This window comes from Jatropha curcas, chromosome 4 (assembly GCF_041381405.1).
Source record: "Jatropha curcas cultivar XTBG-Jc1 chromosome 4, XTBG_Jcur_1.0, whole genome shotgun sequence".
Taxonomy (NCBI): domain Eukaryota; kingdom Viridiplantae; phylum Streptophyta; class Magnoliopsida; order Malpighiales; family Euphorbiaceae; genus Jatropha; species Jatropha curcas.
The window spans coordinates 31,056,152-31,192,354 of record NC_143154.1 but is presented as its reverse complement, the minus strand read 5'-3'; the positions used below and the strand labels follow the sequence as shown (position 1 = coordinate 31,192,354).

Below are 136,203 nucleotides of genomic sequence, written 5' to 3'. Positions count from 1 at the left end.
AAGAATGAAGCAAGTAAAAGGAAAAACAAATAACCCATAAGACCTGTATTTTGGCTTTGCTGAAGAGATTGCATCTTTGTGATGGGAACCAATGGATAGAGGTGCAGCACTTGGTGTAACATTTGGCGTCAAGGACTTAATTGACTTACTTAGATCATCAGCCTCCTCTGAAAAGAAATTAGCACCCATCAAAGTACTGTGATAACTGAATTAGAAAAAGAAGTTAGAGCACAGAACAACCGCAAACGAAATTAGTAAAGATTCTTCTTTGCTTACTCTGTAATAACCAATATGAATAAGACAATTTACGTTATCCTCAAAATCGGGTTTCTATATACCCATCGAAAGTCACTTTTCTTTTTCAATAGAAGCTCATGTAAATACCTGCAATGCGCTCTTCACATTCTTTGATCAACTTGGTAAATCTAGAATCAACTTGAGCTAAAGATGCACCTATTTCAAGGGCTGTCTTGGCTGTATGATATTCTTCAAGCTTAATACAGGCAGCACTGCAAGACATTAAACTCTATGAATCAATCATTGAAGTCATTCTCATGACTTGAGCATTATCGTGACAAAACAAACAACAATTTATTTCACATGACCACACGTGTTGAAGCTAAGGAAAAAGGGTAGCACATGAACAAAAAGGATTATGTATGAATAAATAAATAATTAATTAAGACCTAGCTAGAAAGAAATGTATTAATCAGAACATACACTGTCGTATAGAATTAGTAATTACATACCCTTTACGCAAATATGCCTTGGCAATCTTAGGATTGAGCTCTATTGCCTTGTTTGCATCAGCAACCGCCTCTGCTCAAATCATACACAAAAAGACCATTACTTTCGCTAAAACTTTAACCAAATTATGCAATAAGTGAAACTCACAAATGAATACGAACACTCCCAACAAACCATCATTGTTAAACCTCAAAACAAATAAAAACTCAAAATTGACAAAATACCAGTGAAGCTGTCGAGTTTAATGTTGACTTGTGCTCGGTCGGCAAAATAATCGGGGTTGGTTGGGTCCAAGTCGATGGCTTTAGAGTATAAATCAAGGGCTAGTTTGAAATCATCGTCTATTATTGCTTCTTTAGCCTTCTCGGCCAACTCAGTCGCCATTGTTAGAGAAAATCGAGAGAATCGAACGTGATTTGAGTCTATCTATAGTGAAATACAGAGATTGGAGGAAAAATAATTAGACAAAGGATTTAACACAGGACTTCTGGAAACTTCAGTGAAAGAGAGGAGTTGAAATTAGAAGTCTATCCTGTCCAGTATAGGAGTAATAATGGGCCCGTATTACATTTTCCTCGGCCCAACAGTAATGCTCTCTATAATTTATAAGATAAACGACAGACGACAGAGTACAAAGTATAAGTAAATATGAAAAGAATAATATGTTTAGTTATTACTTTTAATAAATTTTTTATTTTATCAATTGTAACTATTTTCTAAAAAAAATTAGTTTACAAGAATAAATGTAGTGTATTTTAATTTATTAAAAATATATTATAAAAATTATTATTTGATATAAAATAAGAAATAAAACTCACTAGAAATATATATAATATAAAATTATAATATAACACATTTTATTAATAAACCATATTACACAAGGAATGTAATTTATTAATTATTATAATAGTTAAAATTAAATTTTATATTTTATTAATATAGATAGTTTATAATATTATATTATAAACCAAAAAAAAATTAATTAATTATATTTAAATTATTATAAAAAAATTTAATTCGAGTGATATTTAATTTTATTTTCATGAAAAAATATGGCTATCAAATATAATATTTATTATTATAGATATGTTAATTCTTTAATAGGTTATTTAGTTATTGATTTTTTTATTATATATATGTTATTTCCTTAAAAAATTATTTAGTTATAAAATTTTTTATTTTATTATTTTTTAAAATGGTTTTTCTATTTTATAAATGTCTTTAAATTTTAATAATATAAATGGTTCATAATATTATAATTTATAATAAAAATAATAAAGTATTAATCTATGTAAATTAAATATATTTGCTTGGAACGAGTATAAAGAAGGTGGGGAAATTTGGTTTCATTTAATAGGCTCTGACTTTGAAACTATAAACCTTGTTAATTTTTTACATTTTTCAAATTACATCAAACTACTTTTTAAAACCATGATTTTAATTGATTCCGATGATTTGGAGTATTAATTAATTTGGCTAAACAGTGAGTTAGTATAAACCGCCACATCTGATAATTTCCCTCTCGCATGGCGAAACTCGAGCACTGACTCGCTAACGCAACTCGGCTAACTGAACCATGAAGTGCCGATCGGTGGCGTGCATTTGGTCGGCTACTCCACCGGTTCACAGAGTCACCGCCACCACCGCACTAAACCGGCCCCCGACTTTGTACACCGGTGGATCAGATGGCTCCATTCTCTGGTGGAATATCTCTAATTCGGTAACTAACTCAGCTCAGCTTGTTTAGTAGTTTCAGCACAAACTCTCTATCTGTTCATTAGTCAGTCTTTCCGTTTTGGTTTTATTGTAATATAAAGAGTATTTCTCTGTTTGTTCAAGCAGAAATAGAAATTTAGTTGAATGTTAACTAGTTGCTGCCGAGTATTGACCTTTTTTGCCTTAAAAATGAAAAAAGTAATCAGGTTCATTTTGCTAATTTAAAAAAGCTATTTTTCTTTTTTGATTGTTTTTATGTTTAGTGTGATAAAATGTTAGTAATCATCTCTTTAAGCTACAGTTTCATCGCAATAATCAGTCTTTTTGATTCGTTTTATGCATATAATGATTAAATAAGTGAAAATAAATGTATCAGTAGTACTACTAATTGAAGTTTTATTTTCCTTCTCATGTTGATTGTGGATAATGTGTTAATTTATTCATTGGCAACATTACAGGTGCATTCCTTGGAAATCTAGTTTGTCTTAATTTTTGTTTCTCTGCACGTGTGATGTGTTTGCTGTTGTTCCATGTACATTTATATTGTTAGTTTGTTTCAAAATGAAGTTGAATAGCCAGATATTTGAATTTTAATCAACATGCCAGTTTATCAAGGTTCTTTATGTGACAGGAGATTAAACCAGTTGCTATGCTGTGTGGTCATGCTGCACCAATAGCTGATCTCAGCATCTGTTATCCAGTGGTTGTTTCAGAAGATGATAGAGAAATAGATCATTCAAGTAATGCTGGTGCAAGCTCAATTCCTGATACTCGTGGTGCCTTGATAAGCGCATGCACAGATGGTGTATTATGTGTTTGGAGTAGAGGCAGTGGACATTGCAGACATAGAAGAAAATTGCCCCCTTGGGTTGGTAGTCCATCCATCATTCGTGCATTACCCACAGGCTCTCGATATGTATGTATAGGCTGTTGTTTCAGTGACAATATCCATTTTTCTGATCATCATTCTATTGATTCTCTTGAAGGGAGTGAGGTTTCTGCAGATAAATGGCCCCAGCATAGAAAATCACCAAAATGCACTGTAGTAATTGTTGATACTTACAGTCTTGCTATTGTGCAAACCATTTTTCATGGGAATTTATCAATTGGGCCATTGAGATTTATGGATGTGGTTTTGTCGGGTGAGGAAGGGGAAAAACATTCTGTTCTTATGGCTGATTCATATGGAAGGGTACAGTTAGCTTCAATACTGAAGGATTCCAATCTAGATGGTGAGGGTGGGAGTGACATACAAAAAAATTGTCGGTTGGAAGCTTGGGGAGATGGGGTGAATGATGGAGGACAGGTTGTTTCAATTGCAAGCCGTGGGAACCTTTTTGCTTTTGTTTTGAAAAATTGCTGCATATTTAGGCTATTGAACAGTGACACTACAATTGGAGAGATTTCTTGTCTGGACAATGTCCTCTCAGTCGAAGGCAATTCTACTGAATCAGGTGTACTTGGGGGGATGTTTCTTGAAAATGTTGATGCCGTTAAATTGCAGAAATCCCAGGAAGCCCATGAAAATTTTTGTGAAAACTTTGTTGTGTGGAACAATACAGGTTCAGCAATTGTGTATACAGTGTCATATTTGAATGATGTGTTTAATTGTGAGCTTCTTTTTGAGATTCCTCCTGCTTCTCATCCTAATGATATTGGACTTTCCATTTCTTTCATCCAGTCTAACAACTATCTTCTCCGAATTGAATCAGTTTGCTTTGACCTTAAAGATCCTTTACAATGGACACCACATGTGACAATCTGGTCTTTACATCAAAAACATGATAACTCAGGGAAGCTGTCTCATTGCAAGATTATAGGAGAAAGTGATTTATCCGCTGAGTGGATCTCAAGCTCCAGATTTCTTAATGAAATCAATGGCCACAGTGACAGGAAGATGAAAATATCTTCTTCTCAAAGTTCTCTTTCATGTTTGGCAAATGGAAATAATAAACATGCAGATGATGGAAGTTGTAGTTTTGCGTACAAGGGACAGACAGTAACTTCTTCCATGGTTATTTCTGAAGATCTTTTTGTTCCTTATGCTATTGTATATGGCTTCTTTAATGGTGAAATTGAGGTTGTACACTTCGATATGATTTTGGGAACAGATTCTCATGGCAGAAGTCTGTGTCCTGATGTAGATCCAGATGTATCCAGAAAATATTTAACGGGTCACACTGGTGCTGTACTTTGTTTGGCAGCACACCAGATGTTGGGAACTGCCAAAGGATGGAGCTTCAGTCATGTTTTAGTTTCTGGAAGTATGGACTGCACGATTCGCATATGGGATCTTGACACTGGGAATCTCATAACGGTGATGCACCAACATGTGGCTCCAGTGCGCCAACTTATCTTCTCCCCCGCACAGACTGAACATCCGTGGAGTGATTGCTTTCTCTCTGTTGGGGAGGACTCTTGTGTTTCCCTTGCTTCCCTTGAAACTTTGAGGGTAGAGAGAATGTTTCCTGGACACCCTAGCTATCCTGAAAAAGTTGTGTGGGATGGTGCTAGAGGATACATTGCATGTCTTTGCAAGAGCCATTCAGGGAAATCTGATGCAGTTGATGTTTTGTACATTTGGGATGTAAAAACAGGAGCACGAGAGCGGGTCCTCCATGGGACTGCTTCTCATTCAATGTTGGACCATTTTTGTAAAGGCGTCAGTGCTAATTCCATATCTGGCTCTATATTGAACAGAAATACTTCAGTTTCCTTGTTACATCTTCCAGTAATTGAAGATGGGAACTCTTCTCAATCTCACATAAATTATCTGACGAAGAGAGTCGCCTCATTGAATACATTGTCAAGTGTAGCAAATATATTAGAATCCACTGCTTCACAAGCACAGGTTAAGAGGGGAATTTCTGCTCCAACTACCTCTTCTTTCCTACAAAACAACAAGTATCCCATCAGATGCACTTGTCCGTTCCCTGGGATTGCTACTTTCACTTTTGATCTTGCATCGTTGATGTCTCCTTATCAGAAACAAGATTCCATTGTCAATGACAGTTATAAGCAGGAGAATAACAGTGTGAAGGACCTAGGAACCAGCACACCAAGTCCCCGCCATATCTCCTTTGGTGATAGTTCTGATAAGAATGGGACCTCTGTTGATACTACAGAGGAGCATGAGTGGATTAGGTCACTAGAAGAACAATTACTTAGGTTTAGTTTGTCCATTTTACATTTGTGGCATGTAGATAGTGAGCTTGATAAACTGCTAATGCTGGACATGAAGATAAAGATACCAGATAATTTTATTTTAGCTTCTGGTTTGCAAGGGGACAAAGGGTCTTTGACTTTGACATTTCCTGGTTTGAGTGCTATCCTTGAGGTACTTTTGCATGAACTGTATTAGATGTTGGGACATATTATCTTGTTTGGCTTATTTCAACTTTCCCTGTGACATTGAAAACAACATTTCAGCTATGGAAATCATCATCAGAGTTTTGTGCTATGAGATCCCTGACAATGGTATCCATTGCCCAACGCATGATTAGCTTGTCTCCATCCAGTTCAGCAGCCAGCAGGTACTGCAGTGGTTCTATAGCAAAGTTATAAATGATATTAGACTATTTCTGTTATTTGTTTCTCAGATTGAATATTCTCTATGCCTTCTGTATGGTTGAGGTTTTTCAGGTCTATATAGTAACTTGAACTCCCATTGTTTAGCTGAAATTATAATCTGCATTCTGCATGTGAAAAGGAATTATAGAACAGAAGCAAGCATCTATTAATAAAGCCTTTAAGATTCAATATCTTGAAAATGGTGTTGGAGTTGAGTTTTCACTACTGGAGAAAGAAGTGTATTGTTTCCCTGTGATTGAGAAATTTAGGGTTACAAACTTGTGGTTGAAATTGGTGTTCTGGATTATACCACTGCCCATGTATGGTCATCAAAATAAGAGCTCCTAGTTTCATTTTCTTCATTGAATTTTTTTCTGTTTTGTCTTTTTTTTAATTCCTTTTCTTTTCTTTTTTTCCTGTCAAAAGGCTCAGTTAGACAAGATTAAGTGTACCTGACCATCTTGAGTATAAGCAGTATCCGGTTCCAGGTCACTTTAGGCAATGCTAAGTGGATTTACTAGCTAGGTTAATTAGTACTGGCCTCGAGCAAAGAATATTTTAAAATGAAATATCAAGGAATTTCTGATTGGCTTGTTTATTGGCTAGATCTTCTAGGAAAAATCTAATATGGGTTGGGCCATCTTTGACATGGCACAGTTGTGTGCACACAGTCCTTTTTGATTTACTCTACCTTGTTCACAACTGACCTAAACTGAGATTTTTTTGTTTTTATTTATTTTAGAAAGGTATTTTTTGCTGGCAGTATTTACTATTTGTTCTAATCTCTTACAGGGCTTTAGCAGCATTTTATACTCGGAATTTTGCAGAACAAGTTCCAGATATTAAACCACCTTTACTCCAGGTCACATTTAATGCTATAGATTTGGTCGTCTAACTCTCACATTTGAACTGGATGATTATATTACTCATCAGGAGATAATTATTGATTGCTTCCATTTTATTTTTGTATTATCTTTTCCTCTGTGAAATTGTGGTGGCAAAGGGGAATGAGTGAGTGAGTCTATTTAGATGACAGTTTCAGAATTAACAAGAGCTTTCTTGCCAGATGACAAATATATTTGTTTTTACTTGTGGTAATCAAGGAATCAAAATGGAAAAATTTTGTAAATCTGATGAGATATATCTCCAAAGTAATATACCACACGACGTAGTATCAACTTGAGTATGATTTTGTACTGCATTATTTTATAAATTTTGCGGGCCTCAAAAATAACACCTAATAATGGAATAAAAGAGTCATTAACCTGAAAATTACTCTTATGCTATCTTTTGCTGTTTTCTGGAAGCATCTTGAAGATTATTTCAATCCTCAAAGATGGACTAGTTGTCTCACATTAGACAAGGATCCTTATCTATCTTTGTTCTTTTTTCTCATTTAAAAGATTTTATTGTTTTTTGAACAGCTTTTGGTGAGTTTTTGGCAAGATGAAAGTGAGCATGTGCGTATGGCTGCACGCACTTTATTTCACTGTGCTGCTTCACGGGCAATTCCTTTCCCTCTCTGTGGTCAGAGAGCACGTGATCATGCAAAACTTTTGAGATCTCTCAATGAAATGGGGAAAAATGAAGGCAAAGCTTCAAAAATAGGAGGGATATCTGGGAATGATTTCTCTGACATATCACCTGAATCACAAGGAAGCTCTCAAGATGAAGAAGCATTTGACAAGTCAACTGAAATACGAGGAACCACTGAGGCAGAAGAATCTAAAATACTTGCATGGCTCGAGTCTTTTGAAGCACCAGACTGGATTTCATGTGTTGGAGGAACAAGTCAAGATGCAATGACATCCAATATCATTGTTGCAGCAGCATTTGCCATTTGGTATCCGAGTCTTGTGAAACCAAGTCTTGCCACGCTTATTGCCCATCCATTAATAAAGTTGGTGATGGCAATGAATGGAAAATACAGTTCTATTGCTGCAGAGCTCCTTGCAGAAGGTATGGAGGACACATGGAAGGCGTGTATTGGTCCTGAAATACCTCGTCTGATTGCAGATATATTCTTCCAAATAGAGTGTGTGAGCAGCTCATCTGCCAACTCAGCTGGACACCATCCAGCTGTACCATCTTCCATTGGAGAAACTTTGGTTGGTATTCTTCTTCCAAGTTTGGCAATGACTGATGTTCTCGGGTTCTTAACCGTTATAGAAAGCCAAATTTGGTCTACTGCATCTGATTCACCTGTTCATCTGGTCTCTCTGACAACTCTAATCAGGGTTGTGCGTGGTTCTCCAAGATGCTTTGCCCAATACCTTGACAAGGTTAGTAGAACTGCACAAGATGGTCAAGAATTTCAGAACTTGGGCATCTTGTTATGAATTTCTCATGACATGTGGACAGATGTGCAGGTGGTTAACTACATATTACACACTATGGACCCTGGTAACTCAGTCATGCGCAAAACTTGCCTTCAGAGTTCAATAACAGCATTAAAGGAAGTTGTGCGTGTATTTCCAATGGTAGCTTTTAATGGCACATGTACCAGGCTGGCTGTTGGGGATGCAATCGGGGAGGTCAACAATGCTAGCATTTCAGTGTATGACATGCAAAGGTATCAGAAATAAGATACTAGTTTATTCCTTATACTCGAAAACATTATCGATTTTCTTTTTATGTTCATGTGGCATTATGGGTACCTATCATTCACCATTTTAAGTCCACCGACGTGGTTTGGTCAAAGCATACTATCAATACCTAGGCTAGGGAATGTATAAATAGGAAAAATACCTTGGTTATGGTCTGACCCCAAGAGTTAGACCTCTGGTTAACAAAGTGGGAAATAGCTAACTAGGAAGACCTTTAGGATAATTTTCTTTAGTTTGTGGTTTGGTTTGATAAAATACCATGTAATGATTAGGGTTGCTTATTTCTAACAATCAAACATGTCCACAATAAGAGTTATGTTTTGCCAAGTCTCTGTTACAGTGGCCCGAAGGACGTATAACATTGAAGGTCCTAATTTGGTTTAACAGTCTCATATCCAACTATTAATTTCAATATTTGCTAGATTTTATTAGATCGATTAGATAGTTCAAATAATAGTTACATTCATTTAGAATATGTAGAAGCCTAGCTGACAGATGATGACTTGCCATTAGCTTTATGCACTCGTTATTCATAGTGCCTATCCTTGAGCAAGAATATCCTGGCCCCCAAGCTTCCATTGGCTGTAAAACCCTGCTAAACTAAAAGACCTTCCTAGCAGGAAAACTATTGGAGAACAACCCTAAGTTTCTATTATTCAATAGATAGTGATTGTTATTTTATTTAATCAGTAAAGGGCCATTGTCAATTGAGAACATCCAAATGAACGTTTAATATAACTCATTGCTTATTAATGCAATTTGTTCAAATTTGGTGATACCTATTTTTATTTCATAAGCATGTAAACCACAAGATTTTTTTCTGTTTTTCTTTTCTTTGCTCTTCTATTGATAAGATTATAAACTAAGAGCTATGCTCACCCCACAAGCTCCTTTACCACATAAAATGTGGAATATAGAGGGCAGGTTCTTATCATTCTTTGAATTTAGTGTAAATGGTGATCTGGGGTTGTCAAGAAGAGATACACATTTGTTCACAGAGCCCAACCAAAAATCTTGATAGAACTGCTTTTCATCTAATGTAGCTCACGTGCAGTGAAAAATAAGTTTTAAATGATGAATTATATCGTGAGTCAAAGAAGGTTAATGGAGAGAATTGCAGGCGTAATATCATCCATGGTCTATGTGTTCCTCACAGAATATGGCGTTGGTTCATACTTATCTGAATACATTTCTTGTTATCGTCCTCTTACTTGTAATATCTCTTAGAATTGAATAACCTTTTTTGTGATGTTGGCCTTCTAATTTTGTCTATCTTAGTCTCTTCCAATTTTTTTTTTCTTTTTTAACACAGTGTGACAAAGGTAAAGATTTTGGATGCAAGTGGGCCTCCTGGACTTCCAACTTTGCTTTCAGGAGCTTCAGAAACAGCAATTACCACAGTGATTTCTGCTTTGAGTTTTTCCCCTGATGGAGAGGTATTCTATCTTATCCCATAAAAAAGCAACATAATTTTTCTCCATTATCTGCTGTTGTTTCCTATGGCTGTTTGGATGCGGATTTGCACTTAATGTGATTGACAAAGAAAACAGAATTTCTAACAGCTGTAAAGTTTGGGCTTGAACTTCACTATCAACATTATTTTTGTTTTACTTATGAACTGTGACCATGCCAATGCTAGTTTACATTTAAAAAAAGCATGCTCTGACTTTTTCTGGGGCAACTCATAATGTTTTGATCTCTATCTCTCTCTCTCTCATGCACAGTATATGTGCAATTGCAGTATCTGCAACATGCCTTTTACTATTTTTTTGTTATTCTGGTAATTGGTAGCATCAGATGACAGAGGATGAACTATCAATTTTGTTGATTACCATAATTCATTTTGTCGTTACTCTAAATTTGTCGTACTGGTTGCAGGGGCTCATTGCTTTTTCTGAGCATGGTTTGATGATCAGATGGTGGTCATTGGGATCCATGTGGTGGGAAAAATTGAACAGAAACCTTGTTCCTGTCCAATGCACCAAACTAATATTTGTTCCTCTATGGGAAGGCTTCTCTCCCAATTCCTCTAGGACTAGCATCATGGCAAGCATATCAGGTCATGATAGACAGACCAATTTGCAGGTAATCTTCCTAGCAATATAATGAATATGTAAAACCAGCACTAAGATAGTCTTAACCTTCAGTTCACCAGGAACACGGCACTTGGCATTGTTCTAGTTCTAGCGGTTGAATAGCAATTCAGTTTTGTTGGACGGTTATGATTGAATCTTAAAATTCTTTCACACGCTAGGATTAGGATGCTGTTATTTAACTGTGGGGTTTTGGTTTTTACACCACACTCACGCAGGCTGAAAGGTCACTTGATTACTACTACAAGTATTATAACTGTAAACTACGACTGTGTTCTCCTTCTAAGCTGAGTTACAAGAGGAAAAGATCACTGGCTCTGAGTGAATGATCTCAACTATATATTCCCACCCCAGCCTCATAAGCCAAGCTATTCATAAATTAGATGATGAGGTCATGTTTTTAATCTGTTCATAAATTAGAGAGCATATTACCATTTCTTCACAGTCTTGAGATCTCTCTAAATGGATCCATCTGTTATTTTTGACTGCACAAAGCACACTGCAAATGCTATTTCTAACATACACCTTTTTCTCTGTGATTTTGGCTTTTGTAGGAGAATGCTAGAAGTTTGAATTATGCAGACAGTTTGAAGATACTAATTCAAAATCTCGACCTCTCTTACCGGCTAGAGTGGGTTGGTGGACGCAAGGTACTTCTTTCGAGGCACGGCATGGAGTTGGGAACTTTTCCATTATAAGATGAAGCAAAGAGCAGCCTTTATTGGACATATACTTTAGAGGCAAACTGCCAAAGCCTCGAGAGGCAGATGGCTTGTATAAGGTTTTCCTTCAAATTAGCAGAGGTTATATAGCAATCACAGTAAAGAATTTCTTTTAGGCAGGCAGATTTTCATCATTGTATGATTTGTACTTTCAGTTTCATCTTTCAAGTCCGATCTCTAATATAGGAGATACATCATACATACTTTGGCAGTGTTGTATCCTTTATCACTCTTATTTCTTTATTTGGGTTTTTGAGAGGTGGGTATTGAAAATGATTGGAAAAGGAGAATTTTGCAGTCATATATACCTTCATAGTTGCTCTGAGAGATTTTTTGTTTATTATTATAAAACTATGTACTCACATACATATGTAAGGATTTATGAAAAAATTATGGAGGATATGTATAACATAATTCATGTATCCAATAATTTTCCATTGTGAATAATGCACTTGGTCTTGAGACCTGTCAATTAGGAAAAGGAAAATGCTTGAAACTGCAATTAATTAATTTCGAGTTCTTTTACAAGTAAAACATGTTAAATTCATATACATCCTAAAAGTAAATTTTAATGACAAACAGACCCTTTAGTAGTTTGTTCTCCAACACAATTTTTTTTCCATGTACAAGAAATAATAAAAGGAAAAGCTAATTAAACTAAATTCTAGATAGGAACTGGAGCTCCCTTAGAAGGGGGCTTAAGGTCTCCATAACTTTCTCACACGGATGGTTATGAATGCCCTCATATGTGGTCACTACAATGCTCGAATCTTTTGACAGCCGTTGGATCTGTTTCTTCACGTTGCAGGTATGTTGTGTGCACCGGTAGTAGCTCCTGCTCCATCACATGCAAAAATCACACTATTGTGAGGACATATTGCTCCAATGAAAGAAAGAAAAACTACAATATGCAAGTTCAATGAAGTCAAATATCAAAAGAGAATAACAATCAGGTGTAATCTGATTCATTTTCTCGTCACATTCTTTAAGGTTGTGTGGGTACAGGGCGAGAAGTATTGGGTTCGAGTTCGGGGTATTGGTTTTAAGTTCAAGGTATTGGTTTCGAGTTCTAATAATGCTCTGAGTAATGCTTCATAATGCAGATTCAAATCTTTATTGCCCGAATTCTCTTGAAAAATTCTCAATGTACTGAAACAAAATTTTGGAAGCTAATTTGGCAATATAAAAGAAACAAATAACCACACACACACACATATATACCTTTGGTGGATGCTGTTTTTGACAACTTTCTGTCCATATTTTCGCCATCTATAACCGTCGTCAAGAATATCATCTGCACTCCTAGTATGAAATGCAATTCTTTGTGGTACAACTCTTTTGGCCTTACAGCCACCTTTCTTGATCTTATTTGTGTTTACATTTTCACCAATATTATCTCTGGCCACTGGTGGTTGGTGATGATTCTGATCGCCAAACTTAAGAGAACCAGAAAGAAGGCTAACCCAATCGATATCACTAGAAGGAGCAAATTGATCAATTTCCTGTCCAAGTTGGTTGTGAGTTGCCATTGGAAGGATCAATGAGGTTGAAGGAATTAAGTCTTTGAGTTTAAAAATGTCATCATGTACGGGAAGCAATACTGATGGGGTTTCTCCATTATCCATTAGAGACGTAAATGGTTATAGGAGAATTTGGCATGTGTATAGGAATTTATGTTTGTGGGTTTGGTTGAAACAGTTTCATGCAAAAATAGCAAGAAAGAACCCAAATTTCTTGAATCCATAATAAACCCAACTACACTTCACCTAATTCAGTTCAACTGTCCTGCTGCAAAGTAAATGTACCCAAAAAACTATATGTCTTGGCCCTCTTAAATCTTAACATTAGTCATAAAAATATTATTATAGGATTATCTTTGGCATAGTAGTCCTATGTGTTTGTGAATGCCAAGGTGATTAACCCTAATCTTGGGCATAATCATGTATATATGTACTAGTAGATACCAAATTTATGTTTGTAAATACCATAATGAAAATTTAATATCCAGTTTAATTTTTAAGTTGAAAATTAACGAGCAAGCTTCTTTGGAGGATACTCAGCCATGTAAGGTAGTTGTGTAGCTTGAACACAATAGTAAAGATAGTTAAGAGTTGGTTACCAATATCTGTGTGTATAATTAATATTTTTTTGCCAAGGTATTCGTCAGTATAGTTAAGATTTTATAAACATAAAGAAGTATTTATTTAAAAAATTTAACAATCTATTTCGAATTGAAACTTGTCGATGAATATCATTAAATCTTAAATTGGATGATTCTTATTCTCAAAACAACACACTTCTAAGAACAAAGCTTAGGACTTTGGAATTGGATTAAGAACTACTCCCTTTGGCCATAAATATAAACCGTTTTAGCCTTTTGGGATGGTTCTTTTATCCATAACTACAACTAGTTTTGAGATTATCAAAAAGTAGTTAATAATGTTTTTTTAAGTTTACCCTTATTTATATTAAAGAGTAATTAGTTAAATTAATGGATATTTTATCCTAATTTAGGATGATTAGTTACTTTCTTAAATCATCGTGCAACAATTTTCGATAATTTATATTTATGGACAGAGGTAATAATTTCATTCATTCTCTTTGGACACTGATTTTATTAATGTGTATCTAACTTAATTACCAACAAGGCATAAAATTAAAAAATCAATTTCACTCATTTTCTTGAGGTTCCCAAAAATATAATATTTTCAATAAATTTTAATAGTTGTAATGATTTTGGCATGTATTTGTGAATATTGTCTATTTTATATAACATGAAAATACTCTTCTAATCCCATCCATAAATATAGATTGTTAAAGGTTTTAAGAAAACAAATTATTCCCCTAAATTATGATAAAAACTTCATTAATTTGATTAAATTACTCTTAATTTAGTATAATTGTTATTGTATTTAATATATATAAGATTAAAATTTAAAAGTTCAATAATTATTCTTTAATATTTTCAAAACAGCTTATATTTTTGGATAGAAAAATTCTTCTAAAACAATTTATATATGGATAGAAGTAATCTTTAAGTAATTAATAATGTGTTGGTTATAGTAGTAATGATTTTATTTCCCACAAAAATAGAAATACAAAATGTACTTATTGATGGCGTAAAATCCTTTATGCTGTGTGGCCAAACACGATGGAAAAGACCTTAAAATATATTGTTTTTACGTACAAAATGTATTATCCCTTATCCTATATTTAAAAAGAGAAAGAGAAAAAGATCTTGCGGGCTTGATTTGCCCAAGTCATAAGCAGGAACAGGCGTTTGATAAATTTTGGTTGCTTGTGGGTTATTGGTGCGTTGCATAATGAACTTGAAGTTCTTTCAGACTTGGTGGCTCATGAAGGACAAAACCCAATAGAACACGAAAAAGTTAATAGAAAAATAGAAAAAAGAAATAAAGCTAAGAAATGGGAAAAAGGATAATGGAGTTATGGACTTTGATTTGCTTTTATACCCAAAATTGACAATCTTTAACATATATGATATGCATGTGAGTATCTCAGCGAAACAAGACTTCTCTCTCTCCAGCATGCCTAACTAATTAACTAGTTAGGCCACTCGGGTCAAGGAGACTGTGGTAATCACTTTGAAGAAGAAATAACTTTTCAATTCATGCAAATATGATTAATTAAATATCATTTTAATAAGCAAATTACATAACAAGGGCTTAAAATTAAAAAAGAGATAGAAATAGAGTGCATATAAAATTCATAATATCGGGAAAAAATATTATCATCCATTTCAATTTTTGAAAGATAACGTTGCACTTTATGATAATAATATCATTATTATGACTTTTATTATGAGAATTTTATGTATATATTCACTTGAGTACTTGAGGAAAATACTGGTAACACGTAAGAGAAAAATGATACTATAGCAACTAATGACGCTGAGGAGTGGGTACAAGTACATATTAGTATGCATGTCATATATACTTAATCATTATATATATAAAAATAAAATTATTATATAGTTCCGTAATCTCTATATGACTAATTAATTATTGTTTTGAAAATCACTTGTGTAAAATATAAACTCCTCACGCTATCTCCATCCCTCGATATGTCATCTTCAGTTATATGTCTTTCATAACTTCCCCATATTTATTTATCTTTGTTGATTAAAAAGCATGTGGGATTTTTCTTATAGTATTGGAAATGAGTCTATAAATAGCACCAAAGTCCTGAGAGTTCCGAATGCAAGGCAGTTCAGTTGAGTCACTAGTCATGGGTTACAGTAGTTGGGTTGTTGTTCTGTTATTGGCTATAAGTCAAGGTGGGTTAGCCATTCAAAATCAAGAATTATGCTTCAAAGCTTCTAGCTATGGTGATGCACTTGGCAAAGCTATTTTATTTTTTGACGGGCAACGCTCTGGCAAGTTGCCTGCCAACCAGCGAGTTTCTTGGAGAGCTGACTCTGCTCTTTCTGATGGCAAGCCTGATAATGTATGTCCATATATGTATTATACCTTCTCTATCTAGTATGTCAGTTCTGATAGAATTGTTGTTTGAGTTGTGGTTTTCTGTTATTTGCCAGGTCAATTTAACAGGAGGTTACTATGATGCTGGTGATAATGTAAAATTTGGATGGCCAATGTCATATACTCTATCTTTGTTGAGTTGGGCTGCACTTGAGTATCAGAAAGAGATAGCTTCCATCAACCTGCTTGGTTACCTCCAAAATGCAATCCGTTGGGGCACAAACTACCTTTTAAAATCTCATACTTCATCCACGACGTTTTATACCCAGGTATACCATCTCTTTCAAAGATTAACAAGAAGTCTTCTTTTATGTGAAAGTTTATAAATTAAGAAGTAGATTTCATTTTTCATATGGTTGACAGGTAGGTGATGGAAATGCTGATCATGCATGCTGGGAAAGACCGGAAGATATGGACACTCCTCGAACACTCTACAAGATAACACCAAACTCACCAGGCACTGAAGCTGCAGCTGAGGCAGCAGCCGCTCTTGCTGCTGCTTCACTTGTGTTTAAGTCTGTTGACTCCAAATATTCAAACAAGTTATTAAGGCATTCACAATCAGTAAGCTCAACATCAACTATTATCAATTAATATCCCATTAATCTAAATGATAATCACTAATCACTAATTGAGAATGTTCTGCAGTTGTTTGACTTTTCAGACAAGTATAGAGCAACTTATAAAGCTTCTTGCCCTTTCTACTGCTCTTTCTCAGGTTATCAGGTAATTATAATACCTGAAGAGTTTTTATTGTTTAATGGTGGGTATTTTCTTTTTCCTGGGAATTAGTATATCAGCTAATAGTTCCTGAATCATTGTTATAAAAAGGATGAGTTGTTATGGGCTGCGAGTTGGCTATACAAGGCAAGTGGACAAAACAAGTACTTGAGCTATGTTTCTAGCAATAGCGGCTGGAGTCAACCAGTTAACGAGTTCAGTTGGGACAACAAATTTGCTGGAGCTCAGACATTACTAGCAAAGGTTTTCTCAATAATATTCTTTTTTTAAGAAAAAAAATAGCAAATGTTAAACTTCAACTTCTTTTATGTAGAACTATTCATGGACTGTGTCCTTGATGTCAATTTCTGATGCTTGCCAGAAAGGAAAATGCCAACTAATTAATGTTTTTGTTCAGGAATTTTACTCTGGGAAGAAGGATTTGGATAAGTTCCGGGGTGATGCAGAGTCATTTGTTTGTGCATTGATGCCTGGAAGTAGTTCTGTGCAGATTAAAACAACTCCTGGTATGTATTTGAGTACAGATAATTAGGATTTTTATTTTTATTTAAGACTTCTAAATAGAAATTTCTAAATGAAAACATCGATCAATAATATTTGACCAATTTCTTTGCTTCAATAATTTGCAGGTGGTCTTTTATACATTAGAGACAGCTCTAATTTGCAGTATGTAACCAGCTCTACCATGCTTCTGTTTATCTTCTCCAAAACCTTAACTACAAATAATATCAATGGAATCCAATGTGGCTCTGCACATTTCTCTGCCTCTCAAATCAGATCCTTTGCAAAATCACAGGTAAAAATCTATGAACAGTACTAATAATTACAGTATTAGAATTGCCTAGACACAGTTTATAGCTCTACCCATCAAGGGTGAATCTAGGCTCGTTACAAAAAAAAATTATTGATTTGATCTATCATAAAGCTCGGGGCAAGTCAATTCCAATAATTTGCATGCCTCGTGGCTTTCATGCCAAATACAAATATATCCCTGATTGGCATGTGGGCTTTTTAGGTGGACTATATGCTCGGAAATAACCCGATGAAGATGTCATATATGGTGGGGTTTGGCAATAAATACCCAACCCAATTACACCATAGAGGAGCATCAATCCCATCAATTCGAGTGCACAGTGATAAGGTTGGGTGCAACGATGGTTTCTCAATGTATTTCAATTCTAACCGACCAAATCCAAACACGCATATTGGCGCTGTCGTCGGAGGCCCCGATTCAAATGACCAGTACAAAGATTTGAGAACAGAGTACTCACGTGCTGAACCTACTACTTACATGAACGCTGCTTTTGTGGGTTCTGTTTCTGCTTTGCTCACTGAAAAGGAAGCAGATTGCTCCACAGTTATGTCGCAAGAAACTTTCTTGGATGATTTGGTTGCTCAGGCCTAATTGATCTTCAAGGAAATAGAAAATGGTTGATATAAGTAATAATTACTACCAATAATTGAAGAAAAATTTTAAAGTCTTTATTAATTAAGAGGTTCAGTTTTATATTCTGTTAAATGAAATGTAATGGTATATTTATAAAAGGAAATAATTATATTTCCTGTAGTTTGTCTAATGTACTTATGTACCAACGTAAAAAAATAGTAATCTTCCTAATAATTAGAAGCTTTGTCTTATTTATAATATTTTATTTTTCATTTTTTTGGCATTTGAAAATAGAAATATTGCATTAAAATTTAAATTTCTAACCTTCTTATATTATGAGATATATACTCAACTATTAAACATGTCTAATTATTTTTTTTAAAAAATGACAACAAAAGAATTTCTTGATTAATTAAATTTTTTGTGGGGAAATGAATCAGTATACAACATAAATAATACAACAACTTTAAAAAATGAAAAACTAATTATTTTTTCTTCACACACATATCTTCATACGATCGAGTAAGAGCGGTATCCAAATAAAACATTTCTAACAGTGACAACTTGAGATTTTAAACTGTGATTTTGCCGGTAAAATTCATCTAATTAATACGTTTTCTATTTAGAGAATAATCTAACTGTATAATATCCTTTTAAAGAAATAATTGCAATTGATAAGCATATCTAATCAAGGACTAGGGCTTAAATGCATATCAAAAGGCCAACAACCAAATCTTAATTTGGTCTCCAATCCTAATGCACTACATAAATATATTATATCAATTGACAAGTAATTCCACGACCTAAAGTTTGAAACAAAGCACTAAGTCCGTCTGTCTCATCATACTCATAGCTGGAAACAAATGAAAATAATCAAATGGGCCGTGTATTTTAAGTGAATTAATAATTTAATATCGATCGATCAATAAGATATGATATAATAAATTTTTTTTAATAATATAAAGAATGAGAGGACTTAAATTTCGGCCTCCTAATAAATTAAGAACGCTGGAATTATTTGGACGCGCCTAATTTTGTACGACCACACAAATATAACAAAGTCAAGTTGTCCAAAAATGAAAAAAACCAATGTAATTTCATTACTTTAAGCAAAGTAATTGCAAGCAGTGCTTATCTTGCTTAATTATAATATAAAACGAGTGTCGTTTTCTCTCTCACAAGGCGGTGGAGGGTAGGGCTAAAACTTGATTATAAAATTCTTTACAAGATCCAACTTGTTTAACCTCTTAATATTTAAATCAACCAAAACAGGAGTTCAAGTCATTTCATTGTAACCCTTTCTTGCCCTAATAAAAAGGAAGACTAGCTAGCCACAATTTTGATGTTCATACTTTATTCTATACGTGAATAAGTAGTGAACTTAAAAAGAATAATTGATTTAATTAATTAATTATTTTTTGTTTAGGTTATGTTGATTAACTTATCTTACTCCCTAATACACAACATTCTACTCTTTTTGTCTCATGTTTTCAAAACATCAATTTGAAATTCGATCGTGCAAGCTAAAATGGGATTCATTTCAATTACAATCATTATTTTTATTATGAATTTCGGTGAAGTTATTAATTAAATTTCAATTTGTATCAATAAAATCACTTCAATTTTGTTATTTCATTAGAATTCTTAAGTTGAAAATAATCATGAAATAAAATTTTATAGCCATTCATTTAGTTCTATAATTAGAAATTGTAAATCATTACACTTTTTCCTTTGTCACAAATAAATTAAAATATTAATTAAACTTTCAATAAAAATTGGAAAAAAACTAATGATTTTATGTAAAAAGAAAAAAAAAATCGAAGTTGTTACTATCAATATAAATTGAAGTTTGGGAACAATTGTATTTAAAAAAAAAAAAAAAAAAAAAAAAAAAAAAAAGCTTATTAACAATGATGAAATTATCATGTGAACTAAAGGTAATTAAAATTAATAGGTTATTAACAAGAACAAATGATAGGATTGAAATAGGCTTCAGAATTGAAAATTTGTGAGTTTAAATTCGGGTAGAAGTACTCAAAATTATCAAAACCTAAGCCAATTAATTTATAAATAAACCTAAACTTAAATTCACAAAGTAAAAATGTGCGAGAAGAAATTAAGATATATAATTTTCATGCTCATAGCTAATTAATTAACACAAACTTCCTTAGCATACAAAGGTAACTACTAACTCCATAGTTAAAACACAACATTTAAGATTTTTGTTCTTGTATCCTTTTTGTCTGATATTTAGAAACCATCTCTTTGAGGATGGAGAACTGTACAAAAACTAAACTAAAAGTACCCGACAAAAATTTGGGAAGTATTAAAAGAAAAAAGAAAAGAAAAGATTATTAATCTTATATATTAGCAAAGGCTAGCTCGAACCTTTTAAGCAACAGTAGCTGCAAATTGATGATCCATATTAAATAGTCCTTCAAAATCCTCTAAGCTTGGAAACATATCATCGGTAAAAACTATGTCCTGCATGGGAATTTCATTGCTTCCACCATCATCAAGAACCTGTTCTTCTTCCTCATTTTTGATTCTCACGTTTTGCATCAACTGATCTTCTTCAGTGGAAGTCATTGAAGGAGTTGTTGAAGAAGAAGGAAAGGTTTCATCTTTTTTAATGTTTTGCATGTTATTGGGTTCATTAATGGCTACGGCTTGTTTAGCCATGGTAGACTTAATTCTCGTGCTACCAGCAAGAGAATTTCTACGAGTAGGATGGGCATGGCTATGCTCACCTGTGTAGTTTATTATGAATATTGATGGGTCAGAACTGCTTCTTTCTACTTGTTTTCTTGCTAAACATCCTTTTAAACTGCTACACCTATAGTAGCTCCTGCTTTTTGTTGAGCAAAGTGAAACACAACAATATTAATTCTTTGAATAGAGAGAGTGTCATAGCCCAGCCCATGGTCAATATTGTCCGCTTTGGGGCTCCAGCCCGTACGAGTACCCCCTCACGGTTTTGTTTTCAGGCAGGCTTTGCAACCCGCCCAAAAGGCCTCTTCCAGAGTGCGCAGCCCAATGGTCGATATTGTCCGCTTTGAGGAGTTGATAACTACATTCCCTCTCACGGTTTTGTTCCTTTGGGAGTTGATAACTACATTCCCCAAAGAAGGCCTCAACCATGTTCTGGAACCACCCCTCTTATGTACAGGACCACCCCCTCGTACTTAACCGATGTGGGATTTGCCTAAGGTGTGCTGGCCTTGCCACATACACCCCCCCTTGGGGACTCAGCGTCCTCGCTGAGGTTTGCCCCACCACCGGCCAGAGGAACGAGGGTCGGCTCTGATACCAATTGTCATAGCCCAGCCCATGGTCAATATTGTCCGCTTTGGGGCTCCAGCCCGTACGAGTACCCCCTCACGGTTTTGTTTTCAGGCAGGCTTTGCAACCCGCCCAAAAGGCCTCTTCCAGAGTGCGCAGCCCAATGGTCGATATTGTCCGCTTTGAGGAGTTGATAACTACATTCCCTCTCACGGTTTTGTTCCTTTGGGAGTTGATAACTACATTCCCCAAAGAAGGCCTCAACCATGTTCTGGAACCACCCCTCTTATGTACAGGACCACCCCCTCGTACTTAACCGATGTGGGATTTGCCTAAGGTGTGCTGGCCTTGCCACAGGGGTGTATGTGGCAAGGCCAGCACACCTTAGGCAAATCCCACATCGGTTAAGTACGAGGGGGTGGTCCTGTACATAAGAGGGGTGGTTCCAGAACATGGTTGAGGCCTTCTTTGGGGAATGTAGTTATCAACTCCCAAAGGAACAAAACCGTGAGAGGGAATGTAGTTATCAACTCCTCAAAGCGGACAATATCGACCATTGGGCTGCGCACTCTGGAAGAGGCCTTTTGGGCGGGTTGCAAAGCCTGCCTGAAAACAAAACCGTGAGGGGGTACTCGTACGGGCTGGAGCCCCAAAGCGGACAATATTGACCATGGGCTGGGCTATGACAATTGGTATCAGAGCCGACCCTCGTTCCTCTGGCCGGTGGTGGGGCAAACCTCAGCGAGGACGCTGAGTCCCCAAGGGGGGGTGTATGTGGCAAGGCCAGCACACCTTAGGCAAATCCCACATCGGTTAAGTACGAGGGGGTGGTCCTGTACATAAGAGGGGTGGTTCCAGAACATGGTTGAGGCCTTCTTTGGGGAATGTAGTTATCAACTCCCAAAGGAACAAAACCGTGAGAGGGAATGTAGTTATCAACTCCTCAAAGCGGACAATATCGACCATTGGGCTGCGCACTCTGGAAGAGGCCTTTTGGGCGGGTTGCAAAGCCTGCCTGAAAACAAAACCGTGAGGGGGTACTCGTACGGGCTGGAGCCCCAAAGCGGACAATATTGACCATGGGCTGGGCTATGACAGAGAGCCTTCCATGTACATATCATTTAAAAAGCTAACCCTTTTCTGCTGTTTTTTTCTTTTTTTCTTTTCCTAATTTCAGCTTAATTTCATTATTCGCAAAACAATTTTAATTAGTGCAGCAAAGCTAACGAAAGCTTAATATTAGACTTTTTGGCCTGGATTATACTAGATTGAAATGGAAAAAAGAAAGAGTTTAGGCAATTGAAGTTAATCTTTACCTTGGATATGGAGATCCCTTGATGGGTTTTTGCCCATATTTACGCCAAGCCCACATATCAGATGAGAGGCCATCTTCTGTAACATGTTTAACCACTCTCTTTTGCTGGTTTTTTCTGCTGATGAAGCATTAATAAACCCATTAGAGATCTAAACTTTGAGAAAAGTAATTCTAAATAAACTGTATTAACCATATCAGAAAGATAGACTTGATATATATAGTCTGAAACAAAAAAAAAAAAAAAAGTAAAAAGAAATTCACAAACTTTGTTGAACTCCAAAAATATATAAAAAATAATATAAATTTAATTAACTGACCTCCTTTTTAACTTGGCTGCCATAGTAGCATCAGTTGCAATAACAGGACTAGCAGATCCAGAAAAAGCTTGCTGCTTTTGCAGTTTCTGATCTGGCTCTTTCATTTCACAGTTGGATATTATAGACATGGAATCGGAACTTGAAGTATTAATAGTAGGGTTACTTTGTGCGGAACGAGCCTGCTGGCGCAAAAAGGGTTTGCAAATTTCTTCATGGCCAGCTAAATCTGATTTAGACTCAAAGATTTCCAAGAAACTCCAAAGATCATCATCTTGATCAAGATTCAAAGGAGCAAACACAGACGGTGGGTTATTATTCATGATATTGGCAGAGGCAGCTTCACTGGTACTGCGTCCTCTAACCACAGCTTGTAGATCCCAGTCTTCGGTTAAAGTAAACTCGCCCATCAACTAAAGATTGCAGTGTAAACACAGAGGAAACAAGGTGATGACTTTCTTGTTGGAGAAGAGAAAATGGAGAGAGAGAGAGAGAGAACAATAGAAAATAATTGAAGGAAAGGTTTATTTATATATTGGAGAAGAAGACCTTTTCAAAGCTAGCTGTTTTCGAAGTCTGATCCTTTTCCATTTAAACTGGTTTATTCTTTTTTTGCTGGTTTTGCATTTCCACTGGGTTGACTTTTTAAAATGTCAAAAGCTTAGTATGTACTATATGGACCAATAATTGGAACTTTGTATAAACCTCAAAACTCTCACTACCTAAAACTAGTGGGCATGGGAAATCAAATTATTCCTTTCAATTAATTTTTTTAATTGGCATGTTTTCTGGAACTTAATATTCAAAATCTTTCAAATCAAAGCAACTTTAAAATTAATTAATTTGTAGTATGGTATTCTCAAGCAATAAAATATTTTATTTTCATCGGTAAATTAAGAAATATAAATTAACTTGTATGGTTTGTTCCATTTCTAAACTCTTCTTGTATTATGTATGGTAATATTAAATATAATTTCTTAATTTTTATATGCATGATATTCCACTAACTTAGAAGTAATAACCAGAATTAATACGATAAATCCCACGGGACTTTCGAAATTTGAAATTATTAGTTATTTTATATCTTTTTTTTTTAAGGCAAACAAATGAAACTTGTTTGCATTACCCATACATGTAAAATAAAGAATATGGTAAAATATCTCGCAATTTAAAACGAGCATGAGAGTAGGAGGCTCGTGCTAGATAACGAGTTTCTATTACATGCTAGTTATTTCATATCCACCTTCATTAACATTCATATATTATAAATTGATGATACATGCAATTTAATTAATTAATTCATGAGAAAGAAGAACTAGTTTATGTAATTTTCTGACAGATAAGTACGAAATTTTTAAGAATTTTAGGTACCTCTCTGTGTATAAAATTCCATAGTCAAAAAAAAAAAAAAAAAAAAGAAGTCGGCCAGTGTCACCAACTTGCAAGAATTTTAGGTACCTCTCTATCAAGATTGAAGAGTAATGTTGTTACGTACAAAAAGGGGAAGCTCCAAAATGGGATTTTTACATATGGACCACTCCCATATGATCTCATCTTCTTATTACAACATATTCAAGATTATGCTTCAATTGTCTTCATATAACCATTTGCCCAGTCAAGACAAGGTCTAACTTTGCACCCTAAATATTGCTGTGCATCGAATTTTTTATATAAAATCAAAATTATCAGAAATTCATCTTTTTCTTTTTCTCCTTTTTTTGTCTCTTTGCCTCTTTTGCCTAAGAACATAGTCTACAAAGAGTAGGCAACTTGATTTTTTATTTATTTTTTTTTTTTTTTTTTTGAGTTGAAATTGGATAAAAAGGGTTTATATTTTTAAAAGTACTAGAAATATTTCACGTGTTGGTTTTGTTCTTTGGGTTTCAAAGATTTACGCTAGAAAAGGAAGAAGGGCATGTGTCTTTTCTTTGTAATTATTAATTATGTACGTTTTGAAGATTAAATTCTAGAAGACAAGACACTTTGTTTTATTTTAGAAAAATTGGAAGGATAAATTCCACACCCTTGTAGGAAATTAACATTGTGCTAATCATTATAATTTCATATGAAGTTATCTATATATATACATATATGAAAAAGGTTTATTTACATTATATGTACACACTTAAATAACGACAATTCGAATAAGACGTAAGTAAGAAAATAATAATAATAACAATAGTAAAAGATGATAGTTTTTTCAAATAATTATTAATTGGGCATACGAACAATAAATGTAAATATAATATAAATAACTATTTCCATATATATATATATATATATATATATATATTAATTTACGTTAACAAAAATGAAATTGATGATGCAAAGTGAGGAGAGTTTTGAATTATAATCATATTGAAGAATCATATTAAATTCAATATTAAGTTATTTGTTTATTTTTGTATTCAACCTCCATCAAGTCAATAATTTATGAGTTCAACTTGTTTCATGTACAACCTAACACTTTGACCACCGAAATTACTTACCTGCATATGTGACGGACTGACGGTGCTGGACTTCGTTATCAATTTTACGCTATTGTTTTTCCTAATAAAATTTTGAAAAATTGTTATTATATAAATGAAAATGTAAAATTAAATAACATAATTGCTTAATATTTCAAATCATGTTTATTACAAAGATCTAATTAATTACTTGGCTTATTTTGTTTGTGCAGGAATTTTGAATTTTTTTTATTTTAAGTCTTGACAACTCATAATCTTGAAGTAATATTTATAAATTAATTATTTAAAATTGAAACTTACTTGACGCTATATTTTGATTCTTAGTCTACATTACAAATAATTAACTAAACGACGTCACACTGACTTTTTGTTACTGTGTACAATATATATATATATATATATATATATATATATATATATATATATATATATATATATATATATGCATCATGTGTACGATATGTGAAATGCATAAGAAAAAAATAATAATACTAACAATAAAGAATCACGCAGCATGACGTCACAATCACGCTACTAGGTGGTAACCATATTCAACTATCCATTCCTTATTTATGGGCTTCTTCAAGTTGAATGGGCCTACAGTCAAAGCCCATTTACTGCTCTAGATTCGAGATAAGCACGCAATGAACCCACCATTCTCTCCGCTATTATTTATTATTAAGACAAGGAAAAAGTTCCCTTCCCATTCACAGACCATAGAATAATTTTCTGTCATTCAAATTCAATCACCAGAGAGAAACGTTCTCGTGTTTTGTCATCCATGAATGGCAGGAGAAATTTCCTACAGAAAAGAAATTGGAATCGACAGAGAAAAAAACTAATGTAGCAAGACTTGGAATTTTCATATTTGTTAAACCAAGCAGATGATTAGAAATTGTTCCCAAAAAAATAAAGCATTCAAGAACCGTCCACCGTTCTCGGTTGGACAATTAGGTGATCTTATGGCAGCACCTTACGGTTGAGAGAAAATAAGAACACTAGAAAGATTCAATTCGAGAACAGGGTAATGACTTCAGAACAATTTGAATGATATTCATTGTCATTCGCGCATTACCCAAACAAAATTGTTAATGATAATTATTGCGTTTACACAACCAAAGATATAAATAGAGAATGATTACAGAAAAAACCTCCAATTTATCACTATGAATTAATAAATGCATGGTACTGTAAATCTGATTAGCCGCTGCAATATACAGACCGGTACAGGCAACTGAACTCCTAACCAAAATTTTCAGCCTCTTCTGCACATGAGACTCACTCTCTTTCCATCTACACAGAACTTCTGACTGCCTTCCAACTGTTGACACGAAAAGAAATGTCAACATATTCTTTAAGGCAGGACTTAAGTTATAGGGAATGGGGGGATGCAAGGTTCTAAAAAATTTAGTGGAAATTCTCTTCATGGAAGAAAATAAACCCAACTTGATGAGTATTCAATCTGACTTACTAGAAAAATAAATATTATAAATGGGAAAAACAATTTGAATTGTCATGCCCACAAAATAATAGGGGCATGAGATGAGAATGTTATGATCCTTACCTTTTGTTTCAGGTGAGTAAGAGCATCTCTTTTTGAAGAGAAATTGGAAAAAACAGTAGATGAATGCTCTTCAATAAGAACTTTCAGCTTTTTTAGCTTTAAGGACTCCCCTGGTACCTGATATAATCACCAGTTAGAGAAATGACAATATAGTTTTATATAGCCAGAGATATTGCATAGTCTCACCTGACGTAGAATTCGTTTGCACAGTTTTTTCAACTTTACTTTTTGTTCATCAACATTTTTTCCTGGAGCGTCGCGTTTTCTTTTTCCTAAGGAGCCAAAATTGGCAGAAATCTCATTATCAACTTTCTCTTCGACATTCTCCACTGCTGGCGCATCATTATGGTTTTCTTCTGAGGAATCAAAATCAGCAGAATCCACATCATCATCAGCAGAATCCTCATCATCACTGTCACTAAAAGATGTCTTTTTTCCCTGGAAGCGGACACCGGCTATTTTCTTTGGTTGACTTTTAATGCCCAGTCCTTGCTTTCCAGCTGTGGCATTATCCTGGAAATTGCAGAAGCAGAAAAATCCCATCAGTAAATAGTCTGAAATCCTTGTTGGTCCTCTCCTCTAGCATTCTAATCCTAACACGCTGTAGCCAAAATTCAACCTTTCTGTCAGCATGTATGATAACTAACACTGAACTTGTGCTGCACTATACTCATTTTGCTTCATTTCAAGAAGTTCAATTGGAGCACAAGGAAAAAAAGGAACAGGTACACACTGAGAGAATGATAAATACACATCTTTCAAGCATATTTTCAAAAACCAAGTATAATACTCAAACAAAAACATAGCAAACAGGAAGGGGAATTTGGAAAAGACGCATACTTGGACAAGTTTGTAAAGGTTCTCTTGATCTTCTTCAAGAAATGCAGTTCTCTCATTACACTTTTGAGCATTTCCAGTTTTGCTTGATTTCTTTTTATTTTGAGCTCCAAGTAAACCTCCTGGGACAAATCCCAATTTATAGCCCCACCATTCTGGAGAAACCTCTTCAACTTTGAATTCTGTGACAATATACTGAGGTTATTTCTACAATCCATTAATTAAATTATGTTTTCCAACAAGCAGAGAAACAGTTAATAGTTGCTGAGAAAATCCAAAAAGACTTATAGGAACAGCACAGATGAATTATGCGGAGAAAGACCTCTAACAACATTGCATATGCAAAATTTACAAGAGCATTGGATAAAGACAGAAATGTTTACAAGCACTTCATTCAAAGTACACTGATTGGTTCCACCAACGACACGTTATCTTAGAATAGATGATAGACGTAAAAAAGAGTAGCACAACTAAAATAAGAAAATTCAGAGCTTTCAATATTGCCTTTACGCAACATAGACAAAAAACTGGCTTGAACATCCAAAAATGCTATCACCAATATAAAAATTAGTGATTGTCTACTTGCATTATTATACCTTCAGGATAAAAAGCTTCAGTCTCAACTGCCTCAGAAGAAAGTGATTCATTTTCGGTATTAGAATTTGTTTGGGATGACTCTTCAACCCTTTTGACCTGCATAAAAAGAATTGCCATGAAAAATTTAAACCTCTGAACTCAGAAGTTGTGTTTAAGTCAAAATTGAAATAAAAATGTAAAAGGACATCCCAAGGCTTTCTAAGGGAGGAAAAATAAATCTGATAATTTGAGGGCAGCATGGACTTGAACTTTATGATGCAGGCTTTCAAATTGAAGAATATGCATCTATGAATACTGCCAAAACCAAATGCATGATCAAAGATGGATGGAATTGTAATCAAGTAAACAATATCCTATCCAAGAGATTGTAAATATAACATGCTTGGGCAGTTTTACATGATATGATAATGAACCTAAATTTCATACGTGCTAAAACGTTGTGACAGACAAACAAGACACGCTTTGAATTATATCTCACAACCTAAACAAGAACAAATTCTGATTAGTACGTGCTAAAACGTTGTGACAGACAAACAAGACACGCTTTGAATTATATCTCACAACCTAAACAAGAACAAATTCTGATTAGCAAAAATAGATAAGCAGAATTTGTAGAAAATGGGATATTTAGATTATGGGCTTCCAAGCAGACAATCCATTAATTCATTGAGAAACTAACAAGTTGATTTGAGCATATAAACCATATCCAATTCCAACTTATAAAACACCAAAAGCATCAAAGTACTCAACATCCCTGCTTTGACCATTTAACAGATGTTTAGTCACCAAAGTTTAGAACTTACTAGAATCCCTTCAAGATCCTTCGAAGAATATGACTGGACAAGCTTTCCTCTCTCTCTTCTCTTATACCTGCAACAATTTGGAAAATATATCATTAGAAAAAGCAATTGCTACTGGACAAGTGATATGCAGATGCAATTGAGCAATTATCTTAACTGAATTACTGTAAAGCTAGTTACCATCTACATAGTAGAAAATTGATAAATATAAACAAAAGTGAAATTTTACTGCACTAACCTTCCCTGTGGTCGAGTAGCCTTAACAACTGGTTCTTGGAGACCAGTAGATACACCAGTCTCTGTTGTTTCTTCTTTGTTCTTCTTTTCAACAACTGTTTTAGACAGGACCTATAATTGTCAGTCAACAATTATAAATGGGACATCTAATTACATTTTTATCTGAATTCCAAGGTACCATACTATACCTTCATCAGTTGTATGCGCTGCTTGCTGTTGATTAAATACAAAAAGTGCACATAAAAAAGTCATAAACAAATTGCTTGAAAAATAGTGTACTTATTAGTTACAAGTAACAAAGTCAATCTTGAATAATTAACATGCAGCATAAATACCACTTTCAATCTCTTGAGTATGCTATCAAATTGAGTTGTATCAAATGCCCAATTGCTCGGCTTCTCTACACCAACACCTGTTTAAAAAAAAAAAAAATGAATATTAATGTTTCCATTTGCCAACAAATGCTTGCTACATCATAAACAGCTTACGACTTATAAGTTTGATTACATTAGCCAAAATTATATTATTCAAAAACTCATGTTATATTTTCCATTGTCACAAAGTTTCTAATCAACCAAACACAGCATAGAGCTCAACTCTAACAAATAGAAAAACAAATAGGAAGGTGTGTTGAAAATAAAACTAAAAAGGAAAAATGAAATACCTGTAGTGTCCTGTTTGTTCTTGACTCTAACATATCCCTTGATCCCTTGCTTGTCTTTCCCTAGCCCCTCTCCTTCTTCCCATCCCTACACAAACAAACATGATAATAAAAAACCAAACGGAGCGCGCACACACACACACACACACACACACAAACGTACCATTTGTTTCATGAGGCGGAAAGCAGGGGATGCACGTGCGACGCCGACATAACAGACAGGGGCTTCGGGTGCGGCCATTTCTGCCGCCTTTATTTATTTTTCTAGTTCTTTTTCTTCTTTGTATCGCCGCGAGCTGTAGCCGTATATTTTACCTTGGTGGAGTAACGAAGAGAAGAAAGGAAAAGCTTTTGAGGACAGAAAGAAGCAAAAACCTAGAAGGTGAAGTGGAGGAAGTATACGGTGATCGCCAAGGGTTTTGGGTTCGGTGCGGATGCAACTTTAAGCGGTTAGGATTTGATCTGCTTCGTAAACTATTTTTGCGAATTGCGGACCCTAACAATCGACGTCTGTATTTCTTTTAACCTAGACGGTTCTACCATGTAACACAAGGACGGATTATATTTCGAAAAAACGACATCGTTTTTTCGGCTGGTGGGTTCCCCTTATTCCAGTTTTGCTATTTCTGCTTTGTGGCCACGGTGTCCGAATTTTTTAAAATAAGGCGACAGAACTTTTCTTTTTTTTCATCTTTATATTACACATAATATAAACATGCTTTTAAAATATATTTTTCATAATTTAAATGCTTACAACTCTTAAAGTTAATCAATAAAAAATACTTGTAATTGAATTATTCTAGTAATAATTATTATTTTTAAGCGCGAATGTTCTAATATAGTTCATAATAAGCGCATTTTATTAGTAAATAATAGCATAAAATGTCGAATGATAGTTTTTCAATAAAATAGTTAGTTATACAATGAATTGCGATTTTAATAAAATAACAATTACAATAATTTAATTTGATTTTTTTCTAATAATATCCAATCATATTGATAGAGTATTAGAATTGACAACCGATAAAAATACGTGTTTTATTTGCTAATTATTTTTAATCACAAAACAAATAAAGAAAGAATAACAGAAATATAAATGATAATTTGTGTGAAAATCTAAAAAGAAGAAAGAAATTCATGAATGTAAAAAATATTTAAAATCTTTATTTTTCATCCTCTCTTCCATTGACAAATTTACATTATAAAAAAACTCGCGAATAAATTTAATGTATCGTTTCGTTTCATTTAGCTGGATGATGTAATTTAAATATTATATAAATTCATTAGATTATTTTATTTGATTGAAAAAAAAAAAGTCAAAATCTATAGGATTGATGACTTCCATTATAGTCTCAATTCAATCATTTTGAAAAAGAGAAATCTCATATTAAAGACCGGAATTTATCCATTTCATTATCTTATATAATTATTAGAATTTAAATTATTTAAAAGCATCTAAATTCGTATATTATCAAGTCATTTGGATCAATGAAATCCAAAATTCATGGATTTTACAAATTTATAATATATATATTCTATAAATTGTGAAATCAATGAAATTTTTACATTCTATTGTTTTGCTAAATAATATAATATATGAATAAAAAAATAATAGATTTAAATTACATTATTAATAAAAAAAAACAATGAATTGTGATTTTATTTTTTTCTCAACTAAATGAAAATTTATCTAACAAAAATGAAAGTATAAGATTATCGCATCATAAGTCAGAAATCCAATGTATGACTATAAATTTTACATTATGCATGGATAAAAGAGTTTAAGGTGGAATACTATTAATTAAATTGGTCTTAGCAGTGCCTGGGCTAAAGCTAAAATGACACTGGGCAACTTAATATTTATAGGCCAAAATTGTCGTGCAAACCTGGTTCTAGAATTCAGCCATTGCCGCTTCCTACTGTATCGTCTTCTCTCCTAAATCCTAATCTCTTTCTCTATCTACATAGATTTGGCCAGCGAAACCCCGCATTACATGGGGTCTATGCTCGGTGACTGGCCTTCTTTTGACCCTCAGAATTTTAGCCAGCTTCGACCTACTGATCCGGCCAATCCTTCGGTAAGTTTTATTCAACCCAATCCAATTTGCTTTTTTTTTTTTTTTTTCCTCTTTATTTTTAACTGCGATAACTATCTAGAGTTTTCATTTTATGTTTAATGAACCCTGGAACTCCTCTTAATTTATTTAGTGCTAGTCCTAAGAATTGAGTCGAGGTTTTGCTTTTGTTGTGTTCTTAATGGGATTTAAAAAAAAAAAAATTTTTATGATTTTTTTTATCCATTTTTAGATTTCCTTTCTGGGTTTTCTCTGTGTTATTAATGGTGGTCTGATTAGGAAATTGTTTGACGATTTCACTTAAGATGGCATTTGTACGATATGCGTCTTATGTAGAATATGGATTCATGAGATGGGATTATATATTGTGATGATAATGCTAGTGATGTTGTGACTGCAAATCAGTTCTTAAGTTGTTAGAAATTATCATGTTGTTATTGTTAGCTCTGTACAACGGGGATTAGGGCTTAACTAGATTGGATTATAGTTGGAAAGCAATCGATATTAAATGTAGGCAGAGTAAAATCATAGGCTGCAGCTATTCCAAATAATATACCGAGATGTTTTCTGTTTACATGTTGGTTTTGAAAAGATAGTGATGTGAAGTTTAAGCTGCCAATGTCCTGAAGCCACGAAACACATTATGCAGTTTATATGCTTCCCTGAATAGACTTTTAATGTCTTGAATCTCTCTCATTTCTATGATATGTAGCTATTCAGTGTCAAATGAGTAAATGCAATGTCTCGATCTTTCTGAGATCAACGCTATGCCATTGTTTATGTGCCACCTCCAGCTGTGCTTAATCATTTCGGTACAATCATTATCTGTTTATTTGATTAAAAACTAGAATTTGTTAGAGTCTAAACTTTTGAGCCACAGGAATAAAGAGATGTAGTGAAGAATGATGAATTAAGTTTAGTTTATGCATTCTACACCAAAAAGGATGACTAGATTGAAATTATTAAGCAGGATTTTGGAGAAAAGGTTGTGCTTTAGCAGCAAATATATATATTTAATGAAGTCAAGCATAAATGCTCCACCCATTATTTATTTGCTGCCCTCGTCCTATTTCTTCTTCTCCCAGTTTTTTTTATTCTGTTTTCTTGAACTATCTCTTGCTATATTTTCAGCTTTGTTCTGTGGTTTGATTTGTAATAACTATACAGAGGAAACATCTCCTGTCTAACATAAGAAGCATAAGCTTAATTCTTGATTTATGAACTGATAATCCGTTGACAATAAAATTCAAAAGTTTGATACATCATAGTTTCTTTTGGAATGTGAATGCTCTATATACATTGTTGATACTTGGAATCATGCTAAGACTCGTTTTGGCAGCTTCTCTGCTGAGGTGAAAAATCTTGTGTGATGCCTAAATAGGAAACTTGTAACATGAAACTTCTTGAAATAAAAACTGTAGAGAGGAAGAGCCATTGATATCAGAAGAGCAAAATGATTATTAGAATGCTGCCTTATATAAAGACACGCTGGTATGTACTTCTGCTGATGTAAGGATTAATTTTGAGAATGTCATTCTCTGCTCAGTATCAATGGTTACATAGCTTGGGTTGGTGGTGGTCATTAAAGTCGCTTCCCCAACAATTGGGAAACTCTCTGTTTGCAACTTGTTCAGACTTAAGATTTCCTATGATATTTCATTTCATAATTTTTGGCGACCAGAGTTTTCTGGTCAAGCTTGTGTTAGCTCTATGCTATGATCTACTACTTACAACCTCCAGGGGGAGGCTGGTGTCCTATTGGCGCTGTTCAAGTTCCACATCAAGTATTCAATTCAATATGATTGATTGTTTTTGGGACTGTATTTTATTAACTTTCTTGGTTGAAATGTTTCTCTATTTGTCAACATTAAGCATATGAGATTCTTCTCCTCAAATACTTAATTGTAATACTCTTTATGGGAATGACATTTATTTCCATCCTTTTATGGATCGCATTTATTTTTCATGTTGTGTGTAGAAAATGACTCCTGCTACTTATCATCCTACTCATAGCCGGACTCTTCCACCACCAGATCAAGGTAAGAAACAGAACTTTCCAATTTTCATCTCCATGATTCTTACAAATAGAAATATGGACATTTGGTTTGGCATGTGATGACGTTTGAATGTTGTTACTGATTTTAATTATGTGATGATATTAATTATGAGAATGTATTTCTGTTGCATCTCTCTTACGTGGGAGTATATGTATATCTATGTCAAATGCCATTTTCTTGCTGTGTTGTTTTCTTCCTATTAACTTCTTTCTATCATGCCATTGGTAGCATACAACTCTATACTGATATGGCAGTCTCTTTTGTCAGAAACATTATACAGCTACTGTAGCACCAAGCATGTTTATGCTATTCAGAGATGCTTCTTTTCCTCTTTTCCCTTTCTTAGACAAATAAAATAGTTTAAAAGATTGTGCAATTCTAGTGCAGAAAAAGTGCAAAAGGAATACCTTCTTGGGCTGAGAAAGTATTCTACAAGACCAAAATTAAACATAGATGAACAAATTCATGCAACGAAAATAGGGTGATCGAGTTAGATGACCATGCATGAGAAAAGATATGATTAAGCTCTCGCAGAATCTGGCCTACTTCCTCAAGACCCAAGTAGCACTCTGGAATGATCCAAGTTGCTTGAGCTTCGCTCGAGTTTGATCCGTTAAAAAGCTCATTTAAATAAATAAATAAATCATCATTGAACAAAACATTTGAGCACAATTATTTGTTGAAAATAATCTTGATCATTTTAAAGCTCAATTCAAAAGCTCCTGAACAACTTGAAAAATATGTTATTATGATTAATCTTGTAATAATTTTTCTAGACCTATTACTTTTTTCAATATTTCATAAAATCCTATTATAAATAGACATGAATAACATAAGGTACACGTTTTGAACACGCAAGGGTGGAGCTAGGAAAATTGTTTTGGGGGCCAAATGAAATCTTCTGAAATTTTGGGGGTTCAAATATAATTTTCTATATTTTAGAGAGTATGAGTTTGCTCATCATCCTTGATTGCACCCTGGATAGACCTTTATTATGAAAAGCTTGCGCTACAATAGTGGTGGTCTAGATTTCAAAAACTCGAGAGTTTGATAAGATGGATTTCCTAATTTTTATTTTTGTGATACAGTTTTCTGTTATTCAGTTAATCTAAATAATACTTCCTCATTTATGTCTCATTTGTCTGAAAATCATCTTTGCAGTGATATCTACTGAAGCCAAAAATATTCTTCTGAGAAACTTCTATGAGCGAGCTGAAGAGAGGGTTGGTAATTAATTTGTTATGTCACATATTTATCATTCACACATTAAACTGTTTTATCTGATGGCTACAGAGATTTCTTCTAGCTACTTATTTGCATTCTCTTTACAGTTGAGACCCAAGAGAGCTGCCTCTGAAAGTCTAATACCAGAGCATGGATGCAAGCAACCTAGGGCCTCCACCTCATGCTAAGCTTTGTCCGTGGGTCCAAAATGCTGGTTGTCGATGTAAATACGAGTTTGTGAAGTTGTCAACTGAAATGGATTTGCTTGTCCATTGCTATGAACTTTGAAGCCATACATGTAGATTTCTGTGTAGGAATCAGATTTATAGTTGGATGATCATATAACAAAGGGTGAGATGATTAACTATGCTTTACCTTGTTTTGACTTTTCTTCTTTTTTTGTTCTATGGATGGATTTTATGCTAGTTGCTATACAAATCTAATTCACAAAAGAGAGAGCATTTTGATAGTTGATGCACATAGATGCAAATCTATTACGTATTTCTAATGTTCATATTTATGGATGTTGATTATTTCATATTCTAATGTTGGTCAGAGAAAGTGGACGCCACTAACTCTTCATTCTGTAAAGAAACTTATATAATAAGAAACTTCAGAGTCTGGTATTTTGTAGATGGTGAAGTCATATGGCTGCCAAGATTGATCACTATAAATAAAAAACAGAGCTGGCTTTTGTTGACAAAACTCCAAAAAACTAGTTTGAATTCAACTCCAGAAATATATCAAAATTTTCATTTTTGTTTTGTCTTATTAAAAATTGGAATATAATGAATGTTGCATGTGACTATATATGTGTAGATTCCACTACTTAAATGCTAAAGATAATAAAATATTATAACTAATATCTGTATGTTGTTGACCTTGTAGGTGCAGCAGTCAAATCTTTCACCCCAAAACGCTAGCTGTCCGAGTTTGATCTTTTTTCTTATTTTAATTTCCATCCAACCTTAAGACTGATCAAGCTGTCCGACTATTTTTTATTTGATACAATTAATTGTTTTAGTAATTATTAAAATATAATTTATATTTTATAAATAATTATGCAAAAAAATTAAAAAATTAAAAAATTAATTTAAATGTCACTCTATCCGGAGTATAGAAACATATGAATGGAAAAGTAAAAAGAAAAAGAGTCAGGGATAAGGATAAAAAATAATCACTCAGCAATATGTGCTTGTACCATATGCATGGAGGGTTGTACATTATTAACCACCCCATTTTTAATTAAATCAGTAACCGGACAAAAAGACAGTCACTGCTTGCCGTGTGTACCACAATTTTAAGCATAAATAAACAGTCGCAAAAACAAAGACGCACAATAACAGAGCTTTCTCTGCAAAATAACTCAACGGCAATGGCCACTCACTTGTACACCTCTTATTCTCCAATCACTACCAACACCATCTCCGCTAGCAACAACAACAATAAGATTATTTCTATTCCTTTACTGTCTAGACATGGTAAAGCAATAGCCTCGCCTCTTTCTCTCAGAAGAACTACCTCACTTTCCATATCGGCAGTTGCAGGAACCACTGTTGTGCAGGTCGATGGACCCGCAACCTCCAGTAAAGGGCCAAAGTCTTTGCCTTTTAGAGTGGGTCATGGGTTCGATCTTCATCGGCTAGAGCCTGGTTACCCTTTGATCATTGGTGGGATTAATGTTCCGCACGATAGAGGCTGCGAAGCTCACTCTGATGGTACTTCTTTTAATTCTGATTTCATGTTTTTGTTTTCATTTCGAAATGAATCGATTATAATTCCATTTCAATTTTGGGAAGATTCAATATCTGGGTTTCGAATATTACTTTGTATAAGTTCAACCAATCAAAACTTAGTTTAATTTATTAATTTTTAAAAAATTGAAATGTAATTTTTGTTTGCAGGAGATGTGTTATTGCACTGTGTTGTGGATGCAATATTGGGTGCACTGGGGCTGCCTGATATTGGGCAGATATTCCCAGATTCTGATCCCAAGTGGAAAGGAGCACCATCATCTGTTTTTATCCAAGAAGCTGTGAGTTTTTTTTTTTTTCTTTTGTTCTGTTTGTAAAAATTGTCTTTTGGAACGAACACAGAATAGACAAACAACCTATTTTGGGATTGAATTGAGTTGCGCTGTTGTATGCTACCTGATTTTCAAATGAGATTAACTACCATTTCCTTTCGTGGATGCCAATACTCTTTCAGCGGAATTGGTTTTAGGGTATTTACTTCAACATAGGAAATCAAATGGTGCTTTATTAGCACAAATCTTTAGAAGTGTGGATTTCTGATTGATGATATAAATGAAACCGAGCTTGAAAATATTCAGTGATCTCTAGTTTAGATAATGGAGTTTAAGAGAAGGAATTGCTGAGGATTTGTTACACTTAGCCTTAGTGCAGTAGAATACCACCGTCTGTTGTCATCAAAGAAGCTGTTAATTCTTTTTATTGATGTGGTTATGGTTATCTGTAGTTCTTGATAGGTTCTCATTTGTTTTCTTGTTGGCTAACATATTTATCTTCTTTTGGTTGCATTTCATTTGGGGAACTTTGAAATGCAAGGTTAAGAGTTTAATTTTTCAGACAAAATTAACTTGAATGAGGTCAAAATGCATGGATTTTCCTTTATTGGTCAGATTGTGAATGTATGAAAAGTTGCTTGATGATGAATATAGGCCTAGTTTCAAACTTGCATAACACTAGTTGGTTGAGCAATGTTGCGTTGTCCTTCATTTGATCAATCTTGATTTAAACAATTTGAATTAAATCTCAAATTTAAAACTTTGGATTTCAAATTTCCTATTCAAACACAACATTATGTTTATGTACGTGCATTGAGTTGTGCTAAATTATTCACAAGCCAAGATCTGCTTCTTGGTATGCTTTGAGAAATTGATTATTCTAATTTTCATTCTTTCAACACTTGGAATTATATACCATATTTACGAACTTGATATTGAAGGTCATGGTAAACTGATATGATATTCTGTCTCATAGAAGAAAACGTTATCTTAAAGTTGAATACTAGTTGCACTGCCTTGAGAAACCAGATAATTAAACAAAGTTCCTGGTTGAAATGGCAAGGATAAATATTTTAAAATAGTGATATTTTCTGGTTGATGGTGCGGGAATGTATCTAGTTTGGATCAGAGAGTTCAGAATTCGTAACATGTGTAAGGATAATCTATAGGAGATCAGTTTGGGTCATTTATCTGGCCCTCTAAAGGTAAAACATACAGTCTATGCAGAAGCACATCACCATTTAGTGTAGTATTCGTCGGTGTTCATTAATTTTCTACCTCTGGTTAAGCTTTTCCATCAATGCAACAACATATGTTAGTGAAAATTCTTTGTAGTTAGGGCAAAACAACATACAACTTATATTTCTTCATCTAAACAATTTGCAATATGTTTCGTTGCAGGTGAGACTTATGCATGAGGCAGGCTATGACATTGGAAACTTAGATGCCACCTTGATTCTTCAAAGACCAAAACTGAGCCCACACAAGGAAGCTATCAGAGAAAATTTATGTAAACTGCTTGGAGCAGATCCTTCTGTCATAAATCTGAAAGCTAAAACTCATGAGAAGGTCGATAGCTTAGGCGAGAATAGAAGTATCGCAGCTCACACTGTCGTTCTTCTTATGAAGAAGTAGACGCGACCTTTAAAAACTCAGAATGATTTGAATGTACCCATTATACTTCATCACCACTGTTATTAGTTGTTTAGACAGATGAACATGTTGGTTCTTTTGATCTTTCGGTTGTATACTAGAATAATTTCGTAATTTCCTTTAGTAATGCGAGTTGGCTGCAAAGTCAGTTGCCATTCTTTCTGTATTATTGATATATGATGGTATCTGGAAGAATAGTATTACCATTACAATAATTCTTGCAATTTAAGGATGGTGATCAGTGAGGTCTCACCTGCTGGTTATAGCATGTTACTAGTTGGAATTTTTATTTTTAAAAAGTTGATTTAATGCTCTATGTTTGTTTTTTTTTTTTTATATGACAACTCTATTATATTTTATATGCTTTTTGGTTAATCAGCTAAAAAAGGGTAAAATAAAGAGCTGAAAGATATGTTTTTTATTTCAAAATTAATAAATTATCCCTTGGCTGCTGTTTTCTGCTGCTGTTCCCTCGTTTTATTTTTTAAACTTTTTAATTTAGTTTAACTCATCATTCTTTGATTTTAATACTTGATTTTTTTTTTTTAATTTGCAGCATTTTAGATCAATTTTCTATGATTTGTATTAGATACTTTTAACGTTTATTTGACAAGATTTTTTTCACATTTAGATTAAAAAAAATATAATTTTACCTATAGGGTTTATTGATTAGATTTATGGTGGAGTAAAGAAGATAAAAGAACCAAAAAGAAAAAATTATTCCTGACTTCATGTAGTTAGTGGGCTTTTAACCGGAAGAAATTAATATAAGGCTGCTAGGCCCAACCCAGAGCCCATGTTTTCAACTTGGTAATTATTCCAAAAGGAATAAACAAAGACTTTGGAACGAAACATAATTGTGACGAAGAAGAAGCTGTTTCTGCAAAATCAGTTTTTTCTGGTGGATGAATTTGAATTTGTTGGATGCGGAAAAAAAAAAAAAAACATTATGAGATGAACATGTTTATCATGTTTGAAATATGAAATGGAAATATATATAAAAAATTAATAGAAAAACCAGATGAAATTTTTATGGATAAGAAAGCTGAATGTTCATTTTCATCATCTATCTCTGACCTTAACGTTCAGTTCTGTGTTTGAATATAGTTGTTCTCTTAGTCATTGAAAGCCATAAGTTCAAATTGCACATTCTTCTTGTGTTATTCATTCCTTAATTTGTTACTTTAGATCATTCTATTTTCTGCCTAATCTTTTTTTTGTCCCTTTATTGAACATTTTTTGAATTTTGCTAAAAAATTTTAGATTGTTTCTTAGAATGTTAATCATACATGATAAACATAACTCTTTAACAAAAAAAATAAAACAAGGCTATAATAATAGCACATTTTTCTTGCCATATTCATTCATTTGTTATATTAAAAATTTTTTTTTTCTGGCTGCATACTTTTTTTAATACATCGTGTCTTGCACTTTGTAAAAAAAAAATGTGAACTTTTTTTTTATATTTTTTTAACTACTATCGATTCCAAACTGATTATATAATAAGCATAACTCTTCGCTGAAATATAAGACTGAGCAGCAAAATGTTCTTGTGAATCGTGACATTTTTCAATTTATCTAAATATAAAACTATAATAGCACATTGTTCTTGTTATATTCATTTATATGTCACTTTGTTATTTTTCTCTTTTTAGTACAAACATGTGTTAATACATTGAATATTTTGCATTTTGTTAAAAATTGTGGATCTTTTTTTTAATTTGAAGATGGGTAGAATGTCTTTTTCTACATTTATGTTCTAGTAATTTAAGATCTCAAATTATAAATGGACAAGCTTAATTAATTACATGGATTTTTCCCTAATAAGAAAAAATAAAAATTTTAAATTTGAATTATGAAGCTTTTTGTTTCTTAAAATATCTTTATAAATTTTGATTTTCCTAGAACTAGAAAACAATGAAATAATAAGAAAGTATATTTAAAAAAAAAAAATTCAGTGGATATTTGTAGAAAAATATACAGGTTTGAAGTTTTCAACTCTCCTTTTCTAATATTGTTTCCTGAGTTTTGACAATAGAAGTAAAAGGACAACTGCAAGTGGAAGATTAACAAATACTTCAAACTTGGTCGCCCTGAAGGCTTTCAACCATTCCTAGTCCAAACAAGACCAAGAAAAATCAAAATCTAACTTATATATATATATATATATAAAATACTTATTTTTACGCTTGTGTTGAAGGTGATAGTCGCAATTTTAAGTTTCAACTACGATTTTACAAGTAAAATTTATTTAAAAATACAATTCATTTTCATTTATTTAATCCTTGTATAAATTTATATTTGTACGTTATATGAAAAATTTACAGCACTCTTAAGTTTTATTTTGACTAATTAAACATTTAAACTTATAACTTGGATATATTTAATAATTTAATTCATAAAATTTTTCTATCGTACGTTTCAACTTGTTAAATTAAATAATTAAACACTCATCGGTCGTTGGAGAATATGAAATTTCAAAAGTTATAATAATCATATATTTACATATAAAAGACAAAATATGAAAATACTAAAAGATTATTATTGATAGTGTGCAGAGGTCAACAATATTATAATAATTCATAATTTTAGAGGACTCACTGTAAAATTTACAAGTGCTAGAAAATGTTTTACATAAGTATAGAGTAAAATTTAAATTTATATTCATATTAATTGAGCACCAACAGTCCAACACGTTAAAAAAATGGTTTGACAATTTTTTCTTCCTAACGCCACCATCAAATAGTCAAAAGCCATGTGGTTTTCAGTTTCACTATCAAAGGCCAACACGCAATAGACCAAATTAGCCTTTCAGTAAACATTTCACATCAAACTCATTATATTGCTTCACCGGTCAGAGAAAAGATAAAAAGAAATAATTGTCAAATCGTCCATTATTAAATATTCTTGTGTTTTAGCTAATCAACTGCAATTAATTAAAAAAACTATATTAATTGAATTTTTAAAAAAAAAAAATAATTTCAAACATCAATTTTGTAAGGCTAAGTGCTCTATTTCCAGAAATAGATTGGATAAAATTAATTAATAAGTTCTTTATATATGATATGTCTTAAAAATAAAAACTGATTTTCCTTAAAAAAAAGAGTAAATATTGGTCAATAAATGCATACCATACCTACGAAATAAAAGAACCAATTCTTAGTAAAAAAAAAAAAAATGGAAAAAATGTTTAAAATGTTTCAAAGTTTTATCCGTCTGACAAAAAAAAAAAAAAACGTTGTGGCACTCTTAAATTCAGTTTTTCAATAATTTCAAGCGTTTTTACACTTGAAATAATCTATTTTAAAGTTTTTGACTTTTATCTATAAAATATTGATTTGATATGCAGTTAGTGTAGCTTTTAGAATAATAATTTTATATTTTTAATTATTGAATAAATGTTTAATTGACTTAATTTTATAAGTTAAGGTGTTCAATAAATCAAGCAAATCTAATTTTATATATTGAAGTGCTCAATGGTTAAAGTAAAAATCGAGAATGTCGCAGTATTTTTTATAAAAAGGACAGTAGTAAATTTACATATTAAGCCAAAATTTATATATTGCATCAAGGAATTTTATTTTTTTAATTAAAGATTATCATATATTATCTTATTCATCAAAAATATAAAATTAAAGATGGAAGACAAACATTTCATTTCATCTCGTCAGACACAAAAATAGTAATCCTTATAATAATATAAGCTGTCTGATTCACTAATTTTCTAATTAAAATAAAAATTAAATGAATTAGCTCACCTAATAGCACTTTATAATCATTAACTAAAATATTAAAATTAGTAAAAAAATTTATTTTGACCGTTTACCGCTTGGTCCACTTCCACCAGTTGTAAACAATCACTCTTAGGTGAAATTTTATTATTCGTAAAAATACCAATCACAAATAATATTATCAATGATAATAGTTTTAGAATGGGAAACCTAGAAGTCAAACATTTATATCTTTTCTCCAGTCGTGTGTGCTTCAGAGATTGGACCGCTTCCTGTTTTGGTTACAAGACTCCCTAATTCATCAATCAATCTGATTTATAAAATGGGCCCACAACGTTGAAACTTGAATCTTTCTATACGTGGACCCGATTGTAGTTTGAGACTACTGTCTTACTTATTTTAATTTATTTTCTGATTTTACAATAAAATATAATTTAATTTTAGCAAGGTAGTCTCTGCGCACTTTCCAAATATAAATAGTTTAAAATTTTTATATTACGATTAATAAACAGTTAATTTTATTATATTATAATAAAATATTTATTAATTTGATTAAATTAGTATTTATCTCATATTATTAAAAATTAATGTGTTTAATGTATATCAAGGTAAAAATTTAAAAAGTTCATTAAAGTAGCGAAATTACAAGCTGAAAATTACTAGAAAAGTCAAATTTCTATCTCTAAAAGGAAAAGCAAAATATAAATTTCCATTTATCTTCTATAGCTTATTTTAAGAAAATTGTTTTGGGATTTCTTTTTATTTTTAGCTATACATTGAAGATGATACCTAAACAGACAAGTTTAATACAAGGAAGCATCCTTGAATTTGTGCAACAAGCAACTGTATCTCAAAAGCCATATATATTAATTCAAAAATACTATAATTATTAGAGACAAAAATAATGTCATATAAAAGGAAACTTTGTAATTATTATGTTTGGACATAAACCTTTCAAATTAAATAAAATATAAATAACAAAACAATATTTTATAATGTAAAATAAAATAATCTTTTATAATTTGCTTCACAGCTAATGCTTTGATGATAATAGTAGCAAAGGGGCTGGAATCTGATGTCATACGCACTACATGTCTTTTGTACAATACAAGGTATATTGAATTGAGTCTAAAAAAACTTACTTACTCCCGATATATAAATTCATGAGAATATTTTTAATAATTCAATAAAAAAAATAAAATAATAAATTAATTTTAAAAAATTATCTATACGAGTTGAAAATTGAGATAATTAAAATTGGTTATTTTAAAAAAAAATTAGCCTTTAGGACTTTGTGATTTGGATTGCCCTCGTTATGTTTTCATTAAATTAATGTGGTGTATGAGTGTGTATTTTTTTTTCTTTTTTTAATATTGAAGAGGAGAATCGAACCTCAATCTATTATTAAATCGTAATGCATTTCATCATTAAGTTATGTCTTATTGTGTGTATGAATGAGTTTATGCCGATAAGTATAAGTGTTATCAAACTTTAAATTTTCAAAACAAAGAATATTAATTTTAGGTGGTGGTGCACCTAAGGATGCAAAACGATTAGGGACAGCGTTTAAAATACTGAAAGTAATCTCCGACTTTGAAAAGGAAGCAAAGCCGCGTTATACAGCAAAATCACGAGGTTCAATTCACTTGGCGACCCAATTCAACTCCGAAGAGCAAGCAAGTTCAGAGAGAATGCAGTAAGACCACCTTCACTTAAACTTTTCCACTTAATACCAAAGCAGCCCATTATATTCATTTGTTCAATTTGGCATATATTCCCTTTTTATATTTTTCTATATTCATATGGCAAAAAAATCCCATAATGCCTAATAATTAGTTCATTTCTTGTAATTGTAGGATACTACCCTACCTTAAGATGCAATGTTAATTTTCTTTTTTGATGTCGGTATTATATACTCTCTCCGTCCCGAAAAATAGTCCATCTTTTTTTTTGGTTTGTTTCAAAATATAATTCACTTTCCTTTTTTACATTATATTTAATCTTTAAATTGTCTATTATATGTTTATTAAATTTTATCTTATTTTTAATAACTCTCCTTAATTTTTACTTGTTATTCTAATATAACAATTGTTCATTTATTATTTAAGATAGACATAATAGAAAAGTTATATGAATAAAATTGAAGAAAATATCATATAGTTTGATCAGTAAAAATTAAATCCAAGCAAGAAAGAGCTTTGCTGCATTTATATCTGTCTTTATCCGAGCAAGAGACAAAGGAATAAACATTAGACAAAGAAATAAACATTGAGCGAGAATCTCCACCATAATTAATGCTAATTTTTAACTGAATCTTACATGTTTTAAAATAATTGAATAACGTGAGTCAATTCTTTTAATAATTTCTCTAACAAACATTAGAAAGATGAAAATCGAATATGAGACTTTTGAATCTAAAGCATAGACCAAAGAATGATTTGCACATGAAATTTTGAAGTTAAAATGGATGCATGAGTTGTAATAATAGAATGAAAGGGAGGAAATGCTGGCACGTTGATATACAGTAGGACCCAATTAAGAAATATCACTGAAGCAGTATGATGTGAGAACTTAGTACTACTTTTTGCTAAAATATTGTTGTCGGTCGCAATTGAATGATACTAAAACAGCACATCACTGTGTGTCTCTGCCACTACAACCCACATTGACTCGGTAACGCGGTCTACATTAAGGTTGTGGGGTTCTAATTTCAATAATGCAATATTTGGAACTGTAATTTTGTCCATTTTTCTTTCAATTTAATGCTGCGACATGTGTCAAACATTCGTTCCGTTAGTAGGATATCTATCCCGTGTTTATGCCAAAAAAAAAAAAAAAAAATCCAAATACAACTAACTATTACTATTAATTTTTTAAAAATCAAATCAGATAAATCAATTCAGTGTGATTTGATTATTCAATTGGAACCATAGTCTATGCACATCGTGTGATATCATTTTATAATTAAATAAAAAAATTGATTAATCTAAAACTTGAACGAAGATAGCTCAATGATAAAAAGTATTTATGGGGTTGATCACTACGGTATGAGTTATGTGTTCGATGTTCCGCAATATAAACTCCCTCACAGATCTATCTTTTTGCCCTCGCGGACGAGCGGAGATTAGTTGGATTTACTAGAGACTGTACGAACAGACACAAAAAAAAAATTGATTAATCTATAAATTTATATTGTCACACATATTTTATCCAGTTATATAAAAATTAAAAATCACACGCATGCCCTTAAAAAATTCAATCCAACTCAATATAAACTATTAGACAAGAACAATTGAATATGACATCTTATTTTATTTTTTATTTTTTATTCAGTATAATATACATAATTAAACATACACACACGTACACCAAGTGTTATATGTTATTTTCATATTTGAATGAATTAATAAAAAACTTCTATATATTTTTATGAACTTATAATTATTCTATTTTTTTTAATTCTAAAATTTGACTAAAAATATAATTATGTCCGTTTGTTGAGAGACAAATACAAATTTTAAAAAGTAATGGAGAAATATTGTTCTAAGGGTTATATACATGCTAAAACTCGTACGATGGTGATCCATTACCATTTACAAGAAGTTTCCCGACCTTTGCATGACATTATTTTGTTGGAAATTGGAAAACATAAGTGAAGGTTTTTTAACCATAATAGTAAAAGATAAATGATGGAATTAGTTGATTTAATTTAAATTAATTAATTTAATCCCATATGTCTAAATAAATGAATTTTATAAAAATAAATGAAACAAAAATTTAATTGAGAATCGAACTAAAATGAATTGAATTGTTTTGATTCGATTCGATTCAATTTTTTAATTTTTCTTTATTTTTAAAAAATCGAACCTGAATCAAAGAATTCTAAAATCATATAAAACTAAACTAAATTAGATAGATTCAACGTGATTTTTCAAGTAATGTTGAACGCTAAATGAGACCATATAATGAGCTGAATTTAGACTTGGAAAACATAATTTTTTTAAAAAAAATTTGGTCTGTACAACTCAGCACATTTTTTATAAATTAAAATTTGTGGTCCGGTCGATGAACAAATCCTAATCCCTTACTGTTAAAACATTCATAAATTAAGAAATCAGGAATCAAGAACGCCTACCAAACCTCACCCATCTGTCAAAAGAATACCTGGTTGATCCTTCATGGAACCTTCAGTCCATGCTAACACTAGTTTTCTTTTTTCTCTGTATTTAAACCAAGGAAAGACCATAGACAGGCACCTCAGACCACAACCTCCCATCTCATCGTCTATAAATATATCACACAATTAACCAAGCTCTCACAAACAACTACAAGCACAAGCACCCGATCTAGCAAGAACAACATAACTCTCTCTCTCTCTCTCTCTCTCTATATATATATATATATATACATTTCTCATTCTTGATAAACTTTTGAACTTGAAAATAAAATGGTGTTTAAGTTAAACAATCAGTTGTTGTCGAAAATAGCAACCGGTAATGGCCACGGCGAAGACTCACCGTATTTTGATGGGTGGAAAGCCTACGACAGCGATCCGTATCATCGGACAAAGAATCCAAATGGAGTTATTCAGATGGGTCTTGCTGAGAATCAGGTAATTTGAATATTTCGTTTTTGCTTAATTTCTTGAAAGTAATATATAACATGTGCAGATTTTTTATATAATGTTAATTTTCATTTAATTCGCTTCACTTGCAGCTTTGTTTTGATCTGGTTCAAGAATGGATCAAGAATAACCCAAAAGCTTCCATTTGTACTCCTGAAGGAGCAGAAGAGTTCAAAGATATAGCTATCTTCCAAGATTATCATGGCTTGTCAGAATTCAGAACTGTAAGCAACTTAAAAAAATTAACTAATTTTGTTGAAAACCATAATTAGTTTTAGTCAATTATTCTTTCCACACTGTATCTGTATATTTACTAATTAAAAAGACTGTTTGACTTGCAGGCCGTCGCAAAATTCATGGCGAAAGGTAGGGGAGACAAAGTAACATTTGACCCTGACCGTATTGTTATGAGCGGAGGAGCCACCGGAGCTCATGAAATGGTTACCTTCTGTTTGGCCGATCCCGGCGACGCTTTTTTGGTGCCTACTCCTTATTATCCAGGGTAAGTAATTAATTCACTCATTTTTTCTCTTACTAAATGGAAAGTAAAAAAAAAGAAGAAGAAAACAAATAAATAAAAATCTTAAGCTTAATGTTAACGTTTTGTCTTCTTTTTCCACACCTAAACGGGTAGAGAGGGAGAAAAAATATCATTAATAATTAAAAACAAAGATTTTGATTAATTTAAATTAAGTCAAATCAACTAGTTGTGAAAGTCAAACAATTTTAATGTCATTATCTCAATTAAGCTCCCAGTGGCTAACCTGTCCTGTCATAGCCTTTAGCATTCAACACAGGCTGTATGATTGGTGGGGGCAAATGTATATGAATAAGAACAAAAATAATTTCCTAGTAGAGCTTGTCATCAACAAAACTAGTACTCATGATTCTTTTACAGACCACAAAAAAAGAAAAACACTAATAAGGGAAAGAAAGCTGAGGTCTAGGGTGATCCATTTTGCATTTTGGCTTTCTTATGCAGCTGAATAGGTCTTGTCGTTTAAGGAATATATTATCACTTCAAGATTCTCTGTTGTCATTGCTTGCTGCTATTGTTAGTTGGAATTAGTTAGAATATTAACTATTAACCTTAATAGTTTAGTTAATTTAATTTTATGGATGTCGCTACGTGTTAAATTCTCTGCTCAGCATTTGAACCTAAAACCTTTTGGTTCGACTACCTATGTATTCTTTAATTAAGAGGTATACTAAAATTCTAAAAAGAACTATTCATCTTATTATTTCAGATTTGATAGAGACTTGAGATGGAGAACAGGAGTTCAGCTTATTCCAGTTGACTGTGAAAGCTCAAACAATTTCGAGGTTACAAGAGAAGCCTTAGAATATGCTTATGAGATGGCACAAATTGATAACATAAGAGTAAAGGGTTTGCTCATAACAAATCCTTCAAATCCTTTAGGTACAATCTTGGACAGAGAAACTTTAAGAAGTATAGTCAGCTTCATCAATGAAAAGAACATCCATTTAGTCTGCGATGAAATTTACGCCGCCACAGTTTTTACCCAACCGGAATTTATTAGCATTGCAGAAATAATACAAGAAACAGAAGAAGAAGGAGAAGAATGCAATCTTGATCTTATCCATATTGTTTATAGTCTTTCTAAAGATATGGGATTTCCTGGTTTTCGAGTTGGCATAATTTATTCTTACAACGATGTCGTTGTTAACTGTGCAAGAAAAATGTCAAGCTTCGGATTAGTATCGACACAGACTCAACATCTACTCGCGAGCATGTTGTCAGATGAAGAATTTGTTGAAAGGTTTATTACTCAAAATAAGAAGAGATTAGCTAAAAGGTACACTGACTTTTCTTTAGGGCTTGCTCAAGCTGGTATTAAATGCTTGAAAACAAGCAATGCAGGCTTATTTGTATGGATGGATTTGCGTAGGCTTCTTAAAGATCAAACAGTTGAAGGAGAAACTGCTTTATGGAGGATTATAATTAATGACGTTAAACTCAATGTTTCTCCTGGTTCTTCTTTTCACTGCACTGAACCAGGTTGGTTTAGGGTTTGCTTCGCTAATATGGATAATCATACCATGGATGTTGCTTTGTCAAGAATTAGAACATTTGTGCTTCAAAATAAGGAAGCTATGAAGCCAAAGAAGAAATTATGCTGGCAAGGTAGCCTTAAACTCAGCTTCTCCTCTCGAATTTACGACGATTTCATCATGTCTCCTCACTCTCGACCTCAATCGCCTATGGTTAGAGCTACAACTTGATCCAATCTATGTTCAGTAAACTATAATGAAGTACATATAACAGAATGAAAATGAAAATAGATAAAAGTTCTATTTCATATCCTTCAATTATATTTCATTATAGTTAACTAAACTAGTCCTTGCATTAAAAAAAAACATTTGGACTGCTTTTACTTTCGTCTGAAAATTTGTAAAATTTTTATTGTATTATTATTATTATTGTTTTCTTTTAGAATTTGGTTATATAATTAGTGTTTTTCAATTTATATATATTATTATTCTTTTGTAATATAGTAATTATAGTATAGTTCTAAAAAGCAGATAGATATGACCAATATAATAACCTATATGGGTACATGCATCTCCCAAATGTACTGCGTTTCTTTCTACAAATGTAATTTATTCTTTTTCTTTTTTTTTTTTTTTCGATGGAAAAAGTTTCACTCTTAAGATAAAGATCTTATCTTTTCTGTTCAGTAGGAGATTTCTATGTGCGCAAATTCATTGGATCTATTGTAATAGATAGAAAATTACCAAATTGAAATTGAAAATGGAAAGAACCACTTGGATTATTTTCTCTTCTTGCATGATTTATGTTCTATACCATATATAGGAAGTGGCAGACAAGACAAGACTTTGACAAGCATAGAAACCAAACCGTGGATTGGATATATAACTCTAATATCCAAATACGATCACTAGCCTTTCACATCTTCTTTTCGCGATTGCGTGCTCAGTGGGGTCACTGAATGTTGCCTTCTATTTTTTAGCTAGTAATCGTTGATCCCTATCGTTTATCCACCCAGTGAACCTGTTTAGAATTTATGCATGTATCCCAATTTATCATTTGAAAAAAAAAAAAAATCATATCATCATAATTATCATTATTAGTGTAAGTAATTTTTTTCTTGATATGGTTATCCTATCAACTATGGGATTAGAAGTTGATAGAATCATAAATATAATTAATAATTATCATAAAAGATAATAAAGGTGAAGTGACTAATATTTTAAAAAAAAAAACGAATAGCTAATTGCCGTTAAAAAAATTATCACTACTTATTATTGTTTTATATTTTTTTATTAAAAAAAACATTCTTACCTTTATTTTTGTGAAATATTTTTTATTAGATTAGCCGTATTTACGTGTACATGAGCTCATACTCAACGTGGATATCTAACTAAATATTTAAAGTCAGGATTTTTTTTTTTTAATATAAATTTGAGTTGGTAATCTACTTTAATTTAAAATATAAATAATTCTAATTATTGACAGATGAGTGTCCACTGTGAGTCATTAATAATTAAATCAACTATCCAATCAAAATAATATACATTTAAATTCAATTCTCAAATAAATTATTACGACAAGCCTTTTATTGTTAAAAAGAAATGGAAGTAGGAATTTGTTGACCAAAATTTTTTTTCCAATGGAACATTTGATTTATAAGCTATCACATGTAAATAATTTTTAATTTGACTTTATCCCAAAAAAAAAACTTTTTGAGAAATAAGAAATGAAACGTATGGCAGGTATTTTCCGGCATTCATTCTGTTTGGAGCTTTTCATTTTTAATTCAGGTAGTGTGTAAGCTTATTTGGAACACTTATGGACGGTAAAATTATTAATCATAACGGGTTAGAATAGCATATGAATTAGATCTGCATAATGTTAGTTGAGGGTACGCTTATTAATAATAAAAAAATATTTTTAATTAGGTTCGAGTTTAGTTAATTTGAAATTCATAGTTATTTTATTTATTTGTTTATAGATACCATAAACGGATTTAAAGCAAATATATATAATAAAATTATTAATAAATTCAGATATAAACACTTAAACTAGTATAACTCGCTAAGCAGAACATCACTCTCCCATCTCTAACAGTTAAATAGCAATCATAGCTCTTTTAAAATAAATGTGAAATGGATATAAACAGTAAAATTTTAAAATGAGTTTCGGTATGAATATTCGAAAATTTACGTATGGTTGCTACGTTTCCATCGGTAAGCACTAGAAGTTGTGTGTACCCCATAAATTTAAGACCAACAGTGAGATTAACAACCCATGAATTTAGACGGTTTAATTAAGATCAGCCGTTGATATTAGAGACGCACCAAAAGATTCCGGCCTGAAAGGCCAAATTATGGACCTAACCAAAGATGATTTGAACCAGCCCGCCCATTTCCAGAAATATTTCTTTGAGTTGGACTGATTAAATGGTTTCCTTTCCAGGACGGCATCGGGACCAAAAAAATTTCATAGATATCTTTTCTCTCTCTCTTTATATATTATTTTATTAAAAGAGTTGAAAGGATAGAAATAATATTGTGAGCTAAATGTTAATAATATATGATCCGATTGATCTTTTTTCATATTATACAAGATGTAGAGAGTCAAAAGTCTTAAATTCTCAATCATAAAAGTTATCGCTAATTTGGTGAATGTTATTTAAAGGAGAGATTACTTTAATTGTGTAGCTCATAATGTTATCTCAATTCGTTGAGCTTTTCAAGTATATATATATATATATATATAAAAATATTATGGATAACACAAAGAGGTAATAAACTCATCAAATTGATAAAAAAAAATTGTTATTAAGAGAATTTGAATTCGAAATCTTTTACTTCCTACATTAATGAAAAAACCAATTAGATCTCAACTAATTTAGAATATAAATATTGTGTTATTTATTAATTATTTTCCTTGATATAATAATAAATTTAGGTCATATAACATCATCAATACTATCATTTTTTCAAGATGATAGCTGGTGACGTATTATGTCATTTCTGGTTGAAAAAAAAGTTAATTTAGTCATTATCTCTAATTAATCTATACTAAAAAAAGGTTCAAGTGATGTGAGAGATCAGATAAGTTATGCTTAAAAAAATTAATGAAAGGATTAGTTAGATAAATAATTTTCAAAGGGACCAAAGATGAGATCATTCGTGTTCAGTATATCACAACCACTAAATCCACGAGTTTGTAAACAAAATCATAAGCAATAGTCTACGTGATGAAATTATGACAGAGGCATGGATTTTTAAAGCCTAAAAATTATTTGCTAGAATAATTAATTAGTTAATTAATCGGTTCTCTTTGTAGAATGATGATTTTTTCAGACACAGTGTCGTGTCCAATTAAATGATGGCTTTCTTGGTAATTAATGTTGTCCTATCCCTAACTTAAGAATTTAAATCTCCAACATCAGATTAATTATATGATTTCCTTCTTCAATAGATGCCAAACGTGTGCTTATCAATAATTGGGTTAGGTCGGATACTGACAATTCAAAAGAGTCTAAAATCTAATTCTGTTCCAGTTTTGGGCCTTTTGCTAAAAAGCAAAATTTTTGTTATAAATTATAATAAACGACAAGGAAAAAACTTTTTCATCGAGGATAGGAAAAGATTTTCCTTCCTTTCGTTGCCGTTTCGTTTTTTTTTTTTTAATTTTCTCCCCTTTAAACCAAAGGAATTTTTGAGGTAACGATGTCGTTTTTCGACAAATAAGGACTGTAGAAGCAGTGATTATATGTGAAAAAATACTTTCTGAAAATTTAATCATGGAAAAAATTTTTTATTTTGAATTGAAAGGTATAATTTATTATTTTCTTTATAATCTAATTTACAAAAACAAGAAATTCCAAATCAACATATAACACAGGCATTTGGGTTCTCTTCAGCGCTCGACACAGGGTAATATTGTGTCATGTAAGGATTATAGGCCTTGTAAGCTTTAACAAGCTCTGCAATTTGTTGTTGCTGATTTGGATTCTTTTTATCATCTTTCTTTTTTTCATCTTTCTTCTCCTCTTTCGCTGGTCCGACTGTCAAAATTTCTGTATGCCAACCTTTCCTTAACTTGCTTACCACTTCCACTGGATCAACAGCTCCTATTACTGTTAATTTCCCGTCTTTCATGTCTATGGCAATCGAGTCAATCCCTATACAAGGAAAATTTAAAACAAAAACTGCTAATGAACATAAATATATTTGAAAATATTGATCTAGATATCCGTAGGCGATGAAAAGAGGAATTAAAAATAAAAAAAAACCTGAAAGGCTTGAAACAGCTTTCATGGCCTTTTGCTTCGCCTTGTCATCATGTAAGTTCAACTTCAATACTACTTTCTGCAGCAGAAACAGAAAGGTTACAAGCTATAATCATTTTTACCTCTGATTTCCAAAACCATAAACATTGAAGGAATTAAGAACTTTAAAACAGAACACATCAAAACCATAGTGGAATTCACAATATTGAAGAAAAACCCAGAAAAGACTGCAGCTTTTGTTCAAAAAGAAAAAAAAGCTAACCCATAAGAGATTATTGTTTTAAAATCCCATTAAAGAACCCCCCAAAAAGAAAAGAACAGTCACATAGAAAAAACAATAACATGCTTTTTCCAGGAAACTAAGCTTGTATTGAAGTAAAGGGAAAATATTGAAATCTCACCTTCATTTTCAGTTGACTTGAATACTCCTTGTCAAAAAATTAGAATAGATAAAAATGAACAAACCCAACAAAATTGAGAGGAAGAGTCTTAACTATATAGGAAGCTTCCTTGCAGAAAGGAGTGTAAAAGATTGACAGATAATATCATATGAAGCCAAAATAGGTGAAAACAAATTGCTTCACGAAACCCAAAAGTATTCCTTAACAAGAGACTTGATCAAAGCCATGGAGTGGGAACACTGGGGACAAGCCCAAGCTGCGGACTTCAAACCTAAGACCAAGTCATTTTGGTGGTTCTGGAGACTTCCAGAGTACTTTATTTAATAATAATGACTAGTTTTGAGTCTATTCTTTTTTTTTTTCTTCTTCTTTTTGAAAGAAACAATAATTCCTACATGATTACTTGATTAATAGTCAATTGGATGAAACAGTGTCGTTTAACTAGTAGCTCAATAATATTATGTTGACTGTCTATCTACTGTATAAGCCTAGAAGTTCAATTTTAACGGTATTGTTTAGTGTTTTCCTGTTTCTTTCTCAGACAATAACCAGTGCCGCATTTCTTATTTACTTTATTCAACTCAATTCCACTCGATATTAACATAATAGATTTTCTTGATTTTTCTAATAAAATTAAATAATTTACTGATTGTGGATAAAAGAATATTATAATTCTTTTAGAATAATATAATTATTTGTCTATTTGGTGCATATCAAAATTAGTTGTTTATCCAAAGTTTTATATTTATTTTAAATTATTGTTTTAGAAAAAGCAATTTTATAAAACTGCTCAACTTAATTAGCTGAATCTGCTCAACCTATGGGGAGGCACGATATATTAACAATACAATTACCAAAATCCCAAATACATGCCAATACATTACCAACAGTTGATTAATTACAGTTGCAATACAATTTTCTTGAATGTGATATTATTAAAAAATTAATAAATTGATTAATTACAGTTGAAAAACGATTTTTCTGAATGCGATATTGGCAAGAATTTGGGTCCCAAAATAATTAACCAATTTGAACAACCTGAACAAACATCTGTTTGTATTATTGGATTCAAATATACAAAAATAAGTAAACAAACAATTTTATTTAATATTAATGAAAAATTAATTCCACATTTATCTATATATTTTAATTGATTAATATATTTTCTAAATTTATTTAACATTCATGAAAAAATTAATAGATATGTACATATTATTAAATAACTAGATAATTATGACTTCCTTTTTCTTTTAAAAAAAATTATATCTATTTATTAAATTCAAGTTATTTATACCCAGTTCTATTTTATCCAACTTAAATGGTGACAGACAGATTATTGCTTTGTAGCACAAAGATTATTGCATTAGAGGCGTATATACCTGCTGTTCGTTTTTTAGAAGTTTATTAAAGATGGCAAAAGGATTACTGGTAAGACACCCAGCCAAAGATTATTGGCAGCCGAGCTTTCCAAAGTTAGAAAGCCTACCTTACAAAATATAAAAACAGCCAACCTGAACAAAACAGAAAGGTAAGAGTAGTTTGCATCATATAGGAAAACTCCCAGAGCTTCCATCGCATACGAAAACACCACAGCTTCACATAGGAAAACACCCACAAATATCCACAACCTCGCAAGGATTGCCACCCAATATATATTTGACAGACTTCAATAAATCAAACTCCAGTAAATCAGAATATTGTTCCACCGGTTTAGGTCGAAAATCCTTATTTATAGTATTTAAAAAACTAAAGTCTAAAGCACGAGATTTAGACATTTCTCTTGGGGAAGAACTAACCTTAAAGGTCTCCACATGAATAGACAGGTCATCAAGTTGAGGATATAACCCAGCTTTAATAGTGCAAAGTGTCCTTTCCCCTAGACGAGCTATGGATCCACCTCCGCGAAATGGCACTTCTGTATGCCCAACGCCATCCATATACACAAAATCATCATCAGCAGGCTCTAATTTAGGTTTTAAAAAATGGGCAATCAAATTTCACAGGAGATAACAGGTATGCACAAAATGGAGAGAGACACACTTCGTCAACAAGTAAACTCCCTCCTTCCAAAGGAAAAGACTAGCAAGAAAATGAAGTCCATCCGGTGGGGCGATTGGTATCCAGACACAGTATCTGTTTTTGATTGCTAGTTGAGATAAAGAGCCTGGAACCTCCTACACAATAGGAGTCTACTGTAATCATAGGGGAATATTCAGAGTAATCCATTGGCTCAGGAACTTCGAGCCAGCTATTTTTAGTTGGATCAAACAGCTCAAAACTTGGACGTTGCTAACACTTAAATTGAGTAGATATCGTTTGATGGACTAACAAAACAAACAGTCGAAACCTCGATCAAAGCCCAGATAATGGTTGAGGTAACCAAGTATTATGCCATCCATAATCAACAAATGAAGAAAGAAACAAATTAGCAATTTGTTAGAACGGATGGAATTCATTTATTAATAATTTAACAGCAATCATTTTGCCAACAATACAGTACTTCTAACTTACAAAAATTTGTAGTATCATATAATACCTTGGAAGTTTATTTTCTCTCTCTATGTATGTGTGTGTACATAAATCATCTTCTGGAAAAATTATTCTGCAAAGAGCGGATGGAATTCCAGAAAAGGTTATAACTAACAAGGGAAAATGACTCCATGAAAATTATTGTGTAATGGCTGGCATTTGTTAAATCTCAACTAAACTGAAGCTTGTAGAGATGCCCGAGCAATTTCTAGTGCCTCTTCTACTGAAGATGCTCTCTGGAGTTTGGATTTATCAACAATAGGTTGGCACCTTGCAAGTTTGGGAAGGAGTTGAAATTCCTACAACATTTTTACAATGGCAGAAGTTAAATATTGCAGAAATTTACTATGAAATTCAATAAAAAGAAAAGAAAAAGAGGGGAAAAGAGGAAGAAGAAAGGGGATAGGAGAAGGGGAGGCTAGTTTATTCATGTTTATTTCCTTGTGGAAAATGTATAAAAAATATTTTGAATGAAAAATTAATCCTTATGAACTAATGAATAGTAGATTTTTTGAATATTGTTTTTATAAGTTTGAAGCTGATTTTGAAAAATGTTTCGAATGTGAGCTTTTCCCAAATTCATTTTTGCATCCATAAGAAAACCATATTCAAAAAGCTAAATCCATTGGGCCAACAAAGAATACTCTTAATCTTGGCCCAAAATATGCTTTTAGCAAAAGCAATGCCAAACAGGCCCTAAATGAGTTTGGAAACAGTACCTCAGGACTTCCACTTTCAAGTAAAACTCCTTTCAGTTTACCTGTGAGGAAGCAAGAATTAGTAAAATCCTCTCCATAGAAATGACAAAAAATAATCTCAGCAGCGAGTGTGACTCTGTGTATGTGTGTGAGAAAGAGAGATAAAGTAGACTAAATTTATATTTACCAGACTCTAGCCAGAAAGTTGCAATCTTAGGATCAAAATTTCCAATCTCAATTGTCTCTCCAACTGCTCAATTAGACAATTATAAGTGAAAATAATAACAAAATGCACAGAAGATAATCCACAAATGAAGTTCCTGAAATGTGACACAATAATGAAACCATAGCATTGTAACTTGATTATACCATTGTCTCCAAAGAACTGCCACCATATTTTTCTTTGGCTGCCTTCATACTCAAAAACCCTTGAATAGAAGTATGGGAGATAGTCATATCTGGACATAAAACAGCTAAATTTTCAGCACGTCCACGTCACTTGATGGAAGTAATCCCATCATACTTTTAAGTCCAATAATTGATTCACCAATGGAAAGAGTGCAACTCACGTGCTAGTCTGTGCACTAAGTAATGCTTTGACGCAGTGCTGTGCTGATCGACGAGCATGGTCCACATGTTCAACTCTTGCTATACGGTTGTATATCTGGACAGGGTAAACCGTTAGCACTTTAAGGCCCCTTCAAGGTAAATAAAAAGGGATGAAGTTTATGTATGAGATACACACCTTTAGTGGGAATGCTGCTACATCACCAATTGCAAAAATGCCAGGTATATTTGTCCTGAACTGACCATCAACCTGAGATTCAAAAGTACAAGTGCTCAGATACCTGATACCTTATATATAAATATTCCAATAAAAAGCTAGGATTTTGCGAACTAAATAGGAAACCCAACTGTTAAATGCTATCCTAGCTTCCAACTGATTCAGCGGCATTAGCCCATTTGATCAAGTTATAAAATCTACATCTATAATGCAGTGCAGTAACAATGACAAAAAGAAATGCCGGGTCCTGAAGACATTATATAGGTTATCAATATTAAAAGTATCTAAAAAGATTGCACCAATTAGAAATGATAACGACCTAGATATGCAGAGAAGAATTTCAGTTTTAAGACACCAAAATATCTTGGTGTCCCAGGCTCACCTGTATTCCACCAATGGTGGTATTCAAACCCACTTTCTCAAAGGGACTGACGACTGGCTTTGCCCCAATACCAATTATTACCTGCACAATAAATTAAAGGATTTGCTTCAAACTCTTTTTCACTGAGAGAAGATAGAGAACCCTTCTCCATCTTGTCTACTGTATAGGAATCAAGCCTTGCATACAATGATTATATTACTTGCATGATAAAAACTATACTTCAAATATTAAAAAAAAAAAAAAAAAGATGAACAAAAATGAAGCCCCAAACTTGCCGTGTCTGCTTCTATAATAGATCCATCTCCCAGTCTAACAGAAGTTACCCGTCCATCTGAACCAGCCTCTAAGTTTTTTATAGCAGTGCCCTGGCCAGAAATACAAGAAAATCAAGTGTAAGGTTATATTTAAATATTGTTGTCTATAAGCTAGACATAAACCTATTGATACAAATTAGAGAGAAAGAGAGACAGAGAGAGCACCTTCAGAAATTTGACGCCATTTTCTTTGTATAATTCTTCATATCTCTGGGCGAGTGATGGGGTAAACAACCTTTGCAAAAGATGCTCCTCCGGAAAAATTATCTATTTCAGAGAATAAAAAATGTAAGTCAGGTTAATGCTTAACGCTCAGAAGATCCACCAAAAATAGCCACCATAATATAAGGTCTAGCTAACAATTGTTTTCACATGCAAGAATAGGCTCGTTTTTTCCTATCAGCATGCTATTTACAGGACGAGGCCATTTCTTATAGAACAATAGAAATCTTAAGCTTTAGGATTTAAGAGCAACCCAATTCTTGACAAAAGGTGAAAGACTGCCTTCTTTCTACACTGTAAATGCCTCCATCAATGACAAGAAGAAGGCTTATGGAGTATCTGTTATAGAAATCAAAGTGAGGAGGACAAGGAAGGAAACTTAATCTTTAAGCATCATGTTACCAGTTTATATCTATCATGAAGGGATGATATACCTAAGCTAACAAGCATTTATATTCCATGAGGACAACCAATATCAAGGCATTATTACAATACACTTCAAGATAAGAATGCCAACCACAATTACATTCTTGAGGGACTTTATATAACACCAACTACAAGATGAGAGAGTTAATTAAGATGTCCCAGTTCTAGTGCTCTGCAATTGGTTGATTCGGTTTTGAACCGATAAAACCAAAAACTGAAATACATTTTTAAAAAAAATCAAACTGCACAAGTTTGGCCGTGCAAATTTAGCTTATTTTCTTCAACTAAACCGAAAATTGAAGTTACTAATTATAAACCGAACCGATTAACCTAAATAACTGAAGTGAAAAACAGCACTAGATCGGTATGGTTTTAACTGATGTGTGCCTCCTACCTTCCATGTAGGTAACAGCTCCAGGAGAGCTAGATACGGCTAAGATAGAGTATACTGAAACAGAAGAAGTGTTAACCAAGAATTTTTACGATTACTGTTAATATCATGCTTTATTCAGAATTGCAGATGTAAAAGAAATAGGTACAAAGAGCTATTTTACATTCAGAAAGAGAATGAACATAAATGTAACCTTTCCTAAGCATAAACAGGCATGAGTTTTCTAAACATTACCGATATGCCGTATGCAAAGACAATTCTGAATTCCCTATAGCAGCTCATGCATAAAAAACAAAGTATAAATTGCATCAAGTGGACAACAGCTAAAACACAAATGCTCAAGATGGGATAATCAATGTTGCAATCAAAGTCAGTTCAGGATGCTAGAGATGGAAAATTGATTGACAGAAAGCAGCAGCAAACAACATTCAAAGAAATATGATGTTAAAATGCTATAAATGAAGAAAATTTCAAAATTCTCTACTTTCAAGAACATCATACTGATTATTGAATCCAACTACCACACAAGCTCTAAGACTCATGAATACATACTGTAGTATCAAGTTTCCAACCAACAGCTGCTGCAGCAACCTCCATGCCAATGTAACCACCACCAACAACTACCACCTTCTGCGCCTTTTCCTACACAAAATGGAAATTTCTTGTCAGAACAAGGATTAAGCAACAACTTCTAAATATTAAGCAATGTTTGACAAAGACATGCAGTTCATAAGATACAAATTCCAGAGTTATAATGTTGAAGTAAACTAAAGAACATTTGAATCTGCATAATGCTGGAAACTCCCTTATGATTATCATAAAAAAAACAAGGGTTTAAAAATGCAGTAGTAGGATTTTGCAACTTTAGAGCGCTCAATAAAAAGGCATTTCTATGCAAATTTGTAAAACTTCTAGGGAGACATTTTTCAAATTCATATACCAAGAAATCACTTAAAAAACTGAATACTTTGTAGATTCAGAATATGATCCATGTTCAGTACTTGCACAAATGCAGTTGAAATTATATTTTTACTATCAATATAAAAAATCTAAGTAAAGATAAAACACAACACTGCAATATAATCATGATTGTAGGTACAAAGTAAATGAGATGAAATTCTTGAAATGCTCAAACCATATTTCAATCAGGTTGTTTACATAATATAGGAAATTAATAATTGAACAGAAACTCTGGAGAGCATGCTAAATTATCAAATTATCATACACAAGTGAAATGAAAGTAAAATTACCAAAGATGAAATTAGCGAATCAGCATCTGCCACATCCCTGATGTAGTGAACGCCAGGTAAATTTCCTCCTATTTTCTCTGGAAATCTATAGACCAATGCAATAGAGATATCAAGTTTTCTAAAGAGGCGTGATACAGTAAACAGTAACTGGATCTTGCAAATAATGTTAAGGCACCTCGATGCTGAACATCCAGTAGCAATAATAAGAGTTCCATATTTTAGCAGCTTGCCGGAGTTTGTTGCTAATGTTTGTTTCTCAATATCAATACTTGTCACTGGATCTTCATATAGCATCTAAAAAAGAAAAACCAAAAAGAAATGGTAAAGTAGCATTGTGAATACCAATTTGCAAATACTGAATTAAGGGCAAGGAAAAACAAACACAGCCCTAAAATTAGCAATATCATGTCACGTTTAGGAATATCATGTACACAGTCTCATGTACATTGCATGCCAATCAGCATTGCATTGTCTTCAAAGGCACATGCACTATGTTTAGGTCACATTCTTTTTCAATTGACATTAAATCCATTATTTTTGACAAATCTCCGCACATAACATCAAAAGTATCCAGAACCAGAAGTATTAGATTTACTTATTTAAAATAAAGAAACTCTTAAGCAAGTTCAGTGAACCGGTAGTATGAATGGGGAAAAAAAGGAAGAATGAAAAGGAAAGAGTACCTCAATCCCTTTCTCTTTATACCATTCTGGAGTTTGCCTTTCCCCACCAGATCCAACGCACGTATGAAAACCCTACCATAATTTAAAACCAAAACATGAAAATCAAGGAACAAATAGATATGAACACTTCAATGCACTTAAACAAAATGGTCCTCATGAGAAATAAAAGCAGAATTAAATGATGAATTACAAATAATAATAGTTTCTCATCTACAAGAAATTAAGCTTATGACCTCTAAAAACATAAATTTATAACGGAGCCTTCCAAAGTACGCAAAACACTGATTCAATTCAAGTACAAGAACATCACAAAAATGGCCAAATAAAAGAACATGATTCTTACAGGCAAGCGTGCTGGCTTCTTATCTAGAGGAAACAAGTAGGCTTTCGTCAAAGCTGGTCGCTCATAAGGCGCATAAGGCTACAAAAAGGCCAAAATGCAAATGCATCTCAATAAGAATGGAGAATCAAACTGAAAATTCAGCATTAACACATTCATTGTCAAGTAAAGAGTAAATTAATATGACCAAAAAAGCAAATCTACCTCCTTAGAAACTATACAGAGCCTCCCATCGGCCATTCCGTGCTCGGCAAAAGTCCGAGCCGCATATCCCGCCGCATTCCCCCCACCAACGATCACAAACCTAGAAAAGAAAGTCAAACTCATAAATCATAATGCACTACATAAAAAAAAAAACACGTAAAAAAGAAAATAAAAATTGCACAGACTCTCTATTCTCATTTGAGAAAGCAGAGGAAACAACGACGTAGTTCCGGTGAACTGTTCGGTATCGGATCGAAGGTGCTTGTAAGCTTCGAGTGAGAGACGAAGACTGTGGACACCAAAGAGATAGACCATGCTTGAGCGAGAACGAATTGGATATGGTCGCCATTAGTTTTCGGACTGTAAAGAAATCAGAGAGCTAGGGCTTAAGTGCTGCAAGTCTGCAACTCTAGGATTGTATATAGAAGGAAAGAGGGAGAGAGATGAACCTGGAGACATAGTATGCACTGCTCCTATATATATGAAGTGATTTCGAGAAGGAATAAAAAATTATCGAGAGAGTATAGATGATGGCTCTAGAAATGGCCCAAGAGTCATGGCGTCAAATTTTTGAATAGGAAATTGTCTGGTTGAAAGAAAATCCTCTGTGTGCGTGTTGGTGCGCATTTTGGTTAACAGAACCAAAAGAAAAGGCGTTACCCAGGGTAAGAAAGTCAGTGCGGACTTCACACCGAGCTTTTGTTCAGTCAGTCAGTCAGTGTATTCGAACCTGTTGTTGATCAGATAACGACGCCGTTCTTTGTTACTATGAAGCCGTTTATGCAACATTGTCTGCCTTTGTCTCTAACCGTTGAGCCTAACTCTTTACCTGGATTTTTTTGTTCTGTAAAACAAACGAATTTTTGGGTAGCAATGTCTTTCTTTTTCAGCAAATAATGATTAGGATTAGTGAAAGTTATTCCAGAAAAAATTTATCTAGACTCAGTTTATAAAATCACTTTGAACTAATAAATCATTTTTTAAAATTATTTTTATTTTTATTTCATCCTTTTTTTTTTCTCAGTGATAATATTAATATGCAAAATCTGAAAATAGTTAAGATCATAAACACTATCTAATATGCAAAATCATATTCCTTGCTCATTTCATTTCTTTAGTTAGTAATGCTTTAAGACTTTCTCTCCCCTTTGTCGCCTTGACGATAAGCAAAATGGTCAGGATAATTTTTTTGACTCTTTTTTCTTTTTATAAGGGAAACTTTCTTTCTTTCTTTTTTCCATTTGGGAGTTTGCCTCTCTCTATATTTATTTTTCTATCAACAGAACCCCTAAATCATTTTTAACATTTAGAGATTTACACCGAGAAAATTGCTCATTAAAAAATCTTAATTAAAAATTTAAGTAGTACAACCAATTGCTAGCCAAATTACTTTGTGCAAACCTATTGGTGAGAATCAAATATGTTTTCTCATAGCCACAAATAGCATCAGTAGCAGACAGTGGTTCTGTGTAGTTTGAGAAAAGAATAAACGGCTCATATAGATCTGTTATGCCACCAATCTGATAATTGAAAGGATTGTGAAACATGGGATGCTAGCCTACTACCGGCAAGGATGTCTCTTATCTTGCTCTTTTGTGTAAATGCTTGCTGCTGCTGCCATTGCTTAGTTTCAATTTTGTTTTGCATTTTCTATCTATATACAGTTGGCAAAAAACTGGAGCATCATACAAACAACCAGGAGAAAGGATGCCTTCCATATATTTCTTTCATTTGACATATTTATGGATTGTGTATTAAGATTTGATTGAGTTAATGAAAAGAAAATTACTGTTACTTATTACTTAATTTATGAGATTAATGCTTTGAAAATAATTATTCAAATATGTAATGAAAGACATTTTTATGTTTTTATCATTTATTTTTTATTTTTTTGAAGTCTAAGATGTTTGGAATTGCGTTCATTTAACAATTAAGGTAATTTGACTATTTTCTACTTGTTTGGCAGAGCAAGTAAATAGCTTTAAAAAATAATTTTCTTTTTAATTACTGGATAATATTTTAATAGAATATATTTTTATCTTTTTTATCATCATTTAAAATATATTGTTCAATCTACTTTTGTACTAGGGAGGTTTGATCACAGATAATGTAATGGTGGATTTGAACTCATTCACTATATGAAGTGCAAGAGGAAAGGTAAGATGGGTTTTTCTGCCTTGAAAGTTGATATTTCAAAGGCCTATGATCGTGTGGACTGGAGCTATTTGAAAGTGGTATTGGTGAGGTTTGATTTTGATTCAGAGTGGGTCAAACTTATTAATTATGATGTTCATTGACTCAGTTAACTACTTTGTCTCTTTTAATGAAAGTAACGTAGGTCCAATTTTCTCTCAAAGGGGCTTACGTCAAGGGTGTCCGCTCTTGCCTTATCTTTTCATTCTCTGAGGATTTGTCGGCTTTATTCAAAAGAGCAGACGGAGAGGTGATATTCACTGCTGTAGTATTCAGCAGGGAGTGCCCAAAATCTCCCACTTGCTATTCGCAGATGATAGCTTTTTCTTTTCTAGAGCTATAGAGGAGGAGGCCTTGGCAGTTAAGAATATCTTTCACACTACGAGGAAGCTTCTGGTCAAGCTATAAACTTGACTAAATCATGTATTTATTTCAGCTCTAATGTTTCAGATGCTAGATGTGCTCGAATTACTGATATTCTGATTGTGCATAATCCGCTTAATTATGGATGATACTTGGACTTGCCATCTCTCATTGGTAAAAATAAAAAGGTTGTCTTTTCTTTTTTGCGTGACCATATGCGCCGAAGAATTTTTGGGTGGCAGCAAAAGCTTTTATCTAAGGGAGGGAAAGCGGTTCTTTTTAAGTCTGTTGCGCAGGCTATCCCTGCTTATTGTATGAGTATTTTTCTTCTCCCATTATCTTCTTGTGATGAGCTTCAGAAGATGATGAACTCCTTCCAATGGGGTTTAAAAAAAGATGGTGATCGTTCTATCCATTGGCTTTCATGGGATAATATGTGCTGGAGCAAAGAGGCCGGGGTCTTGGATTCAGACATCTTCGTATTTTTAATTTAGCTCTTTTACTAAGCAAGGTTGGCGCTTGCTAACTTGCTATAACACTCTTCTTTTCTCTGTTCTCAAAGCAAAATACTTTCCTTACGACATGCTCGCCAGGTAAATATTGCCATTTTTAAGGGTCAAATGTGCTTCCAAAGAGGACCTGAAGGGTAACTAACTGGTGAGAGAGAGTGTTGTACACATAAATGACAACCTGATTGTACCGAGGAATGACCATTGGAGGTCCAATGCCAAACTCATCTATCCAACCCTCTGTCAAAATACAAGGAGATTAAGAAAATAGTAAGAGCCTCATCTAGGAGAAAGAGCCCACGGGAGAAACAACCTCATCTGTGGCCGATTTGAAAGATTTTATTACAGGGGGAATGGAATGACATGCTAGTCCGTGGGCTCTTTCTCCCAGACGAGGCTCTTACTATTTTCTTAATCCCCTTGTATTTTGACACAGGGTTGGACAGATGGGTTTGGCATTGGACCTCCAATGGTCATTACTCGGTACAATCAGGTTACCATTTATGTGTACAACAGTCTTTCCCACTAGTTACTTACCCTTCAAGCCCTCTTCGGAAGCACATTTGGCCCTTAAAAATCCCAGCCAAGGTGCCAATATTTACCTGGCAAGCATGTCGTAATTTCCTTCCTACAAATGCAAGACTTGGTGCTAGAGGTGTGTCTATTTCTTCTTCTTGTCCTTTTTGCCATGAAGATGAGACTCCTTGCCGTGCAATTTTTAACTGTTCTAATGCTGTGCTGTGCTGGCAGTATGATAGGAAACTAGCCATGGGTCAGAATTTGCGCTCCTTTTATGATGTTTTTTCATATTTTCTGGGCTTGAATACTAGGGTTCTTGAAGAAGTGTGTGTACTTGCTTAGAATATATGGAATGCTCGTAATTTATATGTTTGGAATAATGTACATAGATCTGTTTATACTATTGTGTCTTTTGCTCGACGTTATTTGTTGAATTAGCGTATAGCAACTACCTCCATTTCCAGGCCTTCTACTGCTCTTTTACCCATTGCTGTGATTTCTAATGCTAGATAACTGCATCCGATAGCTGGTATTTTGAAAGGTAATATTAATGCTGCGATTTATGGTAATCACTTCTCCTTTGCTGTTGTATTTAGGGATAGCCATGGTTAATTTTTCAGAGCTATTTCTTGTTGTCTTCTCGATGTTGTTGTTTCACCAGCTAAGGCAGAGGCTCTTGTTGTACAACGTGTGCTTCAATGGCTATCTTCTAATAATTTGGCCCCTATTTTCCTTGAAATTGATTCCTTGCTGGTGGCTCATGCAATCAACAATGATACGACTAATGTTTCGGACCGGGCAAGAGTTATTTCAGACATTCAATAACTTCAAGGTTAAATGGGAATTGATAATATCGCTTGGATTCGAAGGCAAGCAAACATGGCTGCTCATAGCTTAGCTAGAGATGTAATCAAGCTGGCTTTCACATTTGGAATACTATTCCTTCATGTATTGAGAGTTCTATCCTCTCATATGCTATTCATGCTTAATAAATTATCCATTTTCATGTCAAAAAAAAAATAATAACTCCATGTTTTTTTTTTGGGAAAGGATTAAACAATAATGTGCCAATAATATAAGAATATCTTAATATATTTTTCAAAATAAGGATACGAAATTAGTTAATAGATCAAATATAAAGATGAATTAGTAACAATTGGATTGATTTATTAGTAGATCAATAATATGATGCATGAATCTATCCATACATCAAAGCAACTGTTCATTTATATTTCTGATTAGAGAGTGATTTCTAAATTAGAGAATTATTTCCGTTAACACGATGCATGAGCCTACCCATACATCAAAACAGTAAGTCATTTAAATTTCTGATTTGAGAATTGCTTCCCTAAACACAATGCATTAGTTTATCCATACATCAAAACTGTAAATTAATTAATTGTCATTTACCCTAAAAAAGGAACCTTTCCTCTCCCCAGCCATTTCGGGTTAAGAAGATGCGAAAGCGCCTCAAGTCTGGAAGCGGGATCCCTATCCATTGCTATCTATGTTTTTTTTTTTTCTAAGTCTCTCTTAAAAAGAACTGCCACAATTTGTATCAAAATTTGAAGGTGAAACACTTAACGAAGAAGATTTCTATTCAAAGTACCCAAATCACTGGATTTAAAACAAATCGACATTTGAAGGAATTTATTCAATTCTTTTTCTCCCTCTCCCATATTAGAAAAAGCTTTAACTACACAAATCCATAAGAATGATCAAAGCATATCCTCAGAGAGAAATGCTGATGCATTACTCAAATCATTTTTCAAGAAGCTTTAACCGAGGTGGACTTTTATGCTAACAGAATTGAACTCAACATATGTTCGCAACTAAAAATCAAATCTTTTATGAAATATGTTGAACAAAAGAACCTTAATTAGGTATTTACATTTCTCTTCAACAAAGTCATGGGAAAAACAAGATGACCAGTATTTCACATCTAGTAATGGCAATGCTTCCTTTCCCTCAAAAACCTGGTGGTTAAAACAAATGTCTATTGAACAGAAAAGGTAAAAGAAAAAGCAAACCCTGTATAAATCCACATTTTAGGTTCAAAATGTACAAGTTCATACACCCACGAACAATTTGAACCAGGGATCATAAATTACCTAAAAAACTTCCAAGTTTCAAGGATTAATACTACTATTTTGCACAAAATTTGGAAAATTGCAAAATTTGTGCACCCATATTATATTGTAGGTTGGGAAACTTTGCCGGCATGGTCTAAAAAATCAAGAACCTCTGTTCTGCTCCTCACAATCCTATGAAAAATCTCTCTAATTTGCATCTGTAAAGGCACCAACCCTTCTTCCATTCTCCGGCAAATCTCCGCCAGTTCCGCCACCTGTGTGGCTACCTCCTCCATCTTCTCTGTCTTCCCGGGAAACTGAAACCCATCAGTAAATTCTATTAAACTCAGCCCCAACTTCTCCATCTTCTGCATCTCCTCTAGTAAACCAGCTGACCCTTTTCTCTCCTTTTTCTTCCACTCCTCTCCTATCCTCTCTTGGAGTCCAATCATGCTCTGAGCCCACACCAAATGCTTTGGAATTTGACAATTTGTTGCTAATCCACTCCTATCTTGACACGGCACCGCGGCCACTAAAGCCCACATAACAAACACCATAACAGAACTCATTATATACACGAGCAAAGCCAGTCCGGTCAGTTCTCCACCTCTCGGCGCCACAAGATTAGAACACATGGCCTGAATCTGTTTTGAAGCAGACCAATTTTTAGACACAATCATTGAAAGAGACCGGAAATTGGCTCTCTCCTTGGCAGTATTTCCTCTTCTCCCGAAAGACCATGCTCTCTCCGTTCCCTTACAATTGCCACTCTCTTTATCATCAGAAGTCATCGAAGTTAGCATTGAACTCAAGGCCTTTCTCGCTCGCTTCACTTGCCCATCACCTAGTGGCTTCTGCTCAAAAGCAGAGACAGCAATTTCAGCGAATTTCTGAAACTGACGAACAGAATCAATTCCACTGGAGACTGAATTACAAATATCAAGCGCTTTGACAGACCGTTCGAGGAGCTCAGGAATCAACCGATCCAACGGCGGTTTGCTGATTAGAGATGGATCACGACTCATGATAAGAACAGCCTTGAACTCAGACTCACAACATAAGAACACATTCACCAGTTTCCTTAGCCAGGAAATTGACAGTAGACGTTCACCGGAAGCAACATCCTCAGGCGGAGAGAGCAAATCGGCAAAACTATCAGCTACGTGCTTTCGAAACAGTTCGATGTCCACTAATTCTTGCTCATGATTGACGTCCATGGAGATCACCTGGTTCCGGCGGATACTGATACGGCCGAGAAACGAGGACTGGTAGTCTGTCGCACGCATTTTTTTTTTTTATTACGCAAGAAATGATAAGAAGAAAATTGGTGATAAGAAGAAAAGTAGAGACAAGAAACAGAGAAAATCGGAGAAGAAAACGGGAAAGTCAGAAAAGAAGCGGTCTAAGATAGAGAGACGGTTTTGGCAGAAGCTGCATATGTACGAGCGAAAATATGGCTTTATGGCTTGTAGGAGAAGAGATCGTTTCTTTACCTTGTTGTAGACGCTGACTGGGCAAGGTTCACGTAATTTAATTCCTATTTTGTCCACAATATATTCTAATTTTACGAGATTTTGTTCATAAGACGTGTGCCTAAAATCTAGCGATTTCCATTTGTGTAATACTGTAGAAACAATCGGCCTAGTTGCGGAATTTTAGCATTTGAGTTGCTGAGTCAGACAGTAGAGAGTGGACGCGTCTTTACGAGCCAGGTAGATAGTCTGGTCGAAATGTCAGAGCCAAAAGAAATAAATGATTATTAGTAAAACAATATTAATAATAATAATAATAACAATAATAAAAGCAAAAACTAAAAGAAAATGTAAAAAAAGCCTTCTTTGACTGGGTCGTAGCTAGCCACACAAGCTTCTCTCCGATTCCCTACTACGCGACCTCACGATCTCTTTACTCACTTCCAATCCATCCTCATTGCGGGCCGTCCACCTCATCCTCTTTACCTAATAGATATTCTCCTTTTGATCATATCTTTGCGGACCCTACTATATCTAGGACTGATGATCTGAATTTCCCACGAGTCCCATTCACTGTTTTGAGAGTATAAATCAAGTAATATGTTCATCCAAAAAAAAAAAAAAGAGTATGGAGTAATATGGGCCACATTGACCTGGTTAAGATTAAGGTTTAGGTCCACCCATGTAGGTTCCAATTTGGGATTTGATGGGATTTGTAGGGTTTAATGTTCAATATTGTATGAAGATGACATCTCTAGAGGGTCATGGATATTTTATACGGTTTCACTTTCATTTTACCATGAATCAATTTTTTGTTTATTCAAATTACAAAAAATTCAATGATCCTTTCAAATATATATATATTATAATATTACTGTTAAAATTTAATTTGAATTGGTCACTTCTTTCATGATTTAATAAAAATTATTATATAGAATTTTATTTAATATAAAAATGAAAGACCACTAATGCAATGAATTGTTGCATAAAGTGTCATCAATACAATTAATTATTTGAAAATATTAAACGGTGAGTCCAAAATAGATATGAATGAATATTGACTATAAAAACTAAAAAAATGAGTTCCAATAGTTAAATAATATAAGTTAATTAAATATGTTTTAATTGATTTTCTTTTTAAAGTGAGAAGTGAAATATTTTAATTTTAAATCCTTTCATGAAAAAACTTTTTTAAATAATAATATTTTTATTTTTTTAATGAATAATAAAAAATAATCTGGTTTGAATCAAAACACTCTTTATAATTAATTTATTTTAATGTATAGATGGACATGAATATATGTATGTCTTTCTCCATTTTGGCAAGCAAAGGAGAGAATTTTTAGAAAAAAAAAAAAGATTTATGCAAATGGCTAAAAGTCAATAAGCTTCTTACATTACCATCAAGACTTCATGTTAGCCTGAAACAGAGCCCCCACTTGGCAACTACTGCTAGAAAATTGAAGAGGGAATCTAGCAAGCCGGCCTATTAGCTTCCAGTGGTTAAAACACCAAAAATTAAAAAAAGAGGCACGAGAAGAGCAAAGCACTGGCTTTCTTCTTTTCTTTCTCATGGCTCTTACACACCACCATTAGCGTAAATTGTGGCAAGAAAACAGAAATCAAACAGTAGAAAAATGGCAGTGACAAAGACTAGAAAAAGAGAAAGAGAAGGACCTCTGACATGCACAATTATTTGTCTGTTCTGTATATGTACGTACATTGACAACGTAACCGACCGCTGTGTGATATTCGACGGTTGAAATTTAAAGCCACTTTAGTTATAGGAAAAAGGTGATGGGCCGTTGGAATCTTTCATCTTTGGATTTTTTTTATTACTATTTTATAGTTAATTTTCCGTTGTTATCGTTAATTACAGTTAAAGGTGATTACTTACAACATGTTAAAGATGATTCCTATATATGTGCAATTATTATTATTACATGTTAGAGACCCACCTAGTGGATCTAGTTAGTATAACATCTACCTTGGAATTATTTACACAACAAAATAAAATTATGACTATGCACACTATGACCAGTTTTTCATCACACTAGTTTGCTTCTGTGTATTCGAGATGCATCTATAAATATTATAATTTATTGAAAGCATTATATATCTTATTTAAAATATAGATCAATAGTTAGAAATTTTCATTTAATAATTCGAGATAATTATTCAGTGATTTAATATCGTGTCTTTTGTTTGGATTTAAATAATAAATACATCGGTCTATCAACTATTTCATAGTTATTATTATTATTGAATTAATAAATAATTGAGAAATGTTATCACATGCCCAACTGATTAAAAATTGGTTAAACGCGTTTAAGGAGAGTATCCATTTTCTAGTCCTAAACCCTACATCTTGAGTGACTCACCTACGGTCTTCACTGGTCGTTTTGTCTTTTTCATCCCTAAAATTCTTAGTTTATAATCTTAATTTGTTATCAATCGTGTCAAAATGAGTAGATCAAGCTTAATATAGTGTTTTTGTTTTTATCGTAAAAAACCATCACTAGCAACTAACCTTAATTAATTAAGTTAATAATTTAATTATTCTTAGATACTAGCTATGAGTGATCGTTGGGCATCAGCAGCTTTGGATAGGACAAATCACATTACAAGTTGACAATGAAGAGAGGAAAACCAATGTGTGTTCAAAGTCCAGAGTCAACATAGCAGAAGTTGCATGTTGGATCCGCATATTTGCTCTCATTAAATTTTGTTTCATTTCGCATTTTATTTAAATATCAAATTCATTATGTTGATATATGAATGGTCTTATACACCTCGGAATACGTAAAGAATTTCTCTTATTAATAATTATTTTATTTTCCCTGATTAAATAAAGCCAAATTCGACTTTGTTTATTTACTTCGTAAAAATGTCAAAAGGAAAAAATATTATTTTTAAAAATTATTTTTCTGATTTTTAATATTTCTTTTTCTTTATGTACATGAAAGGGGAGAGGGGAGTAATTAAGCATTGGTAATTCATGTAATGGCATGAGAATTTTCCACCAAGTTGAACTTGAATCCCCTTATTTTTTAATATTTCGTTCATGAAAATTTAATAATAGAGAATTTTTTTTTTCATTAAAAGAGAAATTAGGTCATTTAAAGAAAACCATCTTTTCTAGAGGAGAGAAAAAAAAAAAGGATTGTACTAATAAACCCATTGATCATTAGTGTTGATCATTGTCGCTAATCAGCGTTCGATAGCGATAATCGCTGGCCACCACCATCTGGGCTGGATTGTAGGCTCTTTAATTGTTTGCCTAAACTCTTTAACCATTTAGGTCTCAGAGCAATCAAATCGTGTGGGCTAGATTTTGTTATATTACTATATATATAAACAATGGGAGAATTTCCAATTGGGTACCCATTATACATTTCAGCCCAACTCAATTAAATAGTCAAACATTTCAACGTCTAGCAAGTTTGATAATGGGAAATTCAATAATTGCCATGGTAGAAAAGAAAAAAAGAAAAAAGAAAAAAGAAAAAGCAAAGGTTATCACAGCCCAATTTTAGCCACCTTGGATTGATTGATTTTATCTAGCTAAACATTCCTGTATGGGCCTATATGGATTATGTGACTAAGGTTCTTTTAAGGATATCATTGTCTGTCAATACTCAATACTAATAACCTATGGATTGAAAGACATGTTTGCCCCCTTAGGTTCATATTCACGTACATTCTAGTAATAGTACGTGTAAATAGCCACCAATATTGCTCAACAACTTGAAGTGTTTATGATAGGAATGTTGATAATATATAATGCCTCAACTCTGCTAATTTAATACTTATTCCGTTTCTAAATATTTGTCATATTTAAATATTTCATATCTCTTAAAAAAACTATTCAATTTATGTAAGTTATAATAAATTATCGAGTAAATTAATTAGATTACTCTTAATTTATTATTTAAGTGAAAATCATTCGATCGTTATTAGCCATATAGAAATGATAATAATTGTTTATTATTTATTAAATCTATAAATGTGACAAGTATTTAGAAATATAGTATTTTGTCAAACGTGATAAAAATTTAAGAATGGAGAGAGTAACTAATAAGTTACATACAAATTGATTTACAAGTTTAAATGAATAATTCATAAGTCTAAATAAATAAATTTTTATCGAGCTGAGTTCCAAATAACTCATAAAAATTTATTAATTAAAACTATATAGTACCTAAATAATGAATTTATGATTTTGTCATTTTTATATTAGTTCAAGATACTAAAAAAAATATTTCAATGAATATTCTGATTGTTTTTGGATAAGCTTGCAAGTTGCAACTGAATTTGTTGGACTTGTAAGCAATAATGTAAGTTATAAAATAGCTTAGTGAATGTCGGAAAACACAAATCATATTTAATAAAAAAATGCTAAATAAACTAAATTAAAGTCTTAATTACAAATTGGTCCCATCTGGACTTGTTACTTTGCATCACCAAAATTTGCCATTTCTAGTAGGGTAATGTTGGTGTGGGGGCTGCAGACAAAGAAAGACTTGAAGCTACACCTCCATTGCAGGGGAACGAGGCCCATTTGAAGGGATACTTAATTAAATAAGAGTAATTAAATAATAAAGAAGAAGAAAAAGAGGGAAAAAAAATAATTAAAAGGGTCCATGCGAAGATTCATTGTGGGGCATAGGGTCCAATTTTAATTAAGCAAAGAGCTTATAAGGTAGAAATATCCCATCGATGATTAATAACTTAACCAACCATGCTTTTAAAGGCAAAGTCCCATATATTTTCTCACTAATCTCTACTTAATAAAAATCCCAATTGGTGGTGGCCCCGATGGATTGCCACTCCATTGCTCCTCCTTAAAGCTAAGTATAATCATTTCCCCTTTTCAATATCCTCTCTAAATGTCTTTTTTTAAAAACGATTTGTATATTACTTTCAAAGTTTTAGCTTGCGATCCATCCAAGCAAAAGTCACTTCTCATTTTCCACATCAGTATGGTAGATCATTTACATCAATCAACAGAACCCTAAATCCCTCTTTTTCAATCTCTCTTATTATATATATATGGGTTTTCTTTATTTATTTCTACGTATAAAAACGTTTAAAACAACATATCAATAGCATATAAAATTATTGTACCTAATTCTTTTTTATATGTTCTAACTGATTCAAGAGCATGTTTGTATCACTAAGATAAAGACCTTTGTTTCCATAGCAAGTTTGTGTATAAGTTTTTTTTTTTCTCTAGGTCTAATCCTGCTCATGTCCTGTCAGATTTATAAGGGGAAACACTCCCAATAGGGATTTTCTTAATTTACAATGATCAAACACTTGACCTCTTGTTTAAAGAATTACTTAAGTCATTTTCTCTAGCAGGGATTTTCTCAATTCACAATGATCAAACACTTGACCTCTTGTTTAAAGAATTACTTAAATCATTTTCACTTAGATCAATCCCGTTAGTACTCCTAGCCCATTAGGCTAGAGTTAATTATGCTCGCGCTGCGTTAAATTTTAAGAGAAAAGCACTTACAACAAAGATTTTCTCCGTTCAAAAGAATTAAACACTCGTGGAACTCGAGTAATTTTCACTCATAACAACCATGTTGATAAGTTTGTGTATATATTTTTAAACATTAATTAATGTGTTCTAAGTAGTTAGTATTTCTTGCATACTATATTGGATTTCTACTTCGAGTAGGTACAATACCGTAAACATAATCAAAGAATAAAATCACTTTCACATTTCATAAATTACTATTTTGATGATGTTTTAGTAGTTAAAAAAGGTGAATTTATGAGTGCCAACATGCTTTCGATCATGGGGCCTAAACTCATTTTAGCATATTTAATAAGGCCTTTTCACTTAGGTCTAACAAGAATCACTGTATACTACATATATACAGTTCCAGAATTTAACCTGCTCATATTAGCAAGCGACACAAATTAATTATATATAGAATTGGACAAAAACTATGATTAATTTGTAAGAAATATAAAGACCTATGCCACGTCCGATATTATGTGGGTCTCATCGAGGAGTTGTTGTAGAGCAACAACCAATTGGATTTGATGATGTTAACCATGCTACGTATAGACGTTATTTCTACAGAAAGAGTATAATTTCTTGTTAATTAAGCAAAGACAAAATTAAGTCAAACTGATTAGAAGTGTATTATTAGACCCACTGTATAGATTTTAAACACGAGTCCTTCTCACTGTCTTTTTTTTTTTTTTTTTTTTTGCCTCTCCTTTCATATTTGTAAAAAAAAAAAAAAAAAAAAAGTTTACACATATGTCTCCATGCTTAAATTGGAAGTCATGTTGAGAAAAAATCTTCTTAATACATGGGTTGATATTCAAATAAAATTTTCATAATAGTGATAATTCCAGATTTCAAACGCAAAACCTTTAAATTTGCTTGATGATGTAATTTATTTCTGCTTATTCAACCCGTTGTTAATGATATTATTTTTTAAATAAACTGAAATATGCTGTTTTCATCCGAGTATATATGATTTGATTTCATGGGTTACGTGGTGCAACCGTCACTAATTTATTGCTGAAAATTAATTACAAATATTAGAAACGAAGTCTTTTCTTGAATAGTCGTTGAGAATATATTATAAGTAACTATTAAGAAAAACCAATATTAAGTGATTTCATTATCATGAGGTCTCTACATGTCCCCTAACTAATTAAGAAGTTTGTGGTTATAATCATTCCTTCTTTTAATAACATATCAAGATTAAAATTCTTGATCATAAACGGTTCTTAGGCTTTTAGCAAAAGCCTAAACGTAAAAATAAGGGTTGAAAGTAATAATCCTAATAATTAATACCTTTTTAACTCTTAAATTCACCTTAAGAGAATCCTAATACCCTAATCAAGTATCAAATTAAGTGAAAAGGATTAGCATCAATTTCCATCAATTCAATAGGATAAAGCACTTTTTTCTTTTAGGGAAAAAAGTTAATTGAGATGATCAGCAAGCAAATCAACCGTTAAAAAAAAAAACTAAATAAATCAAGAGGGAGTGCTTTACCTCCTTTGTGGGACTGTCAGTGTAAATTCGAATTAATTGGGCCAACAGACTTCGGACACTGGATGTTTAAAAAAAAATCTACATAGAGATTTTGCATCTAAAAAATTGCAAGTATGATGTCACTTACCGGAGTCATATTTGAAACTAATAGCTAGGAAAAAGAAATCAAGAGACTTCTTATCGTAAGCTATATTTTCTTCTCTTTTGATTTATCTTTTGTTTGAATGGAGTGTATATATGTATGTATAGGTTTCAAAAATTTGAATACTTAATCACCTGTATATTACGAGATAAATATTTGATCATTAATTTATATAAATTTAATAATAGATACTGTATTTTTCACTTATTATTTAAATATTTAAACAAAGAATTGTAATCTAATTCGATCATTAATTTATATAAATTTAATAACGGGTACTGTATTTTTCACTTATTATTTAAATATTTGAACAAAGAACTATAATCTAATAGTTTAGTGTGAGAATTTGACCAAGATAGTAAACTTTAATAAACTTCTTGCTAGTAATCATCAATATTAACTTTTTTTTTTTTTTTTGGTATCAGCCACAACTGTCCCCAACCTATTGAGTTAGCATTACATCCTGCTAAAAATTATAGATAGGTAAAAATAAATTACAAATTATCAATTTAAAAAAAAGAAAAAAGAATTTTAAATTTAGTTTGCAAATTACTGCCATGAATGTAACCTCAGAATTTTCACACTCCATAGGTTTTACCGCAGATCTGATCCCCATTTGCAGACTTGCAGTAAGCATCGTTTTCTGCTTTCACACTGCAAAAAACAACAATAAATAAAATAAAATCCAAAAAAATAGACAAAAAAAAAAAAAAAAAAAACAAAAGAAAACGTTACAATTTCTCATCATGTAAATTCTCTCAGTCATTTTCTTCAAAATGTGTGTATATATATATTAATAATTGTATGTGTCACCATATAATTGGAATTTAGTATTAGCTGATGGGACAGTGCAAGAAAGAAAGATTGTATTACTTAATTCAGACAGAGAAAGAGAGTAGGAAAAAAATGTGTGAAACAACCGGCAAAACCATTTTTTAGGGTACGTGAAAAAAAAAAAAAAAAAAAAAAAAAAAAAAAACAAAAACAAAAACAAAGTGTTTACGTAATACAACTCTACGTAGAACATAGTAGCTAGCATAACATTCTTGGGAATGATCAAAATGAATGATTATAATAATAGCCGATGAAACATCGTTTTAGGGTTAGATGAAAATCTGGGTCCCCTAAAATGGACCCCAGAGTCCCGTTTCAATGTCGGCTACTTTGTACTTGTGCTACTTTTAAATTGAGAAAGATCAATAGTTTCTTGCCTAGCCAGAGCTAGCTAGCTAATACTCGTTTTTTCATGCTTAACAAGAACCCAAAGAGAAACAAGAAAGAGAGATTTTTTTTTTTTATTAATTATGGGTCACCATTCTTGCTGCAATCAACAGAAGGTTAAGAGAGGCCTTTGGTCACCTGAAGAAGATGAAAAGCTTATTAGATATATTACTACTCATGGTTATGGCTGTTGGAGTGAAGTGCCTGAGAAAGCTGGTTAATTTCCTTTCTCTGTCTCTCTTTTAATCCTTTTTTTTTTTTTTTTGAATTTTAATTAAAAACATTAAATTTGAAACTTTCATGATGGGTTTTGATTCTTTTTTAGGGCTTCAAAGATGTGGGAAGAGCTGTCGTTTGAGATGGATTAATTATTTGAGGCCTGATATTAGAAGAGGAAGGTTTACTCCAGAGGAAGAGAAGTTGATTATTAGCCTCCATGGAGTTGTTGGAAACAGGTTTAATTTCTTAATTATATTACATATACAATTAAACTGCATTTAATATTTTAACTTAATAAGTTGATCTATATTAACCCAAATTTGTTCTCTGGGGTCTGAACGCCTATGCATATATATGGTTATCTTCATAATTATACTACTTCTATCTCTCTAGGGTTCTTCATTTTCTTGTCTCTTTATTTCTATTTTCCCATGAAATGGGAAAAATTTTTAAAGAATCATATGTAGCTTGTGATTCAATTTGGGGACTTTCTTATTGTTTGCTTGCTACCAGACCATATAGAGTGAAATAAGTTGATTTCTACGTAATTTTTTAAAGCAAGCTTTGAATATAAGATAGGCATATTTTAATGATCAGTCCCTTCATTTTCTTTAAAATATTCACAATCAAGCAATCCCCCATTGTTGAAATAATTCCTTATTTTAAGCATCTGTCAACTGAATACTACCGGACGTTAAGCAGGCAAAATCAGAGGTTATAAGACACATTTTCAAATGGAAAATATATGTCTTCATAAGCGTGATCAAACCCATCATTTTCCTCGTGAATTAAATTGTTTTTTTAAAATTTTCACATCTAAATGACTTCTTCTCTAACCTAATTAGACATTTCAACTAGCTAATTAATTACTTAACTTGCTTTATGTGTCCCCCTTCATATTATGATCTATGGACATGGAATTGTAGATGGGCTCATATAGCAAGCCACTTGCCTGGAAGAACTGATAATGAGATCAAGAACTACTGGAATTCATGGATTAAAAAGAAGATACGAAAGCCTTCTGCACCTCAAAACCCATCAACCTCGACAACTAGTTCTGATCATTCACTTATAAATTATGGCTCAAACCAACTCGATTTAGTTCATCAAGATTTGACAACAAGACATCATCAAGTTCAAGAAACCCTATTTTCATCTCCAGCTCCTTTCTTTATGTTCGACACCACTGCTACTACGAATACTACAGCTACTCCACTTGATGGAATTTCAGAACATGTGAGAGGGGAAATTTTCCATGAACCAGCAAATTTAAATACAGAAGCATGGAATTCAAACCACCATCACCACCACCACCATCAAATCCAATCCCTCAATCCACAAGCAACATTTAGTATTGGAATGGATACTAATTACTTGCCACCATTAGTTGACAATATGGAGAGTATGGTGCCAATAGAAATGCAATCTTGTAGTATGGAGGATGAAGGAGAAATTGCTTTGGGTTGCTTACAAAGGCAAGAACTAAATGAATGGGTTGAATCACAACAGTGTTCAAATTTTCTATTTTGGGATAATGTTGAAGGATCAATTGGTGGAGAAGAAATTGCACCAACTTCATCAAGTATGGGAGCTACACTATCCTCTTTCCCTTCATCTCTTTGACTCTATAATATATATATATATATATATATATATTTATGATGGTGCAAGATTGATCTTAATTTTTCTTTTCTCATTTTGGCTATAGAGGTTTCCAAAAAACAAAAAACAAAAAAAAAAAAAAATGGTTCAGGCTTTTGGAGACAGTTTGTAACTTACTTTTTTTGTTCTTCCATTTTTACTCCCCTTTTTTTATTAACTTCCCAGTGGTGAGATTGTGAAAATGTGAGGAAATTCAATTATATACATATGATAATCCATGCAAGTGTTTTTCTTGGTGTTTGGAAATAGAAGAGGAAATAATAAAAGGCAATTTGACGACAAGCAGAGAGTTTGATGTTATAATTAGTGATTGTGATCTTAATTAACCTTTCAAGCCTTCTTTTATGGTTGCTGATAGTGGTGAATATACGTGTTGATGGTTTAATTTCCTCTTCTTCTTCTTGTTTTTGTTTTGTTTTGTTTTTTTTTTTTTTGTTAATTTCCCAATTTATAAGCCTTAATTTTCAATAACAAGCCAGTGGTTTCCCATGAATATCTTACTTATGACATAATTAAAGAGGGATGAGAAGAGTAAAGGGAAGAAAAATGTGTTGTTCAACTCCTAGCCAGTCCCAAATTCCAAAAAAAAAAAAAAAAAAAAAAAATGTCAAACAAGCAAAATTGTAATTTTGCAAAATGGGATGGTAGAATTTTTCGTGTATCGATTTTTTTTTTCTTCTGGCCAATTTAACAATTGGAAATATATAGACCATGTCATGAATTATATAAACCAGTTTCTTGCAGGTAACTAATAAAAAATTAATTAATTTTATTGATTATTAATCATGACTAACATACTCTTGAGAACGATATTGGTGATTATACATGCATGAAAAAAATGGAAACCCTAATTCAATTTATTAATAATTAAATACATATTCAGTTGATTAATCAAACATCTTTAGGTAAATGTAACATGCTATAAAGCCTTGGAAAGAAAATTACATTAGATTAAGGAGGCAAAAATTTTTCAAACACGACTCGTATATTATGATGCATTTGAGGTTACTTAAGGAAGCTAATGATGTCTCGTGTGTGTGTGCCAAAATTTCAAATGATAACTTCTAGAAATTTTAATTTATAGTTTGTGAGGTCATTTAATTAGTTTAATGTCTTTTCATAATAATCATTTTTTCCCAAATTGTAGTTAATCACGTACAAATTGCAACATCTAATAACAGTAAAAATAATTATAACAAGAAAAATTTGTAATGATATATAATAAATAATGGCAATTGAAGGTCCCATATGCTTAGACTTATCATCTTTTAATTCAAAATATACTATCATTTAATTAGCTTCCATTTTAATATTATTTGATTGCCTTTTGTTTTTCAGGCATCATGACTCTTCTTGTTCATAATTTTGTTATTTTCGAATTTAATTAAATGTTGTTTTGAAAGAAATTAAGAGTCAAATCTTTCTATCCTATCAATATTTTTATTTTATGTAATGTCTCTTTTGTGCAAGATAGCCTGCTGCTTTACCCCTTTTTCAAGCAGCCAACATAACACAATAACATATAGATAAGTCTTTATTTAATATAATAAATTTAATTAGAGAAAAATTAAGAATTTTATATGCAATTATGATATGATAATTGATTTGTCTAGCTTGATATATAATTAATTTTTTCAAATTTCGTTTTAGATATTCAATCTATTGGAATTTAAACTTAGTTTTATTTTATTGATTAAGATGCAATTTTTTAGAATGGCATACTGAAAAATTATTTAATTAAATTTTTATTTATATACAAGAGAGAATTAAAATTTCCTTGGCTTTGGAAAGTGAAAGTGAAATGTGCATATAGAAAGCCCAAAAGGAAAGGTTAAATTAGAAGTAAGGGCCCAAGAGGAAAGCCCAGATAGAGCCCGAAAAGCTTATAAATAAACATATAGAATAAGTTAGGGTTTCCTCTGCCACGAGAGAAGGAAGTACTACGCCTCACTGAATAACACTCGTTGCGGCCTCATATCGCACTTCCTGCTCATCGCCACCGGCAACCATGGTATCTACCTTATGCTACTCTCTATCTTTTCCTGTTTGATTTCTGGAAATCTTGAATAATAGGACTTGAAGCAATTAGAAAGTTAAGAGTCGATTCATTCACGCTTTATTTGACCTTAATTGCTGGTATGTGTTTTCAGATCATTCCGGAGAAGAACCGCCGCGAGATCTCTAAGTACCTCTTCCAAGGTATTATTATCTAGACTTTTATATATACATGTACATGTACACACATTTTTTATATTTAAGAATTGGCATTGTAGTCTAGATGGAAATTTCGAGCTTCCTTTGCATTTAAGGACTCATTTTCAGACTTGAATCGTATTTATGTTTGTTTGCCTATTGGAGTGTTTGTGAACCAACTTTGTATCGGTTTGCTTCTGTTTATGAATTTGAATATTGCTGAATTTGCATGTTCTGCTTACTGTAATTTGAAGGTCTAGCTGTATTGTATTTTTGCTTCAGTTAATGGAAAACTGGAATAGAAAATATAACCTCACGTCTCAATATTTTTCAATATTTTTATATGATGTGGTTTTTGAAGTAACAAACAAAAAACAATGATAATCTTATACTAGGTGGAAATTAATTATAACCTTCAAAATACTACTTCAATTGTCAATGTCTTCTCTACCTGATTTCAAGTTATTCAAAATACTAAAAAATTGTCATCATAGTTTTCTGAGTCCTTGTGTATCCCATGAGGCGAGTTCCTTCTCCAAAGCAAATGAAACTTGGTTTTATACACCATCTTTTCGTATGATTTGATGCTGTTGTGTACTTGTGTTGATGGCAATATTTGGTTATGTTGTTTTGTGTGTGTGATTTTTCAGAGGGAGTATGCTATGCAAAGAAGGACTTCAACCTTGCAAAGCACCCACAAATTGATGTGCCGAATCTACAGGTTATTAAACTGATGCAGAGCTTCAAGTCAAAGGAGTATGTCCGCGAGACATTTGCATGGATGCACTACTACTGGTACCTCACTAATGATGGTATTGAGTTTCTGCGAACTTACCTCAATTTGCCATCTGAAATTGTTCCAGCTACATTGAAGAAACAAAGCAAACCCCTTGGTAGGCCCATGGGAGGCCCACCAGGAGATCGCCCACGGTATTTTTGTCTTCCCTCCTTTTTGTGGTCATGAATTTAATTCTTTTTTTTTCTTTTGCATGAATAGTTTTGCTTTACTCTGTTAACTTTCAGTGGTCCTTCACGTTTTGATGGAGAGAGGAGATTTGGTGGTGATCGAGATGGATACCGTGGAGGTCCACGTGGACCTGGTGGTGAGTTTGGTGACAAGGGTGGAGCCCCTGCTGATTACAGACCTACCTACGGGGTAATTTCATACGACGGTCTTTTCCCTCTTTCTACTTTTTGACAATATTTTCCTACATTTTTTGGTTAAAGAAGATTTGTTCTTTTATTTCTTATTGGTAGTGTATTTCACTGTTCCTTGTTCCATGCATTACCTGTATAATTTGCTAGTTGCCATGTTTGAGAATAACTACTGTCGGGTGTTGGTGATTTTGGATTGCTGTGTCAAACTTTTCCATCTTTTGTACACTTGCCCTAAATTCGATAAACATAATAGGATTTTCTGTGTTAATTTTTGCTTTTGGTGCTGCATGTTTTTCCACAAGTTTTAGATGCGCAATTACCAAGTTTGTCAGGCTGTTATTCGTATTGCATATTATGCTTGATTTTAAGCTGGCTGTTTACTTTGACAGCGTGAGAATAGGAATTGTTTTCTGCCAATAAAAATGCATAGCTATCCTTTTTCCCTTACATTTTATTGTTTCAAAAATGCAGGGTAGTGGTGGAAGGCCTGGCTTTGGCCGTGGTGCTGGTGGCTTTGGTGCAGGGCCTGCCAGCTCGAATCTTTCTTGATTGATATCGGTTTTGGCCGCTACAATTCCAAACAGTGTTCAATATGTTTTGCTGCATTTTAAGAGTTTAGTATTGCCTGATAGATATAGGTTAGTACGAGAGATTGTTGTTTCGGGATCTTCATTTCCAAATTTTCTCTGCTTTCAATTAATTGAACGAATTTTGAACGCTAAGACTCCAGTTTTAGCGTTTTCTTTTTGGGTTTACTCTACTTTGTGCGTTTGCATCTTTATGTATGTTACTGCTACTATGATCCAATACTCTTCTCGAGTTTGGAAACTTCTTGCGCTGCAATATTCTTTACGCACTCCGTCTTACTTTTTGACCTTCATCGCGTTGGTAAAGCGAAGATAAGTCAAACTTAAATCAAACTTAACATGACTATAATTTAAGGGCTACTTAATGTCAAGGTTCAACACACAAAACCAGACTAAAAGGCAACAGTTTTTTAAGCAGTTATTATCATTTTATCACTATCATACATAAAAAGTGGCAGAGTTGCCTACAACTCAGAACAGAAGAAATAGGGGGTGAAAGAACTGAAACCAGTACTCTGGAGAAAATTCACACCATTATAATTTCTAAAGTAAATAGAAAACAAAGACATTATTAGATACATCGACCGTTATTGCACTTATTTAGTCAACTTCCTCCATCTTGCTCTCCTCATTTCCTCCTTCCTCCAAAGCTGGCATGTCTATGTCCTCCTGTTCACCACTCTCATCCTCATCAATGCCCAGACCCAACTTGAGCATCCTGTGAATTCTTGCTGCAAATGTGTTTGGATCATCAAGACTGAAACCAGAAGTCAAAAGTGCCGTCTCAAATAGCAGTAGCACCAAGTCCTTAACTGATTTGTCATTCTTATCAGCCTCAGCCCTCTTTCTCAGCTCATCCATTATAGGATTGTCTGGATTAATTTCCATGATTTTCTTGCTGGACATGTAAGCACTCATACTGTTATCTCTTAAAGCCTGAGCTTTCATTATTCTTTCCATATTAGCAGTCCATCCATATTCTCCTGTAACCAAACAACAAGGAGAATCCACAATTCTATCAGACACCACCACCTTCTCCACCCTATCTCCAAGAACTTCCTTAATTGTCTTGCACAAGTTCTCAAACGACTTTTTCTTTTCTTCCTTCTTCTTCTTCTCTTCCTCTGGTTCTTCAAGCTGTAGCCCTTCCTTAGTTGCAGACACTAACTTCTTTCCATCATATTCCTTCAACTGTGTCACAGCATACTCATCAATGGCATCAACCATGTATAGAACTTCATAGCCTTTCTTCTTTAGCTTTTCAAGGAACGGAGAGTTCTCGACAGCTTTCTTGCTCTCACCAGTTATGTAGTATATGTGTTGCTGTCCCTCTTTCATTCTTGTTACATAGTCCTTCAAGCTGGTCATCTCATCACCGCTTTTTGTGGAGTGATACCTAAGTAAGTCTGCAAGCTTGGCCCTGTTTTGACTATCTTCATGAATACCCAACTTGAGATTTTTAGAGAATGCTTCATAAAATTTGTTATAGTCTTCCTTGTTCTCTGCTATTTCATTGAACATCTCAATACATTTCTTCACCAAATTCTTCCTGATCACTTTCAAAATCTTGTTTTGTTGCAGCATTTCACGAGAAATATTGAGCGGTAAGTCATCAGAGTCAACAACGCCCTTGACAAATCCTAAATATTCAGGAATGAGCTCTTCACAGTTGTCCATGATAAACACCCTCCTCACATAAAGCTTTATATTGTTCAATTTCTTTCTTGTATCGAAAAGATCGAATGGGGCTCTTTTAGGAACAAATAGCAGAGCCTTAAACTCTAGTTGCCCTTCAACAGAGAAGTGCTTCCAAGCAAGAGGATCTTCCCAATCATTAGTGAGACTCTTGTAGAATGAGGCATACTCTTCCTTGGTGACTTCCTCTGGCTTGCGTAGCCAAATGGGTTTTTGTTTGTTGATAAGTTCCCATTCATGGGTAACCTCCTTAACCTTCTTTTTCTTCTTAGAATCCTTTTCTTTGTCCTCTTCAACCTCCTCCACATCACCTTCCTCTTCCTTCTTGGTTTCTTCCTCCTCATCATCACTGACCTCTTTTTCAACTGTCTTCTCAGTCCAAAGATAGATAGGGTAGCTGATAAATTCAGAGTGCTTTCTCACTAGGTCCTTCAATCTCCTCTCCTCTAAATACTCCAACTGCACCAACATCAATTGCAAGTTAATTAAGTCAATTTTTTAAAGCTACTAAACATTATTGTTATATGAAAAAAATTGTGGGATTGTGAATTTAATTCAAATTTCAGAACCTAAGAGCTAAAATGTCAAACAAATTCATATAATTTTGAATTTTTCTTACCTGGTCATCTTTGAGGTAGAGAGTGATTTTGGTTCCTCTACCTAATGGTTCTCCATCAACGTCCTTCCTGACGGTGAAAGACCCTCCAGCTTGAGACTCCCAAACATACTGATCATCGTCATTGTGCTTTGTAGTGACCACCACCTTCTCTGCAACAAGATAAGCTGAGTAGAACCCAACACCAAATTGCCCAATCATGCTCACATCAGCCCCGGCCTGCAATGCCTCCATGAATTCCTTGGTACCAGACCTTGCAATTGTACCCAGGTTGTTTACCAAATCTAACACCAGAATTTATAGGTTCAATCAAACCCGCATGCTCAAAACAGGATTAGAAAACTAATATTCAGAACTGACTTTATGGAGTCACTCATTTACCTCCTTTAGTCATGCCAATGCCACTATCAATAACGGAAAGGGTCTTGTTAACCTTATCAGGCACAATCCTTATGAAGAGCTCCGGTTGAGAATCAAGCTTGCTCTTGTCTGTCAAGCTTTCAAATCTAATCTTGTCCAGCGCCTACAACAATCAAATTCAATTGGTTCAGATTGAAAATCCTAACATTTCATCAAAGAAATCAAAACATTATTGCTCTAAAAACAAAATTCCGTTTGGAATATTAATAAAACAATCAAATTTAAAATCCAAAAATATATTTAAGAAGAAAGGAGGAACTTTTATTAGTTAATGACTTACATCAGAGGAGTTGCTGATGAGCTCACGAAGGAAGATCTCTTTGTTGCTATAAAAAGTATTGATAATAAGACTAAGAAGCTGGTTAATCTCCGCCTGAAAAGCAAAGGTCTCGGTCTCAGTCTCTCTCATCTGCACATCCGCCATTTTGTTCCAACAAGCTCAAATGTTACACCAAAACAATTCGAAAACAGAGACTTAAATGTGATTTTGGCTTTTCGACTACTTCCGTTTATGATTACAAAGAGAAACGACACGAAGCGGTGCTTATATATATACACTGAAAGAAAGACAAAGAGGGTTCTGGTGGGTTCTTCTTATGCCAGCAAGCAGGTGGTAGAAAGAGATGGAGACACTGGAAGGTTTTGGAATCGGTTTTCGCGGGTTTCTAGATTAATCTGTCATTTTCCACTTTTGTTATTTCCTATTTTGCCCCATAATTGCCTGTTCTATTTGGACCGTGCGACGTAAATATGAAGAGGGGTGTGCGAAACAGTTTTGTCATTTTACTCTTGATTAAATATAAAAAGGATTTGCCGTTTCTGTATTGTTTGAAGGTCGTTTTTTCTTGGGAAATTTTTTGAACGGCAAATCACTTTGGAGCGAGATAAGGGCGTAGCGTAAAGTAAAGGCCATTATGTCTCGTAAAAATTTAAAGGAGTTCTTGCGCTTATTATATTGAACTGTAGCTTACATTATTCAAAATGTAAAATTCCACAATTGTTTGAATTTGAGCTGTCGTTTACATTATGCCATAAAACTAAAGGAGAAATTGTATATTATACGACATGGCGGTTGTTTTACGCGGGAACAGCATCAAAAGACAAACCTTTTGAAGCCCAGCCCAGAAACGGACATGAAATGTTCGGTATTCTTTTCAATCACTTTGGGCTTTCCCATGCCCTCAAAATCGTTGGTTTTAGGTCCCTGTCTTATGGAGCCCAGTAAGTACAAATCTTACCATTTTATAATTCGGGTTTTAAACTTCAAAGGATTTGGGTTCTGTATTAGTAGCTTATATAATTCAATATATAATATTCTCTCATTTTCTTTTAAGTAATTTGGTGACCATATATAGGAAGACGAAGCAGATTGCTATCAAGCTAACCTACCAGGCTAAAAAGAAGCTGGAAATTTAGAGGCTTCTCGAAGCATTTAGACATGAGATGATGGAGAAAGTTTGCAAATATCCCGTGACCATTCAACCACCATATCGTTAAAGCACTTCAATGCTGGATTTGTTCCTCTACATCTACAGATCATCTACATACTGCTGCTATTTATTTATTTATTTATTTTTATTGGAAATTACTCTATACATTCGAACGCTTATATAGATTACAAACATTGTAAATTACATTAACAATATTACATTATAAATGGTGGTAGGACAAGAATTCAACCTATGTTTGTAGTAAAGAGTACCTCTACTTTAGCCATTAGGATAAGACTTTGTCAAGAATCAATATGATTGAAATAGATTGATTAGTTAATTAAATTTTTAACTTTTTTTTAGTTAATATAATTCTATTTGGTTGTTAAAACTTAAAAACTTGCTTTGGATATTATTAATTTAATATCACAATCGCAAATTAAACAACTTTGAATTAAAAGGTTGGAGCTTAGTCAAAGTGATTAATGCTTTGGGTCATATATGTGTGAACCGGTCAATAATAGCAGAAACATTCAAGTAATTGATTTTTTACTATTAATCACAATTAGGCAAGAAAAATAATAATAGTAATAATAAGATTGTATCCACTTTCTGGCGAGCTGTGATTGGCTCACAAAAGAGTTGAACGAGGAGTTTGCTGTACCAAATCAAAAGCGCCTCTTTAAAATTTTCGAACTGTAGAAAAGTCGTCTTTATTTCACGGATATATTCATAAGTTCAGAGAGAAAAAAAAGAAGGGGAAGCTCTTTCAGTCTGGTTTTTAATCAAGCGAAGTTAGGCATTTGCGTTTAGCTCACGGTTTTCACCCTCTCTCCTTCCCAAATCTATCCACGAGGAAGGAAAAAATCCAATCCTTCCACGTTCAGGAAGGAAAAGAAAGGAAGTTGCAGAGAAAGCATGGCTGCAAGTACTAAAGAGTCGAGCTCTGGTTCAACAACAGAGGCTGGTCATGGCAGTAAAATAAAAGGAGTTTCAACTCATGGCGGTCGCTATGTTCAATACAATGTGTACGGTAACTTGTTCGAGGTCTCTAGCAAGTACGTTCCTCCAATTCGCCCCATCGGCCGTGGCGCTTATGGCATTGTCTGGTAATTTCTTTCTTTTTTCTGATTTTGATTTAGTTTGGTTGCTTGATATGCTTGAACCTATATTATGATCTTTTGATTAGTGCTGTTTGCTACTTTCCTTATATGAGAAGTGTGTTTTTAAAGTATATTTGAATATGTAATTTTGATGGATTATTTTGGTGGTGAATTTATGGCTAAAGGAGCCTTTATTATCTGTTTGAACTGCCGAATTTGAATATAACGTGATTGGAACAGCTAGTTACTCTTATAGTCTTTTTCAGAACTTCGTAAAACTCTCAATATGTATCTCTCTCAGTTTTTGCTTCTATGTTAATGGACCTTGCCTTGTTGACCATGTTGTTTGATTTCTCGGATAGTATAACTAATGGTGCCTCAGCAGGACTTGTACATCCTATCAAGCATTGGAAGGCAAATATTGCCTAAAAATTGGACATAAATTAGTCAAAACCTTTTTGATACCTAAAGGATTGGAAGGAGCTTTTCATTGTATTTCTTTTAGATGTGTTTCTGTGTTGTATTTTTAGGATGAAATAAAAATTGATAATCCCCATATTTACGTTGTGCTGCAACTTCCTATCTGTTTATGCATACTGATGAGTGTTGTCGCTTTATAGTTATCTTTGACAAATTCGTCAGATTTTGTGTATGGAATATTTTTTCTATTAGGAATATGGAACTTTGGTATCTATGGCTTCCTCTCCATTTTCACAATCATTATGTACCTTGAAGGACAGATAAGATTGAGAAACTTTCTACGGATGCTCTGACCACTTTGGAATCCCATTAAAAGATTTCTTTCTGTCCATTGGTTATACCATTAATTATATGGTGGAAAGGGCGGTAATATCTAATTCCTTTTCTTTTCAGTGCTGCTGTGAATTCAGAGACCCGGGAGGAAGTTGCCATTAAGAAGATTGGAAATGCTTTTGACAACAGAGTAGATGCAAAAAGAACATTGAGAGAGATTAAGCTTCTTCGTCATATGGATCATGAAAACGTGAGTTTCGGTTTTTACCTTTGACATCAAATTTTTTAATTACATATTTGCTTATATATCTCTTCTTTCCCTATTCACAGGTTATAGCTATTAGGGACATTATACGGCCACCAAAAAAAGATGCTTTCAATGATGTGTACATTGTTTATGAATTGATGGACACTGATCTTCATCACATTATTCGTTCTGATCAATCACTGACTGATGATCATTATCAGGTTTGGCACATATAATATCATATTGGTTTTTCTGACACGTAATTTTCTCTGCTGAACACGCACATTAGCTTATTTCTTGTTGTTTCATCCTGACCATCTAAACTTTAGGAGTTAATACATCATGATAACTCCTATACATGATGGAGTTTGAAAGTGTATTTGGAACTGATAGATTCTCAATGAAATTTTTGCAGTACTTATTGTACCAGTTGCTACGAGGATTGAAATATGTGCATTCAGCCAATGTACTGCATCGTGATCTTAAGCCCAGCAACTTGCTTCTTAATTCAAATTGTGATCTCAAAATTGGAGATTTTGGTTTGGCAAGGACAACATCTGAAACAGATTTCATGACTGAGTATGTCGTCACTCGTTGGTATCGGGCACCAGAGTTGCTCCTTAATTGTTCAGAGTACACTGCAGCGATTGATATTTGGTCTGTTGGTTGCATCCTTGGCGAAATTATGACCAGAGAACCTATGTTTCCTGGGAAAGATTATGTTCATCAGCTAAGGCTTATTACAGAGGTATGAATTTTAGAACAAATATTTAATTAGCTTTTAATAAGTCAAAATGGCCAACCTGGTTTGTTGGGTCCCCCCATCCTGCACCCCAAGAAAACAAGAAGTTTGTTGTTCTCTTAGTTGCCTTTCTCCCGTTGATAACATCTGGTAAGCGATATTGTTTTACATTTATCCAAAGTTCCAAAGGTAGCGGTCGCATTTAGCTACCATTTTGCTGCTCTAGGGGAACACTCTGCTAGTAATTTGATGTTTACTCTTTTATTTAGACCAATGATCAGTTTTAGGTGCGCCAATTTAGACATAAAAAGAGCAATATTATCTGGTGCTTAGATGGTTCGCAGACTCCCAGTGTTTCTAGCGTCCTTTCAACCTGTTAATTTGTATAAAGCGGGGAAATGCTTGAATTATTACACGTCGCACGAGTTGTCGAGCGAACATTAGATTATTGGTACTACTACATTTTATTTCAATAGAAGAAAACATAATGTCTTTTATTTATTTTTATGGATCAATCTCATACAATTTCTTACTTTTTTCATTAAGTTATCAGTAAAATCATACTTGCTTTCTTTTTCTTTTTTTTTTTTTTTTGTCTAAAAGTTAATAGGTTCACCTGATGACGCTAGCCTTGGGTTTCTCCGAAGTGATAATGCTCGAAGATATGTTAGACAGCTCCCACAGTACAGAAAGCAGAATTTCTCAGTTAGGTTTCCTAATGTGTCTCCAGGGGCTGCCGATCTGCTGGAAAAAATGCTTGTTTTTGATCCTAACAAGCGCATTACAGGTATGAAGAAGCTGTTCAAATTTTCAAGTGCATCACTTCTACATACCGGCTTAAACTCCAAGTCCCTTTTGTTTCTGCTCCACCATTGAGTATTTATACTTGTGTTTTGGCAGTTGATGAGGCACTTTGTCACCCATACTTGTCAGCTTTTCATGATATCAATGACGAGCCTATCTGCCCAAGGCCTTTTCAATTTGATTTTGAGCACCCATCATGCACTGAAGAGCACATCAAGGAACTCATCTGGAGGGAATCAGTGAAGTTCAATCCAGATCCTCCAACTTATTAGGAGAAATGAATGTGCTGGAGAAATGCATTGGGAAATTGGATAGTGTCTTTCCCTTGAATATAATATATATTGTACATCAACATTTCTGAGAGTACATAAACTTCCCGTTACTAGACCCTGAGAGTGGAAGCACCCAATGATTAAGACACTGACAAGCAACTTCTTCAAGGGATTTGGATGCTTATATTTTATATTAATGCATGAAGTGCATTATTAAAATTAATGCGGATCTTCTGTAAGTACTATCAGTTGGGAGCTTTAGGGCTAGAAGCAAAGAAAAGATTCAGCATGCATGTTGTATTTGCTTATGGATCTGATTTATATTTTCCATATTTTTCAAATAAAATCATCTTATTGTGAAGAGCTGTTTGTCCACTTCTATTTTGTTGTATAGATAATGCATTCTTAGTATATAGCTGCTAATTTTATATTTTTGGTTTTCAGGGAACAATAGAGTTGTGTGATTATATCTGAGATAATTATAGTATCCTCATATTGTGAGAATTAATTTTCACTGAAGTGTTAATAGTACACACAGAAACCAAGTTGCACTGTACAGAAAGTTTGCCCCTAGTCACAAATACTTTCTTCCGGAAGAGCACACCCTGACCTTAATATTTTCAATTGGTAGGCTATCTTCAGGGAAATTACATGGTGTAACCTTCCCCGGCTCTGAGTCGGGAAGGAGATCACAAGGTTTTGGAGTCACGCCGCTAGAAATTCCTGCAATCTCAGTACAATTCCATTGAAGCTTCTTTGGCTTTTCTGTGAGTTTAATGGTGACATTAGATATGCAAATTCCAGTAAAGGGGTCACCGGCTATGCCCTCGAGTCTAGCTGCCATAGTTACATTCTCGGCAACCATGTCGCGATAATTGATATTTTCAATCACGGGAATTGCATTAGGATCATAGTTATTATCAGGATGAGACCCATAATTTCCTGTCATCCAAAATACCCATTTCATTGTCTTCATTGTCATTCTTCTTACATATATCTCCTTCACATAACCCCCTCTTCCGATAGAAGTTTTTATCCTGACACCTGATTCTGTATCAATAGCAGTAATATCTTCTGCCCTGACATCTTGTATCCCACCAGACATTTCACTGCCCAGCGCAATTGCTGCGCTGGTCGGAGAAATGCAAGTAAGCCTTCTGATTACAAGTTGCTTAGTAGGCATACCAAAAGCAATACCGTACTCGTCCCACCCACTCTTAACAGCTACACAATCATCTCCGGAGACAATGTAACAGTCCTCAATTCTGGTGTTTGTGCATGAGTCTATGCAAGTAAGACAAAATGTTAGATTACATACCTTGTTGCTAAAATTGAAAAACTGCTTTTAGAATACTGCAATAGATTTCATTTTGAAATTCTCACCCGGGTTGATCCCATCAGTGTTCGGAGACCTTACTGGTGCGAGAATTGTTATGCCTTGAACAACAATATTGCTGCATTTTATATTATTCCTTGATCAGAACAAATCCAAAAAAAAAAAAAAAAGAACATTAAACTCTATTTTGAATAAGGAAAAATTTAGGTTACCTGCTATAAACAGGATGCACATTCCATGAAGGAGAGTTCATCAATGTAAGGTTGGAGATTTGAATGTTACTAGAGTACATTAATTCTATCAGGTAAGGCCTGGTGTAGTTCAGCTCCTTATTACGGAATTTTTGCCACCAGATATCACCCTGACCATCAATGGTGCCATTGGCACCTAAAAAGCCACAATGTGCATAAGCAAAATGATAGATTTCTCGGTAGTTTAACAGTCTCAATAAGTTTAATCTACTAGGAGATTATACCTGTAATTATAACATCAGTAAGGTTGGTTCCAAAAATGAGACTGATATACCTTCCACCATCTGCATCTCTTCCTCTACCATAGGATGGCAATGGTTCAATCACAGGCCATTCACTCTCATCCTAATTGAATTTCCAAAATGGAGGACATTTAATTGCATAAATTGGATAATTATATAGAAAATAATTTATCATACTTTACTTAAATTGGAAACTTTAATTAGTTAAAATTTCAGAAAGAACACAAATCATTAAAAAGGTTAAAAGGGCAAGTAAAAGGTGTCCTATCAACAGAATTCCTGAAAATTTTTTTTCCCACATCAGAAATTCTCAAAAGAAAAGGGATTGCTAGGATTTCATTTCCTGACATAATGAGGAGACAAATACTTAAACCACCAAATAAGCTTCTTTCCGTTACTAAAAGCAGAAGTTCACAAATTATGCATATTTTTAAGGCTGATGTATGAACAACTCTACTTTCTTTTGTCTTTTATTTACGACTCTACTTGATTTAAGAGGAATGCAGAAACAAATTTTTGTGGCCTTGAATCCTTGACAGTTGAATTGTTTAGCCCGTGAAAAGCTTATCCTCTTTTCTATTAGACTTTTTACCAAGAAGAATTTTTCAGTTTTCAGTTTTCAGTTTAGTGGATTTATGGCTAAAGTTTCTGTCCAGTAACTACAGACCTATACTAGACTATGAGGTTGGTCCCAGCTATACAATGACCCTAATTCCCTATCACAAAAGTTTTTCTTGGCTATTCTTTAATAAAAGCACTGAAAATGAACTTCTTGGTATTAACTAGAACGGAAATTGGATTAAGCAACATTACTAAGTACATTGAAAATTTTTTTCTTCGTTAATTGGTCTCCGATAGTTTTTAAAAAAATGATTTTTTCAACATGGGTCTTGTTTTTTGGAAACATTTTTGTCTTATAATTATGGGCTAAGATATATTAAAAAAAATAAATCAATTCAACCATTTTACAAAGATTTCTTACCTGAGAGGCGAGAAGAACAGCATCTTTATCAAGAAAAAGAGTGAAATGGCTAGTAAGGTTGAAACTTCCAGTTAACCATTTTCCAGGAGGAACATAAAGTTGAGATCCACCATCTGATGAGAACTGACTCAAATGCTCAATTGCAGATTTAAAGGCATTCGTGTTTGAAGTTTGTCCATCACCAACTCCTCCAAAATCTTCCAATGATGCCTCATGAGCTCTGCAACTTATAGCTGCATACTCAAAACATCCAAATTTGGGTCGTTTTCTACTCTCAACTCCACTTGTAAAAACAAATAGCAAAACACCAATCCCTACAATAGCCTCCACCATCTGCTCAATCCAAAGAATCACAGATTACAGAGCCAAGAAATTGACCTAAATCAATATAGCAGCAAGAAAGATTACTCCTTTATGTATATATAACATACCTGAGATCTTATGGCACCTGTCCACGGCTCCATTGTACAAGAATAACAGGGTTGATATGGTTTTGGTGGAAGGGCAGATTATATATAGTGCTTAATTTTTTTAATTTTTTTAAAAAAATTTTGATTTTTAAATTTACAAATATAACCTTTAATAGTTGCTTGAAGTTTAGAAGAGAGCAACTTGTAAGAAAGGGATTGACAATGTTGTCTAAGGTAGAAGTCGATGAAAAGATAGGCATAAATGGGCGGCCGGCAAGTCCTCCACCAACTGGGGACATGAATGGCATCTTCGTCTTGGTCATAAATTGCACATTAATTAATTAATACTTATATAAATATTAAATAGCGAAGATAGAGGAAGGTAATTTGATGAGCTATAGGAATAGGTCAATTGCAACATAAGATTATAACTACAAAAATGGATCAATTAATACTTAACAGTGAATCATCAAAATCAATCGATTCAATTAAAAAAAATTAAGTTTTTGAGTGATTTTTATTTAATTGTTAGGACTGATAAATGGATTTCAATTTAAACACTCTAATTATTTCAACAAATGATAAGTATTTTTATTTATTTTCCCTTTTTCATCTAATAAAACACCAATATATTTATGGAGGCATATTGAGTGGTTTCTCAGTATTTTTTCTTTTTTATTTGTTTGTATTTTTAGTACTTCTCTCAATCACCCTAAAAAAAAATTTTAGTCAAAGCTATTAAAACCCTAATTATGCAATTACCTTAATTAATCAATTAAAAATTTATCATTGTTTTTTAAAATTGAACCTACAATAGAGTTCATTCAAAAAACAAGAGCCAAGAAGCAATTAAAGAATTTCAATATTATAGTATAGAGAACTCCAATTGATAAAGTGATATGAAGATATGATAATGCATTGAATTTGCCAAAGTCAAGGTCTAAAGTTTAACCTAAAATATTACTATATAGTAAATATATGCAAGTCGCACAAACCTTAGCTCATGCCTTAAAATTTTGTTCAAGAAATATCATACAATTATATTAATATTTAAAATTATTACATTACTGACATTAACTTAATTATTACTATATTAAACATTAAGTATTTAAAGCAGTCCGGCCCGGACATTGATTCGACTAAAGGGCTGGATGTATATAGGTTACTGATTTAATTAGTGGGTGAATGGTTTAATTAGTTGATCATAAAATAATAATAATAATAATATGTATTAATTAAATAATTAAAATTTCAATTTCAAAAAAAATTAAATAATTAAAGTTTCAAACAGTCTGATCAATTCAACTACAAGTGAATAGACTCAATTCAATTCTTTTTTTTTTTTCAAATGGTTCAAAAACAAAATTAATCTAATTTTAAAATCTGTACACTGCTTCTTCGAATTCACCCATGGGATTAGCCCGGCTTTAATAACTATGAGTCAAAGCCTGCCTTGATCAAGAATCAAACGATAGGGACAAAACACTTCATGCAATTGCAAACCCGTGAACATTTATTATTGCCTTTCACGGGCATTGCTTTTTTTTTTTTTTTTTTTTTTTCTTTTTTGAGTGAAAGGAAACCAAAACCCCACATCATAAGATGAGATCACATATATATATTTCGTGTGGATTATTATATAAGGAAATGGCAAAGCATAGCACAAGCACAAAGCACTCATGAGACAAGTGATAGGTAAGCAACCACAAACACATGATTTATGGTTGTGTCCACCCAAACATGTGACAATTGAATTCCTATTTTAATTATTTTCTAATTTGTAGTGAAGAAATTAGGTTACTTCTTCAAGTGCTTTACACCAAAATCACAATTCCTCTCTTGAGTTCGTATTCTTATTCATTTATTATTTAATCACTTTCTTCCATTATTATTTTTCTTGGATGTAATAATATAGGTGTAGTGTGTATACAATGTATGTAGACATCTAAGGCATGTCCTGTGGTGGAAATTTTCATAATAGGTTTATATTATATTTATTGGGTGTCTTAGTAATATCACCAACTCTTGCCATTGCGTATGTTCAGGCCAATTTTAACTTAGTTTACGAAGAGCCCAGGCCCAATTTTAGCCCAATTATAATTGGGCTTGCATTTTCATAATGAGCCCATAGTATATTTTTAAAACTAAAGTGACCCAATATGAAAAATCTGCGTTCAATTTTAACCCAATTCTGGCCCAACTTCAATGAGCCTGCAGTATGTTCATTAAAGACTAGAATGATTCTAGTTTTTGGACTCATTATTTACAATTAAGCTGATTGACCCTAATATTGGGCCTAAATTTTTCTCATGGCCACAGAATGTTTATTAGTATCTACAAAAGCAGGAGGTATAATCGTTGTGGGAGGTAGAGCCTAAATTTTTTTTATTCTCTTAATAAAATGTTGTTTCTAGGAGTTGAATTTGTGTTTCACTCTTACTGAGATTGAGGTTGAGGTCGTTTATTACTCCAATCAACACCTTCTTGATATGTATATCTTTATGTTTTAATTATACATATACATTATATTATCTTTGATCATCAACTAGGTCAAAAACTTGTACAAAATAATATCATCGCCACCTAATCAAAAAAGCCTCAGACATTGATGCTAATGACCTTCTCATTCTCTATATTATATCTATTGTACAAGATGCATTTTCAACTTACACATGAAGCCAAAATAACTAACGATGCACATTATATAGGTTGAACACATACATAGGTAAATTTGAAAAGAGAATATGAACTTTTATTCGAGACAACTAAAAGATGAATAGCTTATAAGGAAATGATATCTTATGTATACACTATATATAGTTGCCATTCAAAGAATATAGACAAAGAATAGAGAATTGAAAACCCTAATGCCGGCATGCATACTGTTCTGTGAGCGAGGATCTTGCAATTTTTCTGAGCAAGGAAAAATAAGGAGTTCTATGCTGTATATGCTTCACAAAATATTTACATTATTGATTAAATATAAGTAACTATTATGAGAATGAAGGTAGAGAGTTTAATTATAACTTTTAAATAAAATTAGGGGAAGTTAAGAAATTGAAACTAATATTTATCAGAACTATTTTAGTTAACAACTTAACATTGATAACAAGATATTTGATGATGACATGTAATAACAGACCTCAGTGATTAATTGAAACAGAAAACGCTAAATCATCACGGAGTAGGTCCTAAGTTCATTTCATGTATCTGTAACTTTGTACAATAACAGACCTCAGTGATTAATTGAACTCCCAACTCGAGTGTTGAAACAAGTGTACAAACAAAGAAAAGAAGACAGAAAAACTATATCTATATCATACCATACAGAATTATTCCAGTTAACACCATTTGAGAACTCGAAGGTCAGGTAATATACAAGAAGTTTCCTGCTATATTATGTTAAGAAATTAAGTAGGCATAATAGTAAACTTAAATGAGCTAATTAATGCATAACGATACTACAGAACCATGAATAGAAAAGATGAAATTTCTGATGAAACTCACAAATCTATACAGGTGAAGGGATTTTACCAAGTTTCAGTGTAAATATTTCTTGTTTTCAGGACCACATATCAAAACAAGAGAAAAACAAAATGGAAAGTTTCCCTTTTTAGTTTTTAAATTTGGCCATGAAAAATAAACCACAAACAACTCATTATTGAACAAATATGGTCAGTATATATCCCCACAATAATAGGAAACAACTAGCTTTTCTTATTGCAGAAAAATATTTATGTCTACATATAGTCTTACCACAGTCATTATTAACTAATTAAGCTAATCACTAACTGCAGATTGCAAGACCAGAAACCACACACTTCACTTACAGATTCATTACAACATTGATGATGGGGGATAAGAACACTAATAATCCCTTATTCTCACAAGCTACTTGAAATCCAAATACTATCTTAATTAACTAAGCCTAATTAATCCATTATTAAAAGCTGCAGAAAATTAAGAAACTTTAATAATTACTTATCTCCAAAGAGATACCCGAGAGATGAGTCTCCTCCAGGCACTGACTTCACTTTTGTTGACGGACGATCCTGAAAAAATAAAAAAAGGGTTTACGAGTAATTAATTAAGTAGCTTAATTAAATAAAAATATTAATTAATTACTTACAGTAATGAAGTTGCCAGAATTCTGGCCTTCAGCTCGGTGATAATTGTTTGAAGTGACCTTATTGTGCTTATTCTTATCAGATGGATTGTCATGTCGAGGCTTTTCCTCCTGTTCTATGGTATCAATACCATACGGTGGTAGGTTAATAATCCGGGAAGGCGGTGCAGCGTTACTTGGTGGTTCATCTGAGCCGAAAAGGTAACCTAAGGAACTCTGCCCGCCACCGTAGCTTCCGCCTCTGCTCATTGCTTGTGCTGCCTTTATTATATATACCTAAAAATTAAGATCTGTTAATCTCTCTTTAAGTTCTAAAATATATAAAAGAAGAGAAAGAAAAGCAAGATGATTAGCCCTAATATAGAGTACTGGTATACTTTTGGATGGATGCTATAATGATGATGATAATAATGCATGTTATGATGTCATGATCAATCTTCCTTGTTAACTAATTCATATATAATACTTAGCCCCAACTACAACTGTAGAAAATGCTTCCTGTTTTTCATGTTACGTCTGCTATTTTTCTAGTTAATTACTTTGAATTAGGGTTTAAACTCGTTGTTATATGCATGTATGTTATCATATTAGGATGCAAGTGTATGTTAATCCATAGAAGTATCAATGAGAATAATGACGGCACAGTTTTTTGTCCTTTTCTTTTGAAATAAGAATTTTTAAAAATTATTTTTTTTTAATTTTTTTTTCCAGCATGATTAGGAATACACTCATTTTAATGAAAATTTTTATTTACATTCAGTTGGTTTATAAATGGAACTATGAACTCAATCTAAGCAAGTTAATCCACAATAAATATATATATATATATATAACAATGACTTGTATATTTAAATTGATAAGATACGTTTAAATTCGATCGACCATTTCTACGATATCAAGAGAAAATCAATTCTAGGGATTTTAAAGATTTATATTGGTAGCTAGTGTATTGCATGCAAGCAGTAATTTTAACCCTCTAGGTTAATATTTTGAAGGAACTAATTCTACCTTCTAAGGAAGTATGTATACAAATTCTTGTGGAAACACATTAAATAATAAATAATATAGAATTTTTTATAATTGGAACTAACATGAAACAGCTTGGCTGAAAGTGATTTTCCAACATGAATTCATACCCTCTTAAAACCAAGATTTTTCCATGTATGAAAGTAGCTATAAATACTTGTCAGTTCCCACAATAGAAAAAGAAATAAAGAAAATGACATGATGAAAATTTGTCCATCTCTATTTTCTTTTTATTATGAGGTTTATGATCTAATTGTAGCTTAATATTAAACTGTCAATCAAGTACAGTCTGGTTGATTTTCTTACTTATGTAAGGAGCCTGAGATATTGAATTTAAGTCCTCTCGACTATCACTTTGATGAGCTAAGAGGAGGGATATCCTGTTGTATAGCCGGTGGTATTATATATATATATATATATATATATATATATATATATATATATATATATACTCCAATAAGACAATAATGACTTGGTAACTGTTTGTTAGCAAAATAGAAGGGAATAAGTTGGTCAATTGTCAAATTCTGGTGGGCTCAATCTGCAATTAGAGCAATTGGCAACCATAATTTAGAGATGAGTGGTATGTGATTAGATCCAATTGACAGTTAGTGAATTTATTATAATTAACCTAAATTAGTTTTAAGTATTTAACATCAGATTAGCACAAGGGAATTCCTTAATAAATGGTTAACATGGTTTGGGACCCATTTGGCTGCAATATTGCTTAACATCTATCATACAAGAACTTCATTAGCTATTATGCAAATCAATCATAATATCTAATCAACCAAATTGAATTTAGTCTTAAACAAAAAGATGATGAAACCTCACTATAAAAAGTACACGAAAAATATTTCATGTGGGTGTTACTGTAATCTATGTTTTAAGTGTCATCTACTTAGAACAAATGATGTGTATGTGGCTTTGGCTAAACCAGTAAATTACTATTAAATTAGGGAGTAATTAAAGGAAATATGCTTAATTAGAAGGGTTAATTCCAAGTTAATTAGTGATTTTAACAGGGAAATTATAGTTTCAGTTGTCCTAATTGTGTTGCAATTGGTCCCATACTGACTTGTACTCCTCAAAATGAAAAGGTAACAAGAAAGAACTAAACAAAGCTCAATTCAGACATGAGCTTAGCTCGGTTGGAAGGGAACCTGTTGGCCTAAGGGATCCTTTTGCTTATGTCTCTTGGTCAAGAAATGGTAGCTCTAACATACGGTTCAATTCAAGCCAACTTCAAACCACCTGCGTTTCCGCGTGCCCGATTTCCTATATAAAATGCAATTTTTGATATAAAATTATATTTTAAATATCATTTTTCTGTAATATTGATGCAATTTCACATTTTTTTCATATCTATTTTCGTGCAATAAAGTAAGAACCTGATTACAGTAAACGGTATTAATATTATAATTTAAATTCATTTAATATAGTACATGCAAAAGGCAAATGTAAATCATAATTTTAAAAGAATAAAATTAACTTAAATCGGCCGGTTAGTAATCTTAGCTATAAATCAAATTAAATGAATTAGAAAACTTTAAAAATTATTTTCACTTTATTACTATTTTTTCTTATGTGAATGAACATAAATATCATCGTTTGATTTGATCTATTGAAACATATTTTTCTAATCTATATTAGTTTGATTCGTAAATAAATTTATAGTTGGAATCATGATAAGTTTAATTAAAAAAATAAAACGGAAAAGGTATTTATAAAAATGTGTGGTACGAGTGTCCTTATATCAGTGAGAGGTGGAAGAAACATTATAATGATGTCTAATGTGTATGGCCCTATAAAGATACGTCTGTGATTTAGAAGTGGGTCTTTACAAACATATATTCATAGCCCTTAATTACTCCACCTAAAAAGTCACCTTATTTTGTATATTTTCATCTCAGCCATGAATTCAAACCTTCAAATCAAATTTCAATCATTAGCTTATTTTCACCCTTCCCTAAAAAATCAACTCACAATACCTTAGACAAGAACCCAATTAGATTGAAATTCAAATCGTTTGAATTGACAATTTTCTTTCTTTATTTTCTTTTACAATTATTTTTATCTTGGATTGAAAAATAGTGTTTAAATAAAATTCTCGTAATTTTAACTGCTTCAAGTTTTAAATTTCTTATCTTATAAGTAAAATTCACTTGAAAATATAATATACTTTCGCTGATTTAACTCATCGATCGGTGTATATATATATATATATAATAATAATAATCTATGCTTAATAATAATAATATATGACATTAACTTGTTGATTTATCATTATTTAGTGTTGCATGCAAGTGATAAAAATATTTTATAATTTAAATATAGTTCTAAGAAATTGCATGTTATGAATTTCTAATAAATTTGGTGAAATGATAAGGTGGGATTTTTTATATCCAAATTCAATATCCTAAACAGCTCATTAATGGATGTGAATCACATAAAGCTAATTTAGATAATGGAGTTGGTACAAAAAAGAAAAATAAACATGAAAAGCAAATATCTATTTAATTATTAATTAATTTGCAAAAAAAATGTATCCCAAAAGGGAAAAGATTTAAAGTCATGTCGAGAATAAGACAACACCTATAAAAAGTGATTAGACTGCTTCTGATTATGACATTAACAGATGAGCTTAATTTCGGGTGTATGTATCACTTAATTAAGTGAAAGAAAAATGAAAAAAAGAAAAAAGAAAAAAGAAAAAAGAAAAAAGCAGGAGGAGACCAATACCAAACAGGCAACTACAACCCCATGTTGGGTATTGAATCTTTGCAAATGTTCCTAATCCAAGAATAAAAGAAAAATAAAAATTATTAATCTTATGCCTGGAGTATAGATCCAGCTATACTTCAAATTAATTATAAATAATTTTTTAGTTCAAATAAGAATATTTTTAATTATATGCGGAAAAAGAAAAAAGATAAAGCAATAACATTTAGAAAAAGAATTTTGATTGGCTTATTTATGAAACCATGCATACATTATTTATAAAAAAGAAATTTCCTTACTCCCATTGAATAACATTAGTCGAATAAGGCATTATTATTATTATTATATTTTCTTATTGATAATATTCACCAACTAATTATTAAAGTGGGTTTTAGATTGGAACGTATGTTCTTGACCATTCACTTATTAGTATTTTAATTTAATTTAATTTCTCCATCATAATTGTGGAATGTCATATTCCAAGATGTGTTCTTATTAATTGTTTTCTTTTGAGTTTTGCTCCTTTAGTCTCTCTTTTTTAATACCATAAGAGGTATAAAAAAAAAAAAAAAGAAAAGTGAATTTTATGTTTGTCACTTCTTCACTTAGAGAGAGGAGCCAAAACTTTTAAACATCAATATATTATATATGGACATATATTGAAGTTTCCAACTTTTTCAACTTCTTTTAATATATTTTTTAATTATATATTAAACTTAAAGTTAAATTGATATAGTTATTATTTTTTATTTAAATAAAATGCCGTATTCTCAAAAATAATTATATAAGTAGAGATTAATAGCACTATTTTAAATCGCTCGAAAATAAAAAGAAAACATGAAAATTATCCGAATCAATTTATATATTTAAAGTCGTAATATGACTTTTTTTTTTTTAAAAAAAAAGGAAAGTCATAATATAACTTTGTATACTTAAATTTTATAGTATACAATTTTAAAGTTCTTTTTTATGTTATAGATTTTTATGTTTTAACACTCATAAAGGCTAAGTTGCGGGTTTATGATCTTTATGGTTTGGCATTGAATAGCTTATAGTTCCTTGTGGCCCTTAAACATGGCCTAAATTTTAAAATTCCCATCTATATACATTAGCTTTTAGTTATTGGATTGGTCAGGGTTTCTTCTTCTATTTCACACCTTTTGTGAGTATGGATTAATTTCATTTCTCGGAGATTAAAGAAATCATATTTTTTATTTGTTGAGAGATTTAATGAGTTGAAATAATATTATGGACTACATAAAATTGATAGCTCTCCTCTTGGTTTACTAAATTGGTGAAAACACTCATAGTCAAGAGGACTCAGACTCGAAACCTTCCACTCCTCACGTAAATGAGAACACGAATTAAGCTCACAATCCCTCTTTGCTTGCTAGTTTTATTCTCTAACTTATCGGTGAATGAATATTTCAATATAAAAACTTTGACATTAAAACCAATTTGCAGAGGAACTACAAAACAAAAATCAGACTACCAGTCCAAAAAGGCCCCAAACTCTGGGCTCCTAATTAGTCTATCATAAAGATTACTAGCCCATGAAGTTTACTGTTTAGTCCATACCATATTGAGGCCACAGAACACAAGCCCAAATAAGCTGAACTGAACTGGCAGACTCCTCAGGACCCTAAAGCCATCACATAGATAATATAAGCACAGACTCAGGGGTATAAATGAGGTAAGCGGGCTCGTGAAATATTCGAGTTCGGCTCGAATCAAGTCCGAGCTCGAATCTAATAATATTCAGCTTGAAAATGCGTGGAGTCTTGTCGAACTTATATATATATATATTACACTTACTCGATTTAAGCCCAAATTTAGAATTTTTCGAGTTGAACTCGAGCCTCTAATCGAGCTCAAGCCTAAAATTTTCAAACTTATTAATTTTAGAGCGGAGTTTTCTCGTATACTCGTGTAGTTACAATTGATTTCACTAACTTCTATTTGGATGCCCATAGAGCCTAAATGACAAAGTGGGGTTGTTACTATGTTTAACAATTCCTGACAAATTGTTAAGTTCAATGTTTGTACCTAAAATTTGGTTACCTATTAGTGTTTAGTCTTAGTCTTATCCTGAAGGATATGTTCTTCCTTGTGCACTTGGTAGTGGTTTCTCATTCCAATGCTTTATGGTTGGATTTGAAATGAAATGAAATAGGAAACTAAATACCAACACAAGTAGAAATATGTATTTTTATTCGTATATTTAATACGCAGTAAATGATAAAAGTTTCGATTCAATTTTTTTTATTTGGCTATAGTACCAATCAACCAAAAAATGAAAAAATGAATAGACACTAAAAGGATCAAAAGCTTAAAATAAAAATAACAAATTTGATATTTTGCGAAAAATATAAAGAAATATTCGGTCTTTTGAACTGAAAAAAAGAAAAGCCTACTTGTTTATTTTAGCCTCCTAATTAAGGCATCAACTTCAACTCGAAGAGAATTTTGGTTCTTGATTGTAAAGCCATGACAACACCTTGCAAAGGCTCAAAATCTAAAGGTTCTCAACCATTTTTGTAGCTTTTAAATATTTCTTTTGCTTAATTGTAGCACTATATAACAAGTTTTCTCGTGATAGATTAACTAATTTTAAAACTGATCCGCTGCGAGAAGTATTTAGAAATACTTAGACACTATAATACAAAGGGACAAAAAAATAATACCACGTGGGGCTTTTAAATTATTATTTATTAATATTGGAATAGAGCGGAGTAACTTCATTCTTACACGAAATCCACCCTTACATCTTGGAGTTGGATTTGATTGGACCCCATGGGTGTCCAGAAACAGAAGGGAACTTCAGTAATTAAACAGCGTGATCAAGAAAAAAACAGAGATCCTCCTATATTTCTTTCTTCGTAGCAGTACAAAGCAAAATAGAATCTCATTCAAGCTTCGAAAACCCTAACTTTCGAAGCTAAAACATTTCTATCCCTCATAAAATTCTTGTTTATTTATTTACTTTATTCACATAAAGATTCTTCTACTTGTCATATATCTAAAAATCTTCGAATCTCTTTTTTTGCTTTTTAAGCAAAGATTTACATGGCAACTGCAGTATCTGTAACTTCAAGCTCTTCACAGCATCGTTTTGGACAAGCTTCTTTCTCAATTCCAAAAGCCAATATCTCCATAACTACACCGATCATTAGCTTTCGTAGAAAGGGATTTGTTTCGAGTAAAAAACAGAGGTTCAAGACATGCTCAGTGATGAAGAAGAAAACAGAGGATGCTGTTGTTGAAGTTATTATCGACGAAGATGATAAAGCACAAACCTTTGATGATGACATCAAGAAAAATCGACCGTTGATTTCACGTGTAGAAGAGAAACTTGCAAGAAAGAAATCGGAGAGGTATACGTATCTTGTAGCTGCTATCTTGTCAAGTATTGGCATCACTTCAATGGCTGCCATGGCTGTTTATTATAGATTTTCATGGCAAATGGAGGTACTTAATTTTCATTTCTTTGTACTGCCAAGTCAGTTATTTACCGTTTTCTTTCTCTACAGTACTAGTTTACCAAAATATTTTAATTATGTTGTTTCTGATTATAAAATAAAAATGGCTACAAAACCTGATATGCTTTTAAGCTAAATTAATTATAATTCCCAAAATACTTTTTCCCTCTAATTTATTTGCTCTTGATGAAATAATTAAAGTGATGGTAATTATTGATAATTTTAAAACAGATATACTATAGTAAAAAATGTATATTATTTTTTTTCTACAGGGTGGAGAAATTCCTGGCTTGGAAATGTTTGGTACTTTCGCACTTTCTGTGGGGGCTGCAGTAAGTTCAATTTTTTGAACAATTTGTCTTAATTATGCCTGATTAAAATGATTAATTATGTGTTAATTTTATGTTTAAGACCATTCTGGGATTGCTTTTATTACAGGTGGGTATGGAGTTTTGGGCAAGGTGGGCCCACAGAGCGTTATGGCATGCTTCGTTATGGCATATGCACGAGGTTTTGTTATATTGTTAATTAATTAATTAGTACATGTTAATTTTATAATTCAGTGAATTTAAATGCTATTTCAGATTGTACAATATATTTATTTATTTATTTTTAGTAAATATTTTGGCAGTCTCACCATAGAGCAAGGGACGGTCCATTTGAGGTGAATGATGTATTTGCAATAATAAATGCAGTTCCAGCAATCGCTTTGCTGTCTTGTGGTTTTTTCAACAAAGGTCTAATTCCTGGACTCTGTTTCGGTGCTGTGAGTTTCCCTCTCCCTCTTTTTTTTTTTTTTTTATTTACTAGTATAAAAATAAACTAAAATAAAAAATATATCCAGTTCCATAAATGTTGGTGCGGCGCATCACTAAAATGTTAGTGTCTTTTTATTAATAAAAAGACAAAATAATAAATTGCGAAATTTTTTAAATTGTGATTAATTAATCCAAAATAGCCAGCTTTATTACTAATAAATTTGGCACACAGGGGCTTGGAATTACAATATTTGGGATGGCTTACATGTTTGTACACGATGGCCTCGTCCACTGTCGATTCCCGGTGGGGCCTATTGCCAACGTCCCCTTCTTGCGAAGAGTTGCTGCTGCTCATCAGGTAACATTTTTCATTTTTCACCTTAAAAAATTTACTGCGTTTATTTACGCGTATGTTTTCTTTCTTCTGGTTTTAACAGCTCCATCACTCCGATAAATTTGATGGGGTTCCTTATGGATTATTTTTGGGACCCAAGGTGAGGATTATTTCTTTTCTTTTCCTGTATTAATAATTCTTTTTATGAAAAAAGAATATTAAATTATTGATTTTCATCTATACTGGTGTTGGTGCAGGAATTAGAAAGGAAAGAAGGTGGTATTGAAGAGTTGCATAGAGAGATAAAAAGAAGGATAAAGCAAAATAGAGGGAATTAATATATTTTTCGATTCTTTTGTAATCGTATTTAATTATTTCTTTAAAAATAAAGAAAACTTTGTGAAAGTATTTATCGTATTTAACATTGAAAAAAATATCGTTTATTATGCTTTAAAATACTCAAAATGATTTATATTTCATAACAAAATAATCACATAAAAATAACTTATATTTTGAAACTTAACGAATATAAAGTACACTAAAAAGTTAAATTGTAACTACTTTAACAAACCTAAAAATGATCCAAATGCCTAATTACAGCCTATTAATGTACTTTGTAGGTTGTAATTAGGTATTTAAGTTGTAACTACTCTAGCAATAGCTACTTAAATGCTCAAATTACCAAAATAAAGATCCAAAGGAATAAAATTACAAGCAATAGAATTCAACCAGCAAATGTATGAGATCACCTTCAAACTGTACGCAAAAAATTTTTCCACATTTCAAACTTTATATTATACGCAAATAAATTCTTAATCCTTAATATCTATTGTGACCCTAATATTATGAATTTTGATAATCTTACACACTCATCTATACTAGCAACAGCAATTCGTTGATATTGTTGGTTTTTATATGCAAATTATTAATTTGATGTGTGATTACTATAAGCTTTAAAATAATAATTTTTTTAATTTTTAACTATTAAATAAGTGTTTAATCAATTTGAATTATTTATTAAGTGCAATTTTATAAATTAAAATGTTCAATGAATTAAAATAAAAATTTAAAATGCCATAATATATATATATATTATAAAGTATAATGAGGAATTTGTGCATTTAGCCGAATTCTAAGATTTGAAGAAATTTTGAATTGATGTAAGAGAAGACGTGCAAGCAAGTGATTGCCGAACTATCCAAGTTGTGAATCTTGCACATCAACCAATATTGGGACCTGCTTTAGCTTTCCACCTTACTCTTATTACTCTTTCCGGTCTTAACGAAATTAGGCCCAACAATTGTATTCATGCGGGCCACAATAAAACCCAATTATTCCAAGAGATCTTTTGAATTACCAATGGGCCGCGAAAATTAGCCCAGATCGTACCGGGCCCAACCCAATTCCAAAATGATTAAATCTAATCGGTGATCTCATCGGTCGCACCGAGAAGCCCCTAGAACAAAAACCGAATTTTCTCGATTGTTCTCTCCTGATTATTGGGATCACCCAGAGGCAGTTGTAGTCTGTTTCATGTTGTTGCTGCTGAGAAAAAACACGCGCAAGCCATTGCTGGTATGTTAAGAGCTATTCATTGTTGGCTTTTCTTTAGCAAATGTTCAAGCTTTCAATTCAAATTACAGTCTAATCTTGAACAAATGAATCGATTTGGTATTAGTTTTTAAAGTCAACTATGATCTATTATAGAGGTTCAGTAGCAAAATGATCCTTTTGTCTAATAGCACTCAATTCTAGGGTTGAGTTGCTTCTGGTATTGTTTTTGCAGCCTACTTGCTTTCAATTTTTAGTTTTGCCTGTTTAAGCTGTGAATTTTATGAGCTATATTTCAAAACTATGCCATTTACATGTCTCTCGGATTTTTCAGGTTTACCACTGAGCAAATATTAATAGTATATTTCAAAACTTTGCTTAAATGCGTGGAATAGCTGCATTATTACCTGTGAAATACAAATTGAAACAAGTCTTCCCTGCTTCGGGATCATGGGGTAATATGTTATATCATATCCCATCTTTTTGTTATTGTTCTAATTATATAAATTCAAGAACTTGCAACTTCTAACAGTGAATCCTCTTAAAACTAGGCACCGTGGCTACTTCAACTCCGAAGAAACAAGAAAATCATGATTTTGCTGAAGAAAGACGACTTTTCGGTGAGAAGGCAGATCCAATTGTTGCCTTTAGTAGACCTCCGCCACTCCCACCTGTTTTTGGACCGCTGGTTGCTCTCTCACTGTTCCAAATGTTGCCGAACCATGATGATGGTGACGATAACTGACTGATGATGCAAAGCTATAGATTTTATGTACATAAGAACCTTAGTAAGTGTTCTCTTACTGAAAGTATTTCTTATGAATGTGGAGTAGGATGTTTAGTGCCAAGGCAAATAATCGAGCCACGAAATTCCAAATCCTGATGTACCCTGATAGAAGTGGATTGATAATAGGTGCATAAAGTCTAGAGTAAATCTTCATAAAGAATTGCACTATGACATGAGGACTCTTTAGGAACCCTGCAAAAAAGTAAGTATTGCAAGTAATATGGTTATCTTGCTGTGTTGTTTTGTACTAGTTGCTATTTGTTGAAGTGTTAATGAATGTTAACTTACAATCTGCAAACTTTGGGAAATCATCGAACATTCCAGTCACATTTTTTAACAGAACCTGAAGGAAAACAAATATTAAAGTCAGTTATTGAGTTGGGACAAGAATTGTTATATTCTTATGTAAAACAATTGTACTTACCAGCACCATGCCTCCTGGTTTTATAGGTGATTCGACCACAACCCGAGCTTTCCTGCAACAAAGTACTAATTAATGATAAGGTTTTGTTTCCTAACAAAATTGGATTTTAAATTTCAAACATTTTATTTTTATTAATTTGGTAGGTACTTGATAACTAGTCTGTCCCCTTCTTGTGAGCATTCGTAAAAGCTGCATCCCCTGGTGAAAGGTATCTGTCTCGTTTTCCATTCTGCCATAGCAGAAACATTCATCATTTTATTAATTAAAAGAAATGCATAATGATGCAAGACGATGACAGATGATAATACCCATGTGCCAATTTACTCCTGCTGTAAATTCATCATCTTCACAAACATGTTCAATGTTGAACTTCACATTATGGCCCATGCCTGTAGTAAGCAGTTGATAGAAATGCATAATTTCCTGTAGCAATTCATTGTGGTTTGTTAGAGTTTCTTGCAGAAAGTAAGAAATGCATGTTTTGTAATTTGGTGGGAAAGATAAAGAGACAACCTTTTTCCCTTGTAGTGGAGAAACGAAGGAACAGTCTTCAAAGCAACAGTCATCTGAAATATACTCATCTAGTTCCTTCAATTTTTTTTCATTAATACACGCAAAGAACTGCTTGATCAGACTTGCTGCAGATAGCTGATTTAATGTAATATCTTCACTATCTGAAGCTGATGGCACGGGAAATTTGCACCTTCGAGTCTGCCTTCTGAAGCCGATTTGATACTGCTGTATCTTTGTGTTTTTCTGAGATGATCGTTTAAATGGCATGTAGCCTGGCTTGATGCTAGATGCTATTTTGGAGCAGATGGTCTGCTGTGGGATTTGACATGAAAAAATGACAGTAGAAGCCATTTCCTGCAAACAGAAGAAGATGGGGAAGTGGACAGCGAGCTTAGGAAATGTAATGTAACGAGGAGGGGTAATAAGATTGAATCAAAATATGAAAGAACTGAGCAAGGAATAAAGTAATCATTGTTTGAGACTTGGCTGGAAATCAAAGAATCACTGCATGGTTTGAAATAACAAGGAATCCGTTCGCCTGTAAGGTGTGCAAGGAATCTCATTTCAAGACTAATGGTCAATAAAAGTTAATTAACCAATAAAAAATTCGGCCCATTATAATTAAACCCAAACCCAACTCAATATCTAGTATGATGAACAGACCCACCGTCGACTCTTTTAGGTAACGCCTGGAAGCATGAACGATAAGAGTTTGATCATTATACAAAATAAACTGACACGTCATCTAAACAAGAGGTCTAATTAATGACACGTGTCGTAAGATTTCAGGAGGTCGTTCAGCGACCAAACGGCTATTTAATACAATGGGTCGTTTAAATTTTGCCGTCAAACAATTTTCTTCCATCTCTCGCAAATTTTAAACCCGCAAATTAAAAATCCTGCGCTCAACTTTAAACGGTAAATTTGCTATGGGATTGAATACCATAATTAACTAATATAGCAAGCATAGTGAGTCAAATTAGGAACTTGCATAGCAGATTAGCACTAACATGTGTTATTATTCTGAGCTAAGCTTAGGGTTTGTACAGGGACAGAGATAGGCTTTATAGCGAGGATTGGGGGTTAGGAGACATGCCAGCTAATTCCCTTTTTTTTTTTTTTCCTATTATGATTCTATTCCTGTTATGGTAGACTTTTGAATTTTGGTGTCTCCATAATTAATCCAATGTGCTATACAATTCAGAATATTATGTGCATCATTGACTATCGAGCCATGCCGGTCGTTCTGCTGCCGTACAACTCTCTCTCACACTCTTTTGAATCTTTCTTTTAATTTTAATTATGGTTTCTGTGTTTAATGGCAGCCAGCAGACAGATTCAGAGCATGCCCATTATTCAATCATACATTTGCTGGGAATTAGCTTAGCTGCCTAGCCCTTGCATTCTTATATATTGAAGATTGTCAAATGGCAACACTACGTGGGCAGGAAAATTACTAACAGTTGGCTTAGTGTCTTTAAAGAAATCCTAGTGTTTTTATAATAATAATGTCCAAATTGATATGGCAGCACATGGTATAGAGAAAGAGCGTAGAGGGAGATTTTGTTTCAAAACCCAACAAAAGCATACAGTTTAAAACATTCAATTTACCTCATTTATTACCGCTTGAAAATGAACAAATAGGTGGGTTAAGTTTAAGAAAAAAATAATAATGGTAATGCAAATCTTAGTTTCAACAGAGACATGGAAATGCAGACAATAAGAGAACATTTACCTTGATCAGTTTCAATCCCAAGTTAAAAAAAGATTTTGAATTGGAATTTTTTATATATGGCACTGGCAGAGTAGTAGTAATACTTGTATTTCCCAAGACAAGAAGATATGGGATGTGAGCATGTGATCCAATATCAACTGGACAATAGAAAGATACAATATAGATTGCAGAAGCAGACGGCCTAACCTGTTGGCGGCAATATGACAATTTGACAGTACCGAGGTCTCCCTGAAAACATGGAAAAATATAAATAAACTTAAACCTGCTTCCTTGGACCTGCCAAATTTGCATTTAAAGTTTTAAACTAAACAAATTCATCAGTCCAAGACAACAGAAATGAACCACCAAATCTTCACCTCCTGTTGAATTTCATAATCCTTCTCATCAACTTTGCACTAAAATAATTCTATAAACCAATGCAAGATTCAGAAGATAACTATTGAAGCCGCACGTGTGCATGGTCAGATAGAATCATAATTATTAATATGTATGTTAAACTATGGATCATTTATGTGTTTATTTATTCAGTCAATCACTCACCAAATCATGCTATGAATTCAACTTGTCTCAAGTTTAGCTAAAAAGAATCTTATACAGCCAAATAAACTAGCTGGCATGCCTCCCCAACTCCTTAACTCTAACAAAAGTTTTTAATTCGCAATTTCACATCACCAGATTAATCATTCCCAGCCCCTGGTATCATACTGAGGTATTGCTTCACTATATATACTCCAATCACAGCAATGCAATTGCATATATCCACAATTATCGAAACAGAAGGTCCTTTGAAGAAAAAAGTTGAGCAAACCTTGATTGGCATCATGAACAGCAAGGTCAGAGACATTCCAACTCCTGCATTTAGCAAAAATTTCACAAGCACACGGCCACTTCCAAAGCGAGGGCAGATCAAGTCAAAGATAGCAGCAAATGCTTTTCACTCCATTGTTTCTGTTCTATCTAGGGCCTCTTCACATCACCACCACTCTATCAGGAAGAACTACCTGAGAGAGGGATCATAATGATAAAAATTATTGATGTAGTAATGGACAGTGTATGATCCTAATTCCTAAACATAATGTATTTAGTGTTTTGTCTTCATCTTTTCCCCCCTATATATATATGATCCTAATTCCTAAACATAATGTATTTAGTGTTTTGTCTTCATCTTTTTCCCCCTATATATATATATATATATATATTGGTTTTTATTAGTCCAGTTGGAAATAATAATTTGAAGATGTAGTATTTAGCTATCAAAAGCAAAGTTCACAAAATTCACAACAAAAGTTATCATGTTAGTCTTACATGAATGCCACAATTCAACATCAAAACCATCCAATTTGCCACTTCATCGAGATAATGTTCATCAGCTACAACAACAAATATTGTGCTGTAAATTCTTGGAATGCTATGAGATGGCATCAAATAGAAACCCAATTGTCAAACATAATAGGTGTACATACAAGCACAAGTCATTTGACACCTTTATGCTCGTATTGTTATAAAGTCACTGCTGATTAACTCAACAGTGGCTCTATCCCCACATGATGTCTACTCACCCTGTCATGTAATATTAGATGAACTGTTCCTCCAACAATGTCGTCCTACCTGTCAATGGTGATTCTTAAAGGTTATAATTGATAGTTTGATACCAAATGAAATAGAAGTTATAACTGAATGGATTATAGCAAACCTGATTAGATAAATTATCAAGAGTCTAAGGCTCAAGGACCATTGAAGTAAGCAAATGGATAGACAACTTTTAGTTTTAATAGAAATTAAGAAAAGATTTTGTATGCTTCACAATGCATAGATCGATAGAAAACCACCATTTTCTTTCAACTCCAGCAAAGCTAACATTTGCCCGTATAGCCTTCCCAACTCCATGTAAATTTCTTTGTTTTGAGGATGTGAGATGTCATCGACAAAAAAGTTATGGATTGTTCCTCCTACTTGAATCCAGCTAGAACCGGGTTCTTTGCGTAGTACTTTTTCTTTCATCTCTTTTCTCAATTTTCCAACAACATTCCACATGCCAGCAGAAGCATACAGATTTGATAGAAGAATGTAAACAGATTCATTTTCAGGTTGCAGCTCCAGAAGTTTACTAGCTGCAAGTCCACCCAAGTCAACATGTCTGTGGATGTTGCATGCTGAAAGAAGAATTTGCCATAAATGAATGTCAGGTTGAATGGGCATATGATCTATCATCTCCTTTGCATCTTCAAGAAGTCCCACTCGACCAAGCATATCAACCATGCAGGCATAATGTTCTATGCATGGGATAATTCCATGAAGTTCAGACATAGATTTTAAGTAATAATGTGCTTGTTTCACTAGCCCAGCATGACAGCATGCAATAAGAATACTGAGATAAGTTATCTCATCAGGTTCTACTCCAAATTTGAGCATTTCATCAAAACTCTTGAAAACTTCTCGACAACAACCATGTTGTGCATATCCCATCATCATGGCATTCCAAGCAGCTAAATTGTCTGTAGACATACTGCTGAATGCTTTCTCTGCATCTCCTATATTTCCACATTTACAATAGATGTCAATTAGAGAACTTTCAACAAATCTATCCTGAAAAAGTCCAGATTTTAGTAATAAAGAATGAATTGTTCTCCCTTGTTCCATATCTGTCATAGCACCACAGGCTTTTAGCACAACACTGAAAGTTTTTCCATCCACTTCAAGGCATGATCTGCATGTCTCTTGAAACAACTGCAAAGCATCAGTATAACACCCACTGTGAACCAAATTGGTCATCATTGCATTCAAATGTACCAAGCTGACATCACTAATTTCAGCAAATAACTTTTTTGACTCATCCATACAATTGCATCTCCCATATGTCGTTATCAAGCTAGAAACCATGGAATCATCTAAAAGGAATCCACATTTAATCATATGTGAATGGATTTGCATCCCCTTCCTTACACAATTTGAGTTGGAAACTGTTTCAAGAATGCTAGCAAGAGTATATATGGTAGGCTGTAAGGCAAGATCACGCATATGACAGAACACCTCTAGAGCCTCGCAAAAAAATCCATTCTCAGAACATGCAGCAATCAGAGAATTCCAAGAAACAGAATCTCGAGAAATCATATTGGCGAATAAGTGCCTAGCGTCATGAACTTGCCCACACTTCCCGTACATAGACACCAATGCATTGCCAACAGAAACCACCTGCAAATACCCTGTCTTATGGCAAAGTGCTTGAAGTTGCTGCCCAGCTTTCAAGAACTTCACTCCTCCAATGGCAGACAAAACATTGATCAAAGTATACTCATTAATATGTAAGCCTATAGATTGCAAAATTCTAAAACATTCCAGCGCTTCCTCACCATCAACAGCAGCCCCTATCCTCTCAGTCCAAGATACAACATCTGGTTCAGGAATTTCATCAAACATCTTAATAGCGTCGACTTTACTTCCGCACTTCGAGTACATACCCATCATAGCATTACTCAGATACATTGAACAATATAGAAAACCCATTTTGACAGCAAATCCATGAATCTGTTCCCCTTCTCTAACATCAAACAAAGCACCAAGTACCCCACTTAAGCTAAACTCATTCAATTCTAACCCGAAACCCCTCATTTCCACAAAACCCCTTTTTCCCCTTTCAAACTCTCCGTTCCATACATGCCCACAAACCATTGCAGTGTAAACCACGTTATCCACACCAAAACACTCCTGAAAACACCTCTCAGCTGACCCCACATCCCCATTTTTTGCATAATTCTCAATCAACCCACTAACAATAAACGCTCTAGACTCAAAACCTAGCCTCACACAAACCCCGTGTGCAATCACATTTTCTCTGAAACTCTCGCACCCCTTGATCAAAGAACTCAAAGTAAAGACATCAGGGACCAAACCCAGATGCCTTAACTCATTAAATAGCTCAAAAACAAATTCAGGCTGGCTAAACCTGGCAACACCAGAAATGAGAGCGTTGTAGGTGATTACATCTGGGTTCTGGGTATCCAAAAGGAAACTGAGAGCTCGAGAGAAATCATTGATTTTGCAGAAGCGAGAAATGAGAGCAGTGGAGAGATAAGGATCAAGAGAGTCTCCTGATTTAATGAAGAGAGCGTAGGTCTGATAAGTGAGGAGAGGAGAGAACGAGATTGAGAGTTTTAGAGCTTGTGGGAAATAATTTTGAGAGATGCATGTCTTGATTTGAGAAAAGTGAGTCTGAGCTACTCTTAATCTCTTCATCCATGCATTGAATTGAATTGAATTGAATGGTTCCCATAAAGTTTAAAGCGTCCAACCAGACTGAACCAGTCATGAACAGCGCGGGAAACTCAAAAAGGAGTTGCAAAGTTGTGGCAATTGTTTGCGGTTTTCATGCAGCTCTCGGCTGCCATATTTGGGCTCTGGTTCGGTTTTGGTGACGGTGAGTTACGTTATTTTGTATTTACTGGTTGGCCCATTGGGCCTAACTTGGTAGTCTGTCCCTGAGACTTCTTTCTATGTAAGACTTCAAGACTTGTCGGTGTACAACCGCTGGTTTAGGTCGCACGTATTTGTCAGGACTTAGGAATTGCTTGAAACTAGAGACGGTCATGAAAATTAAAGAGAAGAGTGACATGAGTTTTTTTTTTTTTGTTAAGTGAAGTTTTTATAGCTGAAATCAATTTTATAATTGATTTTTTATTTAATGATGGAATTTAAAAAATTATGATATCGCTTTATTTTTTTCTATATTGATTAATTTTTCTTCAACTACGAGACATAAAAATTTCTTACCTGTCAATAATTGCATTTCTCAACAATAGAATTTGTGTTCCCATTGAAGTTCTTGATAACTCCGATTGACGGTGTTAAGTAGCTGTAGAATCAGAAATAAGGCAATAGAATTTGAACCTTTTTTTTTTTTTTTTTTTACTTTTTCTATTTATTGTTATAGCTGAAATCAATTATAAAATTATCAATTTGTAGTTTTGTAGTCTTCTAAAATAAATAAATATTTTACGGATAATCATAAGACGAATAAATTACAAATAGTGATTTTGGTAGAAAGACAATTTTGTTTTCTTCTAATGTCTATAATACATATGATGTATATATACAAATGGCTAAATCCATAAATAGATTTTAAAATATATTTTTGATTTTATCCAAAAAATCTCAGGCTCCATTAATTTATTAAATATTTCTATCTATTAAAATTATACCGATGAAACATTTTAATTTATAAAATATTTTTGTAAAATTAATCATTTTTTTTAAATATGTAATATACAGTTAAAAAAAGTAAAAATGATTGTTTAACAAATTATAATAACCATACATCAAATTAATATTTTATAAATAAAAATCAAAATATAAAAAAAACCATTATTATTGCTGTAAAGATATATAATGTTATCAAAATTCATTTTATAAATAAATAAATCTCATGTAAAATTTGAGGTACCACAATATTTTTTTTATAAAGTAAAAATATATATTTATACATTTAACGATATAAAAATATGTGAATTTATATAATGCAGACGAACTTTGAACTAACATACTACATAAAAAAAATATCAAATCAAATTATATATACTAATAAATCGATAAGAAGTATAACTCTCATTTTTTCTTGCAATTTAAAAAAAAAAATCCAAAATTGCAAATTAAGAGGTCCATCGTAACCGACAAAGTTCAACTCGAGCCAGACTTACATTTATTGAAATTTACCAAACATGTCAGAGTCACGGTCACAGCCTTCAAAAATATGTTTTGGCAGTTTAATTGGCACACGTCCACATGTCAAGTTTCGGTAGGCACGCAAGTACCAGTGGCAATATGAATACGTTATTCTCTTATGTGTCGGCATGTGTGATTTATAGTAATTAATCAATTAATTTTTAGTTTTAGGAGAACTAAGTACTTATTAAGTTTTGTTTAGCAAATATATTGATTAATTTTTGTTATATAGAAACAAAAAAGACTTGATAGTGCTTTCAGAAGTTAGCTTATACAAGCATTTTTTCCACAATATATATGTAATTTCAAGTGGGTTACAACAAAAATTTCTAGTTGAAGAAGTTAGTTGTTGACAGCTTCTTCTTGTCGGGTTATTTCCTCCCCCTTTTGATTGAAAAGAAATACTGGGGTCTGGGCTGGGGGCAGTGCATATGAGTTAAGCCAATTAAATTTTGATAGTTGAATCTGATAAAATCAAATTGATTAATTTCAGTTTTGAAATATAAAATAAAATTAAAATTAAATTTATTCATGAAACCAACCGAAATTCTATAGATTTTTACAGAAACTATTGTAATTGAACCTGTACGAGATCGATTTTGAATTGATAAAACCTCGATGGAACAAAATATTTTTAAAAAGCACAAGTGACAGCAGGGCCCTAATTATTATTTCCAATTTTTCTCATATTCATCATGCCCAAGTAGGTAAACTAACATTGAATTATAAAAAGAGATATAAAAAAATAATAAATTTTGTGGAATTATTATTAATTTTGAAACTTTAATTAAGGATTAGAAGTAAAATAGTTATAGAGAATCATTCTACTCGGGACTTGCTGTTATGAGAACGAGTATATACGCTGATAAATTTTCTAGACGTTGAATTAGAATTTGCGTTTTAATTATAAATTAACAAATTAGTTTCTATACTGCAAAAAAAAAAAAAAAAAAAGTTTCTTATTTGTTTAATTAGTCTATCTCATAAAAATGTCTTATATGCTAATTTTTCAATTTTTTTTAATCACAAATTAGAATTGGTTATTTAATATTTTTTTCCCGCGCACATGTCACATATGCTAATCTTTTTGTCTTTTTTTTTATTCATACATTCATCTTTTAATTTGTTTTTTAGAGAAAATTTGCAAATATGAGACTCTTGATTGTCATTTTTCAATAAAAAAAAGAAAAGTTCTAATATAAGTAAAACCAATATTAATTTGAAAAATCGTATTTAAGTTAAAAGTTGAAATGTAAATATCTCAAGCTACATTTGAGCAGAAACTATCTAAAAAATAGTAAAAATAAAATTTCTAAAATTAGAGCACCAATGATTTTTATTACAAGTTGTGAGAAATAAATCAGTTTTTATGAGAAATACTTATATATAATTATTTTGACAAATGAAAGTATTTATATATATTTTTTTAAAAAAGATAAATACTAAATTTTAATTGTTTTTCTTACGTATCAGATTTTAGTTGTGGATGAATAGGGTAGACATGAATATTGAGTGTAAATAATTATTTTTCCATTTTTATAACAGAATATCCCTTAAAACTTTTTGCAATTTATTCAAAATGTAGGAAATAAATTTTATTTTTCTAAGATTCTTAGTCTTAGACTTGGCGTTTAAGATCAAACGTAATACATCAAAAGATAATAATACCTTTTCCTAACTATTTTTGACATTTTTTCTAACTCATTTTTGACATTTTTTCTAACTAATTTTACCATATAAAAAAAGAATATGTCAACACTAAAGCCAGACATAAAAAAAAAGTTAATAATAATGAAAAAGGAACCTTTACTCCAAAAAAAGAAAAAAGTTTGTTTTTTTTTTTTTTAATTTGTTTGATTATGAAATTTGAAAGATAAAATTTAACTTTGATTTATGAGATTTTTTATTTTGTTTAGAAAAAAATAAATTTCACTGAAATTGATAAATTGTATCATAACTTCAATTCCGCCGTTTTTTTTATTAATTATATAATTTACTAAACCACTTAATTTTAATCTAATAATATTTTTAGATGCATGAATCTTATTTTTCAATGAAATAGGAAATTTCATAAATGTTATAATTCGTTGTAAAACACTTTTTACCTTCCATTTATATTAATTACTGAAAATAATTTTTTTTCTTGATTATGGTAATGAAAATTAATTTTTTAAATGCTTGTTTTGCAGTAACAAAAATTAAAAATATCAGCAGTTAATACGCTTATGAATATTTTTGCAGCTATAGCCTATAAGAATGTCATTTTCTAATTTATTGTTGAATATTTTCATATTGGAAAAATTGTAATTAACATGTAACCTATGGAAATTATAGTTGATATGTTTGTAGCAGAAAAGATGTACCGTTGTTATGTAATTACTGAAAATGAATAGTGGTATTGATTGATTAACTAATTTTTGTGCTGATTTTTACATTTTAGATTAATTTTATTTTCTGTTTTAGTAATTTTTCTTAAAAACTAAACAAAACCTAACCATGGTTAGTTGTTTTTCAGCAGTTTAACAACTCCAAACTTAATCAATTTTTAAATTGTACTATTGGATAATAATAATAATAATAATAATAATAAACTCTATTGAGTTAGTAACTTAGCGAAATTTTATGCTATTATTTATTTTAATTTAATATAGTAGAAAATAAAATAATAAGGGAATGCTATTTACTTTTATTATTTTTCTTTCATTTTTTATTTTAATGTTATAGAAAAATACGTAACCCCACCGGCGGCACGGTACAGATACGAGTCTACCTAAATATTAAACCAATCACAGTAATATTTGGATTTAAATAAAAGATGAAAAAATTATAAAATATTCATATTTTTTTTTTTTTTTGAAAACCTATTTTTTGATTGATTCAGCGTATAAAATCACATATACGAATGAAATACTCCTTACTTAAGTACAGTTATATCAAGCCGCTGGTTCACATAAGGCCTCTTTATAGTAAAAATAGAATCGACTGCCATTTATTTGATGCCACGAGAAACTTGGACTTTTAGGGCTCCTGTATCACAAGTGGGTCACCTACGATATTTGTGGACCAATCCCTGACTCAATCAATCATACCATCCATCCTCTTGACACGTGTACAATCAGGCGCTTCAATCTTTCATGTAATTACACCTTATTTTTACTCCAAGAAGAAGATTTATTTTTTATTTTTCTTTTAAAAAAAATATTCAAGCATAATAATTCATCTCTCACTGGAGCAACAATACTAGGAGAGAGTGTGCAACCTGGCAGCTATGCATGCTCTGCTCTCTCACTTTCACTGCAACACCCTTTTCTCTTTACCTTGACTCCCCATCTCCCGCTACCCAATAAATTTTCCTTCAATCCCTTGCATTTTCCCTCATTTTCTCTCATTTCCTCTTTGTGGGTTTTTGATTTTTTTGCAACCTTCACAGGTTAAATTCATGTTTTCCATTTTCTCACCCCAATCGAGACATGCACCATTCTTTTCTTCTAAATTCAGAAACATTCATCTAGATTCTCCAAAATCTAATTTCTCTCCACTCACATTTTTGTAGCTATTACTATAAGAAGCCTTTGAAAGAAAATAGTAATAGAGAAAAATGAAAGTGTCCACAAAAGATTCTGAGAAGATAATCTGGGATCAGATGAGGAGCCCATCTGGAAACCCGATTTCTGGTACCGGATCACAGACTAGAATCCTTCCAAAACTCATGGTATGGTTAATCCTATTTGTTTCACTTACCTATGTTGTTTATACTCTCAAACTAGTCGCCACCTCACGCGCCTGCGACCATGAGCCTTTCTCTACCCATCATCATCTCTCTTTGGCCTCTAATGGTTCTCAGTCCTTGATTCAAAATCACACGGTAACGATTCCCCGGAGAGGTAATCAAGAAACCGATCAACCTACGGAGATACGACACGTAGTTTTTGGCATCGCTGCGTCGGCGAAGCTATGGCAGCAGAGACAAAATTACATCAAGATTTGGTTCAATAAGAGTCAGGGAATGCGAGGCATTGTGTGGTTAGATGATTCTGTCAAGACCCGACAAGGAGACGGGTTGCCTCCGGTTAAAATTTCCGGTGATACTTCCCGTTTCGCATATAAGAACCGGCAAGGTCACCGGTCGGCGATCCGGATCTCTCGGATCGTATCCGAAACTTTGCGTCTGGGTCTCGACAATGTGCGGTGGTTCGTGATGGGAGACGACGACACTGTTTTTATAACGGATAATCTGGTTAGAGTTTTGAGGAAGTATGACCATAACCAGTTCTATTATATAGGGAGTTTATCGGAATCCCATTTGCAAAACATCTATTTCTCTTACGGAATGGCATATGGTGGCGGTGGGTTTGCCATAAGCTACCCATTAGCAAAAGCGCTTGTTAAAATGCAAGATAGGTGTATACAGAGATACCCTGGACTGTACGGATCCGATGATAGAATGCAGGCTTGTATGGCCGAGCTCGGAGTACCACTCACTAAGGAAACCGGTTTTCACCAGGTTTGTTTTTCTGGTTTTTCTTTTTTTTTTTCCTCCTAATTTCTGTTTTTTTCTGTTTTGATTTTGCTATTTTTTAGCTATCTCGATTACCTTAGTTGTTGACAGCTATCGACGCCTAATCTAGATGATTCTTTTGTTTTTCTTAGTCATATCGCCGAATTTCGTCCGATGTATTTTGTAGCAGTAGAAGTTTTGATTTGCATTCAATTGCTGGAATGGGGTGTCAAGTGAGTAATTAGTGCAATTTGTCAGTCTGTTAATGAACTGGATTAGGCTTATTAACTCTTCTGGTTATATTTCCTGATATGGGGATTTTCTGTCTTGGGCAATTTCAGGCGAGACGCGTAATCGCGTCTCGGTACTATCGTAGACGGTAAGATTGGTGCGTAAACTCACGGTATTGAGGGTTAGGGTTTTAGTCCAAACGCAAGCGGGTGATTAGCTCAATGTTTGTCCGTTTATTTATAGGTGTCGCGGATTGGGACCCACGTGTTGTAGCTATACTTTGTACGTGATTCCGTTTACACCTGACACGAGTATCTTATTGCGTGTAAATCACGCTCCTTGATCAAATTCCAACCGGAGCCTATGTGGGATTAGCTTTGGAAGAGCTCCTAAGGGATATTTCAATTCCATTTTATTGAAGAATTGAATTGAATTTTTCTCGAAGAATTATTCCGAACTCCATATATATTATTAAGTGATTAAATGTAAATTATAATAATGATATTCATATAATTTGATTATGAGGCTAGTTCACATAAGTGTAATTCTTGCAATATTAAAATTGAAACGTCGTGAATTTCATTACTTCAAAATTATATATTTTTCTACATATATCTCATTACTCATTTCAAAACATGAAATTTGACAGATAAAATTATGAGAAATTGAATCCTTGTAGGATTTGGTTTTTTAAACAGGGGTATCTGATTTCATTATGAAGTGCATTATTGGCAATTTGGCATGCATTGCCTCCATAGATAAAATATAATATGCTCTTTAATGGAAAAACACCTGTGACACTACTAGGTCATCTTGTGATATGTGGGAGGTTAAAATTTATTGTTGCGTTGTGATATGTAGAAGGTTAAAATTTATTGATGCCAAACCTTAATCAATCTATACTTTGCTTTGCAATTGCATTGGTTAGGAACTTAAGAATTTTAGATAATTTCGACAGCAGTGGGTTGCCCTGCATAGAGCTATAGTATGGGCCTGCTTTGTGCATCTACCAATATTTGGTGGATGGGGAGGGATTAATTTTGTTGAGTGATCAATCAGGTTACGTGAGATTGGCATTCTATTTGTGCACTTATTGTATTTGTGCACTTATTGTATAAGTGGTTAAAGTCAAGATAAAATGATTGTTTCAATTAGAGAATGGTTCATGTTGGGAACCAATTTGAACATGCAATCTCACAGTTGTGAGAAAGAATTTAAATTTCTAAGGCTACTGAGTCAAAGCTTATTGGTTATTGAGCTGTAAATTTCATTCTAGTAATTTCATGAGTTGTGAAGTGTTGATTGTAAGTTCCTAACTATTCTTTTTGACAATCAGTATGATGTGTATGGAAACCTGTTTGGACTCCTTGCTGCACACCCTGTTACACCCTTGGTCTCACTGCATCACCTTGATGTGGTTGAACCCATTTTCCCTAATGCAACTCGAGTTCAAGCACTGAAGCGGCTAATGGTACCTATGAAGCTGGACTCGGCAGGACTAATGCAACAATCCATCTGCTATGATAAATCTAAGAGATGGACTATTTCTGTTTCTTGGGGCTTTGCAGTTCAAATTTTCCGGGGAGTTTTTTCACCCCGCGAAATAGAAATGCCTTCAAGAACATTTTTGAATTGGTACAGAAGAGCTGATTACACAGCATATGCATTTAACACTCGTCCAGTTAGCCGAAACCCTTGCCAGAAACCCTTTGTTTTCTACATGACAAAAGCAAGGTTTGATTCTACATTGAATACAACAGTGAGTGAGTACTCCAGGCATCGTGTTCCTCACCCTGTATGCAAGTGGAAAATGGCTGATCCTACTAATCTTGACATGATTGTGGTTAAAAAGAAGCCTGACCGGCATTTATGGGACAGGGTAAGTGATTCTTGAACTACTCATCTTGGTTTTTGCATCTTGTAATTTGCAATTCTGCTTAGGAGTTAACATGCTTTGTTTGTGGATGTGTATTGGGCAGTCTCCAAGAAGAAACTGTTGCAGGGTGATGAATATGGACCGAAATAACAAAAAGACTATTACAATTGATGTGGGTATATGTAGGGAAGGTGAGGTCAGTGAAATTTAGTGATAATCGGAACAGCATTAGGATGGTATCTTCTTCTCCTTTTTCTTCTTCTTCTTCTCAATCTCAAATTCTTAGTTCTTTAATTGATTTCTCATGTTGCCAATTTTGCACATGTACCCCAGAGTAGAGTCTGACCAGCCAAAAAGAGAAAGAAAGAAAAGAAATATGTTAAATTGTTGAAGTATAAAAGATGTAGTATAAATGTTCTAGACTTTGCAGTTATTTATTATTTAGCTAATAGTGGCATATTTTTTTCTGATTCTGAACGGAAGATCTATGTAGTGAATCTATGGCAGGGCAGGGAAGGGAAACCATGTGCCTCAATTCTCTCTTTTTCAGTATATGGCATTTTGCTTAAGTTCCACGTTAACAATTATTATTATTATTATTTATTTATTTATTAAAAAATTAATGAAGACGTGGGTTCAATTAGAATAAGAAGACTCCAGATAGACCCATTTAATTAATTTAATTATTAATGATTACCAGAGAAGATAACAATTGCCTAAAGGGATAGTGAATGGAGTAATAAAATTAGTAGTTGTTGGATTGTGTTTGACACTTCTTTTTAATGGCTAATTGATTCCCCTCATTACTAAAAAAATACTATTTTAAAAAAATAATAATAAAATGATTGAAAATATTAAAATAGCAAAGTGTCGGTGCAAAAAGCATGAAAATGTTTTAAAAAATATATATATATAGTAGGAAGAAATCATATGTTTTTAATATGGTACGTGCGTATACAGTCGATGGGTTAAATTGATACGATAGGAAGGTCAATTGTCCCTACATAATAAACTGTGTTCTTACAATTTAATAAGGTCAATTGTGTCATACTCGGCCCATATTGCCTTTACACGAATCATTTATTGCTCCTTCAATTTCAATTATCGTCTTTTCACCTGTATACATAGGGGCAGTCCAGTCCAATAATTAAATTTCCTAGGCCCAGTCCAAACTACTTCTACATAGAAGATGGATAGGAGAAAAAAAGTGCTCCCAAACATGAAACATGCTGCCCAAAGAACTACCATTTTATAAAAAGAAAAGGAAATTAATAATCCATCTTTGCCAACAGGTTTTGATTTAGGCATTTATTATAGTTTGTATTTAATGAAAAAATTTTTGATTCGATTTGAAAATTTTAACCAGGAGATTAAATATAATGACAACAAAATAACGAAATAGATTTCCTGCCGTTTTAAGTAGCTAATCGTTCCAAAGAAAACGACAACAGACTACCTGCAGTTTGATTAGAAAGCTAAATCATCTTCAACAAGCTCACGAGAGACCCAAACACAAGTAACCCAATATCATAAAAAAGCCCAAATATATCCCTCTAATGCCCAAATTGGAAATTGAATCCGTCATAAACTAAACCCTAACCTGAAGTTTCACACGGTACTGTTTGGTGACTTTCTTAAACCCTAATTAAAATCAGATTAACCTCAAAAATAAAATAAAATAAAACTCAAGGTAACTAATAATAAGAACAAATCCAAGAAATAGTAAATAGATTTCATACAAACGGTTGAATTACATAATAAAAGCAGATTACATGTTTAAGTGAACTTTATCTACACGGATTAAGAAAATCTTATCTTTTCCGATTGGAATAATAATAAGTACATAAATAGATACTATATCGAAAACAAATTCTATTGGTTATTCGAACAACAAAAAATCCGTCCTTTTATGCTATAAATCTGCTAACGTGAATTTATGTAGGAAAAGAAAAGAAATTCGGTATATTATTATACTACGCTTGGTTGCCCAATTTTTGTCTCTAAGAAAAAAAAAATAAATAAATAAAAACAAAGACAAGAAGAACAACGCTTTTTCATATGTCACCTTCAAAATGGCAAAGCTAGTGCCAACTCTTTCTCACCCCCCACCCCCCCCCAAAAAAAAAAAAAAATAATAAAATAAAATAAAATCATACCAGAATCAACTATTAGCTGGTTGGATCAAGTGGTCTGATTCAATTTTAAAAACATTACTAGAATGGTAAATTTAATTTCACCTTAAACTCATATTAATATTGATCTAAAAAGGTAGCTTTCCATCATGAAAAGCAGTAGCATAAACAATGCCAAAGTTGACAAATCGTAAAGTAGGCAATTTTTATGGGCATGAAATGAAATATCATCATCTTTTAAAGAAGATGAATTAACAGGGACCACTCTTCTCAACATGAATATGATATTTTCTTATTTGTTTCTAGGAATTGTCTTAATCTCCAATACCAAGGTCCCGACCATATTGTTTTGCTAATAACTTATTAAATTGTTTTTTTTGTTTTTCGTCTTTATATATAAAAAAAAAAATCTAGATATAGATTTTTTTTTTTAATTCATTGGGAAGTCTAACGGCTCATTGATCACTAAATGGATGTAAACTCTTGTGACTTGAACTCAAAATCTTTCACTTCTTACGTGTGAGAAGACCAACCAGACTATATATGTTGATGAATCTTTTGAGAAAGAAAAACATAAATGTCTGAACTGAAAACAAGAGCCACAAACGGTTCAATCACTTAGCTTTTGGAAATAACAAAAAGATGAGAAACTTACCTAAATATATTAATTGACAAATAAAACAGGATAATTCTTTGCCAAATAGTTTCTTTCTGCTTATAAGAGGAAAGAAATATTTGTATAATCTTGCATCAATCACTTCCAATCCAAATATATTTGCCTAACAGTAAATAAAAATATGTTCTTTCCAATGGAAAAAAAAAATAAAAATAAAAAGAGATGCAAAAACTATTCCATAGCAATATATATATTTTTTTTCTGAAACCAATTAACTATAGCTTTATGTATAAATATTATGTATGGAGTATTTTATCTATGCCTAATAAAACTATTTTATCATCAACCATCACCATCCTTTGGCAAGAACTCCGGCGAACCCAACTATTTCCGGTAATAATTTAGCAATTCCATTTTAACCAGCCAAGTCATGCAGCAACTGAGCTCCCATCAAATTCCTGTAAGGCAAATTCTGTCCTTCTCCATCTAGAAGTGAGTACTGAACTTGCTGGCAGTCATCAATATGGTCTCTAGGGTAAAAGAGAGAGCTTTGAGATGCAGGAGAAAATGCTAAACTCACACCACTCCCTCCATGCTGTTGTAACCCTAATGTCAATGACACACCACCACCATTGTTGAAGTTTTGATTAGCAGAAGTATCATTTCCGTAAGAAACCCCACCCGGCGCGTTTTGGTGATTATAAGATGAAAAGTCTAGTTCCACTGCACCAAAAGCTCCAAAATTCTGCTGCTGGGTATGAAGATGGTGGGTTTGGAAAGATTTATTGGTTTTTGAAGTGTCATTTTTATCAGGGTTAGATATAATGGAAGAAAGGCATTCGGAGTCGATTCGAATGAGTTGATCAGGTGTTGGTTTTTGATCTGTTGAGGAAAGATTCTGACTTGGCCTGCCATTGATATTTTCTTCAAGCTCAGTAATTCCATCTGGGGAAGCCAAGTTGTTGTCTTGCTCTTTTGTTTCTTCTAAGTACATTTCTTCCACCATTGGTTTCCAAAGCCTTACTCTTGCATTAATGAACCAATTGGATACCTGTTCAATCACATGTAAACAACAAAAGGGTATAGTGTCGAAATAATTAATTAATTTTATATTATAGTGCGATTATTATATAATATGTTTATATATTAAAATTATGGATCCTAAGAAGATATATTACACATTGATAATATAAATTAATTCATGTATGAACAGAATAAGCTATTGAGACATGCCTGGCTTCTTGAAAGACCAGTTTGACGGGCTAAGATATGTTTATCAACATCACTTGGGTACCTGCAAAAAAGGTTTACCATTAGACACATACATAGTAGTGTATATGTATATATATGTCCATAGAAAGAGATAGAGAAAGAAGAAAGAGATAGAGAAAGATGGGCCCTATGAAATAGAATCAAATCCACTCGAGGAAATATAAATATGGAAAGGGTAATTAGAAATAATATAACAAACATGAAATATGGAATCCAAAAGGAGGTTGGTAGAAACTAACAAGATTAGTTGCATTTATTTTTTAAAGAAAAAAATTAAATGATTGAGTTGAGACCAAGTGATGTATACATGTATGTCTGTGTGTGTGTGAAGTTACAGTCCTAGCTAGAACACAACAGCTAGCAAGATATTTGCATTGTTTAATTTGGAGAAAACATTGATTCTCTAACTAAATCTACTTTGTAGTATAGTTATATATAGACTTGGAGCCAAGAAAGAGAGAAAAAAAAAAATGAACAATCCAGTTTTTATGCAGTAATATTAGAGCCGTTAATTTTTATAGCAGTGAAATTGTAAGTTCGAATTCTAGTCAGACCCTAATTAAGTAGAAAGAGAAAGAGAAAGAGAAAGAGATAGAGATAGAGAAGATAGAGATACTTACGGGTGGAGAAAATGCTCAAAAAGCCAAGCTCGAAGAACAGAAACAGATCTTTCAGGTAGACCTCTTTGAGGTCTCCATGGATGAGTTTCCATCATAGTCATTTGTTGAATAGCCCTTTGTTGCCTGAGAGTTTGATCAAGAATTCTTAGCCTTGGAGTTTCTCCTCTTGTGGTTCCTGGTGCAACAGGATCTTTCTCTCCCATGGCTTTCTTGGTGGCATGGATTTGAGTCACAATCCCATCTCTTAAACACCTAAAGTGTCTTGACATAGCCTTTGATGCCAAAGCAGAATACACTGTCGCTGCCCCAGCACCAGCCACAGCTTCAAAGGATGAGACCACAGCTTTCATTTGATCACAATAGTGCCTGTATCTTCTTTCTACCTGAAAAAAGAAGGCATTAAACCAAGAAAATGATAAGTGGAAAGATAGAAAAAAAGAGAGATTTCTCAAAGTAATATGAAAAGCAAGAATTGTCACTATGTGGGCATTAATGGAGAGGACCAAAGTCGCTAAATTAGTTCAAGAACCAAATTTGGAGACCCCAACTAATCAACTATACCAAGTCAAAAGTTTCAATCTCAAATTTCTTTTAACTAATAATTAAGATCAAGAAGCAAGTTGTTGTCCAGTCCCCTTTCTTCTCTAGGTGGAAAAAAAAAGAACAGAAAAAGAAAGGACCTTTATGAAATAAAAAAAAAAATTTGATCAAACATATATGGTTATATTATATATACCTCTTCTAGCATTGAGATCAGCTTTGTCTTTCTTTTTTGCAAGTCCAAGAATTCAAGAGAGTAAAGAGATTGTTTTCTTGAAGAATTACTACTACTACTTCCATTTTCTTCTTCCCACTGTTTAGTATTCTTATAAGACTTCTGCCTTTGTTGATCAGTTTGCTTTGTCCCAAGACTACAGAACTCGTTCAACAGTTCTTGTGCAGGACCCAAATACTTTGAGTTCCTAAGATGAAACTGTCCTTGTTGATGCAAATTTGAAGCTTTTGTTAAAAACCCATCTTGCATAATTTGTTGTGGTTGAATGTTAATGGTAGATTTACCAAAAAACCCATCTCTTGAAGTAGTCGAATTCAAAAACCTCATTTCTTCTTGAGAGTTATCACCATCTTGATTTTGATGATTACTTGTGTTTCGGAGTTCAAAAGACTGTAATCCGATACTAGAAGGATTGTTTGACGAAAGAGAAAGTGAAAGACCTTGACTTGGTCTTTCACTTCCTTCACAAGGAAAAACACATCTTAAAGAAGAATCATCAACAAGTAATCTGTGTTCTTGCCATGGACTAGAAGAGTCACCTTCAACCATTAAATTTCCATTACTCGTAAAATCTTGTTTGTTGAAGTCGTGTTGATAAAAATCACTGGTGGATTCATTGATTGTCTTGGAAGAAGAAGCGCCGCCGCCGCCGCCACCGCCACCACCACCACCAATTGAATGACTGTTGCTTGTTGGTTTGTTAAAAAAACCTTTCCATAAAACAGAAGTGTTACTTTCACTTTGTTGTTGCGGTAGATTCCTTGAAAACCCTATCATCTCCATGCCCGTTGTTAAGTTGAAGATTTCTGGATTTGTTTCAAAGGCTTGGATCTGGTTTCCTATATGGGTTTGGATTGTTGGATTATTATTTGATACATCTGAGTAACAAAAACCTGTTGTTGATGATGAGGATACCATGTTTCTTGATTTATCTTCAAACACTTCTCTAGCCATCAAACTTTTCTGGCTTTGGCTTTTCTTTAAAGGTGAAGTGCTTTGATTCTGCAACTAGAAACTCATTAGGATCCACTTAACCCGAAAACACAATTGAAAGCAAAGCTAAATATCACAATTCAAAAAGAAAGAACAATCAAGAAAATTTATTAGCAGATGACTATTTCATGCATGAAAAAAAAACAAGAAAGAAAGACTTTAATTACCAGTTGCAGAAAGAAAGAGTGGACATGAAGTTGTTTGATGAGCTTCTGTTAATAAGCAAACATGGGTATGCCATGGAAGAAAAGATCAGACATATTTCTCAGAAATAGAAATAGAAGTAGATCAGATAGAGGTGATGATGACGCCTTATAGCGATGATCATCATTTGAAACTTGCTTCTTCTTCTATTTCTCTTTTCTCATCTTCTTTAATTTTCAATTTCTCTCTCTAGCTCTCAAGTGGGTCAATACAGCAAGTTATATATACATCCAAAATAGACTTCCTAGTAAGAAAACCATATAACCCCCTCAATCATTTCACACCCACCAATTAAAGATTATCATAATTAAAAAAAAATATCCCCAAAAACATTATTTAACAAGTGATTAAAATAATTCAATTATCTTTTATTTTTTTTTAAAAAAATAAAATAAAGCAGAACTCCCCTGCTTCACAAAGTACTAGTAACACAGACCCAACAGAAAGTTATGATCGTCCTTTGCCTGCTACACATACTACAAGCCGCCACATGACCTGTTCTATCTACCCACGTAGCCTTTATTAATAAGCTCATGATCATTGTAAACTATTATACAATTTTTTTTTTTTCAAAAAGGAAAAGACAAAAAACCCCCACCCCACCATCAAAGAACACAGTCTACAAGCTAATACTTTATCCTATAGAACAGTAGAGATGAGCAAAAACAGTGTCTGTAGTATCTATAGAACGCCAATCAGAGAAAATAAAAAGGTCTTTTCGAATAAATTATATATTTTGATATCTGTTAAGTGATTTAATAAATTTTTATAAAAAATAAAAAATTATCTTAATTTAAAAAAATTAGTTGGATCGAATACAGTAAAAAGCACCTAAATACCATGAAAAGTTTTAAAAAATTGCTGCTCAAACCATTTTTATAATTCACACGAATCCCAATAAATCATTCCCGAGTTGTGTGCAGGTTTTTTCAGATGGGGTTATAGAGAAGAAGAGGTCTGTGATTAAAATAGAGGGTGAGGTGTGTCTGTGACTGTCTGTGAGGGTGGGGCTAATGTAAAAAATTGCAGTACTAGGACTCCTAGTCTACTAGTTCTGTGTACTGCCACTTACCCAAAAATAAATAAATAAATAAATAAATAAAAGAAATGGAAGAGAAGAGAGAAATGAGAATAGATGCTGGGATTGGGTGGAAGTGCCAAAAGGGTTCCCAAAAGAAGGGACTGTGAAGAGAAAAGGCGATGAGGTGGTCCAATAGTTTCTCCATCTAATTCTATTTCTAATTAATTGCTCTATTAAAAGTACTCCCCACCCATCTCTCTTCTCCTCTCCCTGGGGGGACCACTTTCTTTATTATTATTTTTTCTTTTTTTATTAACTTCCACTCCACGCGCACTATTCCGTCTCATCTTTACATTATTCTTGTGATTTTCATTAACGTGCTATCAAAATCTCATATTTCTTTGCATGCTCAATCAATCAACTGTCATACTTCTTTAAATTATATTATTAAAGTTTACTGCTATCTCGTCCCTTTTAATTTTTAAAAAGAGAATATTAAAAAAAAAGAAAAAGAAATATTATTGTGGTATAAAAAAAACTGAAAGCACGCGCCGAAAAATGAGAATGGGAAGAGATACCTTCGAGAGCTTTAATTTTTGTCCGTTAAAAGCAGGTGGTCCTATAGAGAAGCTTTCTCCGCCGCTTGCCAAATATCACTTGCCCTTCTCTACCCCTATATCTGTGCCCTCACACTTGCTTACCTCACCAATCTTGGTGCTTTCTCTGCTCCTGCTTATCCTACGCACCCCCTGCGCATGTTACGCATCTCCAGTCCAGCTTCTCTGTATGAGAGTGAGCGAGGGACTCATACTTCCCTTACGTAACTTTCATTAGATTTTATATGTTAATGGGCTCTTTTTTAACTGACCCTCAAAAAGCTAATTGTACGGTTTTCTATATTTTTTTAAAAAAAAAAAAATTCAATTTTTTCTAAAAATAAAAAATAAAAAAATAATAATTGGGGATAGGTCAATTAGCACCCACAAAAGACGGGGGTTAAAAGAAACTGTTGACACTGGTTCTGAATAGAAACAGAGTACAATTTAGAGAAGGTTTTTGAAACTTGTAACTATGGGATTTATAGCATAGGGTGGTCCTTATTCATTTTGCATGGACCAACCTATTACCTATCTCTGTGTGCATGCCAGATCCACACTTCGTAGGTTTTATGCACCTTTTTTTTTTAAAGGCCGATTTCAGATAAGCAAATCGAATCCAACTGCAAAAATTGAAAACTAAGATGAGCTGCGTCTCGATGTAAAATTTAGAAACCAAACCAAATCTATTGGTTTGGTCCGTTTCTGCAGTTCGATTTCAATTAGAAATTAATTGTTATAACCGATATAAGACTGAAGCTCAAGTTGTATTTATAAGATTGAAATTGGAAACCAAAGCCAAAAATTAAAAAACCGGAATAATTCGACTCGACTTGATTTTTTCGACATTTTCCGAAATATGCTGAGCCCCAAGTATGTGGATTAAAAGGAATTGTTAGTGTTGGGATGGACGTGTAGGGTCTTGAGAATTTAATTGGACAAAGGTGTCCTTTTTACAGTACAAAATAAAAAAATGATGTTGGGACATTAGGGTTATAAGTTTTGTAAGCTCATATATTTTTTGTACTTGTGCTTGTTCTTGATTCTTATTGGCTCATATATATGCTACTGCGCCCACCTGATGTATACAAACATCAAGATCAAACGTGTCAACTGATTGTTTGATATTGTGATTCCACTGTTTTTGGCAAACTATGGTTAAACTGTTGAAAAATTGCATCTTTTAATATTTGGAAAAATAATTTTTGAAAAAAATTATGAGTATATATATATATATATATATATATATATATTTTTTTTTTTTTTTTTTTTTTTTGAAAATAGGTATCCACTGTAAAAATATTCTTCCACATTGACAAATACTATGTAGTTGTTATCAAATAAGGAACTATTAATTATCTGGTCCAACATTTGTTGATCACATATATTGACTTCAATTCTCATTAGTCAATGTATATATTTTAAAATTTCTGCTATGTTATTAATGGCGACTGTATATATATATATATATAAATAATTATATTATGTGAAATTGAATTTTTAAATAGATTCCATATTTAAATGCGAAAATTCTTTATGAGATGTAAGTTTGTATAGTGACATGAAGGTGTGAAATTTCAATGCTTACCTTATCTTTATTGGTTACTTTCGTATTCCAACTTTTATGGGATGAGATAAAGCAAATTGGCTTAATAATACAAATAAAGACGGCCCACAAAAGAAAATTTTTATTTTTGGGCACCATAGGTAATGTGACACTTATGTAAGTCCAAATTGAAAGTTTAGAATGGAAATAAATAAATAAATAAATATTGGTTCGTTTTGTTTTCATAACAGTTAAACCCTAACATCAAAATCCTCACCCATTTTTGTTCTTGAAATGGACTGTCAAGGTTTTTGATTGATGATGCTTTTGCATCGTCTATATCAAAAAATAAAAAATGTCATCCATCAATCCAATTGTTTGGATATCTTGCTAGCTAGATCAAGTTTACACTGAACCTTTTGAGGGCAGTTAACAGACAAAAAGAAACTTATAGCCTGTCTTTAAAATTATTGTATCTTTTTTTTTTTTTTTTTGAAAAAAAAAATTAAGATTATATATCAAATGAAAGTGAAAGAATGGATTTTGATACCTTAAACCCTAAAAAAAAAAAAAAAGAAAAGAAAAGAGGTTTTGTATTGTGTTTGTTTATTTGGTACTAATTATTATTATTTGGTTGCATCTTGTTTCGTTATAATGCTAGAAGTAGGTTTCTTTATCTTTATAATATTAATAGTTTAATATTTATCTTTTCTTGTATTTATTGGAGGTCTAACAAGCTGAAAATTTTTATGGTCGAGAGATTTCAAACCTAAAGCATAACAGGTACAACGTAAAGGTTTTTTTGCTCTTTCATCAAAATGTACTTTCCAAATATCAAATTTGTCTTTTCAGTCTTACAGAGATTGAGGTAGCTTAATTCCCGGACAAACACTTTGGTGATGCAGTTAAATATCTTATTAATGAATGCAATCTTAAAAAATGTTGATACACGTTCAAGATGTATCAATGAATCTTTGGAGGTCGACATTCAAGTATTTGACTATTATAGTCTAATGACTATTTTAGTAGTTGTGAAGGAAAAAAAAAAAAAAAAAAGTGTTATTGACTTCTTTTTTTCTATGTACTCAATTTTTTTTAAAAAAAAAAATTGTGAAAATTCTGAATTTTCACAATTTGAGCTTAGTAAATGTGTATAATTGTATCTCTCCTAAAAAATTTATAAAGAGTTATTAGTGATTGAATTATTGGGAGTGAACTTTATATACGGACAAACTTTAGCATTAAAGTTAAGATTTCATAATCCAAATTCACCATTATTAAGAGATCTAGAGTTTATTTAAATACCACCTTCGTTCAACATGAAAACAAATATGCAAATAAACTTAAATCTTAGAACTATTAATTAATTACTAATACCTCTCAATAATTGGGTATTATAAAAGATTAGGAGTTTCAACAATCTCTCTCTTTTATATATATTGTGATTGAGATGAAGTGTGCAAAGATGACATTTTTGGTGATACAGCTAATAAAAAAGTGGGAAAGAAGAGTGATAGAGAGATGGCTTCCTAAGGCAAAAACAGGCAATAA

General features: G+C 32.8%; 24 protein-coding genes across 38 annotated transcripts in view; 11 read left to right on the top strand and 13 right to left on the bottom strand.

Moving 5' to 3' along the window:
• LOC105645745 (protein SGT1 homolog A) overlaps positions 1–1,264 on the bottom strand; it is a 3,724-nt gene extending 2,460 nt beyond the window's left edge. Inside the window, exons 1-4 of the mRNA XM_037636917.2 lie at positions 972–1,264; positions 750–819; positions 385–509; positions 44–167 (exon numbers count right to left, since the gene is read on the bottom strand). Of these exons, the coding sequence (XP_037492845.1) occupies positions 44–167; positions 385–509; positions 750–819; positions 972–1,131 (479 nt within the window). The 5' untranslated portion in view covers positions 1,132–1,264. The remainder of the gene's footprint in view (positions 1–43; positions 168–384; positions 510–749; positions 820–971) is intronic.
• A 905-nt stretch (positions 1,265–2,169) lies between these two features.
• Positions 2,170–11,755, top strand: LOC105645746 (Transducin/WD40 repeat-like superfamily protein). 3 transcript variants are annotated; one of them, XM_012231427.4, is made up of 9 exons: positions 2,187–2,467; positions 3,095–5,800; positions 5,893–5,996; positions 6,826–6,895; positions 7,458–8,315; positions 8,403–8,605; positions 9,952–10,075; positions 10,518–10,724; positions 11,287–11,755. In XM_012231427.4, exons 1-9 carry the CDS (start codon positions 2,324–2,326, stop codon positions 11,428–11,430), a joined length of 4,560 nt encoding a protein of 1,519 aa, XP_012086817.1. In that variant the 5' UTR covers positions 2,187–2,323; the 3' UTR covers positions 11,431–11,755. The 3 variants fall into 3 exon arrangements, with proteins under 3 accessions (XP_089576418.1, XP_089576417.1, XP_012086817.1); XM_089720291.1 differs by lacking the exon at positions 11,287–11,755 and having other exon boundaries at positions 2,172–2,467; positions 9,918–10,075; positions 10,518–10,656; XM_089720292.1 differs by lacking the exons at positions 9,952–10,075; positions 10,518–10,724; positions 11,287–11,755 and having other exon boundaries at positions 2,170–2,467; positions 8,395–8,488.
• Positions 11,756–11,926: 171 nt separating this feature from the next.
• Positions 11,927–13,104, bottom strand: WRKY56 (WRKY DNA-binding protein 56). The gene is made up of 2 exons (XM_012231814.4): positions 12,676–13,104; positions 11,927–12,289 (listed from the first exon to the last, which is right to left on the bottom strand). Exons 1-2 carry the CDS (start codon positions 13,077–13,079, stop codon positions 12,112–12,114), a joined length of 582 nt encoding a protein of 193 aa, XP_012087204.1. The 5' UTR covers positions 13,080–13,104; the 3' UTR covers positions 11,927–12,111.
• A 2,544-nt stretch (positions 13,105–15,648) lies between these two features.
• LOC105645747 (endoglucanase) lies at positions 15,649–18,318 on the top strand. The gene is made up of 8 exons (XM_012231428.4): positions 15,649–15,921; positions 16,013–16,225; positions 16,320–16,520; positions 16,605–16,682; positions 16,788–16,940; positions 17,095–17,203; positions 17,327–17,493; positions 17,713–18,318. Exons 1-8 carry the CDS (start codon positions 15,673–15,675, stop codon positions 18,100–18,102), a joined length of 1,560 nt encoding a protein of 519 aa, XP_012086818.2. The 5' UTR covers positions 15,649–15,672; the 3' UTR covers positions 18,103–18,318.
• Positions 18,319–20,200: 1,882 nt separating this feature from the next.
• On the bottom strand, positions 20,201–23,585 carry LOC105646044 (WRKY transcription factor 22). Of its 4 annotated transcripts, none has more exons than XM_037636920.2 (3): positions 22,999–23,585; positions 22,683–22,799; positions 20,201–20,935 (listed from the first exon to the last, which is right to left on the bottom strand). In XM_037636920.2, exons 1-3 carry the CDS (start codon positions 23,403–23,405, stop codon positions 20,476–20,478), a joined length of 984 nt encoding a protein of 327 aa, XP_037492848.1. In that variant the 5' UTR covers positions 23,406–23,585; the 3' UTR covers positions 20,201–20,475. The 4 variants fall into 4 exon arrangements, with proteins under 4 accessions (XP_037492848.1, XP_037492849.1, XP_012087205.1 ...); XM_037636921.2 differs by having other exon boundaries at positions 22,683–22,796; positions 22,999–23,584; XM_012231815.4 differs by having other exon boundaries at positions 20,201–20,932; positions 22,999–23,582.
• Positions 23,586–26,491: 2,906 nt separating this feature from the next.
• Positions 26,492–30,635, bottom strand: LOC105645748 (D111/G-patch domain-containing protein). The gene is made up of 11 exons (XM_089720197.1): positions 30,323–30,635; positions 30,163–30,247; positions 29,834–29,910; positions 29,687–29,711; positions 29,500–29,593; positions 29,265–29,331; positions 28,461–28,557; positions 27,868–28,046; positions 27,214–27,540; positions 27,028–27,144; positions 26,492–26,784 (listed from the first exon to the last, which is right to left on the bottom strand). Exons 1-11 carry the CDS (start codon positions 30,398–30,400, stop codon positions 26,719–26,721), a joined length of 1,212 nt encoding a protein of 403 aa, XP_089576323.1. The 5' UTR covers positions 30,401–30,635; the 3' UTR covers positions 26,492–26,718.
• Positions 30,636–31,999: 1,364 nt separating this feature from the next.
• LOC105645750 (DET1 complexing ubiquitin ligase) lies at positions 32,000–35,984 on the top strand. 2 transcript variants are annotated; one of them, XM_012231431.3, is made up of 4 exons: positions 32,000–32,237; positions 34,213–34,273; positions 35,453–35,518; positions 35,623–35,984. In XM_012231431.3, exons 1-4 carry the CDS (start codon positions 32,154–32,156, stop codon positions 35,646–35,648), a joined length of 237 nt encoding a protein of 78 aa, XP_012086821.1. In that variant the 5' UTR covers positions 32,000–32,153; the 3' UTR covers positions 35,649–35,984. The 2 variants fall into 2 exon arrangements, with proteins under 2 accessions (XP_012086821.1, XP_012086820.1); XM_012231430.4 differs by having other exon boundaries at positions 32,002–32,237; positions 35,453–35,514.
• An 834-nt stretch (positions 35,985–36,818) lies between these two features.
• Positions 36,819–39,349, top strand: ISPF (isoprenoid F). Its single transcript, XM_012231432.3, has 3 exons — positions 36,819–37,233; positions 37,420–37,550; positions 38,943–39,349. The coding sequence occupies exons 1-3, from the start codon at positions 36,891–36,893 to the stop codon at positions 39,174–39,176; spliced, it is 708 nt and encodes a 235-aa protein (XP_012086822.3). The 5' UTR covers positions 36,819–36,890; the 3' UTR covers positions 39,177–39,349.
• A 7,682-nt stretch (positions 39,350–47,031) lies between these two features.
• Positions 47,032–50,038, top strand: ACS6 (1-aminocyclopropane-1-carboxylic acid (acc) synthase 6). Its single transcript, XM_089720196.1, has 4 exons — positions 47,032–47,537; positions 47,642–47,773; positions 47,891–48,051; positions 48,797–50,038. Exons 1-4 carry the CDS (start codon positions 47,373–47,375, stop codon positions 49,791–49,793), a joined length of 1,455 nt encoding a protein of 484 aa, XP_089576322.1. The 5' UTR covers positions 47,032–47,372; the 3' UTR covers positions 49,794–50,038.
• A 3,299-nt stretch (positions 50,039–53,337) lies between these two features.
• Positions 53,338–54,542, bottom strand: LOC149497230 (heavy metal-associated isoprenylated plant protein 39-like). 2 transcript variants are annotated; one of them, XM_089720195.1, is made up of 3 exons: positions 54,328–54,542; positions 53,837–53,912; positions 53,338–53,725 (listed from the first exon to the last, which is right to left on the bottom strand). In XM_089720195.1, the coding sequence occupies exons 2-3, from the start codon at positions 53,859–53,861 to the stop codon at positions 53,430–53,432; spliced, it is 321 nt and encodes a 106-aa protein (XP_089576321.1). In that variant the 5' UTR covers positions 53,862–53,912; positions 54,328–54,542; the 3' UTR covers positions 53,338–53,429. The 2 variants fall into 2 exon arrangements, with proteins under 2 accessions (XP_089576321.1, XP_089576320.1); XM_089720194.1 differs by having other exon boundaries at positions 54,235–54,541.
• Positions 54,543–56,666: 2,124 nt separating this feature from the next.
• Positions 56,667–63,250, bottom strand: MDAR6 (monodehydroascorbate reductase 6). The gene is made up of 17 exons (XM_089720193.1): positions 62,907–63,250; positions 62,643–62,817; positions 62,458–62,557; positions 62,257–62,334; positions 61,914–61,985; positions 61,406–61,524; positions 61,231–61,315; positions 60,533–60,622; positions 59,107–59,208; positions 58,903–58,992; positions 58,628–58,708; positions 58,207–58,278; positions 58,031–58,125; positions 57,831–57,919; positions 57,649–57,711; positions 57,483–57,523; positions 56,667–57,062 (listed from the first exon to the last, which is right to left on the bottom strand). Exons 1-17 carry the CDS (start codon positions 62,914–62,916, stop codon positions 56,937–56,939), a joined length of 1,488 nt encoding a protein of 495 aa, XP_089576319.1. The 5' UTR covers positions 62,917–63,250; the 3' UTR covers positions 56,667–56,936.
• A 4,614-nt stretch (positions 63,251–67,864) lies between these two features.
• On the bottom strand, positions 67,865–69,609 carry LOC149497228 (protein ROH1A). Its single transcript, XM_089720878.1, has one exon. The coding sequence runs from the start codon at positions 69,397–69,399 to the stop codon at positions 68,233–68,235; it is 1,167 nt and encodes a 388-aa protein (XP_089577004.1). The 5' UTR covers positions 69,400–69,609; the 3' UTR covers positions 67,865–68,232.
• An 8,349-nt stretch (positions 69,610–77,958) lies between these two features.
• Positions 77,959–80,250, top strand: ATMYB103 (myb domain protein 103). The gene is made up of 3 exons (XM_089720052.1): positions 77,959–78,197; positions 78,307–78,436; positions 79,127–80,250. Exons 1-3 carry the CDS (start codon positions 78,065–78,067, stop codon positions 79,821–79,823), a joined length of 960 nt encoding a protein of 319 aa, XP_089576178.1. The 5' UTR covers positions 77,959–78,064; the 3' UTR covers positions 79,824–80,250.
• Positions 80,251–81,741: 1,491 nt separating this feature from the next.
• Positions 81,742–83,968, top strand: RPS10B (RNA binding Plectin/S10 domain-containing protein). Its single transcript, XM_012231440.4, has 5 exons — positions 81,742–81,873; positions 82,013–82,061; positions 82,706–82,985; positions 83,079–83,211; positions 83,685–83,968. Exons 1-5 carry the CDS (start codon positions 81,871–81,873, stop codon positions 83,760–83,762), a joined length of 543 nt encoding a protein of 180 aa, XP_012086830.1. The 5' UTR covers positions 81,742–81,870; the 3' UTR covers positions 83,763–83,968.
• A 225-nt stretch (positions 83,969–84,193) lies between these two features.
• On the bottom strand, positions 84,194–87,063 carry LOC105645758 (heat shock protein 83). Its single transcript, XM_012231441.4, has 4 exons — positions 86,812–87,063; positions 86,493–86,634; positions 86,115–86,395; positions 84,194–85,954 (listed from the first exon to the last, which is right to left on the bottom strand). Exons 1-4 carry the CDS (start codon positions 86,953–86,955, stop codon positions 84,401–84,403), a joined length of 2,121 nt encoding a protein of 706 aa, XP_012086831.1. The 5' UTR covers positions 86,956–87,063; the 3' UTR covers positions 84,194–84,400.
• Positions 87,064–88,674: 1,611 nt separating this feature from the next.
• On the top strand, positions 88,675–92,243 carry LOC105645760 (mitogen-activated protein kinase homolog MMK2). Its single transcript, XM_012231442.3, has 6 exons — positions 88,675–89,070; positions 89,938–90,067; positions 90,148–90,285; positions 90,480–90,812; positions 91,410–91,593; positions 91,707–92,243. Exons 1-6 carry the CDS (start codon positions 88,880–88,882, stop codon positions 91,880–91,882), a joined length of 1,152 nt encoding a protein of 383 aa, XP_012086832.1. The 5' UTR covers positions 88,675–88,879; the 3' UTR covers positions 91,883–92,243.
• Positions 92,244–92,346: 103 nt separating this feature from the next.
• Positions 92,347–95,285, bottom strand: LOC105645761 (Pectin lyase-like superfamily protein). The gene is made up of 6 exons (XM_012231443.3): positions 95,125–95,285; positions 94,694–95,026; positions 93,694–93,814; positions 93,431–93,605; positions 93,266–93,336; positions 92,347–93,166 (listed from the first exon to the last, which is right to left on the bottom strand). The coding sequence occupies exons 1-6, from the start codon at positions 95,155–95,157 to the stop codon at positions 92,457–92,459; spliced, it is 1,443 nt and encodes a 480-aa protein (XP_012086833.1). The 5' UTR covers positions 95,158–95,285; the 3' UTR covers positions 92,347–92,456.
• Positions 95,286–98,797: 3,512 nt separating this feature from the next.
• Positions 98,798–99,593, bottom strand: SP1L5 (SPIRAL1-like5). Its single transcript, XM_012231444.4, has 2 exons — positions 99,233–99,593; positions 98,798–99,155 (listed from the first exon to the last, which is right to left on the bottom strand). The coding sequence occupies exons 1-2, from the start codon at positions 99,476–99,478 to the stop codon at positions 99,081–99,083; spliced, it is 321 nt and encodes a 106-aa protein (XP_012086834.1). The 5' UTR covers positions 99,479–99,593; the 3' UTR covers positions 98,798–99,080.
• Positions 99,594–105,736: 6,143 nt separating this feature from the next.
• LOC105645763 (beta-carotene 3-hydroxylase, chloroplastic) lies at positions 105,737–107,990 on the top strand. Its single transcript, XM_012231446.4, has 7 exons — positions 105,737–106,444; positions 106,728–106,787; positions 106,894–106,965; positions 107,087–107,221; positions 107,446–107,571; positions 107,651–107,707; positions 107,805–107,990. The coding sequence occupies exons 1-7, from the start codon at positions 106,043–106,045 to the stop codon at positions 107,883–107,885; spliced, it is 933 nt and encodes a 310-aa protein (XP_012086836.1). The 5' UTR covers positions 105,737–106,042; the 3' UTR covers positions 107,886–107,990.
• Positions 107,991–108,987: 997 nt separating this feature from the next.
• On the top strand, positions 108,988–111,303 carry LOC105645765 (uncharacterized). 7 transcript variants are annotated; one of them, XR_016320482.1, is made up of 5 exons: positions 109,433–109,553; positions 109,650–110,087; positions 110,336–110,371; positions 110,453–110,517; positions 110,990–111,303. XR_016320482.1 is itself a non-coding variant. In XM_089720312.1 (3 exons), the coding sequence occupies exons 2-3, from the start codon at positions 109,481–109,483 to the stop codon at positions 109,841–109,843; spliced, it is 267 nt and encodes an 88-aa protein (XP_089576438.1). In that variant the 5' UTR covers positions 108,988–109,122; positions 109,433–109,480; the 3' UTR covers positions 109,844–110,183. The 7 variants fall into 7 exon arrangements, 1 of the variants encoding a protein (XP_089576438.1); XR_005178481.2 differs by having other exon boundaries at positions 110,838–111,303; XR_016320479.1 differs by having other exon boundaries at positions 110,453–111,303.
• LOC105645764 (Nuclear transport factor 2 (NTF2) family protein) lies at positions 109,472–113,506 on the bottom strand. Of its 2 annotated transcripts, XM_089720311.1 has the most exons (8): positions 113,366–113,506; positions 112,744–112,785; positions 110,823–111,176; positions 110,618–110,732; positions 110,457–110,538; positions 110,310–110,361; positions 110,174–110,228; positions 109,472–110,077 (listed from the first exon to the last, which is right to left on the bottom strand). In XM_089720311.1, exons 1-8 carry the CDS (start codon positions 113,399–113,401, stop codon positions 109,899–109,901), a joined length of 915 nt encoding a protein of 304 aa, XP_089576437.1. In that variant the 5' UTR covers positions 113,402–113,506; the 3' UTR covers positions 109,472–109,898. The 2 variants fall into 2 exon arrangements, with proteins under 2 accessions (XP_089576437.1, XP_089576436.1); XM_089720310.1 differs by lacking the exons at positions 112,744–112,785; positions 113,366–113,506 and having other exon boundaries at positions 110,618–111,173.
• An 844-nt stretch (positions 113,507–114,350) lies between these two features.
• LOC105646045 (pentatricopeptide repeat-containing protein At2g13600) lies at positions 114,351–116,923 on the bottom strand. The gene has a single exon (XM_037640055.2). It carries the CDS (start codon positions 116,788–116,790, stop codon positions 114,358–114,360), a length of 2,433 nt encoding a protein of 810 aa, XP_037495983.1. The 5' UTR covers positions 116,791–116,923; the 3' UTR covers positions 114,351–114,357.
• Positions 116,924–121,495: 4,572 nt separating this feature from the next.
• LOC105645766 (uncharacterized) lies at positions 121,496–125,350 on the top strand. The gene is made up of 3 exons (XM_012231449.4): positions 121,496–122,776; positions 124,338–124,880; positions 124,981–125,350. Exons 1-3 carry the CDS (start codon positions 121,871–121,873, stop codon positions 125,086–125,088), a joined length of 1,557 nt encoding a protein of 518 aa, XP_012086839.1. The 5' UTR covers positions 121,496–121,870; the 3' UTR covers positions 125,089–125,350.
• A 2,498-nt stretch (positions 125,351–127,848) lies between these two features.
• Positions 127,849–131,736, bottom strand: BEL1 (POX (plant homeobox) family protein). The gene is made up of 5 exons (XM_012231450.4): positions 131,453–131,736; positions 130,254–131,294; positions 129,518–129,900; positions 128,859–128,919; positions 127,849–128,676 (listed from the first exon to the last, which is right to left on the bottom strand). The coding sequence occupies exons 2-5, from the start codon at positions 131,244–131,246 to the stop codon at positions 128,041–128,043; spliced, it is 2,073 nt and encodes a 690-aa protein (XP_012086840.1). The 5' UTR covers positions 131,247–131,294; positions 131,453–131,736; the 3' UTR covers positions 127,849–128,040.
• Positions 131,737–136,203: the final 4,467 nt, after the last annotated feature.

Excerpts from the sequence above, each read along its gene's own strand:
- LOC105645746 (XM_012231427.4), top strand. The coding sequence starts at position 2,324 with ATGAAGTGCCGATCGGTGGCGTGCATTTGGTCGGCTACTCCACCGGTT. Across the intron at positions 5,801-5,892 it reads GTTTGAGTGCTATCCTTGAG|CTATGGAAATCATCATCAGA; the intron begins GTACTTTTGCAT and ends ACAACATTTCAG. Across the intron at positions 8,316-8,402 it reads TTGCCCAATACCTTGACAAG|GTGGTTAACTACATATTACA; the intron begins GTTAGTAGAACT and ends ACAGATGTGCAG.
- ATMYB103 (XM_089720052.1), top strand. The coding sequence starts at position 78,065 with ATGGGTCACCATTCTTGCTGCAATCAACAGAAGGTTAAGAGAGGCCTT. Across the intron at positions 78,198-78,306 it reads TGAAGTGCCTGAGAAAGCTG|GGCTTCAAAGATGTGGGAAG; the intron begins GTTAATTTCCTT and ends ATTCTTTTTTAG. Across the intron at positions 78,437-79,126 it reads CATGGAGTTGTTGGAAACAG|ATGGGCTCATATAGCAAGCC; the intron begins GTTTAATTTCTT and ends ATGGAATTGTAG.
- RPS10B (XM_012231440.4), top strand. Across the intron at positions 82,986-83,078 it reads CCACCAGGAGATCGCCCACG|TGGTCCTTCACGTTTTGATG; the intron begins GTATTTTTGTCT and ends GTTAACTTTCAG. Across the intron at positions 83,212-83,684 it reads ATTACAGACCTACCTACGGG|GGTAGTGGTGGAAGGCCTGG; the intron begins GTAATTTCATAC and ends TCAAAAATGCAG.
- LOC105645758 (XM_012231441.4), bottom strand. The coding sequence starts at position 86,955 with ATGGCGGATGTGCAGATGAGAGAGACTGAGACCGAGACCTTTGCTTTT. Across the intron at positions 86,396-86,492 it reads CATTGGCATGACTAAAGGAG|ATTTGGTAAACAACCTGGGT; the intron begins GTAAATGAGTGA and ends TTCTGGTGTTAG. Across the intron at positions 85,955-86,114 it reads TCTACCTCAAAGATGACCAG|TTGGAGTATTTAGAGGAGAG; the intron begins GTAAGAAAAATT and ends ATGTTGGTGCAG.
- WRKY56 (XM_012231814.4), bottom strand. The coding sequence starts at position 13,079 with ATGGATAATGGAGAAACCCCATCAGTATTGCTTCCCGTACATGATGAC. Across the intron at positions 12,290-12,675 it reads AAAAACAGCATCCACCAAAG|GAGCTACTACCGGTGCACAC; the intron begins GTATATATGTGT and ends GTGATGGAGCAG.
- LOC105645761 (XM_012231443.3), bottom strand. The coding sequence starts at position 95,157 with ATGGAGCCGTGGACAGGTGCCATAAGATCTCAG. Across the intron at positions 95,027-95,124 it reads CAGGTGCCATAAGATCTCAG|ATGGTGGAGGCTATTGTAGG; the intron begins GTATGTTATATA and ends TGGATTGAGCAG. Across the intron at positions 93,337-93,430 it reads GTGCATCCTGTTTATAGCAG|CAATATTGTTGTTCAAGGCA; the intron begins GTAACCTAAATT and ends TATAAAATGCAG.
- BEL1 (XM_012231450.4), bottom strand. The coding sequence starts at position 131,246 with ATGGCTAGAGAAGTGTTTGAAGATAAATCAAGAAACATGGTATCCTCA. Across the intron at positions 129,901-130,253 it reads TGATCTCAATGCTAGAAGAG|GTAGAAAGAAGATACAGGCA; the intron begins GTATATATAATA and ends TTCTTTTTTCAG. Across the intron at positions 128,677-128,858 it reads CTGGTCTTTCAAGAAGCCAG|GTATCCAATTGGTTCATTAA; the intron begins GCATGTCTCAAT and ends GTGATTGAACAG.
- LOC105646045 (XM_037640055.2), bottom strand. The coding sequence starts at position 116,790 with ATGAAGAGATTAAGAGTAGCTCAGACTCACTTTTCTCAAATCAAGACA.
- LOC105645747 (XM_012231428.4), top strand. The coding sequence starts at position 15,673 with ATGCAAGGCAGTTCAGTTGAGTCACTAGTCATGGGTTACAGTAGTTGG. Across the intron at positions 16,226-16,319 it reads CCACGACGTTTTATACCCAG|GTAGGTGATGGAAATGCTGA; the intron begins GTATACCATCTC and ends TATGGTTGACAG. Across the intron at positions 16,941-17,094 it reads CTCAGACATTACTAGCAAAG|GAATTTTACTCTGGGAAGAA; the intron begins GTTTTCTCAATA and ends GTTTTTGTTCAG.
- LOC105645766 (XM_012231449.4), top strand. The coding sequence starts at position 121,871 with ATGAAAGTGTCCACAAAAGATTCTGAGAAGATAATCTGGGATCAGATG. Across the intron at positions 122,777-124,337 it reads AGGAAACCGGTTTTCACCAG|TATGATGTGTATGGAAACCT; the intron begins GTTTGTTTTTCT and ends TTTGACAATCAG. Across the intron at positions 124,881-124,980 it reads ACCGGCATTTATGGGACAGG|TCTCCAAGAAGAAACTGTTG; the intron begins GTAAGTGATTCT and ends TGTATTGGGCAG.
- SP1L5 (XM_012231444.4), bottom strand. The coding sequence starts at position 99,478 with ATGAGCAGAGGCGGAAGCTACGGTGGCGGGCAGAGTTCCTTAGGTTAC. Across the intron at positions 99,156-99,232 it reads ATTCTGGCAACTTCATTACT|GATCGTCCGTCAACAAAAGT; the intron begins GTAAGTAATTAA and ends TTATTTTTTCAG.
- LOC105645750 (XM_012231430.4), top strand. The coding sequence starts at position 32,154 with ATGGGGTCTATGCTCGGTGACTGGCCTTCTTTTGACCCTCAGAATTTT. Across the intron at positions 32,238-34,212 it reads CTGATCCGGCCAATCCTTCG|AAAATGACTCCTGCTACTTA; the intron begins GTAAGTTTTATT and ends TGTTGTGTGTAG. Across the intron at positions 35,515-35,622 it reads ATGAGCGAGCTGAAGAGAGG|TTGAGACCCAAGAGAGCTGC; the intron begins GTTGGTAATTAA and ends TTCTCTTTACAG.
- LOC105645760 (XM_012231442.3), top strand. The coding sequence starts at position 88,880 with ATGGCTGCAAGTACTAAAGAGTCGAGCTCTGGTTCAACAACAGAGGCT. Across the intron at positions 90,813-91,409 it reads AGCTAAGGCTTATTACAGAG|TTAATAGGTTCACCTGATGA; the intron begins GTATGAATTTTA and ends TTTGTCTAAAAG. Across the intron at positions 91,594-91,706 it reads TCCTAACAAGCGCATTACAG|TTGATGAGGCACTTTGTCAC; the intron begins GTATGAAGAAGC and ends GTGTTTTGGCAG.
- LOC105645765 (XM_089720312.1), top strand. The coding sequence starts at position 109,481 with ATGCGTGGAATAGCTGCATTATTACCTGTGAAATACAAATTGAAACAA. Across the intron at positions 109,554-109,649 it reads CCCTGCTTCGGGATCATGGG|GCACCGTGGCTACTTCAACT; the intron begins GTAATATGTTAT and ends TCTTAAAACTAG.
- LOC149497230 (XM_089720194.1), bottom strand. Across the intron at positions 53,726-53,836 it reads AGCTGTTTCAAGCCTTTCAG|GGATTGACTCGATTGCCATA; the intron begins GTTTTTTTTTAT and ends TTCCTTGTATAG.
- ACS6 (XM_089720196.1), top strand. The coding sequence starts at position 47,373 with ATGGTGTTTAAGTTAAACAATCAGTTGTTGTCGAAAATAGCAACCGGT. Across the intron at positions 47,538-47,641 it reads TGGGTCTTGCTGAGAATCAG|CTTTGTTTTGATCTGGTTCA; the intron begins GTAATTTGAATA and ends CTTCACTTGCAG. Across the intron at positions 48,052-48,796 it reads CCTACTCCTTATTATCCAGG|ATTTGATAGAGACTTGAGAT; the intron begins GTAAGTAATTAA and ends TTATTATTTCAG.
- MDAR6 (XM_089720193.1), bottom strand. Across the intron at positions 57,920-58,030 it reads CTTAGTGCACAGACTAGCAC|ATATGACTATCTCCCATACT; the intron begins GTGAGTTGCACT and ends TTTTATGTCCAG. Across the intron at positions 57,063-57,482 it reads TTGAAAGTGGAAGTCCTGAG|GAATTTCAACTCCTTCCCAA; the intron begins GTACTGTTTCCA and ends AAAATGTTGTAG.
- LOC105645748 (XM_089720197.1), bottom strand. The coding sequence starts at position 30,400 with ATGGCCGCACCCGAAGCCCCTGTCTGTTATGTCGGCGTCGCACGTGCA. Across the intron at positions 29,911-30,162 it reads GAACAAACAGGACACTACAG|GTGTTGGTGTAGAGAAGCCG; the intron begins GTATTTCATTTT and ends TTTTTTAAACAG. Across the intron at positions 28,558-29,264 it reads AGGATCTTGAAGGGATTCTA|GTCAAAAGGGTTGAAGAGTC; the intron begins GTAAGTTCTAAA and ends CTTTTTATGCAG.
- LOC149497228 (XM_089720878.1), bottom strand. The coding sequence starts at position 69,399 with ATGCGTGCGACAGACTACCAGTCCTCGTTTCTCGGCCGTATCAGTATC.
- LOC105645764 (XM_089720310.1), bottom strand. The coding sequence starts at position 111,173 with ATGGCTTCTACTGTCATTTTTTCATGTCAAATCCCACAGCAGACCATC. Across the intron at positions 110,362-110,456 it reads GGGGACAGACTAGTTATCAA|GAAAGCTCGGGTTGTGGTCG; the intron begins GTACCTACCAAA and ends ACTTTGTTGCAG. Across the intron at positions 110,078-110,173 it reads TTTCCCAAAGTTTGCAGATT|GGTTCCTAAAGAGTCCTCAT; the intron begins GTAAGTTAACAT and ends ACTTTTTTGCAG.
- LOC105646044 (XM_037636920.2), bottom strand. The coding sequence starts at position 23,405 with ATGGGCGAGTTTACTTTAACCGAAGACTGGGATCTACAAGCTGTGGTT. Across the intron at positions 22,800-22,998 it reads GCAGCCAAGTTAAAAAGGAG|CAGAAAAAACCAGCAAAAGA; the intron begins GTCAGTTAATTA and ends ATGCTTCATCAG. Across the intron at positions 20,936-22,682 it reads AAGGGATCTCCATATCCAAG|CAGGAGCTACTATAGGTGTA; the intron begins GTAAAGATTAAC and ends CTCAACAAAAAG.
- ISPF (XM_012231432.3), top strand. The coding sequence starts at position 36,891 with ATGGCCACTCACTTGTACACCTCTTATTCTCCAATCACTACCAACACC. Across the intron at positions 37,234-37,419 it reads CTGCGAAGCTCACTCTGATG|GAGATGTGTTATTGCACTGT; the intron begins GTACTTCTTTTA and ends TTTTGTTTGCAG. Across the intron at positions 37,551-38,942 it reads CTGTTTTTATCCAAGAAGCT|GTGAGACTTATGCATGAGGC; the intron begins GTGAGTTTTTTT and ends GTTTCGTTGCAG.
- LOC105645763 (XM_012231446.4), top strand. The coding sequence starts at position 106,043 with ATGGCAACTGCAGTATCTGTAACTTCAAGCTCTTCACAGCATCGTTTT. Across the intron at positions 106,445-106,727 it reads GATTTTCATGGCAAATGGAG|GGTGGAGAAATTCCTGGCTT; the intron begins GTACTTAATTTT and ends TTTTTTCTACAG. Across the intron at positions 107,222-107,445 it reads CTGGACTCTGTTTCGGTGCT|GGGCTTGGAATTACAATATT; the intron begins GTGAGTTTCCCT and ends TTTGGCACACAG.